The sequence below is a fragment of the Mauremys reevesii genome, linkage group 13 (assembly GCF_016161935.1).
Source record: "Mauremys reevesii isolate NIE-2019 linkage group 13, ASM1616193v1, whole genome shotgun sequence".
Taxonomy (NCBI): domain Eukaryota; kingdom Metazoa; phylum Chordata; order Testudines; family Geoemydidae; genus Mauremys; species Mauremys reevesii.
The window spans coordinates 48,515,343-48,652,398 of NC_052635.1; the positions used below are offsets into that span (position 1 = coordinate 48,515,343).

General features: G+C 58.0%; 7 protein-coding genes and 1 long non-coding RNA gene across 14 annotated transcripts in view; 6 read left to right on the top strand and 2 right to left on the bottom strand.

Moving 5' to 3' along the window:
• The first annotated feature begins 3,336 nt into the window (after positions 1–3,336).
• Positions 3,337–15,349, top strand: LOC120380401 (waprin-Phi1-like). Its single transcript, XM_039498134.1, has 4 exons — positions 3,337–3,557; positions 3,825–3,959; positions 13,075–13,228; positions 15,158–15,349. Exons 1-3 carry the CDS (start codon positions 3,470–3,472, stop codon positions 13,224–13,226), a joined length of 375 nt encoding a protein of 124 aa, XP_039354068.1. The 5' UTR covers positions 3,337–3,469; the 3' UTR covers positions 13,227–13,228; positions 15,158–15,349.
• Positions 15,350–17,714: 2,365 nt separating this feature from the next.
• LOC120380391 (papilin-like) lies at positions 17,715–34,063 on the top strand. Of its 5 annotated transcripts, none has more exons than XM_039498117.1 (16): positions 17,715–18,085; positions 18,627–18,767; positions 19,771–19,911; positions 20,643–20,786; positions 23,651–23,794; positions 24,472–24,612; positions 24,812–24,955; positions 25,671–25,811; positions 26,603–26,770; positions 27,334–27,477; positions 27,773–27,913; positions 30,307–30,348; positions 30,958–31,098; positions 31,837–32,010; positions 32,867–33,316; positions 33,827–34,063. In XM_039498117.1, exons 1-16 carry the CDS (start codon positions 18,001–18,003, stop codon positions 33,835–33,837), a joined length of 2,352 nt encoding a protein of 783 aa, XP_039354051.1. In that variant the 5' UTR covers positions 17,715–18,000; the 3' UTR covers positions 33,838–34,063. The 5 variants fall into 5 exon arrangements, with proteins under 5 accessions (XP_039354051.1, XP_039354054.1, XP_039354053.1 ...); XM_039498120.1 differs by having other exon boundaries at positions 32,867–33,034; XM_039498119.1 differs by having other exon boundaries at positions 33,149–33,316.
• A 1,707-nt stretch (positions 34,064–35,770) lies between these two features.
• On the top strand, positions 35,771–67,133 carry LOC120380390 (papilin-like). 3 transcript variants are annotated; one of them, XM_039498114.1, is made up of 22 exons: positions 35,771–35,859; positions 38,609–38,755; positions 42,994–43,134; positions 44,816–45,046; positions 46,652–46,810; positions 47,981–48,145; positions 49,990–50,157; positions 50,490–50,633; positions 55,890–56,027; positions 56,427–56,570; positions 57,638–57,781; positions 58,433–58,579; positions 59,025–59,156; positions 60,529–60,672; positions 61,741–61,887; positions 62,457–62,606; positions 62,888–63,034; positions 63,124–63,255; positions 64,604–64,732; positions 65,024–65,161; positions 66,415–66,555; positions 66,979–67,133. In XM_039498114.1, the coding sequence occupies exons 1-22, from the start codon at positions 35,784–35,786 to the stop codon at positions 66,987–66,989; spliced, it is 3,075 nt and encodes a 1,024-aa protein (XP_039354048.1). In that variant the 5' UTR covers positions 35,771–35,783; the 3' UTR covers positions 66,990–67,133. The 3 variants fall into 3 exon arrangements, with proteins under 3 accessions (XP_039354048.1, XP_039354049.1, XP_039354050.1); XM_039498115.1 differs by having other exon boundaries at positions 47,981–48,124; XM_039498116.1 differs by lacking the exon at positions 65,024–65,161.
• A 2,808-nt stretch (positions 67,134–69,941) lies between these two features.
• LOC120380399 (eppin-like) lies at positions 69,942–73,639 on the bottom strand. Its single transcript, XM_039498132.1, has 4 exons — positions 73,503–73,639; positions 72,998–73,174; positions 71,258–71,425; positions 69,942–71,087 (listed from the first exon to the last, which is right to left on the bottom strand). Exons 1-4 carry the CDS (start codon positions 73,597–73,599, stop codon positions 71,077–71,079), a joined length of 453 nt encoding a protein of 150 aa, XP_039354066.1. The 5' UTR covers positions 73,600–73,639; the 3' UTR covers positions 69,942–71,076.
• Positions 73,640–97,239: 23,600 nt separating this feature from the next.
• Positions 97,240–99,539, top strand: LOC120380400 (chelonianin). The gene is made up of 4 exons (XM_039498133.1): positions 97,240–97,324; positions 97,642–97,812; positions 98,672–98,809; positions 99,412–99,539. Exons 1-4 carry the CDS (start codon positions 97,240–97,242, stop codon positions 99,420–99,422), a joined length of 405 nt encoding a protein of 134 aa, XP_039354067.1. The 3' UTR covers positions 99,423–99,539.
• Positions 99,540–112,318: 12,779 nt separating this feature from the next.
• LOC120380402 lies at positions 112,319–125,463 on the top strand. The gene is made up of 3 exons (XR_005587755.1): positions 112,319–112,430; positions 123,434–123,563; positions 125,352–125,463. It is a non-coding gene; the product is annotated as an uncharacterized LOC120380402 (long non-coding RNA).
• Positions 125,464–125,570: 107 nt separating this feature from the next.
• On the top strand, positions 125,571–130,241 carry LOC120380183 (kunitz-type serine protease inhibitor bitisilin-2-like). Its single transcript, XM_039497668.1, has 4 exons — positions 125,571–125,643; positions 126,783–126,950; positions 128,115–128,282; positions 130,030–130,241. Exons 1-4 carry the CDS (start codon positions 125,571–125,573, stop codon positions 130,038–130,040), a joined length of 420 nt encoding a protein of 139 aa, XP_039353602.1. The 3' UTR covers positions 130,041–130,241.
• A 4,053-nt stretch (positions 130,242–134,294) lies between these two features.
• Positions 134,295–137,056, bottom strand: part of LOC120380184 (serine-aspartate repeat-containing protein I-like) — a 13,237-nt gene continuing 10,475 nt past the window's right edge. The window contains exon 3 of the mRNA XM_039497669.1: positions 134,295–136,744. Coding sequence (XP_039353603.1) covers positions 134,295–136,556 — 2,262 coding nt within the window. The 5' untranslated portion in view covers positions 136,557–136,744. The remainder of the gene's footprint in view (positions 136,745–137,056) is intronic.

Consider the following 137,056-nt stretch of genomic DNA (forward strand, 5'->3'; position numbering starts at 1 on the left):
GGACGTGGTTTAGCGGGCGCTGGCCAGTAGCTGGAACACTGGCTGCTCCCAACAGCCAAGGGGAAGCAGAGGGGCCGACTCTTTGGAGCTCAGCTACCAGTACGGCTCCAAGTGCTTCTTGAGCCGACAGGTGCGTCCCGCGGGCTGAGCTGGGCAGAGCCAATTGGCTCAGATCCCCTTGGAGACACGTTGAGGTTCTGCTGTTGATCTCCCAGCCCATGGGCCTCACAGGGCCAGCTCTGACTCTCCTGCCAAGGCAGACGGGACAGTGGGTTCTCCTTCGCCGGGGCAGTCTGATTAGGGCTAGGGGTGCAGCCCCCTTGCTCAGCGGGGATCTTTGTGGCAGCCTTCAGCCCTGCCAAAGTCAAGTCCCCCAAGCCCTTCGAACAGGCCTGGGTCCGCCATGGGCAGGGGTTTGCTGCTGGCAACTCATAACCGGTCAGTTCCTGTGTCCCATGTGTGGGGAGCACACAGGGTCCTCGGCAGGCCAAACAATGGACTCTCCCAGGATTTCCTGGCTGCGGTGGAAGAGGAAGCACCATTTAGCATGTTGCCTGGTATTGTCTGATATCTGTATGATCATAGGACCTCGGAGCCCCCATCATGGACCGCAGTCCTGCGGTGCTAGGGGCTGTACAAACAGAACACAAGCTGCTCCCTGCCACGAGAGCTGACAACCTGCCTGCCACTCGTGGGGATTGTCTCAGGTCACCTTAGGCTTCCCCAAATGCCGCAGGGCGACGTCCATGTCCATACACCAGTCCCTCTGGTGGAAACGGACCCTCCCCACCCCCGCCATCCTCTCCAGCATGGGGATGCAGAGAGCCCGCCCGGAGCTGCTGTGGCGCAGTCCAGTTCCATGTGTTGTTGTGACCGGAGGGGACGTGAACGGGCACCTCTTCAGCGAGAGCGCTTGCTTCTGCTTCACCAGTAGAACCAGAGTCTGCTCCAAGCTAAGAAACCGGAGCACCATCAACGCAGCTCTCTAGCAAGGCTATTGAGTGATAACAGCACCAGCCAATGGAAACCAAAGCTAGAAGTTTACATCATCAAAGCCAACTGTCACTGGCTGCTGTGGGGGACGAGGGCTGGACAGTGTTACCGTGATGCAGTTGAAAGGTGCTGAGGCATCAGTCTTCCCCACGGCCCAAGTCCTGGCGTAAGCAGGGCTGGCTCCAGCTTTTTTGCCACCCCAAGCAAAGGGAGGAAAAAAAAGGACCTCCCTGTTGCCTGGTGCTGACACCTGCTCCGGACACCAGACAAAGACATGTAATCTGTGCGCCTCCGCTCTGCACTCAGCTCCCCAGCTGTGCACTCAGGTGACCGCCGGTAGCTGGCTGGGTATGCAGGTCTCCAGCCTGTGCATGACATAGGTGGGACGGTGTGTGTAGATCAGACACTCAGTTGCACACCTGGGTAATCTGGGACCGTGCCTCTGGAATGGGCCCCGCACACGGATCACCACCTGGCTACTGCCCCTCCCCATGGGGCTATGGGGAAGGATTTATGGGGGTCACTCCCTGCTTTAGCCTCCCCTTCCCCCAGCTCTGACGGCACAGGGGCGAGTTATGTGAAAGTGCCCTCTCCTTGCCCTCTCCGGCGGTGTCAGTCCTGGCTTTGTTATTACGCAAACGCTCCCGCACTCCCGGAGCAGTGTGTGCGAGAGCAAACAGCCTGTTGATTTACGGCTGCTCCACACCTTGCCTCATTGTTGACTCTGGACTTTAAATTACTTGACAATGTGCACAGGGACAGAGCTGCCAAACTTGGTGTGACCTCAGAGCCCCAAGAGCTCGCCTGGAGCCCAGGCGTGTGCCCAAAGCCTGTGCCGTGTCCCTGTGACACGGACACGTCTGCCTGCAGCAGATGCTGCTTCCGTGTCCAATGTGGCCTGGAGCAAGTCAGTCTCTGGCTGTGCCTCAGTTTCCCCACCTGAGACGTGGGGATAAGGAGATGTGGACGTTCACCTGCCATGCTCCATAACATGGGGTGACAACACCCTCCCTCTCCGAGAAGCTGAATTCATTAAGGGCTGTGAAAGGACTCTGCTACTGGGTGGCTACAGGGATGGGTGCAGCATCTGCTACGCCCATCCCAGCGCTCCCAGGCTTTTGGTTCAGCCAAACTGCTCCACTTCCCCTGACCTGGGAGAGTGGGAACTGCGCTCAGCCCTTGGCGGGATCACTGTATGCAAGTGAGCCCGTCCCTGCGCTAGCCCAGGGCCTGCGATCATGTTAGCGCCATTGCGCAGTGCCCCATCATGCCTTTCGCTACTGCAGTCTCAGCAGCAGAGCGGATTCCTCCTGTCCCCTCCCAGACATGAGGCGGGAGCATTGCTAGCACAGGGGCAGCTGCTTTCCAGCCCGGAGGCTGCTGCAGTGGAGCTGTGGTTGAGTGATTTCCACAAGCCGTAGGGAGTTAGTGCACCCCGGGCCCAGCCCAAACCAGGGACGCGTCAGTGCAGGGGGGCGTTGCTAAGGGGGTTGCTAAGGGATCAGTTCTAGGCCCCACGCCATTCAGCATTTTCCTCAGTTACCTCCCTCCCAGGTATTGCAGGGCTGGTTAATCTGGTGGGGGGGAGCCAGGGGCTGGAAGTGAGAGGTTCCAATCAGGTGTAAGGCACAAACTGTTAACAGTGCAGGCAGCGAGCAACCACTGGACCAAACTCCCCAGGGAAACGTGGAGTCTCCTTCTCTTGGTGCTTCTCGTGCAGGCTGGAGCCTTTCTGGGAGGTCTTTAGTCAAACACAGGTGATTGGGCTCAGCACTGGGGGGCCGGGAGAAATTCGGTGGCCTCTGAGCTACAGGAGGTCAGACTGGAAGATCTAAGGGTCTCTTTTGGCCTCAAGGTCTATGACTCTATGAAATCACAGTCCTTGGGTTCCTGTGTCCAACCTGCGGCAGTTTGGGGGGACCCAGGCTGCTCCCGCTGCCCCAGTTCTCAGACACTGAGCCGTCCATCCTGATGGGCCACGAGGGGCACGCTCGGCAATGCACGGAGCACATTCAGCCAGCGATTCTCCCGCTCACCAGGACGCAGCAGCCCCTGAGATGTGCCATGCACAGAAACACCCCCGGGGGAGCTGCAAACCCCAGCTCCTCCGAAGAAACCTGCATAAGAAGCAAGATCATGAATCACCCTGGCCCCCACCTGTCTGGGGGCCAGCGGTGGCCATGGCAGGCTGTCCGGGAGCCGCAGCAGCTTGCTGTCAGCCTGCCCACTGTGTGCTACAGAAGATGCTGGGTCCCTTCCGAGCTCTCACTTCCTGGTTCGCAGGCGGGCCAGAGCAGATACCTGATACCCACGGATTGTGCAATGGAATGAAGAGGGAGCGCGAGCGACTCTCCCGTTCTCTATAAATCACCTGGGAACCAGTCCCCTCCCTCCCCAGCTGCAGCCCCACCTGTGGGAAAGCTTAAAGCCCAGCCTGGGTAGGTCCGGACAGTCGGCGCCGGCTCCCCATAGGACCATGGTGAAGTCCAGCAGCATCGTCCTCCTGGTGGGGCTCCTGGCTCTCTGGGCCGAGCTGCCGTCTGCATCTGGCCAGAACATTACCAGTGAGTAGGAACGCCGCGCCCCCGCCCACGTCCCGCCTATGTACGCAGCCCTTCGGCTGGAGGGACCCCCCAGGGGAGGGGGTCTTGTGCAGCGAGAGCCAGGATGGAGCCAGGACCTGGCCCCACATTCGGGTGAGCCAGGGCCTCTCACCATTAACAATGTCCTCGGGGACAGGGGATACATTCGCTGCCCTCCTGGCCCACCGCCTGGCCCTCTCCCTGGGACCAGTGTGACCGTGGCTACACCGTGGGCCTTTCCCGTTTCAGAGAAAGCGGGCGTGTGCCCAGACACAGTGGTGGAGGCGGCTAACTGCACAGAGGAATGCCAGGCCGACAGCGACTGCGAGGAGAACCTCAAGTGCTGCCAGACGGGCTGCGGATGGTCCTGTCAGATCCCCAACGGTAACGCGCCCCCTTAGGGCTCCTGCCTGTCGCCCGGCCCACTGTATCCCCGCCGCTGCCCTGCCCAGGGGCTCCTGGCTGGGAGCACTTTGAACTGGGCTCCATCTTGCATGCCAGGTGTGTGGAGCGGCCAGGACGTGCTGAAGTAGCAGGTGGCGCGGGCGGGGGGTGTGAAGGGAGCAAGTGACGTCTCTTCGACACGCAGGGATTGCCGTCTGCAGGTCAGCTCCACCGCGCTGGGCTTCTGGTCAGAACCGACAATGCACCTGTACGAAGTGGTGGTACCCGCAGGCCCCAGGTGCAGGGAGGGCCCCCACCATGCCAGGCGCTGCACGGTTCCTGAGCTGGGGCCCCGGGTGGGGGCTGCGCCGGGCGCTGCACGGTTCCTGAGCTGGGGCCCCGGGTGGGGGCTGCGCCGGGCGCTGCACGGTTCCTGAGCTGGGGCCCCGGGTGGGGGCTGCGCCGGGCGCTGCACGGTTCCTGAGCTGGGGCCCGAGTGGGGGCTGCGCCGGGCGCTGTACAGTTCCTGAGCTGGGGCCCCGGGTGGGGGCTGCGCCGGGCGCTGCACGGTTCCTGAGCTGGGGCCCCGGGTGGGGGCTGCGCCGGGCGCTGCACGGTTCCTGAGCTGGGGCCCCGGGTGGGAGCTGCTCCAGGTAGCTAATGTAACACCGATTTTTAAAAAAGGCTCCAGAGGTGATCCTAGCAATTACAGGCCAGGGACTCTAACTTCAGTACCGGGCAAATTGGTTGAAACTATAGTAAAGAACAGAATTGTTGGACACATAGATGAACATGATTTAGTGAGGAAGAGTCAACATGGATTTTGTAAGGGGAAATCAGACCTCACCAATCTACTACAATAATTTGAGGGCGTCAAGAAACATGTGGAAACGAGATGATCCAGTGGATATAGTGTGTTTAGATTTTCAGAAAGCTTTTGACAAGGGTCCCTCCCCAAAGGCTCTTAAGCAAAGTAGGCTGTCATGGGATAAGCGGGAAGGTCCTCTCATGGACCAGTAACTGGTTAAAGACAGGAGACAAAGGATGGGAATAAATGGTCAGTTTTCACAGTGGAGAGGTAAATAGTGGGGTCCCCCAGGGCTCTGTACTGGGACCGGTGCTGTTCATCATGTTCATAAATGAATTGGAAAAACAGTAAGGTGGCAAAGTTTGTAGATGATACAAAATTCCTGAAGAGAGTGAAGTCGAAAGCAGACTGCGAAGAGCTACAAAGGGATCTCTCAAAAAGTGGCAGATGAAATTCAGTGTTGATAAATGCAAAGTAATGCATGCACATTGGAAAACATAATCCCAACTATACATAACAATGATGGGGCCTGAATTAGCTGTTACCACTCAATGTGCAGCGGCAGTCAAAAAAGTGAACAATGTTAGGATCCATTCGGAAAGGGATAGATAATAAGACAGTAAATATCATGATGCCACTATATAAATCCCTGGTTCGCCCACATCTTGACTCCTGCGTGCAGTTCTGGTCACCCCCTCTTAAAAAAGAGAGATTAAAACTGGAAAATGTTCAGAAAACGGCAACAAAAATGATTGGGGGGATAGAACAGCTTCAGCGTATGAGAGATTACAAAGCCTGGGACCGTTCAGCTCGGAAAAGAGATGACTAGGGGGGCTATGATAGAGATCTATAAAATCGTTACTGGGGTGGAGAAAGTGAAGTGTTATTTACCTTTTCATATAACACAAGAACCAGGATCATCCAATGAAATGAACAGGCAGCAGGTTTAAAACAAACACAAGGAAGTGTTTCATGGATATGAGTCAGCAGTGTGCCCTTGTTGCCAAGAAGGCCAATGGCATATTGGGCTGCATTAGTAGGAGCATTGCCAGCAGATTGAAGGACGTGATTATTCCCCTCTACTCGGCACTGGTGAGGCCACACCTGGAGTATTGCATCCAGTTTTGATCCCCACACTACAGAAGGGATGTGGACAAATTGGAAAGAGTCCAGTGGAGGGCAACAAAAATGATTAGGGGGCTGGGACACTGACTTATGAGGAGGGGCTGAGGGAACTGGGATTGTTTAGTCTGGAGATGAAAAGAGTGAGGGGGGATTTGATAGCAGCCTTCAACTACCTGAAGGGGGGTTCCAGAGGCTGGAGCTTGGCTGTTCTCAGTGGTGGCAGATGACAGAACAAGGGTCTCAAGTTGCAGTGGGGGAGAGCTAGGTTGGATATTAAGAAACGCTATTTCACTAGGAGGGTGGTGAAGCACTGGAATGGGTTATCTAGGGAGGTGGTGGAATCTCCTTCCTTAGAGGTTTTTAAGGTCAGGCTTGACAAAGCCCTGGCTGGGATGATTTAGTTGGGGATTGGTCCTGCTTTGAGCAGGGGGTTGGACTAGATGATCTCCTGAGGTCCCTTCCAACCCTGATATTCTATGATCCTATGAGAGCAATGCCTGAAGGCGAGGAATTGCCATGAGCCAAGAGGGATCAGGATGGTCCCTTCTGACATTAAAGTCAATGAGTCTGTAAGAAAGGGAACACTCAAGCTACTTGCCATACTAGGGAAAGCGTCTGCCTGGGGATAATCCCCAGAGAGAGGGGAGTCCTGCCTAGGGGCCAGCAGGGACATGGAATGGGCTGTGATGCTTATAAGAAGCACACCGGATCTTTTCCAGGGGAAAAGGCAACACACCATGTTTACTGAGCATGAGTGAGGAGCTGAGCTCTGTCGGTCCGATCGATGCGCTGAGGCTTTGCAGGACTGAACCCAGAGTTCTATGGCAAAACACACCAGCTTTAGACTTGTCAATTCCCACCTTAGTCTATGGATTTTGCAATCCTGGGATCGTTAGTCCTTAAGTGGAGTTCATCTTGGGGTTTTCCGCTGTTATCTCTTATTTGTTGTCTTGCCCTGGGGGTGTTTGCCTCACCTCTGAGGTTGTGGATGCTGCTAACTCGTTTAGCATCAGATACAATGGATGTTTTCTGATTGTTTCCTGCTCTCTCTCCAAGTCTCTCACTTCTTCTTGACCAGCTGGACATTTGGGATGGCTTTCACACTCATCCTGAACCATGCACACATCCTTTACTCACCCCCAAACAATTGCACAGAGAATGTCAGACAGGATTACATTTTAGAAAGGGTTATATGGTTACTAAAGGGATTACACAAGAACCTTACACAACTTCATTTGCAATGCAGATATGAAACAAGACCTTATAGCAAATACTGTAATGAAAACATCCTAAAACAAAAGGTGACCAGAATCAGCCATAAGGACTGTTCTGGTCTGTTCCTGCCTTAACATCAGTTCAGACACGGGCAGCCTGGCTGATGTGTTTCTACCAATGACCCCTTAGGCCATTGCTTTCTACTATTCAAAAAGGGTGGCTGGCAGGATATGGTCAAATCATACAGCACTACATGCTACATTATTATATCCTTCCTTCTAAATTATCCAAAATACAAACATCAAATCCTACTACTGCATATCCCCCTTTTGACCCCTCAAGAACAATTCTTGACTGGGCCATATTTTATACAATTGTTTCCTAGCAATATACTGAGAGACAATTTGAGCTTGTGGTTGTAATTTAACAAACATTCTCTTTGTCCAACAGCACATACAACACATTCCTAGCAAGCAAACACAGGACAATATTAACACAACTAGCAATGGGTGGAACATAACAGACATGCCCTTAAATGTACCAGTGCTAGGCTGTCAGCTCTTTTTCAGACTTAGCAATTTTTAGCATGTCTCTATTTGCATGTAATATTTGAATGACACACTTCCCTGTATCCCTCTGAGTCTGTTGTAAAAACTGAGCCACCTTGTTTCTGACAACAAGTGATCAGTTAGATCATGCCAATCCAGGCCACGGGTAACAGAGAAATTAACCGGGGTAGCTGTTATAAGGCTCTGTGCTTCTTCTCTCTTTGGTACATAATACATACAATTGCTAGTATATAATACACGGGCATCACATCTACATTCACCCACTGGGGGTTGGCTAATACTTGCATCCTCCCAAAATACTGTTTCCCAGGATGTAACACATACACGTTGTCCGATGTACAAAACACGTCACATTTTCTAGTTCATCCCATACACATGTTCCCAATGATGTGTCCTTGCTGCATGGTTCTGTGGTGACAGGTAGGAACAAGCACACCCATTTCTGAGGGCTCCACTCCATACACCCTCGGGTGTCCAATAGTTTCTCCTCTTTCCCAGCCCACTGACCCATAACCCGGGGTAGCCAAAAGGATCCCATGGTCAATTTTGGAAGCTGGCTCACTTTCCATATTTCTGTCTCCACAGACTGTTGGTGAGCAATTTTAACAATAATTTCACCTAATAACAAATCAGGCTTAACCATGCTGGAAACATACCGTAATGCCTCCATTCATATTTGTAGGTGTCAAACAATTGTTTTATAAGATGCGTTAATACCCGAACATTCCCAGATATCACCCAAAACATTTCGAGTGCAAGTGATGCATCTCAGTACATCCTGTGGCCAAGGCAGTTTTATTCCCTAACACTATTTGTTGTTATACAGCAGCCAGGAGGTGGGGTTTTGCCACCGCCACATATTCCATGTTGCTTTTAGGTTTCCCAGACCTATTTGTACCAAGTCCACAGTAGTATCTGCCTGTTTGTGAATGAGACTCTCATGCAGTTGTGACAAGGAACTTAACTTATTCTTAATTACCTCCAGATCCATAGTATTTATAATCCCTGCTCCAAAACCAATCCCTCCTAATATGGTGTTTGCTACCTGAGGATGTTTCCCTGTTAAAGAGACTGGTATGTCTTGACCTCCACCCTTCTGCAACGTTGGCTTCTGTATATACAGTTAAAATGCTTGTTCATCCTTTTCTGCCTAATGCAGTGGGGGGGGGGTTGGGTTTATTTATAGCACAATACACAACAATGCTAGCAACAAAACAAACAACACAAGATAAAACACAAAACACAATTTTTGTCGCGACAGTAGATCCATGGTATTCTGAGTTGCTCTTCAGCTGGTACCAGCTTCTCCTGATTTTATGAAAGACAAAAAGAACATGTTTCTACCCCTTTTGGGGTGGCAGGTTATTGCTTAAAATATCCCTTCCTTCTACAAACAGGCTTGCTGATTGCAGGCAAAACAGAGGAATTACCCCCATACTTTCCTGGGCTTTTGTTCTATAGGCAAGCCAGGTTTCAATGGCTTCTACCTTTTAAGGGTTTAGGGAAAATTATCCCACTGCTCAGTTATTACATTCATGGGGTGATGTACCTCAGTTTCCCTTCTTATACAGCAGACCAAGTTTATAATGTTTTTTCTGCTGTTTATTCACAGGTAATAGCTGAGAAGCATCATTACCATATGACCTTAAAGTTTTTTTGTTTTTTTTTCAAAAATCATACACACTATACATTGTTACAGGGGGGTACTTATTAACATTAAATTTATCCCAGTGTTTAATATTAACAATAATATTAGCATCAAATCTATTAAAGGTATCTTGTTATACCATGAATTATAGCCTTGGGTTTTGGTGAATTAAAAGGTAGGCGTGCCATGTGTATAAGCAGACCCCCTGTTGTACCTGTCTTCAGATTTCAGCACTGCATACTGCATTCTTCTACTTAGGGTTAACCTGTCCCTCTCTTATTCTTAGGTTTGACTCCTTTTTCCGCCTTCCTCTGGAGGGTCAGAATTTGAGCCTTTTGGTTTCAGGTAGTTTGTTTGCAAACCAAGTAATGTCCTTTATCTGCAGCTCCTTTGTGCTGCCATTATGGGCAGTTCTTTCCTTCCTCTAGGTAATTTGCACTAACACAGACGCTTTCTGGTTTGCTTTTGGATCCAAAGGCATCAGCAGAGCTGAGAGACTCTGTCTTAAAGGGACACAATCAACTTCCACCAGAGTTTTGATTTCTTTCCACTTTCAATTCCTGCTTCCAAAACACCCAGTGATCTGAAAAAGAAAACACACCTATGGTGGCTCCCTTTGGGGCCCTAAGAGGATTTTAATTCAGTAGTTTGCATTGCATTTTACCCCTTCTGCAATATACACGACACACGTCCTGGAAAAATGCACATTCCTTCCATAGTTTAATGTCTATAACTTTATATTAGTCATATCCATTTGTACATAAGGCGTAACTGTTTCTTTTGTGTGCCGAGAGTTTTCATGTACCTTTATCAAAGTGACAGTCTGATTACACAGAGCCGCCTTAAAGCTCCGTGTTCCTAACGCTGCGTTGTTGGTTTTGTGCACCTCACCCCTGCGGTTGCTCCAGAGGGGCACTGTCTTTTGTCATTTCTTATTCTTTTACTACAGCTCTTATCTGCTATTTTGTTACCAAACAACAAGTCCAGACTCTCTTCCCATGCTCCTGGGCTTCACTGCCCTGCTGCAGCCACAGCTTTGGTCTTTGAAAAGATATTGAACGTTATAAAGCATTGAGGTACCTTAAGAGTTAAATGCTAAACACCAAAGACAAACACCACCAGTTATCTGCATGTGGCAAAAAGTCGGTCAGTTTTGCTACTTTGAATGAAAGATTCAAATGGATTTTTAGTGGGATTATTTAAAAATAAAACAAACCCTACAAACCAAGAGTTTTACAAGCCAGGGAGTGTTGATGTAGATCCTTAAAACCTCACCTATTTGCACAATAGATTTACACACTCACACAGGTACATACACACTCTTTTCTTAACATCCTCTTCCACTGCTTTCATTTTCACACAGCTGTACACAGACCACAGCTTCGGTTATACACTTAGGGGCAGCTAAGTTCCAATAGAAACTCCTCATGTTCTTTTAGCAAATTTGACTGAATTGTTCATAGTCAAATGATTTAAATCAGATTGTCTCTTTGCCTGGCTTATTTACAGACATTCCTCTGGAAAAGGGCCCATTTCCCCTTCAGAATGGCTGCAAAGAAACCAAGAATTCTCTTTCTCTAACACTTTTCCTTTTTAACACGTTCACAAAGTTTAACTGCTTAATTCCCCCGCAGCCTCTGCAGAGTTAACTTCTCACTCTCTTTCCTTCAATCACTTGCTTATCTCCCAAACGGACACCTCTCTCAGCCCAGATTCCACCATTCCCAGTATTGTCCCAGGGATCTGAATTCCTGCTCCTTCCCTTACTCCTGCCACTCAGGGCTCCCAGCCTGTTTTCAAATCTCTTTATCTGTTGCCTGCCTGCTTGTCTGGGCCTGATCCTGCTTTCCTCCCTGAACCGTCCCTTCCCATGGGCACAGGCTTTGTCCAACTAACCATTTAGCAAGGAGGGGGGCTCCTCAACTAGCCCCCACCCCTCGTGGTCTCTTTCCTTAAATATTTCTCTCGAATCTGTGAAATTACAACAACATCTCACACTCCTATATCCTTCAGCGTGAGGTCTTACAGAAACCTACTCCTTATGTGCCCACACTTGTGCTGGGATGTACACAACACACAAAGTCGACACCCTCTAAAAACTGCCTGACAGAGCAGGAGGAGGAACGCTAAGTCCCCTACTTTGGGGGCTTGATCCTGCTACGACAAGGGTATATTCACCTATGCAATTTTTTCCCTGACAGATGGGTGGGAGTGAGGACTCTAATCCTCCCCCTTATGGCCCAGCACCTCTACGACCGGGGGGCTGTATACCTAGACAGTTTGTATATATCTTATCTGTATCGTTTTCCCCGACAGATGGGTTGGAGCGAGGACTCTAATACTTCCCCTATTGTCCGGCACTTCTGTGACCAGGGGTACACACACCTGACTGATTGATCACTTGACATGGATGGGATACCTTGTAGCAGTAATTTCAACAATCACAGTGCATGTTGTGATGAAGTGGGACTGTTCTTAATGTTTCCTCTGAATACTGTGTGGGTGCCTCAGTTTCCCCTATGCATTTCTTAAGCCTCCACTGTGCATAAATGGACAACACTTTGTATCCTGGCAACAAACGGCCAGGGCCTTCCCCCTTGCAAGGGAATAGCTAAAGGTGAACAAAGAGGTCAGGTGACCTCCTGGTCCAGGAAAGAGACAAAGCCCAGAGGAGGGGGTTTCAGTTTGGAGCTGGCTGGGGACGGGAAGTGAGGGCAGACGCGGGTGTCTGCCTCGCTGGGCCCCAGAATGGACCTGGCTGAGGGGTCCTGTTCTCTGTACCTACAAGCTCTGTTTTAGACCCTGTTCCTGTCATCTAATAAACCTCTGTGTTACTGGCCGGCTGAGAGTCACGTCTGACTGCGAAGTGGGGGTGCAGGACTCTCTGGCTTCCTCAGGACCCCGCCTGGGCGGACTCGCTGGGGGAAGTGCACGGAGGGGCAGAGGATGCTGAATGCTCTAAGGTCAGACCCAGGAGTTGAAGCCGTGGGAGCTTCTTGCCCTGAAGACAGTCTGCTCCAAGGGAGAGGAGGCTTCCCAAAGTCCTGACTGGCTTTGTGGGGAGCAGTTCCAGAGCATCGCCCGGGGACTCTGTGACACGTCTTCCCCCTTTCGCAATTCTCCACCCAAAAAGTTATGCTTATAAGAAGCACACGAGATCTTTTTTGGGGAAAAGACAATACACTGCATTTATTGAAAATACAACAGTTAGCATATGCATTCAGTCACACCACACACACACGTCCTCCAGATGGTCTTATAGCTACCAGCAGCTGGGCTTGCTGCTTATTAGTCCTTAAGTGAAGTTAATCTTGGGGTTTTCCGCTGTTATCTCTGATTTGTTGTCTCGCCTTCAGCCCCGGTGTAAGTTGACAGGCGAGTGCTCCGTCTCCGGGGAACTGGATTCCCTACAGCGACAGGAGCACCCCTGGCGGCCGTGTGGCTGGGCATTGTCACTCAGGCGGCACAGCAGCATCACAGCAGCGTTTTGTGTAGACAGGCCCTGAGCGCTCCAGGCCTGACCCTAAGCACAGGCATGTGCTCCCAGGGCTGGCTCCGTGCACAGGCGCTGGGGCCGCTCACCAGCAAGGCAGGGGCACAGAAGGAGGCCGATTGGACAGAGCCCCTGAGCCAGGTTGTGCCCCTGGGGTGCAGACACTTTCCTTTTAGAGCAGCGAGTCCCACTCCTGATCCTGAGCCCAGGGGCCAGGGACCCTCACGCGAAACTCATACTGTCTCCTGCCCTTCCAGAGAAACCTGGCTCGTGCCCAGTGGTGCAAGGTGGAATCCCCTTACTGGGCCTGTGCAAGAACCAGTGCAAAGTGGACTCGCAATGCCAAGGGACCATGAAGTGCTGCATGAACGGCTGTCGCAAGCTGGCGTGTGTCCGCCCAAATTTTTAAAGGTGAGCGTAGCAGTTCCTGGGGTGCGGGGTGGGTAGCACAGCCCCCGTGTGCGCTCCTGGGGGGCGGGGTGGGTAGCACAGCCCCCGTGTGCGCTCCTCGGGGTGGGGATGGCACAGCCCCGTGCGCTCCTGGGGCGGGGTGGGTGGCACAGCCCCATGTGCGCTCCTGGGGGCGGTGGGTGGCACAGCCCCATGTGCGCTCCTGGGGCGGGGTGGTGGCACAGCCCCGTGCGCTCCTGGGGGCAGGGTGGGTGGCACAGCCCCGTGTGCGCTCCTCGGGGTGGGGTGGCACAGCCCCTGTGCGCTCCTGGGGTGGCACAGCCCTGTGTGCTCCTAGGGGCAGGGTAGATAGCACAGCCCCTGTGTGAGCTCCTGGGGGTGGGGTAGCACAGCCCCGTGCGCTCCTGGCGGGGTGGGGGAGATAGCACAGCCCCCATGTGCGCTCCTGGGGGGCGGGGTGGGTAGCACAGCCCCCGTGTGCGCTCCTCGGGGGGTGGGGGGGTGGCACAGCCCCCGTGCGCTCCGGGGGGGGTGGGGGGATGGCACAGCCCCTGTGCGCTCCGGTGGGGTGGCACAGCCCCTGTGTGCTCCTAGGGGCAGGGTAGATAGCACAGCCCCTGTGTGAGCTCCTGGGGTGGGGTGGGTAGCACAGCCCCGTGCGCTCCTGGGGGTGGGGTAGATAGCACAGCCCCATGTGCGCTCCTGGGGGCAGTGTGGAGTGGGGTGGTTAGTGGTCCTCTAATTTTTCCCACCCACGTGCGGAATGAATTTTGTTATGTGACACGTCCCCCCATCTTGGTGCACAGAACAAAATTCATGTGGCAGAGGTGGGGCCGAGGGGTTCGGAGTGTGGGCGGGGGCTCAGGGCTGGGGCAGAAGGTTGGGGGTACGGGGTGAGGGCTCTGGGGTGGGGCCAGCGGTGAGGGGCTTGGGGTGCGGGAGGGGGCTATGGTGGGGAGAGAGAACTCCCCCCAGCTCCCTCTCCCCACAGCAACACCTGGGCTGTGCGGGGAGAGGTCCCTTTGTCTGCCACGGCAGCTCCAGGGCTGGGGCTGCAGGATAGGCGCCCCTCCCCCAGCAGGGTTTCTGCCAGGGGAGGGGTGCCGTGGCAGGTCCGGACCGGGGCTGGGTTTGGCCTGGTGGAGGGACACCTTAGCCGTGGCTGGGTTTGGGCCTGGCTGGGCCGCCCCGGCTGTGGCTGGGCTTGGCCTGGGGTAGGGGTGCCCGGGCTGGTCTGGGTGCCCCAGCTGTAGCAGAGTGGGGGCCGGGGGAGGGGCGCCCCGGCTGTGGCTGGCTTTGGGCTGGGGTAGGTTGGGGCTGGGGGAGGGGCATCCCTCCCCAGGCCGTGCCAGGTCCTGACCTGCTGCATGGCCACCCGGTGGCAGGGCACCCCACGCCCTATCTCCCGTGCGTAGGTCTCATGGCCAGGCACTGCGGGACCTCCTTTCTCACTGCACAGCTATGCGAGACGCCCAGATGCCATGAGGATGGGCAGACAGCCAGACCTGGAGGGAGATCTGCTCCCTTGTGCCCCCTCAGGTAGTCAGTGGCATTTGCCCCATGGGGCTGGCCTGTCACTGGGGCATTGCAGAGCCAGGACAATAGAGGCTGAGCCGGAGAACAAGGATCTCCCCAGTCCCGACCTAGCGCAGGGCGTCCCTGTGAGCAGGGCTGATCCTGCCAGCCCACCTCGCCCTCATGAGATCGCCACCGGCCCCAGGGCTCAGCGTGGGCCCAGACTTCCAGCAGGGCTCTCCTACGCTGAGTAGGGCACGTCAGCGGCCCCAGGACCCAGCCTGCAGGGCTGGTAGTGCCCAGGAGGCGATTCACTGTCAGCACCATCCTTGCACCCAGCGCTGATGGGGTGGGCAGGGAGTCCTGCTCACAGCCTGCTCCCTGCCGCCTCATTGCATGACTTTCCCTTTGCAGATGCCTCCTAGCTCTGCCCATCACCAGGCAAAGGGGGAGCAGCGCTCGAAAACGCCTGTCGCTCTGCCCACGACTCCCAGTGCCCCAGCGTGGAGCTGTCCTGCTCCCCAGCTCCCTGCCCAGGGCTCTCACGGACCAGCACATCCAGACTCCAGGCTCTCCCCGACCCCAATAAAACAGCCTTGCCCTGCAGCTCTGGTGGTCGTGTCTGTATCTTCTCCAGCTCTTTGGGCCAGGTAGCTGGCCAGCTCTGGTCCCGGTACACCTGCCTCGCCCATAGGGCTAGGCACCCAGCTGGGCTCCAGTCCTGCACCCCTGCCTCACCACAGACATTGCACGTGTCCAAACCTCTGCTCACCAGCTCAGTCTGCACCCTGCAAATGGCTTGCAAGGTGGGTGCACGCCCAGTCCACAGCCACGCTCAGTTGCAGCTGTGTGTGCACAACCCAGGGCTGGGGCTCAGAAAGTGCCCCGTGGTGCCCTCCTGGTCCTGCCAGGCTGGGACAGGGCAGTTGGGCACCTTGCTCTCCCCCACACACCGAGTCTGTCCAGCCCCTTCCTGCGCTGTAACCTCCCTCCGGCCCCTGGGCTCTTCCCGGCTGTAAGACATGGGGCACCGCAGGCTGGGACGGCCTGGGCAGAGGCTCTTTGCACCCCTCATGCAAATGCGTTTCACGGAGTGCAGTGGCCTTGAAGTGACGCAGCAAAGAATCCAGCCTTGCAGCCAGCTCGGCAAGGCCTGGCCCTGGCCCACTGCCCGGCTGGGTGACTCCCCACGGCCAGGGGCTGGGCCAGGCCGACACATCCCTGAACCGCTCTTTGCAAGGCCCCGCTGGGCTGTCTGGGTCTCTGCCTCAGGCCGGGGCAGCTACCCAGGGCACCTCACGCGCCTCATTCCCATCATCCCGGAACTCACCCCCTGCCCCTCCGGGACAGCGGGCGGCTCCGCCTGCACACACTGAACGCGCAGTTCGGCTGCTGGGGCCAGCAAACAGGCAGGGAGCGAGGCGCCCGGGCAGAGGGCCAGGGACGCAGCCAGGCAGGGCGAGTAGCACCTATGCCAAAGGAATGAGGAAACCCGAACCCCTCCCACCATTGCCGGCCCTGCCTCTCGCACTGCCCTGGGGCCCAGCCCTCTCGGCAGCCAGGCCTGGCCCCAGAGGCGGCAGGGCTGGATTCTGGCTCAGCAGGAGCACCCCAGGGATGCTGCCGGAAGCCCAGGTTCCCCCAGGAGCAGGGCTGGTCGTTCCCTCCCCTGCTGGGCTCTGCCCGTGTGATTCCCCGGGGGCTGGCTCTCAGGCCCAGCCATGGTACACGTAGCCAAGCTGGCTTGGTGCCCACATGCCTCCCTGTGCCCAGGAACCGTTTGCAGGGAGAGGTGACACCTGCTGCTCATTCCCTCGTTCTACGGGGACCCGTCCAAGCTGTCCGGACGCCTCTTCCCTGCCGCCAGGACGGGGGTCGCACTGCTTGGGATACAGGGGCCCAGACCACATGGGGAAAGGGCTCCCCAGGCCTCAGAGCACAGGGATGGAGACAACGCTGGCACCAGCAAGGGCCACATCCAGAGGGCTGGGCACTGCCAGGGCCAGGCAGCAGGTCCCCCCTTGCCAGGCTGGCCTCAGTGGGTCTGACTCCCAGCCAAGGGCTGAGCTGTGGGACCCACCTGGCCCTTCTCAGGCACATGCCCAGGTCCTGCCCCCCCCATCCCTGAGCACAGATCCCCCACAGGCCCCGCCGAGGCAGGGGAGTCGTTCCCGTCTCTGCAGGGGACGGGACGCCGTCTCTGAAGCACGTCTGGGGCTCAGTGCTAAGGGGATCTGGTGGCCTGGCTCTGAGCCCGGGGGAGCTCAGTGCCGCTGTTGTGTGGTGGAGGAGCCCAGCACCCTGCCTGACCATGCCCCAGCGGGAGAGTGTCCCAGGTGGGCTGGCAGCGCTGCATGCAGCATTGTTCTCCGGTTAATGTTTGTTGAAACCGAGCCCCAAGCACCAGGAGAGGCCGGGCCTCCTTGCTGAAGCAAACACTGGTCTCCTCTCTCCCTGGGATCAGAAGCCCCAGCCCCTGGGAGCCTGGACCCTGGCACGGCAGGATGCGTGGGCGCTTCCCCCATCCCACTCCACTGGCGTCTCCACCAGGCAGCTCAGCCGGGGTGGGGATTTCGGCTCCCGTGGGAGGCGGGAGAAACAGGCCACTATCACTGCACTTCCCGCCTGGAACATGGCGAATGCTCCCGATCGGCGCCCGTCGCTCTCCATTGGCCTCTCTTCCAATGGCCCACGGCTTGCGGCCCTGGCACTGGCACTGTCTGGCTAGATCCTGGCCAGCGGGTCTCCCAACAGCACGACCCAGGGAACCAGATGCTTGGAATGGACAGTGCAGCCGGCCACAGACAGAGCCGGGACCGGTTCCCCGTGGGGGGATTCGCAACACACACCTGGGACTGGGAGCTGTGCAGGGTGAGCCATGTGGCTTTGTATGCCCTTTACAGCAGGCCGGCCTGGGGCTACCAAACGCTTGCATCAAAGTGCTGGAGGAGGCGCTGCAGCCAGAGGAACCCACTGGTGAGCAGGAGGGAGGCAGACGCCCTGGAGAGCGCTGTGGGCTGCCTGCCCAGCTCTGCTTCAGGAGTCTCCTACGTCCGGATTACTATTGTGCTGAGCACGCCCAGGGCACAGCCCCCCTCCCAGCGCCGGTACTCCAGCCAACGCATTGTGAATCGAATGAGCTGGACTCTGGCAGGTGAGCCAACCCCTCCCCAGCCTGACCCAGCCCCCTCTGGGCCACGGTTTAAATCCTGGCCTGGCTCAGTTCTGGACACTCAGACCCGGCTCCCGGCACCGCCATGGAGTCAGGAGGCATCTTCCTCCCCCTGGGGCTCCTGGCCCTCTGGGCCGCGCTGCCGCCTGCACCAGGGCAGGAGAAAGGAGGTTAGTAACAGGCGCATGCTAGACTCACCGAGCGGGATCTGTGTAGCTTAACAAAGGGGTGAGCTGATCCCCGGCCTCTTGCACACTGGCCTGGGGAACAAACGGTCACCACGGGGCTCTCCAGTCTCGCAGAGGAAAGTCCAGCACCGTCCATGGCTGGAAGTGGAAGCCAGGCAGATTCAGACTGGAAACAGGGCCTGGTCCATTTTTAACAGTGACCACTGGAACATTCCCAGCCTTGGTGGCGGATTCTCCACCACTGACCGGTTTTTCACTCCAGCGGCTGCACTAGGGCTTGTTTGGGAGCAGTTCCCTGGCCTGCGCTCTACTGGAGGTGAGGCTAGGTAGATGATCAGGGGCTCCGTCTGGCTGGAATCTGTGCAGCTGTGCTTATAGAGAGGAGTTGCCTCCCAGCCCCGCAGAGGGCACCTGTCCTCTCAGGTGGAGGCAGGTAGCTGTGGTCTTATTCCTCAAACCATATAGCTGGGTCCACTCAGTGCAGCCACTAGTAGATGGGCTCCAGTCTCCTTTCTCTGTACAGGTAAAGTGGGTGAATGTCCAGCAGGGAGGATTGAGTTTGTGCGTCCCTCCAGGATCTACTGTCTCTCAGAGCAGAGCTGCCCAGGGAACGAGAAGTGCTGCAATATTGGGCACATGAGAACCTGCCTCCTCCCTGAAAAAGGTACGTCCTGCTCTCCCTGATTGCAGGAGGGCCCCTCTGCAGGGACAGTGGGGGAGCTGCCCGGCATGGCAGCAGGGCAAGCAAACGGTGGGAATAGGCAGGGATGGAAAGTAAAACACAGGACCCTGCAGGAGAGCGGTTGGTGCCGTTTGCAGGACCATGGCCCTGTGCCATTGATTTATTCACCAACGATACTGCTGGTACAGCAGGAGTCACTAGATGGTGCCGTTTGCTTAGCCTGATGTTCCTGTTCGTCGTGCGCAAGGTGAGTGTGGTGTTTGCATCACAGGACTAGCAGCACAGCATTTCTTCAGTTTCTGTGGGGTGAGCTGCTGCAAATAGCAGGGGAGTTTGCCTCTGCCGTCTTCTCTCACCGGAGCCACCTCCTGGCCACTGGGTTTGGGCTGAGCGCTCTCAAAGAGGAAGCTGTGTGTGTGCCCTTTGTGACCACCTCTGCTCCAGGACTGCTGTATGTACTATAAATAAACAGGCTCCATCCAGCACCCAAACTCTGCCTCCAGATTTCTCTTCCAATGGGAGACCAGTCTGCAAGGCCCCAAAGTCTGCTACTGCTTGGCAAGGGGGCGACCCGGCAGAGAGTGGCCAGCCCTGAGCAGGGCAGCAGACCCTCCGAGCGCTGGGGGCGCTGACTGAGAGGTGAGACTGTTCAGACAAACTGGAGCGGCTTGGCTGGGATGTCTAAGGTTGCAGAGCATCTAGTGCAAACTCGAGGGAGGGGCTGGAGCCGGCAGCCCAGCAGCCTGTGCTCTGGCACCTGGGCCCATGCCCCCGCCAGCCAGCCAGGAGCTCCCCGCTGGCTTTCCCACCATTGATGCACAGCCAGGGAAGCAGCAGAAGCCCCTGTGTTGTGCTACCCTCATCTTGCATGTGCACAGAGGCTCTGTTCCCAGCACACCCACTGTGGCGGCTGCAAGGGCCCCTTGGAGGGGAAGCCTGCCTGTCCTGGGCACGGCGACTGCACTGTGTGTCTCCTGTTCTGCAGTGAACCCAGGCTACTGCCCGGAGCCCGACACCGGGGTGGCAGAGCCCTGCCTGGTGAGCTGCTGGAATGACTCTGCGTGTGCCGGCGGGGCCAAGTGCTGTGCCGAGGGCTGCCACGTTCACTGCACGAGCGCCCAGCCAGGTAGGCCCCAGGGGAGCGCATGGCATCTCGGCTCTGTGATCCCCACCCCCAGCTGTGCCCAGGGGCAGGCTGGTTGGCTGGCTGATGTATAAGGAGGGCGGCGACGGGGCCACTCTGCTGCTGCCCGGCTGCTGCTGCTGCCTGGGGAAAGGTCCGTCCCTGGGCCAGGCTGGAGGCGCTGCACCCTCCGTGCAGACACAAGACAAGAATTGCCCTGCCCCACCTCTCCGGAGAGACGCTGGCCAGGAGTGTCTGCGCTGCCCTCTGCTTATGGGTCTAGACCCCAATGGGCTTTGGCACCAGCTGTGGGAGCCGCTGAGCAGCAGCCTGGGCCTGGCCCCAGTGGGGGCCCTGACGGTCCAGCCCACGGCCTGCAGCTCCAGACCTGTCCCTCCCTGGGGACCCAGGGGGAGGGAATCGCCCGGGACAGCAGCGCTGCCCATGGGCAGAGCTGAGCGTGGCATGTTCTCTGCCCCTCTCGAGCTGCACGGCGTAACGACTGCCCTATAGCAAGGGGGAGAAGGGTCAGAAAGCGAGGACAGAGACCCTGGCACCACCAAAAAGCCTGGGCAGGGGGCAGGCCCTGGGGTAGGGGGCACTGCCCTCCCTCCTGGCTGCCTGTGGCCCGGAGAGCTCTCCAGGCAGGCCTGGGGGCGGACAGCTGGCGGGGCTGGGGGTCGGGTGCTTATGTCTTTGCTGAGCTTCACCCTGAGCTGCCGTCTCACTTCCAGCCAAGCCTGGCGTCTGCCCAAAGAGACGAGTGTCGCAGGATTTCATTCCTTGCACAAACCAGTGCCACGACGACAGGCACTGCCCCGAGAGCCAGAAATGCTGCTTTGCCGGCTGCGGCCTGGCCTGCATGAGCCCCTACACAGGTACCAGCGCGAGTCTGACCCCCGCACTGCTGCTGCCCCCCTGGATCCCACCCTTGGGGCACCAGGGCTCAGCCCCCCGCACTCCCCCCTGCAGCACCAGGGCTCAGCCTCCCTCCTCCGCCCGCACTCCCCCATGGGGCACCAGGGCTCAGCCTCCCTCCTCCGCCCGCACTCCCCCATGGGGCACCAGGGCTCAGCCCCCCGCACTCCCCCCTGCAGCACCAGGGCTCAGCCTCCCTCCTCCGCCCGCACTCCCCCATGGGGCCCCAGGGCTCAGCCCCCCACACTCCCCCCTGCAGCACCAGGGCTCAGCCTCCTCCTCCGCCCGCACTCCCCCATGGGGGACCAGGGATCAGCCCCCCACACTCCCCCCTGCGGCTCAAGGGCTCAGCCTGCCTCTTCCGCCCGAACTCCCCCATGGGGCACCAGGGCTCAGCCCCCCGCACTCCCCCCTGCTGCACCAGGGCTCAGCCTCCCTCCTCCGCCCGCACTCCCCCATGGGGTACCAGGGCTCAGCCCCCCACACTCCCCCCTGCAGCACCAGGGCTCAGCCTCCCTCCTCCGCCCGCACTCCCCCCTGCAGCACCAGGGCTCAGCCCCCCACTCCCCCCTGCAGCACCAGGGCTCAGCCTCCCTCCTCCGCCCGCACTCCCCCATGGGGCACCAGGGCTCAGCCCCCCGCACTCCCCCCTGCAGCACCAGGGCTCAGCCTCCCTCTTCCGCCCGCACTCCCCCATGGGGCACCAGGGCTCAGCCCCCCGCACTCCCCCCTGCAGCACCAGGGCTCAGCCTCCCTCCTCCGCCCGCACTCCCCCCTGCGGCACCAGGGCTCAGCCCCCCGCACTCCCCCCGGCCGCACCAGGGCTCAGCCTCCCTCCTCCGCCCGCACTCCCCCATGGGGTACCAGGGCTCAGCCCCCCGCACTCCCCCCTGCGGCACCAGGGCTCAGCCTCCCTCTTCCACCCGCACTCCCCCATGGGGTACCAGGGCTCAGCCCCCCACACTCCCCCCTGCGGCACCAGGGCTCAGCCTCCCTCTTCCGCCCGCACTCCCCCATGGGGTACCAGGGCTCAGCCCCCCGCACTCCCCCCTGCTGCACCAGGGCTCAGCCTCCCTCCTCCGCCCGCACTCCCCCATGGGGCACCAGGGCTCAGCCCCCCGCCCGCCCCCCGGCCGCACCCGGGCGCAGCCGCCCGCCGCCGCCCGCACTCCCCCATGGGGCACCAGGGCTCAGCCCCCCGCACTCCCCCCTGCAGCACCAGGGCTCAGCCTCCCTCCTCCGCCCGCACTCCCCCATGGGGCACCAGGGCTCAGCCCCCCGCACTCCCCCCTGCAGCACCAGGGCTCAGCCTCCCTCCTCCGCCCGCACTCCCCCTGCGGCACCAGGGCTCAGCCCCGCACTCCCCTGCGGCACCAGGGCTCAGCCTCCCTCCTCTGCCCGCACTCCCCCCTGCAGCACCAGGGCTCAGCCTCCCTCCTCCGCCCGCACTCCCCCCTGGGGCACCAGGGCTCAGCCCCCCGCACTCCCCCCTGCGGCACCAGGGCTCAGCCTCCCTCCGCCGCACTCCCCCATGGGGCACCAGGGCTCAGCCCCCGCACTCCCTGCAGCACCAGGGCTCAGCCTCCTCCTCCGCCCGCACTCCCCTGCGGCACCAGGGCTCAGCCCCGCACTCCCCTGCAGCACCAGGGCTCAGCCTCCTCCTCCGCCCGCACTCCCCCTGCGGCACCAGGGCTCAGCCTCCCTCCTCTGCCCGCACTCCCCTGCAGCACCAGGGCTCAGCCGCCCTCCTCCGCCCGCACTCCCCCCTGCTGCACCAGGGCTCAGCCTCCCTCCTCTGCCCGCACTCCCCCATGGGGCACCAGGGCTCAGCCCCCCACACTCCCTGCAGCACCAGGCCTCAGCCTCCTCCTCCGCCCCGCACTCCCCATGGGGCACCAGGCTCAGCCCCCGCACTCCCCCCTGCGGCACCAGGGCTCAGCCTCCCTCCTCCGCCCGCACTCCCCCATGGGGCACCAGGGCTCAGCCCCCCGCACTCCCCCCTGCGGCACCAGGGCTCAGCCTCCCTCCGCCCCGCACTCCCCATGGGGCACCAGGGCTCAGCCCCGCACTCCCCTGCAGCACCAGGGCTCAGCCTCCTCCTCCGCCCGCACTCCCCGCGGCACCAGGGCTCAGCCCCCGCACTCCCTGCAGCACCAGGGCTCAGCCTCCTCCTCAGCCCGCACTCCCCCATGGGGCACCAGGGCTCAGCCCCCCGCACTCCCCCCTGCGGCACCCGGGCTCAGCCTCCCTCCTCCCCGCACTCTCCCCATGGGGCACCAGGGCTCAGCCCCGCACTCCCCTGCAGCACCAGGGCTCAGCCTCCCTCCTCCGCCCGCACTCCCCTATGGGGCACCAGGGCTCAGCCCCCCGCACTCCCCCCTGCAGCACCAGGGCTCAGCCTCCCTCCTCCGCCCCCACTCCCCCATGGGGCACCAGGGCTCAGCCCCCCGCACTCCCCCCTGCGGCACCAGGGCTCAGCCTCCCTCCTCCGCCCGCACTCCCCCATGGGGCACCAGGGCTCAGCCCCCCGCACTCACCCCTGCCGCTGGCTCCATGCACACTGGTCCCTCTGGAGACCCCAGGAGCGGCCCCGCTCCTATTCAGTGCAGAGTCCCCCATGCTCGGGCTGCACGTGCTGGGGGCTTAAACTCTCCATCCCATGAGCCCAAACACAGCTCCCAAGCACCTACCCGCACGCGTGTGCACACCCAGACACGCATCACGTGGCACTGGCTGCCATGGCTCTGCTCACCCAGTCCCAAGGGAAAGCCGCCCCCCCCGCGCCGCCCCCGGCAGGCTGTGCTCATGGCTCCTCTTTCCCCAGAGAAGGCGGGCGTGTGCCCTGCTGTGCAGCTGGAGCAGCCCGAGGGGCTGTGCCTGGACGCGTGCGTGGACGACGCTGACTGCGCGGGGGACGAGAAGTGCTGTGCCACAGGCTGTGGCTATAAATGCCGAGTGCCCCTTCCAGGTACCACGTGCCGAGAGTGCCCAGCCACGCAGGGCCTTCCAGCCACCCCGCACCACCGGGTGAGGTGGGAATCCCACGCTAGGATCCCCCCGAGCAGCCTTCGCAATGGGGCCTGGGCCAGGCGGGGGCATGGGGCAGTGACTCGGACACGCTTCTGGGCCTCTTAATAAAGAACCAGGGGAAACCCAGCCACCTTGTCAGTAAATCTACTCAGCAGAACAGGGACAGACCCACCCCCAGCCTAGGGTGACCAGATGTCCCGATTGTATAGGGACAGTCCTGATATTTGGGGTTTTGTCTTATCTAGGGGCCGATTACCCCCCACCTCCTGTCCCGATTTTTCACACCGCTCTCTGGTCACCGTACCCCAGCCTGAGCCAGCCCTGAACGGACAGGGTTAGGGCCAGCCCAGGCCAGGCTAGTCCAGCCCTGTCCTCTACGAGGCAGCTGCACCGTTCTCTGGCAGGTGGCTGGGGCCAGGTGGGACGCTGAGCCAGTCTGGCACCCCCAGGCAGCGTGGGCAGCAGGCTGGGAAATAGCCAGCCGGGCAGGAGCGGACTGTGGGCTCTGCGGGCAGGGAGCCCAGGGAGCAGGCTGCCGGCCGGAGTCTCAGTGGGACCCGGGGACAGGTGGGCTGTCTCTGGGCGCCAGGCTGGGGACCCTGCTCTGTGTTCCAGTGCGGCCCGGCGAGTGCCCAGCCGTAGCCCAGAGGTTTCTCGTCTCGTGCCGGCGGACGTGTTGGAGCGACAGCGACTGCCCCGCCACGAGGAAGTGCTGCAGCAATGGCTGTGGGTGGCTCTGCATGGCGCCCGTGCTCGGTAAGGTCCTGGCCTCCCCCTGCATCCATTGCTGACCCCGCACTCGCCCCAGCCCTGTTCATGCCACCCCCGGGCTGGCCGGAGCAGCCACTCAGCAGGCGGCGATGCTCAGGGAGGGAGCTTGGCTGGCGGCTGGCCTGGGGCCTAGTTTTGCCGTCCCTTGGCTCCACGCTCTGCCATGTCTTTCCCTGCACTGCAGTGAAGCCCGGCCTGTGCCCAGCCCGAGCCCCCGAGGGCGGCGAGGATCCATGCTTTTTTCGATGCCTGAAGGACGGTGACTGTCCAGGGAACGGGAAGTGCTGCTTGATCAGCTGTGGCCGCGCCTGCCTCTCCCCGACGCAGGGTAAGCGCTCTCGGGACGTCCCGGGGATGATGGCCTCAGATCTGAGCAGGTGGAAGGAGCAGGTGCCGATCGCTGGTCAGTGAGGGGCCAGGGCCCCACCCCCAGACCTGCCCTGCAGGATCCCAGCCCCCCCAGGGGCTCAGAGTCTGGGACACTGTCGGCCAGGCGCTCGCAGCACCTGCACGGAAAGGTTGTGGCCACGGAGCGGGCGAATGCTGAGGACAGCAGCTGAGAGCGGAAAAGGGCTGCGTCTCTGGGCACAGGGAGCCAGAGAGGGGTCCATGGGGAAGGCGGGACACAAGCAGGGAGCTCTGGAGAGGACACCACAGGGCACAGCAGTAGAGACCGGGGTCTCCCTGGCCCTCCAGCCTGGTGCTCTGTGCATCTCCTCAGCCCTCGGAGAGGTGGTGGGGCTCTGGCAGGTGGAGGTAGGGGGGCCTCTTGCGGGCAGAGGTGGGAGGAGTGCCAGCGGATGGGGGGGCACCAGCAGGCCGAGTTGGGGGGGGCCTCTGGTGGGGGGCTCCAGCGGACGGGGTGTGGGCTCTGGTGGGCAGGAGACAGTAGGTGAAGGTGGGGGTGGGAGGGGCTCCAGCGGGGCGGGCAGCGGGCGGGCAGTGGGTGCGGGCGGTGGGCAGGGGTTCCAGTGGGTAAAGGTGGGGGCTCCAGCGGGGGCTCCAGCGGGCAGGGTCCGACGCTGTGGCTCCTTGCATTGCAGTGAAGCCTGGCGCATGCCCAGCAGTGCTCAGAGGCTCCCTGGGGCCCTGCGTGGAGGGATGTGGCAGCGACAGCGACTGCAGCAAAGCAGAGAAGTGCTGCAGCACCGGCTGCGGCCATGTCTGCAAACCACCCAGCGAGGGTGAGGGGGCCGGAGAGTCCCATGTCCACCGAAGGGCGGCCAACTTTCCCCGCCCCCGCTCACGCCATCCCCCGCCCCCATCACTTGCTCTCCCTCCCTCCCTCACTCCTTTTTACCGGGGCTGGGGCTGGGGCAGGGGTTGGGGTGCAGGAGGGGTTGAGGGCTCCGGCTGGAGGTGCGGGCGCTGGGGTGGGGGCCAGAAATTAGGGATTATGGGCTGTGGCAGGGGCTTGGGGTACAGGAGGGAGTATGGCTCCGGAAGCAGCTCCTAGGCATGGGGCGGACAGGTGTCTCTGCGCGGTGTATGCTGCCTCCGTGCACAGATGCCGGCCCTGCAGCTTCCATTGGCCGCAGTTCCTGGCCAATGGCAGCTGCGGAGCCGTTGCTCAGGGCAGGGTCGGGGCAGTGAGCAGAGCCCCCCGGCTATCCCTCTGCCTAGGAGTCGAGGGGACATGTTGCCGCTTCCGGGAGCTGCGTGGAGCCAGGTAGGGAGCCTGCCAACCCCACCAACTGGACTTTTAACAGCCCAGTCAGCTGCATTGCCTGGAGCCACCAGGGTCACTTTTTGATCAGGCGTTCCAGTCGCAAACCAGATACCTGGAAACCTCACTCCTCCCCAGGGTCCCCTCAAGGCCGAGGCTGCACCCCTCCATCCGCTGGCCTCTGAACTCCTGCTGCAGCGCCCCTCCTCCGCACTGCCACACGCAGCCCCGGCGGGACCCTGCCCCTGGCCCCCTGGGGAGCAGCGAGACCCCTCTCCGGAACTCCCCTCTCTCTGCCTGGGCACCCAGATATCTGCCAGCTCCCTGCCGAGATGGGCATCTGTGACGCCGACCTCCCTCGCTTCTTCTACAACACCAGTTCCGGGGCGTGTGACAGATTCATCTACGGGGGCTGCCGGGGGAACCCCAACAACTTTGAGGGGGAAGCGGAGTGTCTCCAGGCCTGCGGGGGCCCCGGTAAGGGACACCGGGCGCCATACAGCCAGCCTGGGCGGGGCTGGTGGGCCACCAGGGCTGAGCCCCAGGAGCTGGGGGGAAGGTACAGGCCCTGGCCTGCCAGCCTCCCTGGTCCTGGTTCCTCTAGCCCAGCCACCAGGAGTGGGCCTCAGCCCCCTGGGCGACGTCACAGAGGAGGGCAGGGAAGCCAGGATCTGCGGGGTCCTGGGGGAGCCACTCCCATTGGGCAGAGGGGCTCGCACTGCTCCACCTGGGAAAGAGACGCAGGAAGGGCGACAGGACAGAGGGCTGCTGGGCAGAGGTGATGGCTCATCCCGTCTTCCCTGTGTCCAGTGATGCAACCAGAGGGACGGGAACTAATGGGGATCAGGGGGCTGGGGTTTCACCCCTCCCCTGGAAGCCTCTGACGCTGGCTGCTGTCCCTGAGGGGCCCAGATGTTCCCGTGTGGGGCCCGAAGCTGCCCTGGGCTGGGTGGGTCTGAGGGGGCCCCGAGGAGGGCAGGGCCCACTGGGGTGCTCCCTGCCCCAGCCAGCCCTTGCACTGTCTCTCTGTGTCTGCCCAGTGAGGCCTGGGGTCTGCCCAGCCCGGGCCGGATTGGGCCAGGCTGATGAGTGCGTCTCGCCATGCTCCAAGGACAGCGACTGCTCCGCCAGCGAGAAGTGCTGCTTGCTGAGCTGTGGCCGGGCCTGTGCCCCACCCGTGCAGGGTAAGGTGCCGCCAGCACCGGGCGACACTGCCAAGGCCCCTGGGCACTAGGGTGGGCCCCGCTCCAGCCCACCCACGAGACGGGAGGGGGCATCTGTGTCTGTGCAGGGAGGAGGAATCCGAGCTGGGACCCCAGCCCCATTGACTGCCCCGAGTGACCCCAGCTCTGCCCAGGGCGCCGTGGGAGCCAGAAGTGGGCATCGCTGTCCCAGGCAGGGCTCTCTGTGCCTGGCTGCGCTGCCATGGGGCACAGGGGCTCGGCACGGGCTCTTCTACCCCTGTTCTCACTGTTGCAGTGAAGCCGGGCCGGTGCCGCAGGGCACTGTTCGTGTGCATGGGGGTCATCACCGCCGAATGCGACACCGACGCCGAGTGCCCCGGCACACACAAGTGCTGCCCAGTCGGCTGTGCCAGGAAGTGCGCCCCTGCTGAGACAGGTACAGGGTCCCTCTCCCCCGCCCCCTCGCCCAGCGCATTCGGTCTCAGTTCCTGCTGTCCAGGCCTCTGATGGTTTGGGCTCTGTGCCTCTGAGCCCCCCTCGGATCTGGCTGCACACGGGCTGGGCACTGACCCGGCCCCCACTGCTCCCTGGCACTTCTGCCATTGCCTTGCAAGGGGCGGTCCCAGCGGCCTGCAGGGCAGCAGTGCACAGCGAGTCAGGAGTCATTGAAAGGAAGGCTGGTGCCGACGTCCTAGGGCCTCGGCCCGGGCTGGCATAGCCAGGAGCTCTACGTTCAGAGCGGGCTAGCAATGAGCTGGGATTCCTGGAGGGTGGAGAATGGGCAGCTGGGCCAGGCTTTCCTCACTCCTAGCCCTGCCCCCCGTCTCCTGCCTGGGCCGTGTGCCTGCTGTGTGCTCCAGGGGAGCCTGGGGTTTGCCTCTGGGAAGCTTCAGCTCCAGCTTCTTTCGATGTGTCTAAGCCATGTCAGCTGTGGCGCTGCCTGCCCGGCTCCTGCACAGGGCGAGCTGGGCACAGCCTCCCTAGCACTCTCGGTCTCAGCCTCGAGTAGGTCTCCTGCGCCCTGGCCCTACAAGCGTCCGTTGCCCCCATAGCAATCTCAGTCGCATCCCAGCCGGGGCAGCGCATGGGCATCAGGGGCAAATACCAGCCTGCTCACTGGGCGCGCAGCAGGGTGACGTGGGGCAATAGATGCACATAATGGAGTGGGCAGGAGCCCTGGCCAGGTGCCGTGGGCAGGAGTAGGCAGTGGTGTGGGGGAGCCCAGCCCCAGGGGGGAGGCTTGATGGGGTGGGAAGGGCCCAGCCCCGGGGGGGGGTGGTCGGAGGAATCCCTTGGCTCTGTGCCCCAGGCGGGCTCGTGTCCCTGGCAGCAGAAGGATTCCCAGTAGGGGATTCCCTGCAAAGTTGGGTCTTGCAGGGAGCTTCCCAAGGCTGGGAGCATGGCTCTGCGCTCCTGCAGGGACTGCTCCCTCTCCCGGAGAGCTGGCATCACAGCTGCCTTCCCTCCAGCTGAGCCCACCCGTCCTGCTGTGGAGCCCCCGAGGAGCTCCCCATGCCAGAAGCATGCCACTTCCCCTTGGCTAGGACCTGCCCCCAATTCCGCATGCTGCTCCCCTGTGCCAGCAGGACGCGGCCTGCCCCAGCAACAGGCAGTGCTGCTTTCACGCCTGTATGTTCCGCTGGGCAGACCGAGACGGCGAGTGACCCCAGCCAGGTTCTCAGTGTGGGGATCTCCCGCTCCGGCACAGCCGGGGCCTGCCGGGAAGGGCTGCACCAAGATCACTGTGCTGCCCAGCGCTGGCGCCAGCGGTCGCTGGGGGATCCGATACTGAGGAATGACGGGCACAGAGGGCCCATCGACTGCGTCTAATCCCCATGTCCCATAACCCAAAACAAGGGAGTAAAATAAACCTGGGGGCAAGACGAGCCAGCCACTGATCGAGGGGCGGGGCCGCTAGGGGCTTCTTGCCCTGCCTTGGCTGGCTGGGCCCTGGCAAACACACTGAGAAGGGAAGGAAGGTATCTCCGGAGATGACCTGGGCTGGTGAGTAAAGTGAGAAGAGACAAATAAACCAAACGTGGCATCACTCAGCCTGCAGCAGCTCACAGCTGTGGGAGGCCCCCCACCCTCCCCAGGGGCATTGGCCCCTCCTCCTCCATGGGAGTCACGGAGCAGCCCCACCCCTCTCCCCCACCGGCCACTGCTCACTGTCACATTTCCCAGGATAGCTGCACCTCTGACCCCCAAGTGGCCTTAGGGCTCAGGCCTCCAACCATCACCTTTCCGGGGGCAGGATCCTGTCATCCTCTCCCCAAACAGGGCCTGAGGCTGCAGATGCCAGCGATTCGCTGCATGCTCTGCAGTTCAGGCCCTGCGGCCCTGCTGCCTTGGGAGCTGTGACAGGGTCCCCCAGCGACCTTCCAGCTCTCCGCCAGCACAGCACTCGTTATTCAGCACAAACGCACTTCAGAGAAAACCGGCCTTAGAGCAGTATGCAGCAGGGGCGCCCCTCTGCCCTGCGGGGACCCGGGCAGGTCTGACAGGCCATCAGGTGCTCCTGTCTCTGGTCACCCACTGCGGTCAGTTCCCGCCTGGGGCTGATGAGCCCCGCTCTGCTTAGCGCTGATGTTCAGTGTCTCCTGAGCCCCCAGGCCAAACCGGGGCTGCTGTTTCCTGGCGGGGAGACTTACCCGGGGGCGGGGAGTCAGTTACCCCCACTCACTTTAGGCCTGCAGGGAACCTCCTTTATCCGGCCACGGAGCCAGCCCAGACACACCCGCAGAACGTGGCACCTGCACACAGCAGGCTTCGCCAATGGCAGTGTCCCTCACGCCTGTCCCAACTACAGCTCCCTCTTTCTGTTCCCAGCACCCAGAGGCAGCGACAGCCTCCTCCCTGCCCATGACCAGGGTAAGTGACACTGCCAAGGGGGGGGGGGGGCTAACGGGCAGGCAGTGTGTCCCAGAGTGTCTGTGGCTCCACTGGGATGAGAGGGGGGTGGGGGAGAATCTTCTACCTGAACTCTCCTCTGCAGGCTGTGGCATCCCCAGGGTCTCCGCCAGCTCTCGCTCCCGGTTCCACCATCAAACCCCTCCCTCCATGTGAGCACGCCGGCACGGCTCTGTGCAGGGCATCCTGCTCAGCCGTGACACCAGGCACTTTCTCCTCCCCTTGAGGGGGGCATGCTGCCTCTGTAACTCTCCTGCCCCTGCCATCCAGCTCCCACCCCTGCCAGCCCGGGCAGCCAGCTCCCACCCCTGCCAGCCCGGGCAGCCAGCTCCCACCCCTGCCAGCCCGGGCAGCCAGCTCCCACCCCAGCCAGCCCGGGCAGCCAGCTCCCACCCCAGCCAGCCGGACAGCCAGCTCCCACCCCAGCCAGCCCGGGCAGCCAGCTCCCACCCCTGCCAGCCCGGGCAGCCAGCTCCCACCCCAGCCAGCCCGGGCAGCTGACGGGGAACAGCAATCCGCTAACCCCCCACACCCAGGGACTGTATACACCATGGCCCCTCTCTGTTGCAGTGAGGCCTGGGACCTGTCCCCCCGATCCAGTCCGATGTGCCCACTCAGCACCGGCCCACTGCTCCAGTGACCCCGAGTGCCCGGGAGAGCAGAAGTGCTGCTATATCGCATGCAGATTCCGATGCGTTGACCCAGCAGAAGGTACCAGAGACGGCGAGTGACTGTGCATCTCAGTGCAGTGAGAGTGTCCTGCGCCGGCTGAGCCGAGGGTCCCCTCGGGAGGGGTGCGCCAGCCCCTGGCTGCAGAAGGATCACTGCACTGCACCAGCCACGGCTCACCGGGGGGACCCAGGTACCTGGGATCTTCCCAGCTCCCCCGCGCCCATGACAATGGGGACAGGCTGGGGCTGAGCCTGACACTCCCCCATCACAAATCCCTCCTCAGACAGGCTGCACCGTCTGCGACCCTGAGCCCTGCAGGAGCCCCCAGCATCTCCCAACTGCCCTGCTGCAGCCTGTCGGGGGCTGCCCAGGGAGCTGTGTCTGTGCAGCCCTGAGCCCATGGGCCCTGCTCTGTAAAGAGTGACCCCGCTGAGCGATAATGGGGGGCTCCAGACTGACTGGATAACGGGGGGGCGCGCTCCAGACTGACTGGATAACGGGGTGGGGGGTGGGGCTCCAGACTGCCTGGCTAACAGGGTGGGGGGGGCTCCAGACTGACTAGATAACGAGGTGGGGGGAGCTCCAGACTGCCTGGCTAACAGGGGGAGATGGGGAAGCACCAGGCTGAGAGGGATTCTGGGGCCGGGGGTCTGGGGGAATTTCTTCTGGGGGTCTGGGGCCCGTAGCTGCATCCAGCCAGTGCTGTGAGGGATGGAACTGAGGCTTCCCAATGCTCCGCTCAGTCCCCCACACTCTGAGCATGTCCCTGGCTTGCAGAGAAGGCCGGCTATTGCCCGGTCCTCGTGCCCGCAGGCCTGAACCTCAGTCAGAGCTGCCGCCCCTGCCTGGCGAACAGATCCTGCTCCACCTGCTTTCGGGACGCAGATTGCCCGGGCCTGGAGAAGTGCTGCCCAGGCCGGTGTGGAACCCGCTGCTGGGAGCCCGTCTCTGGTAAGAGAACATAGGACCGGCCATACAGGGTCAGCCCACTGATCCCGCTAGCCCCATACCCTGTCCTGACAGAGGCCAGGCCCAGCTTCTGGCAGTCAGGGGTTTAGGGACACCCGAGCATGGAGTCACCTCCCTGACCATCTTGGCTAATGGCCATTGCTGGACCTATCCTCCAGGAACGTATGTAATTCTTTGTTGAACCCAGTTATACTTTTGGCTTTCACAGAATCCCCTGGCAGTGAGTTCCACAGGTTGTTTGTGTGCTGGGTGAAGAAATACTTCCTTCTGTTTGTTTTTAACCTGCTGCCTAGTAATTTCATGGGGTGAGCCCTGGTTCTTGTGTTATGCGAAGGGATAAATAACACTTCCCTAGTCACTTTCTCTGCTCCATTCATGAGTTTGTAAACCTCTCTCCTATGCCCCTCAGTCATCTCTTTTCCAAGCTGAACAGTTCCAGTAGGCACCAATCTGGCCCCAGCAGAGGACACCTGCAGCAGGGTGTGCACCCCTCCTCCCTGCTGCTCCCCCATCTGTGAGCAGCAAGACTCAGAAACCGGGGGCCAGGGGGAAGGGCCAGAGCCTAGCGCCCTGCCTGGCAGGCAGAGGCAGTGCTGGGAGCCTGCCTAGCATTGAGCTCAGCACTCTGGGGGCCGCAGGGATGCTGTCGCTGGCCCTGGGCTCCCTCTTGGGTTTGATACTGCATGGCCCTTCCCACAGGCCGAGCCTTGTGGGCAGCTCTGCCGCATTCAGATGGGCCCTGCCATGCCCGCGGGGCATGGAGCCGTGTCGGGGACAGAGAGCTGTGCCGCATGGAGTCACGTCCCCACACCCCCTCCACTCTGCTCTGCACCTCCAGATTTCTGCCAGCTCAGCCCCGACACTGGGCCTTGCAAAGCCTGGGTCCCGCGGCTCTTCTACAACTCCAGCTCCCAGCACTGCGAGCTGTTTATCTACGGCGGCTGCCAGGGGAACCCGAACAACTTTGCTGAGGAAGAGGCGTGTCTGCAGGCCTGCGGGCCCCCTGGTGAGAGCAGGGCCTGGGGAGGGGGGCTGACTCGCTCCGTAGAGCCATCCGCCCTCCCCCCGCCTGCTCCCGCCAGTCCGCACAGTGCTGGGCACCCTCTGTTCTCTGTACTAGACATTTGCAAACTCTCCCCTGAAGTGGGCCCCTGCGACGCCGCGTTGCCCCGGTTTTTCTACAACGCTGAGGCCGGGCAGTGTGACGGCTTCACGTACGGCGGCTGCCAGGGCAACAGGAACAACTTTGAGACGGAGGCCGCGTGTCTCCAGGCCTGCGCAGGCCACGGTGAGGTGTCAGCTCAGTCGCTGGGGCCCCGAGCCCTCCCCTCGCACCACCGGCTTGGCCAAGCTGCGGGTTTGGTCAGTGGCTCAGCCACATCCCTTGGAAAGTCCCTCCAGAACTTGGGGTTCTCTTCTGAGCCTGGGGACCCCCCAGCACCTGCCTTCTGGACACGTCAGCCTCGGAGCCTCCCCGCCGGGGCGAGGGCCGTCTCGGAGCCCGGCTGCATGTCGTTCGCTGGCCTGGCTGCCGTGTCGGGCCCCTCCTCCCTTGCTCCCTGGAGACTCACTGAACCACCGACTGGCACAGGCTTCCTGCTGCTGACGCACTCGGGCCCCTCCGGCTGTTTGCTCTGTAGGGTTCCCCTTAGCCCCCCTAATCACCCGCACCCATTCTAGCTGCCTGCCAGCCCCGGGTGGGCCCAGAGGGGCTGGGGAGCAGGAGTCCTGTGCCCGGGATCTGGCCTGTCAGCCTTGGAGCAGGCCCTGCCTCAACCACTTTCTCCTTTTCTTTCAGGTGCGGCCTAGCCCTGGCCAGAATGGGGCTCCAGGGGGAAGCTGCAGTCCCAGGGGCTGGTCCCATTCACCCAGCACGACCGTTTGATGCAAGGCTCTTCTGCCGTCAAGGCCCTGTCCTGTGTGGAAATGGACGTGCCTCTCACAAACTCATTACCGTGTCCCTGACCGTGTAATGGGGTCTCACCGGAGGCGCTTGCATTGTTACAGATAAAGGGATGTGGCTGCTTCAAACCTGTTCCCCCTCTAGTCTGGCTCATTAGCCGGTGCCTGAAATGCAGAACATTTCCACACTGTGCCCGCAAACAGCCTGCCCCGGCACTCCTCACCTCCACCCACTCCATCGAGCACCGATCGGCACGCTGAGGAAGCGTGTCGGTGTGTGCAAAGCAGGGTTTGCTCCTGTGCACTGGAATCTCAGTGTGGCCCAGTCAGACTCAGGCAGTGCTTGTGGAGATGTGACCAGCCCGGGGGAGAGAGTTAGCTGCTTGGAGCTGGGCCTGTGTCTTCCCCTGGCCCCACTCAGAGCGGGGCGCCGAGGATTGCACAAAGCACAATCGAGGTGTGCTGCCCTTTGCTCTTCAGGATTATTTTCTCTCCCATTTTCTCAGATTTTTACAGATTCTTTTGTAGACTGTGGGTGCATTTGCAACACAATTTGCATGCACAACTCCTGCAGTTACATGCACATGTATGGGAAATGCAGCTAGATGCCCCGCCAGCTATTTGCCTGGGCACATATCACCACTGAACGTGCATCCTAACACCTGGGCCCAGTTGCACCCCCTCTTATTCTTCATCTGTGGGCAAGGAGAGGCCGGGGAAGGGTGTCTGTGTTCCCCACAGTTGGCTGGATTGTCTCGACCTCTCAGCCCCTGGGCAGTAGCAATCCGATGGCTGAGGTGCTCCCTCGGGATGGGGTCTCTGCTGCGGGGCGTCAGTCTGAGATCACACAGACAGTGGGGCCATGACCATAGCATTCAGGTTCCCTGCACACGGGAAAGTCTTCGTTTGCACCGTACAGGATTGAAACAGGATCCGGATGCAGATCTGCTGGTGTCTCATGCGCTGCCCATTTGGGGTGACTCCCAGGGTGGGCAGGCCTCACCCCCCCATACCAGAGTCTGACCTGTGTGGGCCAAGCTCAGACCATCCATAGACCCAAAGCTTTGGCACATGCTTTGCCAGACTGAGGCCAAACAGTTTCCAAGAGACCAAGGAAACCGTTTTTGCTCCCATGATATCTCTGTTCTGTGACACCATTTCGTGTCTCCTCCAAGGCCCTTCAGGCCTGGCCACTAACATTACGCTTCTCAGCTGTCACGTTAAAGGGCCCCACATCTCTTAGGTCTTTGTTTCAATTCTGTTTATTGAGGATTTTCCATATTCACCGAATGCCCAGCGATCAGAGAGACAATATAATACAGCAGTGCAGGGAGCCCACCAGCTTGGACTCCTCGTAGACAAGCATATGGCATGTCAGAGTATAACCCAAATCCTTATCGTTCCTGAGCCCCCCAAGGGAGAGCAATGGGGCTGGAGCAGAAGTGGGGTAGAGAGGCGTTCGGCACGAGAGCGGAGGGGGATTCATGCAACGAAGGGCTGCCTGAGACGTGCCCAGGGCCTGCACTGCTGCAGTGGGGCTCTGCCCTGAGCCCACCACCCGGAGCAGCAGGATTTGAGGGGCAGGCCCAGGCTGCAGATGGACACGCTGACATGCACCCCGCGGCTGGCCGGCTGATAAACCTGTTGACGCAACCGGGATTCTGCGAACTCCCCCTGCTGTGTTTGTGCTTCTCTCAGGCTTGGCACCGGCTGGGAGCTGGCCTCTGGCAGGATGCCACAGGTCACCCCGTGGAATCCAGCCCTTCCCCCTGCTGGCCCCACCCCACCCATGCAGGGTTTAAATCCCCACCTAGCTCAGGCCTGGGTGCTCAGAGATAGCCCCTGACAGCACCATGAAGTCAGGTACCATCTTCCTCCTCCTGGGGCTCCTCGCCCTGGGGAGCGGCGCATGGAAGAAGGAGAAACGCGGTGAGTAGTTTGCCTTGTTCCTCTGGCCCAGGGCAGCCGGGGTGGCTGTGGGGGGAAGAGCAGTGTGCAGCCATGGCGCTGGGGTCTCTAGAGCCCAGCAGCGGCTCGGCCTTCGATGGCTGGTTAATGAGGAGCGGCATAGTCCTAGCCCTGCGTGGCGCTGACATGGGCTCAGAGGAGGAGCAGCACACGCTGCCCATGGAAATCCACCCTGCTTACAGGGCTGCCTTTCCGACTGGGCCGGGCCACGCATGCGGTAAGATCTGCCCGGAGCACACTCCGCACGTGCAGTACGGAGCCCCGGTGCACGGCCATTGGGCTAGGCAAGTGCACACAGGTATGTACATCTGTAAGGTGCAGGTGGAAGAGCGAGGCCAGGGTTTGAACACCTCAGAGTCAGCCCCGAGCCTCCCACCCCCCAGGACTGGCCATGCTGACAGCTGCGCTCAGGTCTGGGTAGCACTGCACCAGCTCAACCTGGTAAGGCTGGTTTTTAAGAGTCTCAGACATTTTTGCCACCTGGCTTCACCCCCTGCTCAGAGCAGGGACCAGCACAATGCTGTAAACACGGGAGCTCTGTCCACGCTCTAGCCGCCAGCCGAGCTGCACCAGGGAACAGGCTCTTCTGGGTTTCAGAGGGAAAGAATTGACTAGACAGCAGTGGATTCAGCAGTGGAGAATAGCGAAGATAAGGGGATCCTGGCACATACAGCCCCTTTAGCCTGACCTCTGTAGAACACAGGGGTTTAGAACAAATCGTGAAGGAAGAATAAAGACATGGAGGTAAATGGCAAATGGGATAAAATGCACCACGGGTTTACCAACGGCAGATTGTGCCTGACTGACCTGGTGTCTGATTCTCTGGACCAGGGAAATGTGGAAGATCTAATCTAGCTGGACTTCAGTAAAGCACCTGACCCGATGCACCTAGTGACACTGGAGAAGACGGGATTAGCACAAGAGCTGTGGTGTGGGCGAGGAGCTGACGAAAGGGGAGATGACCATGGGTTGTGCTGGAAGGGGGAGGGCTGGGCTGGAGGGAGGTTCCTCAAGATTGGTCCCAAGACTGATCCTAATTTGATATGTTGATTGGTGACGTCGGCACAGAAAGTAGGAGTGAGCTAATGAAATGTGCTGAGGACACAAAGTTGAGACGTTATGTTTCAAATGTAGCTACATTGAACAAAAATAAAGGTAAAAACCAGCTGGAAACTGAAGGTTTTGCGCCCCCTGAAATGACAGTGTGTGTGTGCGTGTCTTGGCCACTGAGCCGAAAGCTCCACCGTTCGCCCAGCACTAGCCCGAAGGTAGCACAGCGCCAGAGTCAGAGTCAGCGCAATGGCTGAGGGGCCGGGTCCTGCTGCCACTGATGTCGGGGGAGCAGGACCAGGCCCTTCCATCTCCCGCACGTGTCAGACCTCAGCCAGGCAGCAGGTTCTTCCCTGGCAAAACCCCAGGGGGACCCACAGGGAACTAGGGTGAACTCTGAACATTTCCGCTCGACCCTCCTGCGGCCTGGGAGAGGCAACGCTGGCCTTTCACTGCAGGCTGTTTGCCTTCGACGGGCCAGGGGCAACTGACGCACGGCAGCCCAGTCACACAACTGCAACAGAACCGCGTTCTGCTCCGCTGCGGATCCCCGCGGCGCAGGCCCGGGACAGGGTGGGTTAATGGGCTGAGGGCATGGACATGACGAGGGGAGAATAGTTAATAAATATTTACCTGCCTAAACCTTACAGCAACTCCCTGCAGCTTCCTGCCGTGCCTCCCTTCTCCTGGGGTAATGACAGTCCTCGAGCAAGAGCCCCCAGCTTCAGGCACTTGGCCTCAAGGATCTGGCCAGGACCCTGCATTCCCGGGGCTGGGTGGGGAGAGTGCAGCAAGGCTAGCTGCTCCCCTCCCAGCAGAGCATTCCCTGCCGTTGGACAAGGTTCAACAAGGACAAGTGCAGAGTCCTGCACTTAGGAAGGAAGAATCCCATGCACTGCTACAGGCTAGGGACTGACTGGCTAAGCAGCAGTTCTGCAGAGAAGGACCTAGGGGTTACAGTGGTCGAGAAGCTGGATATGAGTCAGCAGTGTGCCCTGGTTGCCAAGAAGGCTAACAGCATTTTGGGCTGTATAAGTAGGGGCATTGCCAGCAGATTGAGGGATGTGATCATTCCCCTCTATTCGACATTGGTGAGGCCTCATCTGGAGTCCTGGGTCCAGTTTTGGGCCCCACACTACAAGAACGATGTGGAAAAATTGGAAAGAATCCAGCGGAGGGCAACAAAAATGATTAGGGGGCTGGAGCACATAACTTATGAGGAGAGGCTCAGGGAACTGGGATCATTTAGTCTGCAGAAGAGAAGAGTGAGGGGGGATTTGATATCAGCCTTCAACTACCTGAAGGGGGGTTCCAAAGAGGATGGATCTAGACTGTTCTCAGTGGTACCAGATGACAGAACAAGGAGCAATGGTCTCAGGTTGAGTGGGGGAGGTTTAGGTTGGATATTAGGAAAAACTTTTTCACTAGGAGGGTGGTGAAGCACTGGAATGGGTTACCTAGGGAGGTGGTGGAATCTCCTTCCTTAGAGGTTTTTAAGGTCAGGTTTGACAAAGCCCTGGCTGGGATGATTTAGTTGGGGTTGGTCCTGCTTTGAGCAGGGGGTTGGACTAGATACCTCCTGAGGTCCCTCCCAACCCTGAGATTCTATGATTCTATGACTGTCTCCTCCAAGTGACATGGGCTCTTGTCTCCTGCACAGCCACAGCTAAGGACGGTGAGTGTCCGGCCGAAATGAAGGGGCCCGCACGCCCCCCTCAGACCTACTGTCTCTCGGACGAGTCCTGCCCAGGGAATGAGAAGTGCTGCAGCCAAGGCGACAGGAGAGTCTGCATCCTCCCAGATTCAGGTACTGGCCGATCCCCCTACGGGCGGGCAGGGGAGTCTCTTCAACCCTGCCCCAGAATAAAGCACAGGTGGGGGTGGGGCTGACGAGACAAAAGGCAGCTCTAGCACCATCACAAGGGGGTCTCTGCACAGAGACGTAGCAGCTGGTGGAATTCTCTGCTGGGATGGCGCTACCACCTGTCAAGATTAGGGTGATCAGCTCTCAGGCTTCAGGGCATACGCTGACTGTTAGAAGGGTCAGGAAGGGATTGCTCATCCCCCACGTACTGCCCTGCTCAGCTGGCCAGATACATTGTGGGTTGTTTGCCTTTCTCTGGAGCGTCAGACGCTGGGGAGTGCCAGAGGCAGTGTCGGAGCAGGGGCTGGGGAGACTCGTCTTTGGTTAGTTAGGAATCAGCAAAAAGAAAAGCAGCTCTGGAGGTTGGAAATCTGCAGCTGTTCTCCCGGCTCACCAGTCTCCGGCCCCGTCACCGTGCGGCGATGTGCCAGGCCCAGAAACGGCTCTGAAGAACTCGCTTTGCCAAGCTGAGAGCTTTTCTCCCCTGCCATTAGCTGGGCTGGTACCCGCATCCTGACGGGTCGCGGGGAGCTCTGGGTCCCACAGCCATTTCAAAGGACATGTTCCCTGCAGGGTCCAGCTCAGGCACTGCTGAGCTGCACTAAAGGGTACTCCACGGGGAGGGTGGGGAGTGAGGCCGTGAGCTTTGCACCAGGGCGCTGGGAACAGAGATCCTCAGGGCTCTCGGAGAAACAGCTGCCCACAATCAGCCAGAGCCAGGCCCACCCTGCGATGCCCCCAGACTACAGCAGTTCCAGGCGGCGTGGGGGGAGCCTGACATTGTGTCCTGCCAGCTGAAAAGGGCCGTGTTTTGGCTCTGGCCCTTTGGTCACAATAACCCGCTACCTATGATGCAATGTCGTCATTGCCTCAGCTCCTGGCTCACAGATCCCAGCTCCCTCCCCAGCCTCTGCAGGGGAGGCCAAGGGAGACGTGTCCAAGCTTCACTAGCCAAGGGGCAGACTTCTGCTTCTGCACAATCGGTGTCAGCAGACCCAGTCCCTGCAGAAAGGAGAGTGGGGGAACCTGCCCCGTCTGGAAACGGCATCGCTTCTGCTACAGGCCACAGCTTCCCTGCACTTCAGGCTCTCTCCTTCCTGCCCTTGGGAGCTGCTGTGCTCTGCTGCCTGTGTTCACGCCATCACCATGCCCGTTAGAACAGCTGTGGGTACTGTGACGCAGCAGGGAGCGGGGTGGACTGACCTGGCAATGTCGTTTAGTTTTACTGGGGCTGTCTGCATGGGGGAGGGGAGAGCAGGGGGTGACTTTAGGTGAGGGACGGTACCTGAGCCTGTAACCTGAGCCAGGAGGGGGTGGGGGGAGTGGACAAAGGGGGAGGGGGAGAGCAGGAGGGGGAGAGCCGGCTGGAGGGGGGGTTGGTTTCAGTTTGGGGCTGGCTGGGAAGAGGCAGGAACCCCAAGTCTGGGGTCTAAGCTCCTTGCCCCCCAGAGGGACCTGGCTGAGGGACAGGGCCAGTGCAACCACTAGGCGAGCTAGGCAGTGGCCTAGGGCAGCAAGGGGTTGGGGGGGCCCAGGGCGGTCCTCAGGCACAGGCAGCTGCATAGGGCACCTGAAAATTTGGGGCACCACTGGGTCTTAGTGTCCACCCCACTGGCCCTTCCTGCAGGCTCCTGGGAAGGGGATCTAGTAGTTAAAGGAGAAAAAGTCTCCAGCCTGCCAGAGCTGTTAACACAACACTGAGAGCGTTTAACAGGCATTTGCCAACCCCCAGGGATCTACTGTCAGTTTCTGAAGGTCCCTCGCTGTAATGTTTACTCAGAACATGTCAGTCTGCAGGACCTTCCTTTAAAATTTGTTTTAAAAATATTTCATTAGCGAGTTGGTGACGATTATAAAATCACATCTCTAAAAAATCCTTGCCTAGATGTTTAGATGCACAATCATCTTCAGCCTTAAATGCTGGGATCTTCAGACATACAGTTTTTTAAATTCTTCAGAAGACCCCCCTTATCTAAAATACACATTTTAATTACTAGAGTCAAAAAACTTACTTCCAAAGTCTTCCTGTCCTTTCTGTCCATCCATTTCTCCCTTCACCCCCTCCCCCCTCGCTGAAGGAAGGAACAGCCCTTTGCTTCCAGATAGCTGGACAAAGAGTTTCCCTTTCTTTACTTCTGACTATCTGAGGAACTAGTTTTAAGCAAAATCCGCACCTTAGTAAGCTATAAAATCCTTTGTGATGCCTAAAATCTTTGGAAACATATTTTTTAAAGTTGGTGAAATCTCATAAACGTGTGTGTTGTTATGGAGCTCGCACACAGTAAATTAGTGTCCCTTTTTTTAAAGCAATGAACATTGTTCTGAACACACTAAACCTCTGTGACTGATTCATTTAAAATAATGTCTGTTTCAGTGAGTTACATATGTAGTAATCTGGAATGAGAACATTTAAATGTACATTTAAAATATAAAATCAGCTTAGAAATACTGATTAAGAAAATGTAAACCAGAGAAGAGCTGCATCATGTATTCCAGAATAGTTCATGCTGTGTGCAGCAGGACAGCCGACTCACCCTTGCTACAAAGTTTTTGCAAATAAATGTCTGACAAACTTCAGGGCGTATCAAAAAACCTGTAGTTGACATTTTTTATTCCCAAGTTTAGTGCTTTTAATTAGGAACCTTCTGCGTGTCCATTCTGCGGGAGGGAGAGGGTACAGGGGTCTCTGCGGGGAACTGTGACTCTCTGCCACCGTGAGGCGGGCCGGGCGTCTTGTTATTCTTTCTGCCTTGTCCCTCCACCCCGCCCCGCCGGGCTGCAAGCTCAGGCTGCCGTGGGGCATAGGGGCACCAGTTTAATAATACTGCACAGGGCCCCATCAATCCTAAGGACGGCCCTGGGGACGCCAGAAAGCGGTGCCCTGGCTTGGCAGGGAGGAGCCGCCTTCCAGAGGCACCGGAGAGCCAGAGCGTCGGCTTGCGGGGGTGGTGAGCCCCAGCCGTGGAGGAGCCAGCGCGGCGCAGGGGGGCAGGAGCCCTGCAAAGGCGGCAGCGCCGGTAGCAGGAAGCAGCCGCGCCCCCCGCCCCTCCTGCTCAGGCTGCGGCCTGGCGCCTCCCCCAGGGGGCTCCTGCAGGCTGCAGCAGATGCATGCGGGCAGAGGCCCCCGTGTGCCCCCCAGCTCCCCCCTCGCTAGGGTGACCAGATGTCCCGATTTTATAGGGACAGTCCCCATCCCCATCCTGATTTTTCACACTTGCTCTCTGGTCGCACCACCCCTTGCCGTGCTCGGGCTCTGTGGCTCCCTGGCGTGTGAGCTGACTCAGGGGAGCGGTGCCCTGAGCCTGCTCCAGGAGGGGCAGTTGCAGCGGTGGTAGTTCACACTCCCGGGAGCTGCAGAGCCCGAGCACGGCGAGGGGGGCGCTGGGGAGGCGCACGGGGGCCTCTGCCCACATGCATCTGCTGCAGGAGCCCCCAAACGGCGGCTCCTGCCTGCCAAAGCGGCCCAAGCCCGGCAAAGCCAGTGAGTGGACTCGGGGCGGGGGCCGCCGGGGTGGGGTGGGGAGGGATCACGGGGGGGCGGTGCACCCTCCAGGGGAGTTCAGGGGGTGGGGAGGGGGAACCTGGTCTGGGGAGCAGCCCCTGGGCACGGCTGGCCCCTGGGATCTATAAAGGCTCGTTGGGATTTGCCCCTCAATGAACCGATGTTACGGGGGGGGGAGGGGGAGGGAGGAGCAAGGTGGAAGTTTCGCCTAGGGCGCAAAATATCCTTGCACCGGCCCTGCCGGGGGGTCCTGATTGTACCTACAAGCCCTGCTTGGGACTGTGTCCTGTCGTCTAATAAACCTGCTGTGTTCCTGGCTGGCTGAGAGTGGCAGTGAATCGGTGCGGGGGTGGGTGCAGGGCCTTGACTCCCCCACACTCCGTGACAGTTACTCACACAGGTGTGCTACTTTTTCACGCTGCACCTGGTGCTCATTCTGTAGCCGCTCTGGCTGCTCCAGTGAATATATCACACACACCAGGAACTCTTCCTTAGCAGCAAAGTGACAGGAGCGCTAGGGAGATCTGCAGTTCCACAGCTGATAGCCACACGGAAGGGCATTGCATTGACATATACCTGCCAGGCCTTCACCTATTTGACCGAGCGACCCACACCCCAGAACTGGGCTGTAAGTACACATGGCTTGACAAATTCCCTGTGCTTTTTCCTTCTTTCCCAGTGCACCCTGGGTATTGCCCCAAGCCAGACCCAGGCCTGGTCACCATCTGTCTTGTGAGCTGCTCCGACGACGCGCAGTGCTCCATGGACGAGAAGTGCTGCGTTATCGGCTGCCACAGAAAATGCACCAAAGCTGAGCCAGGTAAAATGCTGTGAAGTAACTCAGGGGGCTAGCGGCAGGCACCACGGCCCTTTTCTCTGGGCCTAGCATGGTCCCTGCATCAGCCTGGTGCAGCAGGCTGGATTTCCAAACCAGTGAGGCCATGATAACATGGACATTTCGCACTTACAGTTGTGTGCTGCGTTCGTGCAGTCAGTCACGGCAGCTGGCCGCTCATGTGGCAAATCATGCACGTTTGCCAACCCCTGGACCCAGTTTGCATGTGCAAACATGGTCACTGTGACATGACCTGGCCTTGCAGCTGTGTACCTGAACCCTCTGGAAATCGCTCCCCCCTCCTCATCCCACAGCAATCCTGGGCTGACAGGCTGCACCCGCTAGCCCAGGCCCGGCTCTAGCAAGTGCGGGGCCCGATTTGAACAGTTTCGACAGGACCCCAGCAGGGATGACTAAAAAAAAAAAAACACGTAAAAAAACACGTGGGGCTTGTACTCACCGGGCGGCGCTCCTAGTCTTCGGCGGTGGGTCCTTCACTCACTCCAGGCCTTCAGCGGCACTGAAGGACCTGCTGCCGAAGTGCCGCCGAAGACCCAGAGTGAGTGAAGGACCCGCAGCCGAAGTGCCGCCGAAGACCCGGAGCGCCACCGGGTGAGTAAAAGTTTAAAAGGAGCCTCTAGCCAGGGAAGGGATTCTCGGCCACTTCCCCCCCACCCCCGGCGTCCCTGCCACTGGGCACAGGGCCCGATTCAGGGGAATTGGTGGAATTGGCCTAAAGCCAGACCTGCGCTAGCCTCCCCCAGGGCTGCACTGCAGGGAGGAGTGAGAAAAGCCTTTTTGCAGAACAGCGCATGGCACAAGTGAGCGGCTTCGTCCTTCAAAGGCTGCTGCTTGCAGGCGGAGGCAATGCAATCCAGACTCTCCGTGCATTCGAGGCCTCTCTTCTCCTTGGCCAGGGCTCTCCAGTGAGCACAGATGGAAATGCGGGGGGAGGGGGATCACTGCAGCAGCCCTGTGGGGCAGAGAAGTCCCCCCTCCCCCCGCTGCAGAAGTAGCTCTGGGTAGATAAATGCCACTGCACGCTGGCAAGGCCTCCACAGCCGCTGGGACCCAGCCAGGCAGGCACCCTCCCCCCGTGCAGGCAGAGAGCCCAGCGGGTGTGACCAGAACCCCCAGCCCAGCCAGCTGCTTTCGCACAGGCAGGACTTCAGTCCCGAGCAGCCCCGTTGCCTTCAGTGCAGCTACCGGGTGCTTGAAGTGAAGCAGGTGCCAGGTGCTCTGCTGGCCCCGGGCCTTGGGCAGCAGAACCCAAGGAGCTGCCTAGCCAGGCAAAATGCCCAGGGGGAGGACCTTGGGCTGGGCTGATAGTGACTAACGGAGGCTTTTGCAACCCGCTGAGCGCTGCCATGCAGGAGAGATGGGTCAGTATGACCCCAGTCCTTATCTGGGTCCAGAATCCTGCAGCTCCCCAGCCAGGGCGGTTTGATTAGAACCAACAAGGAAAAAGCCTCCGCACCAGCAGCTTCTAGGAGCCAAGCATCTCCCACACGGTCACGCCATTCTGCACCTGAGCCGGCCTGGCCGGGGCTTCCCCCCCTGGGAGCCGACAACCCCTAGCACTGGCCCTAGGCGCTTCTCAGGCCAGGGTGGGGAAGGCCCTGCCCGTTCACTGACTCGGCCACACTGGACTCCGACTCTTTTCCAGCCTCCCCTGGCGTTTGTCCCAAGAGGAAAGTGCTGCAACCATTTGCTCCTTGCAACAACAAGTGTGATAACGACAGGAGCTGCCCTGGGGAACAGAAATGCTGCTTCACCGGCTGTGGCCTTGACTGTGTCCCCCCGCAAGCAGGTGCCCTCAGCACCGCCCTGCCGCCTGCCCAGTCCGGAGAGGGCTGGGACTGGACCAAACAGACTCCAGAGGGAGGCAGTGTTGCAGGTGAAGAGGGGCCAGGACTCTGAGTGCACCGGGGGGGATGGTTGGTCCTAGGCTGGCCCATTTCTCACCAGATCCCCCCTGTGGCGAAGTGGGACTGGTCTTAATGTTTCCCCTAATACTGTGTGGGTGCCTCAGTTTCCCCTATGCATTTCTTAAGTCTCTAAGTGGTGGGATAACGGCCAGTGTGCATAGATCACCGACACTCTGTCTCCTGGCAACAAATGGCCGGGGCCCTTCCCCCCTGCAAGGAAATAGCTAGAGGTGAACCAAAAGATCAGGTGACCTCCCTGCCTGGGAAAGAGACAAAGCCAGAGGAGGAGGGGCTGGAGAGTTGTTGGGGTTTTTTTGCAGTTTGGGAGCTGGCTGGGGACGGGAAGTGAGGGCAGACGTGGGGGTCAGAATGGACCCGGCTGAGGGGTCCCGTTCTCTGTACCTACAAGCTCTGTTTTAGATTGTTCCTGTCATCTAATAAACCTCTGTGTTACTGGCTGGCTGAGAGTCACGTCTGACTGCAAAGTGGGGGGGCAGGGACCTCTGGCTGCCCCAGGACCCCACCTGGGTGGACTCACTGTGGGAAGCGCATGGAGAGGCATATGCTGAATGCTCAAAGGTCAGACCCAGGAGGTGAAGCCGTGGGAGCTTCTTGCCCTGCAGACAGTCTGCTCCGAGGGAGAGGAGGCTCCCCAGAGTCCTGACTGGCTTGGTGGGGAGCAGTTCCAGAGCATCGCCCGGGGACTCCGTGACACCCCCACCCCCTAGAGAGTCCCTGCCCTTCTGCAGTGAAGCTGGGCCCTTCCATCCCTGGGAGGGACGATGCTGCAGTGACTGGGACAGCTCAGGAGCAGCACAGGCCTGCAGCCAGTGCTGAGTGCAGCCATGACCTGTCGGTCAGTAACAGATCAGGTTGCCAACTCTCCAGAATTGTCCAGGAGTCTCCAGGAATTATGTCCTGTGATGAAACCTCCAACCAAATTGGCAACGGGCGGAGGGAAACCTGTGTTTTACAGGCTGTTTTTAACAGCGCCTCTGCACTGCAGCTTTGTTAGCCCAGCAGGCACCTGCACTAGCTGGAGGGGTGTTCTGAACTCGCTGGCACTTCCTGTGTGCTGGGAACAAGGGCCCAGGGTTATTTATTAAGCCTGGACCTGAAAGCTCCCTCCTGCTGTGCGAGGTGTCACTGTAACTAGGCCGTAATTAGCCAAGGCAACCGTCATGCGCTGGGGAGAGCGGGGGCTGCATTAGGAGCCCGGCATTCACTACCAGGCTCGTTTAGACCATCCCCTCGGGCTGTGCATTTGCAGGAGCTGGTGTGTGCAGAGATGGATGCACACCAGCCTGCCTGCTTGGTGCCCGCCAGTGCCAGGATTGCATGCCGCAGTGGCGGGTGCAGATCCTCGGTGATGCAGGTAGCTGGTCATTTGCATGCGCCTCTTTCAGAAGGAAAGTGCCTCAGTGTCTCCACCAGAGAAACGAGTGATGGTGCCTGGGGCTAGCTGAGTACCACGTACTACCATGGTGTTATTGCCACTAGTGAAGGAAACTCAGCGGGGGGGGCGGTTCTGTCACCCCCTGGCAGTTGTTCCCAGGGCCCCATTTCTGTTGCAGGGAAGCCTGGGACGCCAAGGAAGCGTGGCACCTGCCCACCCAACCTCATGAAGTGTCTCTACACGGAGCCCCCTCTGTGCCTCAACGACACCAACTGCCCGGGGCGGCAGAAGTGCTGCTACAATATGTGTCGGTTCCGCTGCATGGACCCGGAGGAAGGTACCCGAGACGGTGGGCGGCACCACTCGTGCTGTCAGCGCGAGAGCTAGGCACAGTTACCGGGGCAACCCCCCGGTTCACTGGGTGAGGGCAAATGGTGGCACCCTCAGCTGCACCCAGCCCCAAACAAATCCCCACAAATCACTGCTCTCCCCATCCAGCACTGGGCTCATCCCACTCCGCAGCACAGGGACCCGCGTCCTGCCCCCCAAGGCCCCGGCCTACGGAGAGCAGCTTTTATACCCCCCAAGGCACCCCTAAGACCTGGGGAAGAGCCTGCGATTAACGCCCTGCCCTGGCTGCAATCCCTGGTGGGCAAAGGGCACTGGCCTGCCTTGCCCACTGGCACCGCCTCAGCCATTGGCAGCAAATTGGTTGAGGGTGGCACAAAGTGGGCATGGATTAGGGTAGAGGGAAGGCAGGGAGAATGAGTGCTGGGCCACAATTGGGGAGAGAGGAGCTTGGGCAGCAGGGTTAAGGCAGGGGACTGAGAGCACCAAGGGCACGGGGGGGGTGAAGGCAGGGGGCAGCCAGGGCAGGGGGGTGAAGGCAGGGGGCCAAGGGCAGTGGGGTGAAGGCAGGGAGCAGCCAGGGCAGTGGGGTGAAGGCAGGGGGTGAAGGCAGGAGGCAGCCAGGGTAGGGGGTGAAGGCAGGGGGCAGCCAGGGCAGGGGGGTGAAGGCAGGAGGCCAGGGGTAGGGGGTGAAGGCAGGAGGCCAAGGGTAGGGGGTGAAGGCAGGGGGCAGCCAGGGCAGGGGGGTGAAGGCAGGAGGCCAAGGGTAGGGGGTGAAGGCAGGGAGCAGCCAGGGCAGGGGGGGGAAGGCAGGGGGGGAAGGCCGGAGGCAGCCGGGGGAGGGGGGTGAAGGCAGGGGCAGCCAGGGCAGGGGGGTGAAGGCAGGAGGCCAAGGGTAGGGGTGAAGGCAGGGGCAGCCAGGGCAGGGGTGAAGGCAGGAGGCCAAGGGTAGGGGTGAAGGCAGGGGGCAGCCAGGGCAGGGGGGTGAAGGCAGGAGGCCAAGGGTAGGGGGTGAAGGCAGGGGGCAGCCAGGGCAGGGGGTGAAGGCAGGGGTCCAAGGACAGGGGGTGAGGGCATGTAGTTCTCTTTCCTCCCATGGGGATGTCATCTGCCCAGCCCCGCATCTCACATCTCTGCCCTGTGACCCCTTGTGTTTCAGAGAAACCCGGCATCTGCCCAGCTGAGGCCCCAGAGGGCGGCTTTGATCCCTGCTTTTTCCGCTGCTCCGAGGACAGGGACTGCCTGGGAAGCGAGAAATGCTGCCTCCTGAGCTGTGGTGCTGGCTGCCTGGAGCCAGTGCAGGGTAAAGTGTCCTGGCAGCCAGGTACAGAGCCCTGCGCTCGCAGCCAGGGCCCCCGGCCACCCTTAGCTGAGCCAGCAGGAGGAATCAGTGAAGGGTCAGGACCCCACCCCCAGACCTGCCCTGGGGATCCTGACTTCCCCAGGCCCCAGTGGCTCAGTCTCAGCAGAGGCTGGGCTAGGAGTCGCTGTGCTGGGTGGGACGCTCTGTCCACCAGGTGCTCTCAGCCGGGGCCAAGAGGTGGCAGGTGCTAAGGACAATGGCTGAGAGCGGAGGGGGCAGTGTCTGTGGGTGCAGGCAGGGCTGGCAAGGGAGGAGACAGGAGGAGTCCGTGGGGAAGACGGGCTGAGCAGAGAGGGGCAGGAAGCAGGACCCCAGGACGACACCAAGCTGCAGAGCCCCCGTGCTGCCCCGCCCCAGGCTGCAGCAGGAGGCGACCCAGCGGCCCCGGCCAGGAGATCGCCCCTTTGGGGCGGGACTTAGGAGAACACCTGGGAAAGGAGCGAGGCCACTGGACAGCGGCTCGGCGGGTTTGGGGTCTGAGGAAGGATGGCAGATGCTAGGCCCAGCAGCGTCGAACCCCAACCTCCCTCCCAGCCCTGACCCTCTGGGGCAGGCTGGAGATGCTTAGCCCCCAAGGCAGGCAGCCCGGCTCCGACGTTCCCCGGTGCCAGGCTCATGTTTAACATCTTGCTTCTGCCGCACAGACGGGGCAGCCTGGGCAGGGGGCCGAGGGCTGGGGGGCACGTCCAAGGAGGCACTGGCCTCAAGGCTCTTAGAGCTCTGGGCTCGGGCCCCCCCTTAGCGTCTCTCACGCCCGCTGCTAGGCATGAAGGAAAGGCCCCGCAGTGGGTCCGTGAGGAGAAGCTGCAGGGGATCCCAGCCCCAGGGGTCCCACCCAGAGAGGAGAGGCGAGGGGGAGTGAGAGCTTTGGCAGTTCGCCCCGTCTGGGAAGCCGCCCAGAAATGACAGCCCGGGGGGCCCTTTGCCGGCATTGTGCGCCCTGCCAGCATCTGGTGGCAGCCCTGGAGCAGGAACACTCTCCCCCAGGCACCGTTAAACCCTACTGAGGCATTCAAGGTGCCTGTAGAAAGGCTCTCGTTCTCGGTCTGTGGAATGCTCCGAATTCCTGTAGTGGAGGGTTGCCTGGTCAGCACTGGGCCTTTAACAGTCCGGTCGGCGGTGCAGCAGGGCTAAGGCAGGCTCCCTGCCTGCCATGGCTCCAGGCAGCTCCCGGAAGCAGCGGCATGTCCCCCCCTCCAGCTCCTATGCTTAGGGGCAGTCAGGGGGCTCCGTGCACTGCCCCTGCCCCAAACGCCAGCTCCACTGCTCCCATTGGCTGGGAACTGCAGCCAATGGGCGCTGCGGGGGCAGTGCCTGCGGATGGGACAGTGCGCAGAGCTGCCTGGCCATGCCTCTGCATAGGAGCCAGAGCGGGGACATGCTGCTGCTTCCAGGAGCTGCTTGAGGGTGTGGGCTCTCCCGGAGCCTGCACCCCGCCCATCTCATGCCCCAACCCCCTGTCCCATCACAGAGCCCCCTCCCACACCCTGAACTCCTCATTTCTGGCCCTGCCCCAGAGCCCACACCCCAGCCTCCTGAGTCAGCCTGGTGAAAATGAGCAAGTGAGTGAGGCTGGGGAGAGCAAGCAATGGGGGGGTGGGAAGGTGGAGTGAGTGGGGGCATGGCTTCGGGTAAGGGGTGGGATGGGGTGGGGTCTTGGAGGCGGGGCATGGGCAGGGGGCAGGGCAAGGGTGTTCGGTTTTGTGGGAGTAGAAAGTTGGCAGCCCCCCTGTCGCGCCCTAGAGGCTCCTGCCCTGCGGACGTCTCTCGGGCTTTCCCACAAAGGGTCTGTTCTGTGCCCTCAGATATTTGCCAGCTGCCAGCCCAAGCAGGTCTCTGTGACGTCTACTCCTTCCGGTACTTCTACAACGCCACCGCCCAGAGGTGCGAGCAGTTCTTGTACCGCGGCTGCAGGGGCAACGCCAACAACTTTAAGACAAAAGCCGAGTGTCTCCAGGCCTGCGCACGCCACGGTAAGGGAGAACATTTCCACGCAGCTGGCTCTGCCTGGGGGGCCCTGCACCCCTGCCCCAGGATACCAGGGACACCCCCGGCAGGGCCCTGCTCATTGGAATCCGTGAGTCCTGAGGGGCGAGAGGGGCTCAGGCCCCGGGAGTCTGGGCTGGAGTTGGAAGCGGAGGTGAGGCCAAGAGCTGGAGCAGGGCCCGGGGCAGGGGGATGAAGAGGAGAGAGAGGGCCGATGTGGGGGGGAGATGGGGCCATGGCTCACGCTCCCATGGAGCTGGGAGGCTTTGCCTGCGTGTGGGCGTCTCAGCGCCGCCCGTGTGACTGTTCTGTGCCCCAGAGAAGCCTGGCGAGTGCCCAGCCGTAGCACAGGGACAGGCTGGTGCCTGTGACGAGAAATGCCACCACGACGACGACTGCCCGGGTTCCCAAAAGTGCTGTGGGAACGGCTGCGGCTCCGAGTGCACCTCCGTGACCCCAGAAGGTGAGAGCCGCTTGCTGCCGAGGGGAGGGCAGGGCTCACAGGGGTTCCCCTCAACGCATGCACACGCACCCCCGAGCGCCCCCGGCTCCCAGGGAGGGCAGGCTGGACTCTCGCTGAGCACTCTCCTGGGGTGGCCAGCTGGGTGGTGAGGGCCACACGGTTCTCTCCGGCCCCTGGGGGAGTCAGCACCCCGGATATGGAGCAAGGGCAGCGGGACTGTGCTCAGTGCAAGGGAATGGGGAGGGGGCAGGGCAGGTTGCTGGATTTATTTCGGTTAGGACTCTCCTTCCCCAGGTGCTCCCTGTCCCAGGAGGCAGGTGGACATGCGAGAGGCCAAGACCAAGCAGGGGCAGGGGTTGGGCTAGGCCCAGACAGAAGGCCAGGGCCAGGTCGGCCCATTTCCTGCAGGGACGCCCTTATCCCCACCCGGGGCTGCAGGCCAGGGTCTGATGCCCCGTGACCGTGTATCGCAGGGAGGCCCGGAGTCTGCCTGGCATTGAGTTTTTTATTTTAATAGCCTGTCTAATCTCCCTGAGCATTTCACGGTCACTATCACCATCCTGGTCAGGTGGTCGGTAATAGATCCCTACTGCTATATTCTTATTATTCGAGCATGGGATTACTATCCATAGCGATTCTGTGGTACAGTTTGATTCATTTAAGATTTTTACTTCATTTGATTCTACGCTTTCTTTCACATACAGTGCCACTCCCCCACCAACACGACTTGTTCTGTCCTTCTGATATATTTTGTACCCTGGTGTTACTGTGTCCCATTGATTATCCTCATTCCACCAAGTTTCCATGATACCTATTATATCAATATCCTTATTTAATATGTGGCGCTCCAGTTCACCCATCTTAGTATTTAGACTTCTAGATCCTATCACTCACCCCCATCGGTTTGGTACTAATGCCGCCCGCAGCCCCAGCCTTCTGCCAGTCGCCTTCTGGGGGGCAGAGCTGGACTCTGGGGAACGGCAGCTCCCTCCTGGTTGGTGAAGAGGGTCGCTCCAGGGAGCTGCAGGGTGTCTCAGTGTAGTCATAAGTGACCTGGAAAAAGGGATAAACAATGAGGTGGCAGAATTTACAGACAATACAAAATTACTCAAGATTGTTAAGCCCAAAGCTGACTGTGAAGAGCTATAAAGGGACCTCACAAAATTGGGTGACTGGGCAAGAAAGTGGCAGGTGAAATTCATGTTGATAAATGCAAAGTAATGCACATTGGAAAATGTAATCCCACCTGTACATACAAAAAAAAATCATGGAGTCTAAAACAGCTGTTAACACCAAGAAAGAGCTCTTGGAGTCACCATGGAGAGTTCTCTGAAAACTAGGGCTGTCAAGCGATCATAAAAATTAATTGCAATTAAAAATATTTATTGCGATTAATCCTGCTATTTAATAATAATAGAATACCGTTTATTTAAATATTTGTGGCTGTTTTCTACATTTTCAAATATATTGATTTCAGTTACAGCACAGAATACAAAGGGTACAGTGCTCACTTTATTTTTAATACAAATATTTGCAATGTAAAAAACAAAAGAAATTGTATTTTTCAGTTCACCTAATACAAGTACTATAGAGCAATCTCTTTATCATGGAAGTTGAACTTACAAATGTAGAATTATTACCAAAAAATCTGCATTCAAGAATAAAACAATGTAAAACTTTAGAGCCTACAACTCCACTCAGTCCTACTAGTCCTACTGTTCAGCCAATCGCTCAGACAAACAAGCGTGTTTATATTTGCAGGAGATAATGCTGCCTGCTTCTTGTTTACAATGTCACCTGAAAGTGAGAACAAGCGTTTGCATGGCACTGTTGTAGCTGATGTCACAAGATATTTACGTGCCAGATGCACTAAAGATTCATATATCCCTTGATGCTTCAACCACCATTCCAGAAGACATGCATCCATGCTGATGACGGGTTCTGCTTAATAACAATCCAAAGCAGTGCAGACCGATGCATGGTCATTTTCATCATCTGAGTCAGGTGCCACCAGCAGAAGGTTGATTTTCTTTTTTGGTGGTTTGGGTTCTGTAGTTTCCACATCAGAATGTTGCTCTTTTAAGACTTCTGAAAGCATGCCCCACACATTAACCTTCTCAGATTTTTGAAGGCACTTCTGATTCTTAAATCTTGGGTGGAGAGCTGTAGCTATCTTTGGAAATTTCACACTGATACCTTCTTTGCATTTTGTCAAATTTGCAGTGACAGTGTTCTTAAAACGAACAATATGTGCTGGGTCATCATCTGAGACTGCTATAACATAACAAATATATGGCAGAATGTGGGTAAAACAGAACAAGAGACCTACAATTCTCCCTCAAGGAGTTCAGTCACAAATTTAATTAATGCGTTATTTTTTTAATGAGCGTCATCAGCATGGAAGCATGTCCTCTGGAACAATGGTTGAAGCATGAAGGGACATATGAATCTTTAGTTCATCTGGCACGTGAATATCTTGCAACATCAGCTACAAAAGTGCCATGCAAACGCCTGTTCTCACTTTCAGGTGACATTGTAATTCAGAAGCTGGCAGCATTATCTCCCATAAGTGTAAACAAACTTGTTTCTCTTAGCGATCGGCTGAACGAGAAGTAGGACTGAGTGGACTTGCAGTCTCTAAAGTTTACATTGTTTTGTTTTTGAGTGCAGTTATGTAACAAAAAAAATCTACATTTGTAAGTTGCACTTTCATGATAAAACCTTGTATGACATATTGAAAAATACTGTTTCTTTTGTTTATCATATTTACAGTGCAAATATTTGTAATAAAAAATAATATAAAGTGAGCACTGTACACTTTATATTCTGTGTTGTAGTTGAAATTGATATATTTGAAAATGTAGAAAATCATCCACAAATATTTAATACATTTCAATTGCTGTTCTATTGTTTAACAGTGATTAATCGCGATTACAGTAACTCCTCACTTAACATTGTAGTTCTGTTCCTGAAAAATGTGACTTTAAGCGAAACGATATTAAGCGAATCCAATTTCCCCATAAGAATTAATGTAAATGAGGGGGTTATGTTCCAGGGAAATTTTTTTCACTGGAGAAAAGACTATATATATATATATACATATATATACACACACACACACACACACACACACACAGAGTATAAGTTTTAAACAAACAATTTAATACTGGTACACAGTGATGATAATTGTGAAGCTTGGTTGAGGTGGAGGAGTCAGAGGGTGGGATATTTCCCTTACTGCTAAATGATGAACTAGCAATTGGCTGAGCCCTCAAGGGTTAACTCTCTCTCTATACAAGGCAGCAGGAATGGAGGGAGATATGTGCATTTCTCTTAAGTACACTGCCTTGTTAATTAGATCAGCTCGCTGAAATGCAGCTGCTGCAAGCTCCCTCGTCCTGAGTCCTGGTCTGTCCCCCCTGCTCTATGGAAGATGGGGTGCAGGAGCCCCCCTATTAGGTCCCTCTTCCTTCCCTCTCCCCCCCCCCCTCCGCTGCACAGCAAGCAGGAGTCTCGGAGAGCGGCTCCAAGGCAGAGGGCAGGAGCAGCACATGGCAATGGGGGGAGGGACACAGCTGAACTGCAGGCAGCTGCTGCACAGGGAACTTAGGGGAACGGGGAGCTGATAGGGGGGGCTGCCAGTCCACCCTGGTTCCAAGCCCCCACCAGCTAGCTGCAATGGGCTGCTCTTCCTGCAAGCAGTGGACAAAGCAGGCGGCTGCCAAACGCGTTAGAGGGGAGCATTGCACAACTTAAACCAGCATGTTCCCTAACTGATCAGCAAGGTAACAACGAAACAACGTTAACCGGGATGACTTTAAATGAAGAGTTACTGTAATTTTTTTTAATCACGATTAATTTTTTTGAGTTAATCACATGAGTTAACTGTGATTAATCGACAGCCCTACTGAAAACATCCACTCAATGTGCAGCGGCAGTCAAAAACACTAACAGAATGTTGGGAATCATTAGGAAAGGGATAGACAAGATGACAGAAAATATCATAACGCCACTATGTAAACCCATGGTACGCCCACACCTTGAATACTGCGGGCAGAGGTGGTCACCTCATGTCCAAAAAGAAAGATTAGAATTTATAAGGTACAGAGAAGGGCACCAAAATGATGAAAAGGAATGGAACAGCTTCTACATGGGGAGAGCTGAAAAGGCCTGGCTTGGAAAAGAGATGACTAAGGGGGTATGACAGAGCTCTGTAGAATCATGACTGGTGTGGAGAAAAAGTGTTATTTAGCCTTTTGCATCTCACGAGAACCAGTGTCACCCAATGACATTAATAGGCAGCAGGTTTAAGAAACACACAAGGAAGCATTTCTTCACACAACGCACAGTCACCCTGTGGAACTAGTTTCCAGGAGACATTGTGGAGGCCAAAAGTAGAACGGGTTAAAAAAAGAACTAGGTAAGTTCCTGGAGGATAGGTCCATTAATGGCTATTAACGAAGATGGTCGGGGGTGGAGCCCCACGCTCCAGGTGTCCCTAGCCTCTGACCACCAGATGCTGGGCCTGGAGCACAGGGGATGGATCACTGAGTTCATTGCCTCTGGGGCATCTGGCACTGGCCATTGTCAGCAGACAGGATACTGGGCTAGATGGGCCTTTGGTCTGACCCCGTCTGGCCGTTATGTTTTGTCCCACTCAGGGAGAATGGGGCAGCACGATCCAGGCTTTGCCCATTGTTACCTGGCATTACAGGGCAGCTGAGGTCCTTCTTCGGTCCTGCTCTGTCCCCATCCCTCAAGACACCCCCTCTTCCCCATGTGGAGTTATCAGCTGTTGGCTGGTGTGGCTCTGACAGCAGCACCCTGAGCATCTACGCCACCCCCAGGGACAGAGCAGAGCCCCCTGGAGCACCCCTGGGTGTTTGAAACCTACAGGGAATCCAGCTGTGCACTTCTGACCCCTGCTTCACCTCTTGCCCTGAATCCCTCGCTCCTCCCTGGGTCTCTGCAATCCCCTGCCGCCCCGTGGCGAGGTCCCTGCAAAGCCCCATTCACGTCTCTAGAGCCCTGTCGGCTTCCTCTCTGTTCCACCCTGCACTGTGGCCTACATGTTTGCCAGCTCCCTGCTGAGACGACCCTGGGGAGGCCTTCGCTTCTGCCACTTGGACCCCTCCAGCTCGGGGAAATGGGTCGTTTGTTTATGGCAGTTGTGGGGGGAACTTGACCAACTTGGAGACGAAAGCAGCTCGCTGACTGGGCAGGGCCTCTCTGCCGCACACCCATTCTGTGTTCCAGAGAGACCCGGCATCTGCCCGACGCTGCAGAGACCTGGCCTCTGTGTGGAGAAGTGCAGCAGGGATGCGCAGTGCCCCAGGGGGCAGAAATGCTGCGGCACCGGGTGCGGTCGCGTCTGCATGGGAGTCATCGCTGAAGGTATGTTCAGACCTTTCACGTCAGCATCTCTGCTCAGCCCTGCTGCGTGCGCAGATCCCGGGATGAGCCGAGTACAGAGCTCCCCAGGGGCTGACAGCCACCTGCCTGAGCAGGGGCCGGGGCCGGGCCGGGGCTGGGGCCCGCTCAGGCAGCAGCCAGAAGCCCAGTCCCATAAACCTGCCCTGAATGATGCCGACTCCCGGCTGGCCTCAGAGACTCTGGGACTGGCAGATCCTTAACATGGACACGGGGCCTTCTCTCCACAAAGAGCGCTGGGGCAGAGGCTAAGGGCGCAAGGGGACAGCGGCTGTGGGGTCTAGCTTTCTTCCTCCCCCACTCCCACTGCTGCACTTCAGTGAGCAGGCCGGTCTCACTCCGTGTGGCTGTTGGGTGTTGCAGTGAGGCCTGGAGTCTGCCCGGCGTTACCAGCAGGAGCCGTCGGTGCCTGTGATGAGAGATGCCGTTCCGACAGCGACTGCCCGGGCGCCCAGAAATGCTGCAGCAATGGCTGTGGCCTGGCCTGCATGGCGGTGAACCTTGTTGGTGAGAGGCAGCGGATCCTCGTGCAGGGCCCGTCATGGATCAGTCCTTAGAAAGGCACATTCGGATCCACAGGTGGATTTTGAACCCTGTGTGTCCAGGGGCATTCAGCTGGCCCCGCTGTGCCCCAGACTCATAGGGACCCATCTGCCCTCCTGCATAGCACAGCCAGAGACCCCCTCCCGGGGAGTCCTGCACCCAGCCCAGAGCTCCTGGTGGAGCTAGAGCAGATGTTCAGACCTGAGCTAACGCCCTGGTGACAGAACCTACCACTCCTCTAGGGGAGCAGTTCCCTCCCTGCTCCTTGCTTCTAGCCTGAACAAGTGGGGGCCCCAGCTCCCAGCCACTGCTCTCAGATCCCTCTCCATGCAGACAGCTGCACGAGTCACCTCAACCTTCTGGAGAAACTAAACAGAGGGAGCGTCTGCAGTTGCTCCCTGCAGGGCGGCCTCCAGCCGCAGACTCCCGGCTCACCTCTGCCCCTTCCCAGTGTGTTTGCCTGTCCGCAGTGAGCCGGTGCATCCCTAGCCATAGACTGAGACCACTGGGCACTCAGGGACTCGCTTCCTGCTGGGGCTTGGGTTGCGAGTTACCCGGTGCACACAGCGGTGGCATGGCCCAGGGAAGCCTCCTTTTAACATCTTGGCAACATGTTCCCCATCCCCAGCAAGCCTCCCCTAGGGCGACCAGATGTCCCCATGTTATAGGAACAGTCCCAATATTCGGGCCTTTTTCTTACATAGGCGCCTATTACCCCCCCACCCCCCCACCCCCGTCCCGAACTTTCGCGCTATGTCACCCTAGCCTCCCCCCTCTGGGATGCCCGGCCGGGGGTGCTGGCGGGAGCTGATCCGCATGTGTGCAGCCATCTGCAGACGCTCCACCCCAGCGGTTTGCTCCTGAACTGCCCTGACTGGTGACCCTGCTGTCCTGGGCAGCCCTGCTCCCAGCGGAGGGACGGGCCATGGCACAGGGCGCAGGAGGTGGGCTCTGAGGGAGGTGGGCTCTGATTTCTCCAGCCCCTCCCTTCCCACCGCACTGTCTCTCACCCTTTGGCTGCTCTGTCTCAGTGAAACCTGGCGTGTGCCCAGCCAGAGCCCCGGGGGCCAGCGAGGGGCCCTGTCTATCCCCCTGCGCCCAGGACAGCGATTGCAGAGGAGACGCCAAGTGCTGCCCCCTCAGCTGTGGCCGCACCTGCCTCGCCCCTCAGAAAGGTGAGTCTGCTGCTCTCTCCGACCGCGCTGAGCCGGCCCCACCCAGGCAAGGCTCCCTAGGCTCACTGCTGAGCAGGTGAGAGGCATCCGGGACATGCAGGGAAGGGCCAGGACCCACCGCAGAAACGCGCCCTGAATGATCCCCACTCCCCAGCCAGCGGCTCAGACTCGGGCCATCGTTCCCACAGGGAGCTCAGCCCCAGGGGCCGGGGATGGGGCCGTGGGGCACAGAGCACTGGGGGTGAGGGGGCAGAGGACGTGGGACCGGGGGCCAAGATGGAGCAAAGAGTGAGGACAGACAGGGCGGGAGCACTGGCTGCACGGAGGGCACGTGAGCTGAGGCAGAGAGGGGACTGGCCACTGAGGGCAGGGCCTGGGGCAGCGAGGGGCCGGGGGGAGAGGACTGGATGTGCCAGGGCCCAAGCCAGGCGTGGGTCAAAGGACAGAGAGGGGGCGACCTCTGAGAGTGCGAAGGGCAAGGAGAGGCCAGGGAAGGTGCCACGGCAGCGGGCCAGGGGACTGGTTCTGGGCCACCCTTCAGGCCTGGCCTGGCCCATTTCCCAAAGGATTCCCCGCCTGCCGCCCCATTCCCACATGGAGTCGCTGGGACTGGGCTGGGCCTCACCGCCATGCACCCGGCCTGTGTTTCAGAGAAACCGGGGCTTTGCCCAGCATTTAAAATCAGAGAGGAGGGGCCGCCCCTGACGCTGTGCCAGCAGGACAGCGACTGCCACAAGAGAGACAAGTGCTGCAGGATGGGCTCCAGCTACGTCTGTGCACCGCCCTCCCCCACGGCAGGTGAGACGGCACGTGCCCGTGTGGGCTGCTCCAGGGGCACCTGCTGCCCACCCCGTCACTCCCTCCCAGGGGCTGATGGCTCGAGGGCCGGTTTCCCGGTGCAGGGGCTGGGATTCTCTGGAGCCCGGGACCTTTATGTGTGGGGTACCCAGAGTTACGGGCTAGGCCAGGGCACCAGGAGGCGGAGCAGTGAGGGACTAGGGGGACAGGCAGAGAGCAGAGACCTCTGACGGCATATGGGGAGGGTGGGGTGCCTATGACAGGGGCTGAGGACAGAGGCAACCGGGCCTTTTCCTCCTAAGATACCGTCCTGGGAACGAAAAGGTCTCAGTGCTAGATGGAGGAGAGAGCAGGGTCTTTTGTCAGCCCCATTCCCCTCGTCCCCTGGAGTGTTAGGGTTTGTCGGGATACGGCATCACTGCCCTGTGACCGCTCTGTGTTGCAGAGGAACCCGGCACTGGCCCAGCCGCCCCCGAGGGGCACAGTGGGCAGAGATGCCGCAGTGACCGGGACTGCCCGGGAGCAGAGATGTGCTGCAGACATCAGTGCCATGCAGAGTGCCCCGCGCAGGACGAAGGTAAATCCCATGCTGTGCCATTGGCAGCAGGAATCCGAGCTGTGCCCATCCCTCACCCCCATCGGTTTGGTACTAATGCCGCCCGCAGCCCCAGCCTTCAGCCAGTTGCCTTCTGGGGGGCAGAGCTGGAGTCCGGGGAACGGCAGCTCCCTCCTGGTTGGTGAACAGGGTTACTCCAGGGAGCTGCAGGGGTTTTAGAATGGGGCAGCACCCGGGGGCAGGGAGATCCCAGCTTTGCCCATTGTTACCTGGCATTACTGGGCGCGGAGCTGAGGGAAGGGAAAGGATAACAAGGGGGCTAAGTATGATGAATGGCGCATGGAGCTAGCAGGACGGGACAGGCACCGGGGTCCTTCTTCAGTCCTGGTCTGGCCCGGGTCCCTCGGGACACCCCCTTCCCCGAGGAGCTGTGAGCCGACAGCTGGTGTGGCTCTGTGCCCAGCCAGGGTCTCACTGCCAAGGGGCCGTTCTATGTAACAGGGACCCCCACACCTAGCCCAGCTGCCCCCGAGGGGCACGGTGGGCAGAGATGCTACAGTGACCAGGACTGCCCGGGAGCAGAGAGGTGCTGCAGCCATGGGTGCCGCCAGGCATGCCCAGCACAGGGCAGCGGTGAATTTCTGTGCCCGTGCTGGGGGAATGGCAGCGACTGGCTCGCGCTGGGAACACACTGACAGGACCACGCAGGGGGTGGACAGGAACAGGGGCTAGAGGCTGGGCCTGCCTGTCCCAGCGGGTCCGTTTCCCTGAGGTCTCCTCTCCCTCCCCACATGGAGGCAGTAAGGACTGCCCAGTGCTCCAGCCGGCAGCCTGCCCGGCCACGGAACAAGGAGCTGTGGGGGTGGTAGGGAGCCAGAAATGCTGCAGGAGTGGCTGTGGCCACACCTGCTCCGCCCTCGCCCGGGGAGGGACAGTCCCATGCACCACGTTTGGGGCCACGGCAGGCAGCGGCAGCGTGCGCAGACTCAGGCGCACCCCAGGGCCGTCTCCAGGCCCTGCCCAGCAGCCTTGTGCCTTTGTCCGGGGACCCACCCACCTGGGCTCTCTGCCTCTGAGGCGACACGCCAGCCCCACCAGGCCCAGGGAATCCCCCTCCCCACAGGCATCTGGCTGCCTGGTGCAATGAGACTGCACACGGGGTCCCAGTGACCCCCTGGCACTGCCAGTGTGCCAGCGTCCCACACTCCCCACGTCGGCAGCACCTGGCTCCTAGCCCCCAGCCCCTCCACCCGACCACAGGCAGCTTGGGCCAGGGACGCTCCCTTCTCCTTCAGCCCTTCCCCGGTGGGCTCAGACCCCTCCCTCATCTCCTGGCCTTGCCTTGGCCTCCCTCTTGCCAGCTCCATGACTGCCCCGGCCTCTGTCTGCCCAGGGAAGCCTGGATTCTGCCCCGTGCGCAACGGGCTCTACTTCAGCTATGACTGCGAAGCCAGATGCCGAGGGGATGGCGAGTGCCCCAGGGACCAGAAGTGCTGCCTGCGCGGCTGCGACCACGAGTGCTTGGCCCCTTCTGAAGGTAGGAGGCATGGTTCAGATTGCCCTGCAGGCAGCCCCTCACCTGGGCAAGGCTGGGGGGCGTGTGCAGCCTCCCAGCAGGGCAGTGAGACGCTGATCCTGGAAGAAGCCCCCAGCTACTGCTACAGGGGAGAGACAGAGCAGAGCCAGTCCCTGCAGGTTTGTTGGGGTGGCTGGGATATGCCAGCCTGGCATGTGCCCAAGGCTCTCAGACAAGGTCTGAGGCATAGGGCCCCGGAGCCACCATGTCTGTGCAGAGAGACAGGGCCCAGGGATCCCAGGGCTCAGCCTGCAAAAATAAGTAACCCCGTGACTGTGACATCACGACAGAACGACCAGTGACGAGTCAGAGGGGAGCGTGACATCACAACAGAACAACCAGTGACAAGTCAGTCAGGAACGTGACATCCTGACAGAACGTCCAGTGACGAGTCAGTCGGGAACGTGACATCACAACAGAACAACCAGTGACAAGTCAGTCAGGAACGTGACATCCTGACAGAACGTCCAGTGACGAGTCAGTCGGGAACGTGACATCACGACAGAACGACCAGTGACGAGTCAGAGGGGAGCGTGACATCGCGACAGAACGACCAGTGACGAGTCAGTCGGGAGCGTGACATCATGACAGAACAACCAGTGACGAGTCAGTCGGGAGCGTGACATCGCGACAGAACAACCAGTGACGAGTCAGAGGGGAGCGTGACATCGCGACAGAACAACCAGTGACGAATCATTGGGGAGCGTGACATCATGACAGAACAACCAGTGACGAGTCAGTCGGGAGCGTGACATCATGACAGAACAACCAGTGACGAGTCAGTCGGGAGCGTGACATCATGACAGAACAACCAGTGACGAGTCAGTCGGGAGCGTGACATCGCGACAGAACGACCAGTGACGAGTCAGATGAGAGTGGCCGTCTCAGCGGTGGGGCTCAGTGAGCTGGCTCGCTCTAGGCACAGATCAGCAGCATGCCAGGAGAGCCAGTGGATCTGGTAGGGAGGGTGCTCGTCCCGCTACACAGACCCCAGTGAGCCCCCTCACTCCTCTGCCTTCTGCTTTCCAGAGAAGCCCGGCATCTGCCCCCTGACAGACGGGATAACGTCCAGTTCCCCCTGGTGCAAGTCCTCGTGTGCAGAGGACAAGGAGTGTGCGGGGGACCAGAAGTGCTGTGACAGTGGGTGTGGCCGGACATGCCAGGCCCCAGAGAGAGGTAACTAGAGCAGCAGGGGCTGGGGCATGGGGCTGTCATCCCCGTTAGCATCCACTGGAGCTCCCTTGCCCCGCCGGTGCATCCCCAGCAGGAAAGGGTTAACGCAAAGGCCAGCGGCCATGTGCGAGGACCTCCCCACCCCTACGCCAGGTGCTGCCTGTGCTCCAGTGTGAGCAGAGAGCACAGGGGTTGCAGCGCGCCGATGGGCCAGGAGCCCCCGCTCCAGCACGGGGGTGCCCGGCGCAAGGTGTGGAGACGTCTGCTAAGCAGCTGTTCCCCAGCTTTGTGCACCCCTGGGTCCGGATGTGCAGCTGCTGAGCGCGGCTGGGTGGTGGGGAGGGGAGCTGCAGCCCGGTGCATCAGACATCTGGACTCCAGGGCGAGGCGGGAGAGCCAGGTGCCGGCAGAGGCAGCGCTAAGAATCCCCCAGTGCAGCTCCGAGAGGCTGGTGGGTGCAGCAGGATGGCCTGGCTGGCTGTGCAATCGCCCTAGGGAGGTGTGGTGGGTACCCACGGTGACACCCTCTATCCAGCAGCCTCCAAACCTACCCTTCCCCCCTCTCTCGTCAGAGAAACCCGGCACATGCCCAAAGCAGAAGCCCTGGCAAACACTGGTGCCGTGCAACGAGCAGGACGCCTGCGCTCATGACCGGGATTGCCCCAGGCAGGAGAAGTGCTGCTTCGCCGGCTGCGCCATGCGCTGCAGCCCCCACTACAAAGGTAACCAGCTAGGCTGCAGAGACCCCCCTCCCCCCCCAGAGGGACCAGCCCCATTTGTCCAGGGGCAGACTGGCAGTCCAGAGAGAGAAAGGACCCTGTGCCAGGGCAGTGCAGCAGAGACAGGGTGGATGGGGGTGCAGGAGCCTGGAGTGAGCTTGGGCTGGAGGGGGCTGAGAGTCTGGCTGGGACCCTCCCCGTGGACAGTCCTCAATACAGGCTGATGTGGAGGGTCCCCCGCCTGCCACGGTTCATTGTCCCTCTCATCCCCTCCCACTCCACAGAGCATCCCGGTGCCTGTCCCAGGGCAAAGGCCTGCAGCGACCCGGGGCAGCGCCGTTCAAACCAGTGCCTAGACGACCACGTGTGCGAGAGACACGAGAAGTGCTGCGACACAGGGTGCCGCCGGGAGTGCGTGGCAGTGCGCACAGGTACGGGCACGCTCCCTGCCCCGGCCCTGGGGTTCCCTGGACTCCGCGCACCCCTGTGATGGGTGTCCGGGCCCCCTGCTGTCTTACAGAGAGCGAGGACAAGTCTGGGGATGGCCCCACGGGCGCCTGCGTGGACGAGTGCAGGGCTGACGAGGAGTGTCCCGGAGGACAAAGATGCAGAAGCAATGGCTGTGGCCGTGTCTGCCAGGAAGTCTCCCGAGGTGAGGCTAGACCTAGAGCCTGGGGTGCAGCTTGGAGTTTGGGCCTGCACAGGCCACGGACCAGCATGCAAAGGGGCACCGCTCGGGCGGGGCCCCATGCCAGGGAAAGGAGCCTTGGTATCGCTGTGCATGGGCAAGGGAGGCTTCCCTGTGCAGTCACTGCTCACAGGCCATGCAGGGCTGATGTGACGGTCTAGGCCTCAGCGTCAGGCCCTCTCCAGGGAGCCCTGCCCTGCCCGTCAGCGCTGACCGATCCCGCCTCTCCCAGGTCCCAGAGGTCAGCGTCTCTGCCGAAGCTGGGCTGGCAGGGGTGTTTCTCTCCTGTCCTGGACCCTCGTTCCTGCTCGGGTCGAGCTCAGTCCCAGCCAGGTTCTGTCCTTCCCTCGTGTGACGGAGGGTGTGATGGAGGGGGGGCAGATTGACCTGGGAATGTTGCCTGGGAGTTTTACTGAGACTGTCTGCACTGGTGATGGGATACCAGGGCTACGATACCTGAGCCTGTAACCTGAGCCAGGAGGGCGGTTGGGGCCTGGTGACACCTTTTGCCCCGGGGAAACTGGATAGAGGCTGGAGGAGCAGCAGGGGGCGGTGGCTGGAGGAGACGGCTGGAGGGGTTTTAGTTTTAGAGCTGGCTGGGGAAGCGGAGGGAACCCCAAAGCTGAGGGATGAGCTTCCTACCCTCTGGGGACCTGGCTGGGGGTCTTGGTTGTACCTACAAGCCCTGCTTGGGACTGTGTTCCTCTTGTCTAATAACCCTTCTGTGTTCCTGGCTGGCTGAGAGTCCTGGTGAATCGCAGGAATTGGGGGTGCAGGGCCCTGACTCCCTCACACTCTGGAGTGTGGGAAGCGACGTGCCTGACATCTGTCCTGTGGCTGGATCGCTCCCCGGGCAGGGGACGGTCTGTGCTGGCTGTGGTGTTGTTGCTTATTTATTCTGGCCGTTTAGGGCTGTGTATGCTGGAGAGGCTGGTCGGAGCAGCGCCCCAGGCACGGAGGAGATTTGGGTGGCCCCTCGCTCCTGCGGGAGCTTGTTCCAGTCTGGAGCCAGCCCCAAGGCAGCTCTGTCTCCTGCCCAGACGAGCTTTACCCTCCTGGGGTGGCTCCATCCCAGCGCTCTAGGCTTGGTTGGACGTGCAGGCCCCAGGCCCTGAGCACTTTGAAGATAAGGCCTGGGGCTTTGAAGTGGAAGGGCCCCTTCAAGGGTCTCCCGGGCACCCAGAGGGCAGCGCTCTGGGGCCTTCCGTCACCCTGGCTGGGCCAATTCCCTCAGGTCCCTTGTTCCCACATGGAGTCGCTAGGCTCCAGCGGGCCAGGTGTCTCATGGGCACGTGGCCGCTCTGTGTTGCAGGTGTCTGCCCGAGTCCCCTGGGCTTTGGGCCGTGCGTGGATTTGTGCTTTGCTGATGTGGAGTGTCCCAGAGGACAGAAGTGCTGCAGCAATGGGTGTGGCCACGTCTGCATGCGGGCAATCACCGGAGGTAAGCTCAGGCCGGGTCAGCCCTGCCCCAGATGCGGGCACTCCCGTCCATGCAGGGCCCGGGGATGTGCCCCTAGCCGAGCAGGGGTCGGGGTCACTCAGGGAAGGGGCAGGACTCCAGCCCCAGTAACCAGCCCTGGATGATCCCGCTGCCCCCCAGGCCCAGGGGCTCAGAGTCTCTGCTCAAACTGCTTCTCTCTTTCCTGGGCCCTCTTCCCATGGGGAGGCTCCCAGCTCAAGATGCTGCGGGCCGGAGCCTGAGCCCATGTCATGGGGCTGTTCTGTGTTCCAGGGAGACCCGGCCTTTGTCCAGAGCCCCAAGGGAAAGGCATTTGTGTGGAGCGATGCAGGGAGGATGAGGAGTGTCCCAGGGGGCAGAAGTGCTGCGGTAATGGGTGTGGTCACGTCTGCACGTCCCCGATCTCTGCAGGTAAATTTAGTCCCTCAGTGTTAGCGTCTCCAGAGCTGAGCCCTGCCCCACACGCCGACTCTGAGCTCTCGGGTCAGGGCCCGTGTGTGCCCAGAGCCACAGGGCCCTGGCCTCTCGGCACCACCACCAGACATTGTGAAATTATTCCTCCTGCCCTGCCCTGCCGTATGCGCCGAGAGCTTTTCTGTGAGGAGAACAAGGGCTGGGAAGGTGGGTGAGACTGGCCCTGCCCAGCACCCACAGCTGGGCCCGCTGGCATCTCACCTCTTTGCCACGGCGTTTGTTGGACTGCCGTGCCACCAGCAGGGAGGCGTGGATCCTCCCAGCGTCACGGGCAGGGTCTGGGCGGATCCTTCAGAGATCGGCAGTGGGAAGTCAGCAGGATCTGGGGGAGCCGTGGGGGCCTGTCAGAAGTTTTATGGACACAGACACCGTGCAGCTTGGAGGGGGAGCTCCAGCCATGAGGGTGAGCCAGCTCGCCCCGTCTGGAGGAGTCCAGGCGCCACGCAGACGGGTGGGTTCTCCAGCAGCAGCAGAGGGCCCTTTGAGGGTGCATCTCCTATGTGTCATCTTAACCCCCATCAGGAGCCTGAGGGAGCCCAGCGGCGAGCCACCCCGGGTGCACCCATGCACACCCCCATTCATCCTGCAGCTCAGGCCATGACACGGGTCACCAATGGCCTTCCCCAACCTGGCAGAGTTCTCACAGCTTAACCCCCTCCCGCTTTGGGTGAAAGTCTCCTGCCAGCTGGGACCTTCTCCCGCCCAGCCCCCATTCTGCATCAGCCTGTGGCTAATCAACCCTTTCCCCTTCTCCTGCGTCCTTTGCGGCTGGAGTTACTGTGCCCTAGAGAGTAGCTGGAGGGACCTGATCTGCTGCTGGGGGGGCGCTTGGCACTTGGGGGCAGGAGGAGCAGTTTGCAATGGTCACTGGACTCCCTCCTCCAGCTGCTTCTCCCCATCCCAGCCCTGCCCCTTGCTCCCCGTTGCCTCCTCTACCACAATGCACCCAGGATGCTGAGGGCCCGTCCTGGCTCCGCTGGGAGCTGGCACCGGGGCGTGACGTCCTCAGCAAGGCCCAGCCACCCAATCAGAACAAGGCTCTGGGCAGTCAGGGTCCCCGCCAGATCCTAACCAACCCCTGGGTGCTGGGATCTGTGGGTGCTACCACGCGACTGGGCCCACTCGCACCCGGGGCCACCAGCTCCCTAACACACCCCCGTACAAGGCCGTCTGGTCTCCTCCTGCTGCAGAGAAGCCTGGGACCTGCCCACCAGACCCAGCAAAGTGTCTACACACAGCCCCCCCGGAGTGTGATGGTGACCATGCGTGCCCTGGGAGGAAGAAGTGCTGCTTCAGGACATGTGCCATGCGCTGCACAGACCCAGAGGAAGGTACCAGTCATGCAGCCAATCACCGGGCACTGGGGGTGTAGGGCCGAGCCAGCGCTCCCAGCTCGGGCTGCACCGGGCCGTTTGGAGGGGTGTGCCACCCCCGGCTGCTGGCACAGATCGCTGCACCGGCCTCACTCCTATCCAGGGGCACCAGGCCCTGCTTCACCAGGGAAGGACCCAGCTCTCCTATGGGACAGGGAAACTGGGCATAGGCTGGTGCAGAGCCTGACGCTCCCCCAACCCGTGGGTTCCCCCCCCCCCGAGCTGGAATGGGGCTGGGACAGGGTCCCCAGGAGCTCTGGGGGAAATGGGGTGTTCAGCAGAATGTGGGGCAGGGAACGGGGTAAGTCTGTGCCCAAAGCTTGGAGAAATGTGCCCTGGAGCCGGCCTGTGCTGTGAGCACTCAGCTTGTTTGTGTTTCAGATGCTGTATAACGAGCTGAAAGGAAGCCGCACCTTTATCACGGGACAGCCCATCGTTAGAACCCCTTCACTGGCCCTGCCCTCCTGCCTGCTGTGCCAATGTAACCTCCAGACCACTACAGACTCCCCAGCAATAAACTCAAGTGCCAGCGCCAGGCCCGAGTCTTGTGTTCCCTGCTGAGCTGGGCTTTCTAGCCACGAGCCCGCCCATCGGTTCCCTTTGGGGGCACAGCGGAGAAGGTGCCAGATTTCCTCAAATCTGCAGGCGCGACGCCAGCCCCTGGGGCAGAGACGCAGCCTCATGCCTGCTGCCACCTCAGCAGAGCTCCTGCCACCCAGTGTCTCTGCTGAGCACAGGGGTGTGGGCACGGGAGGAGTCCTGCCCTGGGAGCCGTTATTCAGACTGAACTCAAGCTCCCAAGTGCCTCCTGTCCTGCCCCCATAGCCAGGTGGGAGCAGAGCGCTCTCCCCCCAGAACCCAGGCACACACTGTAGCTCTGCTCCAGCTCAGCTTCCCGCTCCTGGTCCTCGTCCCCTCGGCTCCCCAGCTTGGGTGCCAGGCAGTGTCAGAGCTGAGCCACCACGGTTATAAAACCGACTGAGCCCAAGTAAACAAACGAGGACAACGGGCCTGTGCTGGGGGCTGCCCACGGGGGCCCCCGAGTCCTGAGCTCCCCAGGAAGCGTCAGGCCAAGCAGCAGCACTCCGCTGCCCTAAAACAACCCAGCAGCAGTCGAAGGACAAAGGGGGTGTCCTCCAGGGACATGAGTTGCTATGGGCAAGGGGGGCAGTTGTCCCCTCCAGACTTAACTAGGGCTGTAGGCTCCATTATCTCTTCGCTCCCCCACCCGACTAGGGAGACAATCATTAGGAAAGCAATAATTGCCTCGTTCTTCTCATGCTGCTCTGTGGGGCAGGCAATGCTCTCCATGTCCCCCCACCAGAAATCTTCTGAAAAGCTGCCCCTATTCTCCCCCTATCACTGCCCCTGCTGGGGGTCTGCACTCCCACCACGCCCCCCAGCCCATTGCCTGCCCATCTCCCCAGTTCTCTAGGCTGTGAGTAGTTGCCCTCAGGTGCTTTAGGAGGCTGTTGTGGTTTCACTTGCCATTGGGATAGGATCCCAGCTCGCAGCTGTGAAACCCCAACCCCTGCAGCATCACAAAACCTAACCCCTGCAGCATGCCCCTGGCCTGGCAGGGCTGAGCTAAGCTCCAGCCTCGGAGCAAGCCCTGAAAGGGGCACAGGTAGGGAGATCACCAAAGGGACAGAGCTGGGGACATGTTTCAGGCCAGGCACAGAATGGCACAGCTGACATGGCTGCCCTGTGCAGAACCCAAACTCCAGGCGTGAGCGGTTTCCATGTGTTCCCAAGCCCCTTCTAAAGCTCCCAGCAGAGACCTCTCTTTGGCCCATATGTTTGAACCACCCAGTTCTACTGAGCCCTGGGCTCAGGCCTCACTCACTACAAGCAAATCCCCCAGAACTGCTGCTAGACCCTGTCCTGGGAGCCCCAGCCACATCCTAGCATCAAGTCAAGAGAGCCAGGCCTGGAAAACAGCTCCTCCCACACCACCACAAGCCCCAGCAATAGCAGGAAGAGGAACCCACCTTTATTTATAGGGTTTGTTTCTCCAGCCTCACCAATCACAGGTCAGAAGAGTCCATTTGGGTCCAGAAGGGGAGCTCTGGCTTTGTGTGCATGGCTGTCTGCCCTGCTAATGAGAGGCCAGGCCCAGAATGGGCTGGATTCTTTGTGAGTTGAAGCAGAACAGACATGCCACCTCGGGGGGACGGGGCGGGGGTTGATTTGGTTTCCCCATTTCCATTGCCTGGCAAGCTGGTTCCACCAACCGTCTGAGTGGACTCTCCCAGGGGAGGGGTGGAGCCAGAGCCTTTAAATTCATCTCCTGAGGCTGTGCTCAGGTTCCTGGGGCTGGGGCAGGCTTAGGCTTGGGGTGGGGCAGGCAGGCAGGCAGGCTTGGGGTCCGTGTCAGTGTTGCATCCTGAACTGTGAATTTGGCAGCATCTCTTTTTGCTGCTATAAGACTCCTCTGTGGGTGATACCCCGATTGAGAACACATCAACTCTTCTACTGGGGTGGGGTCTCCTGGCTGCTCCCTGGCCAGCTCTGGCAATGTACTTGCAGTAACCCTTTTCAAGGAGAGTTTTTCCGCTGGAGCTGAGTGTTCTGGGGTGATAATGCCCTTGCACCTCTAGAAATACTTGCTAGTGCTAGTTCAGTGATGAGGCACCAGACCCCGCCCAGGGGGACGGGGGGATGACCGTTTATTTTTATTATAGTGGAAGGCAAAAGCTCCCCCTGGGATCAGGCCCCTTGTGCCAAATGCTGTGCAAATACATGAGAGACAGCCCCTGACCCAGGGAGCTCACACTCCGCCCACCCAGGCAAGACAAGGGTGGCAGGGAAATAGAAGCACAGAGACCTGTTGTCACGGAGTCCCTGGGCGATGCTACCTGCTCCCCACCAAGCCAGGCAGGACTTTGGGGAGCCTCCTCTCCCTCAGAGCAGACTGTCTGCAGGGCAAGAAGCTCCCACGGCTTCACCTCCTGGGTCTCTCCTTGGAGCATTCAGCATATGCCCCTCCGTGCGCTTCCCACGGCGAGTCCACCCAGGCGGGGTCCTGGGGGGGGGGCACAGGGTCTTGCACCCCCACTTCACAGTCAGATGTGACTCTCAGTCAGCCAGTAAGACAGAGGTTTATTTAGATGACAGGAACACAGTCCAAAACAGGTCTTGCCAATACAGACAACAAGACCCCCCTTAGTGAGATCCATCTGGGGCCCCCAGGGAGGCCACTGCCCTGCTGGGAGGCCCGAGCCCCCTCGGGGCTCCCCTCCATTTCCCAGCCAGCTTCCAAAACTACCAACCCCTCCAGCCCCTCCTCTCTGGGCTGTCTCTCTTTCCCGGGCCAGGAGGTCACCTGAGCTCTCTGTCTCCAACACCTTCAGCATCCCCTTGCACGGGGGAAGGGCCTGGCCATTAGTTGCCAGGCGACAGAGGGTCGGCCAGGAACTGAGGCCCCCCCACAGTATTCAGGGGAGACATTAAAACCAGTCCCACTGCCTCACACCTGCCCAGAGTCCCAGGGCAGAGATTAGAACCCAAGTCTTCTGGCTGCCAGCCCAGTGCCTTAGCTTAACCACGTTGCCTCTTCCTGTAGCTGGCTGGGTGGGTGAACAGGGCAGGCCCAGCAGATAAAAATGGGTGCTTCTGACACGAAGGATGAGACCGGAGTGGCAGGGTTGCCAGCCAAAAGAACTGGAAACTCGTGAGACTCCAGAGTAGTAAGCGCTGAGCCTTGTTCTTTGCTGGCTGGGGCTGTTCTTCATGCGCCGGCTACGACTTCAGGCTTTTCTGCACAGCCATTGTTTTAAATGAAGCTGAGATTCTGGTGCTCCCCTGACTCCAGGAGCTGGTACTTCAAGGAAAGCACATGCTGGCACAAGAGTCACTGTAGTGAAGGGTGCAGAGCAGCAGGCAGGGAGGAAGAGGATCATGGTGGGGCCTTCGCGGGGGCCCTGCTGCCCATACACTCCCTAGAGCTCCGCACTCCCACCACCCGATGTGCTCTGGAGTCCCAAATGCCCCCCCATCCCCCTCCAGTACGGAAGCGGTGGCAGAGTCTGCACTCCAGCCAGCGGTGCATGCACAGCTCCCTCCCCTCCCACGGGCGGGAGTGACACGACCTACTTCTGTTTGAAAAGATTCAGTCCTTGTATGTAACCCCGCAGACCCCCTGCGAGGTCCCAGGAAAAGGGGCGTTTGTGCAGGGCAGCGTGGTGGGTGCTATCAGCCCCTGCCTCCTGCCTGGCTCTGTGACAGCACGCACGTCCCTGGCTGCAGAACGGTAACGGGGCTGGGGCCAGCTTGGGGGCCGCAGGAGCTGGCTCTGCACCTGGGAGGCTATGCAACCGCCTCCAGCCAAACCCTGCTGCACTGTGCGGGGGAGAAAGGTCTGGCCTTTCCAGGCAGGAAGAGTCGTTTCCCGCAGAAAGGGACAGAAATTGTGCCCAGGAAGTCGGTCACCAGGCAGGAACAGCAGCTTCCTCTTCGGCGCCCCCATGCCGGCCAGGGCTAGGCAGTGCCTGCAACAGAAAGGCAATGGGGTCAGGCCCAGGGCATGCCCACGGCACCCCCTCCCTCCCAGACTTGGGGGCCTGCTGGCATCCTGGGCACTGAGTCCTGCCCTGAGAGGCCCAGGTCCCAAGCCAGCCCTGGGCCCCGCCCCTGGCGCTGGGCTGCACGCTCCATTTACCAGGCGTCCTGCAGGCCTGCAGACATTCCTCCTTCGTCTCAAAGTTGTTCTTGTTGCCACCGCAGCCGCCATACACAAACTCCTCACAGGCCTGGCTGGACCAGTTGTAGAAGAACCGCAGGAACCTGGCCTTGCAATAGCCGCACACAGACGGCAGGTGGCAGAGATCTGCAGAGCAAAGGGGGGGCTGTGAGAGGGAGAGGGGGACGGTCCAACTGCCTCTGCCATCCAAGGCCCCGGGCACCGGGGCGCTGCGCTCAGAGGGGCCTGCGAAGTGGGGTGGGGGTGGAGGGCAGCAGAGCAGTTCTGTTGCACACACCCCTCGTCCAGTCACCTGGCACCATGCCTATGGGCACGATCATACCTGGCATCAGACCCCTCTTTCCCCCAGTGCCCAGCTTGGCTACCCCAGGCCTCCTGCCAAGGGTGAGAGCCGGCCCCACAGGCACGGGCTGGCTGCAGTGGCATGTCTGCCCATTAGCGCAAAGGGGTGATGTGCTGGGAAGCCGGGGCTGTGCCCACTGCTGAGGTGAGCGTTACACCCAGCATGGCAGTGGGCGCATTGCTAATGCCCGGCCCGTTCGCCAGGGACCCCATGCAGAGGGCAGCATCTGCCCAGCCAAGAGCTGGAGCGAGTTAATGAGTAGGTAGCTGGACCCGTCAGACGGGCTCGTCCCAGCCGGGGAGGGACCATGGCTCCTCAGAGGAGAAGTTGCTTCCTGGGCATAAGCCTCACCCCACAGGCCACTCCCCGATGAATGAGTGTCTGCGAACCACTGGACTTCCCACCCCTGGGAGCAAGGGGGGGATCAGACACAGCCTTGGCTATGGGGAGGCAGCATGAGGCCCCTGCACCCAGAGAGCGTTTCGCCTCAGAACGGCCCAGTGGCCACAGACCTAGAGCTGCAGAGAAACATCTGAGATTTACCCCCCCAAAGCACTCAAGCTTGGGTTGCTCCCCAGCTCCGAATCATGGGGCAAGGCCAGCTCCAGTCTCCCTCTGCACAGCAAGCGGCCAGTGCCTCCAGCACGTCTACACAGGGGACCCACTGTGGGGAGCAATGCTGGAGACGGGTGCAGCAGGGCTCGGGTACATAAGAACGGCCGGACTGGGTCAGCCCAAAGGTCCATCCAGCCCAGTATCCTGTCTACCAACAGTGGCCAATGCCAGGTGCCCCAGAGGGAGTGAACAGAACAGGGAATCAATCACCAAGTGACCCATCCCCTGTCGCCCCTTCCCAGCTTCTGGCAAACAGAGGCTAGGGGCACCATCCCTGGTCCGTACATTAGCTGCGCTGCCATCCGGCCGTGCTCTGAGCCACTCCAACGGACTGGGGGGGGGAGGAATCCTCCAGCTGAGCCCCGCCTGCTCAAGGCCTGGCACCACGGCTGCCACCACCATCCCCCTTCCCCCCACCCCGCGCTGCGCTCTGCCTGCACCAGTGCGCCTGTGAGGGTGTTCCCTGCAGGCTCTGCCATGGGACCGGGTCCTGAGGCAGGGCGTGGGGATGGTGGACTCAGGGCTCCCCTAGGTGGGGGTGGGGAGGTCACACAGTCTCAGCCCGGCTCCCTGTGCTTGGAGGAGGAGGAGGCCGCTGCACCCCGCCCTGCAGCAGCCTCCCTGCGGAAGCTGAGCACCCAGTGCCGTCCCTGCCGTCGGGCCGGGCACTCTGCTCTGGGGGACCTGAGAGGACAGGCTCATTCCCAGCTAGGGGGTGCAGGGGCCAGGACCCCCCGTACCTGTCACTGGCATCTGGCAGGTGTAGCCACACTCGTCCGGGCAGCACTTCTCACCGCCGGGGCAGTCGGTGTCGGTGTAGCAGGTGGAGCAGGAGTTGTTCCCCAGGCAGGCAGCACAGTTCTCCCCATCAAACACACCGCCCACCGGGGCCACCTTGCAGCAGAAACCATCCTTAGCTGCAAAGACAGACGGGTCAGCATGTGCTGACCAGGGGGCTGCAGAGATCCACAACTCCACCCTGCCCGGGGGCGGTGGGCTGAGCACAGGGGGGGATCCCCAGATGGGTCTCAGGGCTGGTTTGGCTAGGCACTGCCCCCCCCACCCCTGTGGCACATCCACCATCTGCCCCACGTCCTGCACAGCCCATGGGCGGGCAGCTCCCACAACAATCCAGCCCCCATCGCCACTCCCATCCTCCACAGAAGGGAGTTCGTCCCAGGGCTGAACACCCCAAGGTGCCGCCACCTGAGCGCTGGCCTGGCAGGGCCTGTTCTCAGCACTCACCAGGCGCCGCGGTCGACGTGTCTCCTCCAGACGCAGCAGGCAGCTCGGCCCACAGCGAGAGCAGGGCCACAAGGAGCACGATGCCAGCTGACTTCATGGTGCTGCGATGCCGGGTCTCGATCCTCCGGGCCGAGGCAGGGCAGATTTAAGCTGTTAGGCAAGCGGGGCTGGCGCAGCACAGGGAGGGGCCGGCTCCCAGGTGGCCTGTCCGGACTTGCCGGAGTCTGACTCCCAGCTAATTCCATTCCACTGTAAGTGGCCCCAGGGATCCGCCCTGCCCAGCGAAGCCTTGCGCGGTCACCTGGGGAGAGCAGGCAACGGGGAGGAGCCGGCCAGTGGCACAGGGAAGCCAAGGCTCTTCCTGCCAACTGGATCTTCACTGCGCTGAGCCTCATGTCCCCAGGGCTGCTGGGGGGGAAGGAACATGCCCCCCAGCGGCAGAGCACCCTGGTTATCTCCTGAGACCCTGTGCACCGGGCCCCAGAGGATGGGCCCAGCAGAGCGCTCCAGCCCCAGGTCAGGGGGCCAGCAGCCAAACAGGCACCCGGCAGCAGTGGTTTGGGCCCAAGGCTTTGCTCCTGCCCGCCGAGCTGGGCAGAGAGGAGCACAAGCTGCGGGGCAGGAGGGGACGGGGCTCCCCAGAACCCCTCCCTGAAAGGTGCAGGGGTGGATATTGGCCAAGCCCTGACAGCTGGGTGCCTCTAGCGCAGGGGTGGCCAACCCGGGGCGCCGGAGCCGCATGCGGCTCTTCAGAGGTTAATACGCGGCTCCTTGCACAGGCACCGACTCTGGGGCTGGAGCTACAGGTGCGAACTTTCCAATGTGCCAGGAGGTGCTCACTGCTCAACCCCTGGCCCCAGCCCCACTCCACCCCGTCCCCCAAGGCCCCTGCCCCTTCCCCTGAGCCTGACGAGCCCTCACTCCGCCTCCTCCCCCCTGAGCCTCCTGCACACCACAAAACAGCTGATAGTGGCGCGGGGGAGCTGACGGGGGGCTGCTGACGTGTTACTGTGACACTGGTAAATTCTGGCTCCTTCTCAGGCTCAGGTTGGCCACCCCTGGCCTAGCTCCTTACCCTGGGCTTGCCGCAGCGTGAGCAGCAACAGGACACGCTGGGAGACCGCAGGAGGCTGGAGCCTGGGATTCTACTTCAGCTCCAAGAAAATCCATGTAGCACAGCTGATGTGGCGCAGGGCTGATCTTTAGGCGTTCGGACCCCTGGGGATGGAGGGCTGGGGGCAGGCGGTCCAACACTTTACTAGCAGAGCTCGATGGAAAGGGAACGACACTCCACGGGTTTAGTCTACAGCACTCAGTCGGGGAAGAGTCCCGGACCAGCTCCATCAACATCCGAAACCACAACCCGGCTCCCCCAGCAGTATCCCAGCCCCGTTTACAGAGCCCGGCCCCAGGCACAGCAGCTCAGCAGGGCTCCTGGGATCTCCCATGTACAAGAAGCAGGCCTGGCACCACCCTTCATTCCCACCCACAAGCTCACATGCCTGCGTGGGAGGCTTTAATGTGCTTTGTGCCTTTCAGCTTCCCGGCTGCAGAAAGAGAGCAAAGGGGGTGAAGGACACGATCCAGGCCAGCAGCCTCCTCCCCTCTGGAGCCTGGGACTCAAATCAGTCCCATGCTCACACCCCGTATTTTCTTTTCACCTGAGCCCAGATAGGCCTGTGCTTCAGGGAGGTGGCATGGCCACCAGCCTCTCCCTGGACTCCAGTCCCTCTGGATCTGGAGCAAGCACAGGTCCCCTGTGTCCATCTCCTTCCCCCACTCCCCCCGGGCGTGCCCAGTTGTGCATGGTTCCTCCCAGAGAGCAGCTGTGTCCCTGACACCGTGGGGAGGGGTCCCACACACCCCCAGCAATAAATAGCTCACAACTAACATGGGTGGGGCAGAACCTGGCACTGACTGAGGATAGTTTTAACTAGGTTTGTTCAAAGGTGCGGGCCCTGAGAATTGCAGCTCAACCAGCTGCACAGGTTGATGCATGAACAAAGCATTCAAACATTTCCCTGGACAGTCCCCGGGAGAGAGAGAGAGAGAGTGTGTGTGTACATGCCGCAGGTGTCTGTGTCCATAGGCTGCCAGGTGAAATCTTCCTATATGCACTCACAACTGTGGTGACTGTGTGTGCTGAGTAGGTGGGCAATTGCACACCCAAACTGATCACAAACACAGGCTCCAAGAGTCACCCACGCCCAGCTCCTGTGGGAGCCACTGAGTCAGGTGCAGACGGGCCTGTGGACACCACACATGGGTGCAATAAGAATAATTACAACCGACACCAGGAAATGTTTAGTTGCACTCCACATAGCTAACCTGTGGAACTCACTGTCACAAGATAGCACTGAAACCAAGACCTTTGTAGGATTCAAAGAAGGGCTGAAGTATTTCTGTGGTTAATGAAAATATCCAGGGTTACATTCAGTAGGGTCAGGTACAAACCCTCATTTCAGGCCCTAAGCCAGCCACTGGCTGCCAGGGGTTCGAAAGAACATTGCCTGGCTTGTTGCTCCATAACAGCCCACCACCTTCCTCTGACCAGCAGGGCCCAGCCACTCTGACACACGGGGCTAGCGGGTGGAGTAGAAAGAGAGCCTGAGACATAAGCCCTGGTAGCAGAGGCCGCTGTGAGGGCTGAGGCCTGGGCTAAAGTACATGAATAAGAGGCAGACCCTGCTCACAGAATCTGGCAAGAACAGGGCTGATACTGCAGAAACACACGTTCCTAAGAAGTGCTGGGCGCAAACACATTCCAGAAGGGTGGTACCAGAACACCCCGATACCAAGTATGGTACAAACACACTCCTGAAAGTAGCGAGAATGCACGGACCCCTCCTAAAGAGAAGGTCAGGATGACAGTATAATGGATAGAGATGTTTTGATCGAACCAACATGTACAAGGTAATAGGTGGTAACAACCCACGTCAGGGGAGAGTAACTAACCCCGTCAGAGGGGCACCACGTAACTTGTACTGGTGTATTAAATGGAGTCTCAAAAGGAGTGTCTCTGTCCGGCCTAGGCGGGAATGGAAAGCCCCCCCATTCATGAGCTGCATCCATTGTCACGGGCATACATGTGCTAGTGTAACTAGATATTGATCTGGGGTGCTAGAACTGTGCTCCGTCAACAATAAACCTGGCCGGGTGCCTTCGTACCTTAACCGATCTTGTGGTCGTTGGGCGGTTAAATCGAGGTCTGCTGTGCCAGATACCTGCACAGAGCTGGGACAGCACACAGAGAGCACACGCACACACAGCCGAACATCTAACTACAGCGGGATCTGGTTCATCTGGCAGTTCCTGTATTCCTAATTCCCCTATAAACTACTGTGAGGAAGCGCTCAGACGCGGCACTGAGGGGGTGTGGTGTAAATACCTAGCGAGGGAGAGAAATAGACCTGCTGTGTCACTAAGCTAGGCCCATCTCAGTGGGACTCTTGTCTCTGGAATTACTACATTTCAAAGGAGGGAATGGAGGGGAGGAAAGTTCTGCTGGCTGCATGCTGGTGGGGAGCAGAAGATTCGATCTGGACTGGGTTGGACAAGTGCCACCTGTTGGAAAGATCTGCAGAGCTCACTTGTGGTCAGCAGCCTTTTAAGTCATGCATCATCCCAGACCTATGGCAAAGCCTCCATGGCCTCTCCCATGTTCCAAGCCACAGGCATTCTAGGTTCCAGGCCACAGGGCTGGGGTCCTGGGGAAGCCACCGTCCCTAGCTGATGCTGTTCAGTTTATTGTGTCGTTGTGATGCAGCAGGGAGCGGGGTGGACTGACCTGGGAATGTCGATTAGTTTTACTGGGGCTGTCTGCAGAAACTGGACAAAGGGGGAGGGGGAGAAGGAGGGGGGGAGCCTGCTGGAGGGGTTTTGGTTTCAGTTTGGGGCTGGCTGGGAAGAGGCAGGAACCCCAAGTCTGGGGTCTAAGCTCCTTGCCCCAGAGGGACCTGGCTGGGGGTCCTGGTTGTACCTACAAGCTCTGCTTGGGACTGTGCTCCTGTCGGCTAATAAACCTTCTGTGTTCCTGGCTGGCTGAGAGTCCCGGTGAATCGCAGGAAGTGGGGGTGCAGGGCCCTGACTCCCCCACACTCCGTGACAGGCAGACCCAGTAGTGACATGGGATGGGGGAGAAGGGGCTGCAGCACCAGCAGGAAGGCAGGACCCTTCCCTGGAGCAGCCCGAGCTGGGGAACCAGGAGAACTCAACCAGCCCGAGCCCTCGGCTGAACTCTCCCCACCCGTCCCGGGCAGGGCCGGCTCCCGGCACCAGCAAAAGAAGCAGGTGCTTGGGGCGGCACATTGCTGGGGGGGCATTCTGGTGCCGGCCATCATAGGTGCCAACTCCGGGGCATGGGGGAAAAGTGCCCCCGCCGCCCCAACGCGCCGCCCCAGCTCGCCTCCGCTCCTCTTCTCCCCCCTCCCTCCCAGGCTTGCCGCAGGGGAAACAGCTGTTTTGCCAGCAAGTCTGGGAGGGAGGAGAAGCCGACCCCGGGCACTCGGGGGAGGCAGCGGTGGTGGAGCGGAGGTGAGCTGGAGCCGGGAGCGGTTCCTCCGCCCCTGTTACTTCCTGCGCCCCCCCACCCCAGCTCACCTCCACCCCCTGTTACTTCCTGCGCCCCCCCGCCCTAGCTCACCTCCACCCCCGTTACTTCCTGCGCCCCCCCAGCTCACCTCCACCCCCCGTTACTTCCTGCGCCCCCCCCGCCCTAGCTCACCTCCGCCCCTGTTACTTCCTGTGCCCCCGCCCTAGCTCACCTCTGCCCCCGTTACTTCCTGCGCCCGCCCTAGCTCACCTCCGCCCCATTACTTCCTGCGCCCCGCCCTAGCTCACCTCCGCCCCATTACTTCCTGCGCCCACCCTAGCTCACCTCCGCCCCGTACTTCCTGCGCCCCAGCTCACCTCCGCCTCACATTTCCTGCGCCCCGCCCCAGCTCACCTCCGCCCCATTACTCCTGCGCCCCGCCCTAGCTCACCTCCACCCCCGTTACTTCCTGCGCCCCCCCAGCTCACCTCCACCCCCGTTACTGCCTGCGCGCCCCCGCCCGAGCTCACCGCCACCCCCGGTACTGCCACCGCCCCCCCCGCTCACCGCCACCCCGTTACTTCCTGCGCCCCGCCTAGCTCACCTCCACCCCGTTACTTCCTGCGCCTCAGCTCACCTCCACCCCCCGTTACTTCCTGCGCCCCCCCCGCCCTAGCTCACCTCCGCTCCGCCTGCTCCCCTGGACGCGCCGCCATGCCGCCCTCCCTCGCCTGGGAGGGAGGGGGGAGACGCGGAGTGGCGGCGCACTCGGGGGAGCAGGCGGAGCGGAGCTGAGCGAGGGCAGGAGGTCGCGGGGGGCCCCAGGAAACAATGGGGGGGGAATGCGGCACACCCAGGGGACGAGGCGGGGCTGGGGATTTGGGGAAGGGATTTGGAAGGGGTGGAGTTGGGGCGGGGCCGGGGGCAGGACAGCATGAAAAAAAAGGGGGGGGCGGCCAAAAATTTTTTTGCTTGGGGCGGCAAAAATCCTAGAGCCGCCCTTGGCCCCGGGAGAGGCTGTTTGTCTCTCCAGAGCCCCAGAGAGCCTGGGCATCGCGCCCCAGAGCACAGGCCCAAACCCCAGCAGGGGAGTGGAAAGCAGACACGACGTGGGCCCCTCCAGTGAGGGCTCGGGGCTGTGTCTCTGCCTCCCTGATAGCTGGAGATGCCCTTCCCCGGATGGGGGGACAGGCTGGCTTTGTGACCCACTGATGTGACAGGAGCGGACGGGTCTCCCCTCCCTAGGGACTCAGCTGCAGCATCCCTGCTCCCGGGTGGCTGAGCGGGCCTGTCACAGGAGAACTCCTGACCTCAACCGGCTGCCTCCAGCAGCTCTGGGGAGTTGGCAAATCACAGCTTCCCCTGCAAACTCGCCAAGGGAATCTGGCTCCTCAGCCGAAGCTGAGCTCAGTGTCCCCAGCAGGGGTCCGAGGCCTGGCACTGTACCTCCCAGAGCTCTTCCCTGGGCCTGCCAGTGCCAGGCAGATCGGGGTCTGTTTGGATCTGCGTGGCGTTGGCACGCTCAGGCATTGGGCAGGGAGCAATTCTCCATCAGCCCCTCACTCCTGCAGCCTGTGGGCAGGCTGAGCACGGAGCCCCCGTGCCATTCTCCAGCACCAGGGGGAAGGAATGGACCTTCTTGCTGGGCACTGCAGCGCGGTTCTCCTGGAGCCCAGAGCCCTCGCCACAGGCGCTTTTCCTGCGCCGGCTCTGCACAGTCAGTGGCTGGGCTGCCTCTTGCTCTGTGTACAGCACCCATATGTTTCTAAGCACCCGCCTGGCGGCCATTTTGTTCCAGAGCCCCGTGCAGATGCACACACACTTTGCGCTCGTGTAACCCGTGCCTGCTGGAGGTGGTGCACTGTCCCCCTCTCATGTACCTAGCGATTGATGAGTCTGCTACAGCCTTGGCTAAGACCCATGTGGTTTTGAGGTCGCAGGTTCAAGGCTTGGGGTTACACTTGCTCCCAGCCCATATCCCTTTCCCCTTCCCTGTCTTCTTGTTCTCAGCATCTTGCCTGAAAGAGCCCGTTTGTTCCCCGTGTCTGGAGACACCCAACGATCTGCACCCCAGGAGCTTCCAGCTCGCTCCCCAGTAAGGGCGTCTGGTGGATGAGAGCGGCTGGGAATGGCACTGCTATCCACACCCAGTGCAAAGGACATGCCACACAGCTGCTGGCCAGGGCAGGCGAGGGAAGGGGCGTGCGGCCTCAGCAGGTTTGTGAATCTCTGCCCTGTGTTGCCTTCAGATCACGCAGCACAGCGTTCAGCTAACAGCCCTAATGCCACCTGTGAGCCTGACACGAGAGCCACCTCCGCTCCCGGCCGGCTGCACAGCCGGGCTGCACGTTGTGAACATGCCAGGCGGGCTCAGCTACTGCCCCAATGGACCAGCCAGGACTATGGAGAACAGATCTGCTTTGAATGATTAACGACTGATTTCTATGGCCCTGAGAGACTTTGAAAAGCTTCCGCCTCTGCTTGCCCCAAAAGAGGATCCCTCTAGGAAGTAAAGACAATAAGAAAATAGTTCGTATTGTGTGAGACACAGTCTAAGGACCCACAGATCAGCCCAGGTCAGGAGTTCTGCTCCTCAAGAATAGAAACTAAAGTGGCTAAAAGAGACCTGTTCATCGCCTAGGCATGAATCTCCCAAAATGTTCATATGGATAAAACCTCTTTCTTCTCCCAAACTAGCTGAAAAGAATCCCAGGTTGCCAAGCACAGGTGACACTCAGCTTTCTTATGCAAGTTACCCATTGCACATTGTGCATGGAGCAAGAAATGGGTGCGGAAGCTGCAAGTTAAGCAAACTAGAAATGTGGCTTGAAGGTCAAATTGGGCAAACTGCTGGTTACCCCAAGAAATTCACCTCAAATTATAAACTCTGCATTGTTTCCCTTGTAAATGGGGGCAGCCCATCTTTCATCCCAAATTAGAAGCTGCCCACTTGTTTGCCTTGTGAGTCAGATCTACATCCTTCTACACGTGGATTGTGTCTCTTGTTCTAACTACGGTGAAATGCTGACGTACAGTCAATGAATGGATGGCGTCTGGCCTCCAGATTTAGAAGATGAGGAGGGATTTTGCTGGTTTTCATTGTAAATAGTTGTTGTGCTCTACCAGTGAGAGGAAGTGTCTGGCACAAGGAAGAAAAGAGGTTGAAAGGTATAAACCAGGGTGTGACTTTGCAATATTAAGAGAAATGACTTAAGGGCTAATAATGAACTACAGACCTTGAAAGGAATCAACATAAAAATCCTCCTATAAGAAAAAGACTGAAGACATTTGTTATACACCATCACCATCTGCTGGGTACCAATGGAAGCAGCAGAGGATCAGAGCTGAAATCTGAGTCCTCACTTGGCATGTGACCAATAGAAATCAGAGGGTGGGGCCCTCCAAGGAGCCCTGAAACTGGAGCAGAACCCTAAGTGTGGCCAAGGCCTGGACCAGCCGTGTGGAAAGGCTCTCCCCCATCCCAGGGTTCTGAGGAGAAGAAGTGATCAATTGTATTTCCGCTTCTATGGGTAAGGTCGGTACCTGTCGGTTACCTTGCTGAGTCTACACTCACTAGTGAGACCCCAAGTAACCAGAGTTTCCACTTTAACTCCTTTATACATCCAAACAAATCAGCCTAAGAGTATGTCTAGACTACAAAATTAGATCAATTTTATAGAAATCGATTTTTTAGAAATCGATTTGATACAGTCGATTGTGTGTGTCCCCACTAAGCACATTAAGTTGGCGGAGTGCGTCCACAGTACCGAGGCTAGCGTCGACTTCCGGAGCGTTGCATTGTGGGGAGCTATCCCACAGTTCCCGCAGTCTCTGCCGCCCATTGGAATTCTGGGTTGAGCTCCCAATGCCTGATGGGGCAAAAACATTGTCACGGGTGGTTCTGGGTACATGTCGTCAGGCCCCACTCCCTCCCTCTGTGAAAGCAACAGCAAACAATCATTTCTCACCTTTTTTCCTGGGTTACCCGTGCAGACACCATACCACGGCAAGCATGGAGCCCACTCAGCTCACCGTCACCTGTGACAATGCGGTCCTGGCGGGACCCAACTGAGAGTGCCAATTCAGGCCCAATTGCTCAAACAGGGCAGTTACAGCCCTAGGCGGGGGTTTTTCCACCTCTAAGGCAAACCAAACCAGCCACACAAAGAGGACTTCGGTCTCACCCCACTGGCTAACCACAAGTCACACAAGCAATTTCCTTAGACACTCCAGTACAGAAATCGATTTTAAGAGCCTTTAAGTCATCAAAAATGACTTCGTCGTGTGGACGGGTGCAGGGTTAAATTGATTTAACACTGCTAAATTCAACCTAAACTCATAGTGTAGACCAGGGCTAAGAGAAATTGAAACCAATAACTTGAAGCAATTGCTTTTGCTAGTCTAAACTTGTCCATTCAAACTGCAGGGACCACGTTTGTCAAAGTGCCTTAAAGACAAGGGCATCCTTGGAGGTGTGAGGAACCTGCTCGGCACTGAAGAACGGAGAGTTGATCATAAGTCAGTGTAATAAGAAATCTTGGTAATTACATTGGTCCTTGGTGTAACTTTTGAGCCTCAGCCCTAGTCTGTGATGATTGCTGGCCAGACTGTATTGTGTGTCGTACACACCTATACCAGTGGTTGTGTCTACCCTTGCGTGGTGAACGATCTGTCGACTGCACTGATGTGGTTCTGGGTGAATTAACTGTAGGTTGGTTAAGAATAACCCAGTGTCCTGGTTTCAGAAATCCTGTTCAAGTTAAACACCGCCCTGAAAATTAGCTAGCGTTCAGTCCATGAGCTAACGCTGCCCAGACTCCGTCAAAGGGGTATTGCCTTTCACATTTCCCCTGCCAGCATGCCTCAGCTTTAAAATCTAACTGGCTCCTCAGCAAAGACAGAAAATTGACACCCTTTCTCGCTTACCCTGCCCCACCCCACAGGGACTCAGGCACCCGGCCGCGCTGTGGGCAGGCACAGGGATCCCCCAGTTTGCCAGGACTCTCTGAATCCTCTCCCCCTGCTCACCCTATGGGAGCCCTGGCAAAGAGGAAGGGCCAGGGGCAGAATAAGGGGGGCCACCCCAGGCCTCCTGCCCCACTGCAACCTCCACCCCTGCCTCTCTCTCAGTGCCCCAGAGCATGAGCTCTTGTCTCCTCCCCTCTGCCTGGGGGCCGACAAGGGGATTCAGCCAGTGCTCTCCCTGCAGGGGGCACCTCTTGTGAGGCCAGACAGACTCATTACAGCTAACACACTGGTGTCATGATCTGTAGCTAAAAGGTGGCATGTGAGACATCACTGGAAAACTAATACCTCACACTTGTTAACACACTTGTGTGCGGGGTGCACGGGCTGTGTTCAATGAGTTGTGGATATGTGATCGAATGATGGTCTAATGGTTTTGGCAAGCAGTGCACAAGGCCAGTCTACCTAGACCAGGGGTTCTCAACCTATTTACCTTTGTGGGTCACAGGTTGAGAACCACCGTGCTCCCCCAAACCTCCCACAGTCCCCTCTGCTCGGAGACTCCTCCACAGAGCAGGGCCTAAAACCTGGGAGTGCTGCGGCACCCCCACAAACCCCTAGTTCCCAGCGCTCCTAGCCCCTCACTGCCTAGAGAATCCCCTTCCCCACAAATCTGCCCAGAGACCCCCTCTCCTTCACCACCACAGCCCCCCACTCGGCTGGCAGAAGCGCTCCAGCAGGCTGCCAGACGCTGTCTCCCCCTCAGCCAGCCCCACCCCCTTTCAGATCAGAGGGGCAAATTTTGAATTGTTTTTAGCATACAGTTGGGCCGCAGGCAGGCATGGACAATGAAGGGCTATTTCATTAGAAAGTAAGCAATGCTAGCAAGCAGGGTAGAGGACAGTGTAGCATCTACACACCAGCAGGAGAGAGAAACTTTGCCTGGGCTACAAAGACAGGGTTTCTGAACCTGACATGATAAGCAATCGAATCAACTGATTGTACCCAACGTTACTGTGGTAGAAAAGTGTATCAAGGAAGGACATTTATGAAAGCTAATGACAGGCTGGTAATTAAAATCATTGTGAAATGTCTGTATTAGCACCATGTGAGGAATCATGGATACTCACTGTCATGATGCTTTACAGTCTGTGATTAGAAATTGTTTAAACCAGGCAAGTCAGGAGAGTTGATAAACAGGTTCTCTCCCAGCCAGGAGGGAAGACAGTCTGTCTGCAATGAAACTAAGCCAGGTGTCAGCAAAATAGGAGCCAATTTACATACAAAGCAGCAGGGTCCTTCAGCCAAGGAGGTTGAAGTCTCTGGGAACTGATAATATAGGTGAGAAACCTGCTTAGGCAAAGCTCTTTCACCTAGAAAGACAAGAGAAGCCAGCCCCTTGCACTGCAGTGGAAGGTCCTGATGGAGAGTCAGCCATGCCTGGAAAGAAAACGTTGGTAAGAAATGTACCTTGAACCAAGGCTGATGCTTGTTGAGTTAAGGCTTATCCACTAGACAGCGTATTCTTACTGTCTGTCTGCTGATGACCCTTTGTAACTTTATTCCTTCTCCTGTGTCCTTCTGTTAATACATTTGTTTTAGTTTTACAGGAAACCAGCTCAGTGCTGTGCTTGAAGGGAAGGGCGTAGCCGTAAAGTGACTAAGCTGTAATGTGCTTTTGTCTCTGTAAAGGAGCAAACAAATGGGATTGTTTCTCTGCGTGCTCCAGGGGGGCTGGACACCTCAGAGCAGGCGGCTTTGGGGAAATGCTGGGCCTGGAAGTGTGCTGGGGTCACCTCTGCAAGGTAACCCAGGCTGGTGCAGACCACTGTAGGCAGAGTGCTGCCCCAGGGCTTCACGGCACACAGGGACCTGCATGCATGTCAGCTGGCTGTTGGTGTCTGGGCTGTGAACCGCAGCAGCAGAGCATTTCAGGTCCAGAACTAGAGGGCAGGCAGTGACATAACCCTCCACTGCGCTGGGTTGCACCCAAAACATGATAGCCTTTGTAACCATCCCAGGCAGGCTCCTGAGGGCAGTAGGGAGGCTGCTGAGTGAGGTGCGACTGAGCCCTGGCCCACTCCAGGGTTAGATGCTGTAAGATGTGAGAACTCCCACCGCCACCTCCTCTGAGCACGTGGAGCCGGGGCTGAGACTGTCCTCTCCAGTGGAGTCCTGATTCCACCATCCCCACTCCTTGCTGGAGGAATCCATCCCATGGCAGAGCCTGCAGAGCTGCTCTCTCGCTGGGCTCCCAGGGGCATTAAACCTGCAGTCACAAGTCAGTACAAAAACTCAATTGCATCCAGGAACAAAACATCAACAAGCTGGGATCTGGGGGCAGCTGCTGGAGATTGGTACCTGCAGCTTGGGGAATTTTAGATTAATTCTCTTAGTTCTCCAGGCCTCCCTGCTTCTTTCAACAAGCATCCCCTCCTGCAAGTGTCTTCACGGGGAAGGGCTCCCAGCAACCTTCGACTCTCCCTCTGGCCTCGTCACGGGGTGCTGCAGGGCCCGTTCTTCCCCTGGCATCTCCCCCACTCTATCTGTTTGGGCCTTGAGGAGCTGAGCCAGGATGAAGCCAACAGAATTTGTTTTAAAACAATCTATAGAATGGAGCAGTGATTATGTGACCCTTCTGCCAGGTGGAGCCAGCAGCAACCAGAGCTGGGTTCAATATCTGGGGTGTCCTTTCCATCGCTACAACACAGAACCAGCTCGAGCCCCCACCCAGCGACCTGGGACAATTACACATCACCCCGGGTGCCTCTGCGAGGCCATACTTCCCCACTCGCACGCACAGAGTCTGAGTGTAGAAAAGAAACTTTTACTAAAAGGAGGGAAGTAACTCGGCATGAATTTGGGGAAACACCACAAACAGGGCTCATACACGTAAACCATGAGCAAAAGACCCACCCCCAAGCAGGGTGGGCAGTGTCCTTTTCCCCTCAGGTTCTTAAATCCAGAAACCCAACAGTCCCTTTCTCGTGCCCGTCCCTTCTCTGCACCCCACTCACAGTTGCTGTCTTTGGCCAGTGCAGCCCCAGAGTTCAGAGGTTCATCTGCAGAGTTCACCTCCCACCCTGGGTGGAGGGGGGTAAAAAGGCACCTTACACGCTCCACTGCTTGGGCACTTGTTCACCGCACCTCTCTGCCAGCCGCCCTGCTGGCTGCTCATTCGCCAGCTGCCTGCCAGTCACCTGCCTTTCGGTTGTGACCTCTGCACATCAGTTTCTTCATAATTTTCAGCTCTTTTCAGGCTGAGCAGAAACACGGTCCTACCACAGCTGATTTCAGCTCTGATTGAGCATTTAAAATAAAAGAGGCTCCTAGTGGAGCCTATTTATCTCTTTCTTTGAACAGTGCGGGGAACAGGTTAAACCAGTCAAGGGAGAACACTTGGGGAAGGATCCACACTCTCTGGCTAGGACACTTGTCCTCTCCCCTCTTAATTTCACAGGGCTCTGGCATTCGAGCCCCTGGCTTAACAAGGCCCTTTCAGCTGAGGTGACCCCCCTTGTTTGGAACAGGTTAAGCCCAGTTCTGCTTCCCTCTATTCATACAATAATGCCAACAACATTGGTAACAGCATTTCACTACCTACCCCTGCATTCAGTACTAAAGTGATTTGTAACCCAGCACCAGCCAAAGTGGAAACCTGTGAGCAAGACGCGCTAGCTGCTGGATATCATGGCAGAGTAGGTGTGTTCATGTAAATACAGTTTGCTCCGGAAGTCTCTCCTCCCCCCCCCCCCCCAGCTAGCTGTCAGGGGAGAATTCATTCAGTTCATTTAGACCCTTACAATTGTGATGATTTTTATATGCTTCTGAACCATCCTGCAGGCTCCTACCACAGGAGTAAAATTCTGTCGGAAACTCAGCTGAGTGGGGAAAGCCTGACACTGTTTTTGTAGCATTCCCCCCGGGAGACAGGTCTTCCTGTCTGCTCCTTTCTTTGGATTCGGGGAAGTTCAGCATTTCCCATGTTCCCTGGACTGTGAACCACTCATGAACCTCTGTGTCACAGAGAGTCCTGTGGCACCTTATAGACTAACAGACGTATTGGAGCATGAGCTCTTGTGGGTGAATCCCCACTTCGTCAGACACAGGTCTGTATTCACCCACAAAAGCTCATGCTCCAATACGTCTGTTAGTCTATAAGGTGCCACAGGACTCTTTGTCACTTTTTACAGATCCAGACTAACACGGCTCCCCTCTGATATCTGTGTCACAGGCTCCCGTGTGCTGCCTCGGCCCATCAGACCCCGTGTGCTCTTCTCTGGGGGCCCTGGCTGGCCCCCTGGGGCCTAGAATCAGAGACTTTCTCCAGTGGCTCAGCCCTAGTGCTCATGTGTGGGGGAGGATCCACAAACTGTCCTGGAATGGGGCAGCTTCATTTATTTAGGGACAGGTGCTGCTTCCCTCCAGTCTCCTCAGCGTCACAGGATTGGGCCCATCTACTGCAGACTTGGGTCTGCCAGCATCACAGTGACGACTGGCTCGCCTGAGGAGGGACAGTAGATGAAGCCGATGGAACCGAGTTTAAACATCTCATTGACTGGCCGCCTCTTCTCACAGCTTCCTTGTGTTCATGGCCGTGCTCCCCGCCCACCAGCAGAAGGGTGAGTGAGGAATGAGGCTCCCACCCTACGCCAACCTGTTCCCAGCATATGGCAGCATTATTCCACCCACTCCACCATTTCAAACTGAAACCACACCCAGGCTGGCAGGATTTGTGTACATTGCACACTCGTCCTCCGGGCCAGCCAGCCAGGCCAGTAACTAGGGCACCGAGTTTCATCTGGCAGGATTTCAGCCTGGCCACCGGCTCTGTGCTCAGCCCAGGCCCATCACGAGTGACGTGCAACAGCTGCTGGGCTTTGGGGAGCTCGAGCTGCTCCCCAGCCCACGGCTGACACGTGAGTGCAGCACGCGCTTGCCCTGAGCAGATCCATGCCTGGCTGCTCCCAGGAGACCCTCTAGCAGGAAGTGAAGAGAGAGAGAAACCTCGGCAGCCTTGCCCTGTGGCTGCGGCAGTGTCCAGTGAGCGGCGCCATCGCAGGGGAGACGGGTCTAGGAGCCTGGCACTGAGGCGGCACTTCCCAATTTCCAGCTTCTCAGGCACTTAGAATTGTTGGGGAAAATCCCCGTCTGGCTTGAAATGTCTCCTGCCTGTTCCCAGCTTAGTGAGGAACTTGGGGTAAAATCCCACTGGGCTGGTTTCACTGGTCTCTCTCCTGCTGCGTCTAAGCTACGCCTCTGGGCAGTGCAGGGCTTTAGTTCAGCTTGCAACTTTGCTCAGATTTTTCCTGCACTGGTGATTTCAGCCTCCTCACCAGACGAAAACCACCCGCGGGCAGCGTTCAGGTTGAGAGCAGGGGGCAGGCTCCTCAGGGCAAGACCCACACTCGGATGCAGTTTTCCCCAACCCCACCGTTAGAACCAGGACCGGGGCAATGGACTAGGGAACCCAGGGCGTGGCAGGACATTCAGAGTCCAGGCTACATGTGACTAATCCAGCCCCACTGAAGGAAGAGAGGCCCAGGAAAGGCCCCAGGTTTCTGTGGGACTCTTGCCAAGTCCCTGATTTTCGATGATGGGGGAAGGGAGATCACCTGCCTCGGGGTTCCTCAGGTGCAAAGGAGACGTGTCACAGGGCGTGGATGGAAGCTCAGGGAGGCCAATGCCGCCTCCCCACCCAGTTCCGTCCATGAGAACGAGGGGCCAAGAGATCCCGGGAAGGGGCAGGGCATTCCCAGAAAGAGCAGGGATTGGCCCTTCGCCCAGCGGGGGCAGCCTGGGGGTTCCCGGCCGTGGCTGAGCCCGGGGGCATGGACTGAAGTGGGCGGTGAAGGAGGCAGCGTGGGTGGCTCCAGTCTGTGAGCTCAGAGCGAATGCAACCCCAGGCTGCGGGCGAGAGGGGGCCTCCACACCCAGGGCAGAGTTTGAAGCCTGGCTTGGCTCAGTTCCGGGCACTCAGACCCAGCTCCTGGCTGCACCAGGGAGTCAGGGGCATCTTCCCCCCCCCCTGGGGCGAGCTGCTGCCTGTGTCTGGTGAGGGGGAGGAAGGCGGGTACAGAGCGGAGCCGCCCTCCCCACCCGTCAGACCATTCCCATCTGCCCACACAGGGTGAGGCTCTCTCCACAAACTGCCTCGGCTCCCTGCATGGCCGGTTTTCTCCCTGCCACGCCCTGGGTTCCCTATTCCATTGCCACGGTCCAAGAAGACCAGGCCCCGGTGCGGCTGTCCTGCCGTGGAGGGACGACTTGGGGTTCACGCCCTTTGGACAGCCTGGCTATGCCCTGCCATGGCCACTGGGCTCTGGATAAGCTCACCTCGTGGAGTCACAGGGGAAGGCAGGCGGTAGAGATAACCGTCCCCCTCTGCTGCCAGTGCCCTCAGGTTTCATCCCCTCCCTCCGGACCATGGCAGAGAAGCAATGGCTCTACACCGAGGCCTGAAGCACGGCCTCAGTCGCACTGCCCTTGGCCTCGGGTAGGGTGACCAGACAGCAAGAGTGAAAAATCGGGACGGGTGGGGGGGGTAACAGGAGCCTATATAAGAAAAAGCCCCAAAATTGGGACTGTCCCAATAAAATCGGGTTATCTGGTCACCCTACCCTTGGGCCACGGTGTGGTGCTGTGCAGCCATGGATCTCCCTCCGCAAGGCACCGCGCTGGGCTGGCCTGGGCTGGCAGTGCAGAGAGACTGAGGTTAGCGATGCTGAGAGCAGGGCAGAGGGGCACCCCTGACAGCAGCACAGCTCGCGAGGAGACCCGGCGGGGCTGATCCTCATCCATCAGCATGGCTGAAAGGAAGGTTTTGCCTGTGTGACGTTATTGACATAATCTGGGACCATATAGAACATGGTTTGCAACCAAGGTCCTGTAGTGGCACCAAATCTTATGTAAAGGGGGTCATATAAGGTGTCTAAGACCAGGTTATGGGTTGCTGGTTATGGTTATGCTGTCTGTGTGTCTGTATCATTTTGTAGTTGAAGTTATGGATATTGGCTCTATAGTGTCTGTATTTTAAATTTGTGCTGTGCTTCTGGGTGACACCCCAGACAAGTTGGTGTTAGCTCTGCCTAGCCTGCTTGATGGCCCATTAAGGACCATCAGCTACACAATTGACCCATGGAGAGGAGGCAGATACGCCTTGTAACTCAGCAGGGTGTGCAGGGACTTGCCCATGTGACTCCAGACTCCATTTTGCTGTAAAGCCTATAAAAGGCTAATGCCTCATCTCCATCTTGTCTTCAATCCTGCTTCCTACCTCTGGAGGGACTTTGCTACAAGCTGAAGCTCTATACAAGGGACTGACTGACCCATCCCAGCGGGGGATGTTCCAGAGACTTGATTTGAACCTGCAGTTTATTCCATCACTGCTACAAGCCTGAACTAAGAACTTTGACATCACTGTATGTAATTGATGGGAGCTGTAGGCTCCTGCTTAGCAGATCCACCACATGCCTCCGGTTAGCCCCTTCTGCCCCCCCCAGCATGTAAATCTCAGCCAGGCTTGACCTGGGCACGCAGATGAGCTCCCCGTAGCAGCATGAAGCCAGGAGCCACGGGCTAAGCTGAGTCTGTCAGGCTGGACAGGCGATACCATACTCCAGGGGAGTGGGGCCAGCCACCCCCACACCCATCCCAGAGCCCAGCACGGCGGTGGCAGGGTTTGCTCCCAGCTCACTGTGATTTAAGCTCTCTTTGTCCCTGCTGCACCTGGCGTTTGTCACCAACACAATGACCATCTAGGACACGAAGCCTCGTGTCCAGCAGGTGGGAGGATCTGAGCAATGTATGGGATGTACGGGGGGTCTGGCCCCTCTCCTTCTCCCCTGTCCTGCTGGAGGTGGTCAGGGTCTCCTTTGGGATCCTCCCCAGGGTGGAAGCCAGGCGAGGACAAGTGCCCTGAGCAGCCTGCAGAGTCGGCAGAGGGGTAAGGATCAGGCCATGATGACCTGGCACGTTTTGTCCCCTAGAACAATAGTGCATTGGTAACAGGATATCCCTCAAAAAACCCACTGGAGCAGCTCACAGCTGCTTGCAGTCTCAGCCCCACATGGCTGCCGGGGGGCGGCCGGGCTGAGGCCCCCTCCTGCTTGGAGGGCTCGTGACTAAGGGGGATCAGGGATGAATGCCAAGCAACCCCAGTGCAGCCTGCCCCCGCTCAACCTCCCGCCCCAGCAGGGCAGGGGCAGCACCGCGGACCAAGCCCGACGTGTGTTGTGAGGAAGGCTGGGGAGCAGGTGAGGCGTGTGCTGAGTCAGTCCCAAGGGGGAAAGGGGCCCCCCTCTCGCCCGCAGCCTGGGGTTGCATTCGCTCTGAGCTCACAGACTGGAGCCACCCACGCTGCCTCCTTCACCGCCCACTTCAGTCCATGCCCCCGGGCTCAGCCACGGCCGGGAACCACCAGGCTGCCCCCGCTGGGCGAAGGGCCAATCCCTGCTCTTTCTGGGAATGCCCTGCCCCTTCCCGGGATCTCTTGGCCCCTCGTTCTCATGGGTGGGACTGGGTGGGGGGGCGGCACTGCCCCCTGTACCTTGGGGTCGGGGATTGCCACTAGGCAGGTGAAGGGAGGTCACCCGTCCTGGGCTACTGAGGTGGAAAAAGCCTGGCCAGAAACAGGGTGCTGGAGCCAAGGACCCCATCTTGGGGCAGCACCCAGCGGAGCCCTGGGGACAAGTGAAGGCCCAGGGCCTCGCACGAAAGGGACAGCGTGACGCTCCGAGGCAAAGTGGGGCTGTGACCCCCAGGATCTGCTGGCCCCCTGGGAGTCACATGACCACCCTGACGGGCACCAGCAGGGCAGCCCAGCCAGAGCCCTGTGGCCCTGCCCAAGGCAGGGTGCGGCCTGGGGGAATCCGAACAGCTCCCCCAGCTTGGGAGAGGGCGGGCGGGCAGCACAAGCTGCATCTCTAGCAGCCACCCGCCCCACAGCTGCCATCCAGGCCGGTCCGTGTGCACGGAGGGCTCGCTGCTCCAACTCAGGCTTCCCTGCCACAGGCAAAGGTGGGGTGAGGTCAGAACTGACGAGAGAGACCAGTTCAGTCTGTGCCCTGCACCCCAAACAAGAGCCTGCTCTGGCTGTGGTGACCGGGGATGCTGAATGCATGGGGGACAGGCTGCTTGTTTAAACAGATCCCAGCTCCCGGTGACCCATCACCCCTCTAGTGCATGGTACCCACCTGGCCCCTCCAGCCTGGCCTTGCACTGGGGCGTGTTTGGGGTGTGTGCAGGTTTCCAGGCTGTGCAAGCAGACGGGGAACTGGCTGGAGCAGCCCATCAGCACACAGTGCTACAGTCAGTGCACGGTAGCACAACATCGCACCCACATTTGGGCCCTCTCAGCTGTCTGGGAAAGGTCTGGCTCTGGCTCTGGCTCTGAGCTCCGACAGCAGCATGGACTGGGCTGACGCACCGTGCTGTCAGCTACCCCCGAATCATTCCTGAGTCGTCAGCAGCACCCACCAGAGAGGGCAAGTGGCTCACCCGCCCTGCGCAATCACCATCCTCCCCAGAAAGGCACTCGCCACCAAGGATTCAACCCAGACCCAGACACATGGAGCAAGTGCCTGTCCCCAAAGGCCTGATCCCTGGGCCCCACTTGGGAGGAGAGAGCCCCCAGCTCACAGCCTGTCAGACACTGTCTCACAGCAGAGTGACTGGGGAGGGGCAGGCTGGGAAAATCCCCCTGGCTCACCCCAAACCTTTGCCTGTTCCCCAGCCGGACCCAGCGCCAGGCTCTGCACAGTGTGTGTGTGTGGCGGGGGGGTCAGGCTGCTCTGCCCTGCCCTGCTGCTGCCGTGGACGTGGTGTCTGCTGCTGCCCCTGCCCCCCCGCTTTGGGGCCACGCGGCCAATCAGCCAGAGGCAGAGCAGCAGGGCAGAGAAGGGGAGACATAAGGTGAGCAGAGGGCTGCTGGGAGTCAGCAGCGCAGCAGCAGCAGCAGGGGGGCAGATCCCCCCTGCTCCCTGGAGAGCCCTCTCGCCCCCCCCCCAGCCCATGGGTGGGGGCCTGGGGGGGGGGGGGGGGGGCCTGCAGGGAGAGCTTGGCAGCTGGATGCAGCAGGGGGCTGGGCTGGGCAGCTGTAGTGTCCTGGCAGCCACACGGTCGAAGCACTCGCACACACAGTTTGTTACACAGGGACAGGCTTTACTAAGCCCTTCACGGGGTGCTGCTGGACAGCGGGTGCTCACTCCCTCACACACCACCCCACCCAGCCTCTGCACACCAGGCACCCGTGACGAGGCACAGGCAGCTGGAGCAGCCAGGGGGGCAGGGCAGGAGGGGGGCCTGGAGGCTGAGCAGGCTGAGGCGTTCTAGGCAAGGCGGCTGTCATCTTGTGTAGGTCACGGGGACGGAGGCAGCATGTCCCCTCTGGCGCCTGGGTTCAGGCCTGGGGGTGTCCTGGGAGACCCATGGGAGTAACATGGGCCTGCTCCCAGGCCCTGCTCATCACTGCTCCAGCACGCCCAGGCCATGACTGGGGTACATGTCAAGAGGGTGGACTGGTGTGCATAGGGGTGTGTGGAGGAAGCCAGAGCCAGGGGTAGGGGCTGGCTAATGGGGCTGGGGGGGGGGGGCTGTGGCGGCCTGGTCCCTCTCCCTGCATTCCTCAGATATGGGGGCATCCCCACACCCCCCCCCCAGCCCCAGCCCCCTAGCCCACAGCCACCTCGCAGCACCACTCACACAACTCACCAACCACCTTGGCACTGCCACTCTCCCACCAGAGCATTGCCCGCTTCAGGACAGAAGCGCTCTTTCAATGCCGCCGCACGGAGTCCAGGCCCGAGCGCACCCCCGCCAGCAGCAGGGACCACGCTCCGCTGGGGACAGCTGACCCCTGGGGGCCCCTGGACCCCCATGGGCCCTGGGGGCTGCTGCCTGGGCCAGAGCAGCCCTGCCAGCTGGAGCAGGCTGGGGAGCCAAGGGGGAGCTGAGGAGAGAGACCTGAAGAGAGACCCCCTCAAGGGGGCCCCCAGGGCTCCCCTCAGAGCCGCTGGGAGAGCTTGGGGACCCCAGAGGGGGAGGGGGGAGGGGCCCGCCAGGTGAGGGAGGGCAGCACCCCAGCGGCTGCTTGTCAGCACCAGTGGCCTCAGCCACTCGCGCTTGAGCATCAGCAAGCTCACTGCCTCTCCTCATGGCCAGGCATGGGACCAAAAACTTTGTGCAAACTGACCTTAAACTCACTGCTGCTGGCCAGGGCCAGAATGGGCCCTGCCAATGGCCCCCCCTGCTGGCCCTGGCTGGAAACTGACGCCAGGGCCCGGCCCTGGCAGAGCGAGAGAGGCCTGCCTGTGGAGACTCAGACCCATCTCAGCCAGCGGGATCTCCCACAGCCACCAGGAGCCAGCGGCCAGAGGCTGACAGCACCAGAGCCAGGGGGAGGCAGCAGCCACAGGCAGAGCAGAGAGGTCAAGCCACAGCAGCCACTGCAGACGCTAGGCCCAGGCAGAGACCTGGCACCAGACTCCATCTCCCCTCCACCAGTGCAGTCCAGAGAACAGCAGGCCTCCCAGCCAGGGCCAGGGCCATTGGCAGTCCACCAGTGCAGAACCACACCAGTATCTGCCAGAAATGGCCCCCCAGTAGGGCCAGGGTTGGCTCCAGAGGGCAGAGTCCCCCAGTAGCTGAGCCATGCACATGCACTTCCCAGAAGGGGAGCCAGGGCCTGGGAGAGGCCAGGGAGACCAGGGAGGTCAGAGTCTCGTGGTCCTCTGTCTTGGATGGTCATCCACCCACCCCAGGCGGTGACCACTTACCCAACACCCCAGCCCCCAGCCCTGGTGTTTGTCCACCACAATCTAAACCTGCGTTTCACAATCCCACAACTGGTACCTTTTCCAGCTTAACTAGCCTGAGCTGGCTCCCTGGGGCTCTTTTTAGCTAAATCTTGTCCTAATTCCTTCTTTCTCCTACCCTCGTCTCTTCTTGACAGCCCAGATCTTTCTTTTCTCCTACACTCTTGCTTACAGATCTGATCTTATCTGGTCTATGTCTAGATGAAAGATGCCCAGTTCTTTGAGACCTTTCCTTGGGGACTGTGGCCCTGGGGACCTCTAACTCTGGCTGGGACCTGTGCGCCTGTTAATACAACCCAGAATAACTTGTACCATTTTTTCAGTGGTATCACCTTGTTGACGCATATTCAATTTGTGATTGACTGTGGCCCCCGATCCCTTTCTGCATACTGTTGCCTAGCCAGTTATTCCCCCCATGGTATGTGTGTGTTTCCCCAGTGCAGAACTTTGCACCTTCCTTTACTGAATTTCATAAATTCTCTCCAATTTATCAAGAGCGCTCATCATGGGAGTCTTCTAATCTAACATCTGTGTCACCAGCTCTCTCTGTAGCTGTTTTCTCTGTGCTCATCCCTGCAGCAGCTGAGCCCTCTACACTGAGCTGAGAGCTAGGACCACTCTGACCCCCTGGCCTGAGTCTGGGACACCCGCCCCCACTCAGTGCCTGTCACTCAGCATCTCGGGAACTCGCAGTGTGCGGCCAGTCCAGCTGGTCTGTAATCCTGTCTGCTGCTCCGAGGGAATCTCATCCCCTCACCCTGTCTTTGCTGTGGTCAGTCCCATCCCTGTGCCAGTGGCTCTGACAACGGAGATGTTTCTATTGGTCCCTGCATCAGGCCACTGATGAGACAAACCAACTAAGGTGTCAGGTATTTCCAAGCACCCACTGCCCCTGCCCCTCCATGCTCTGCTCCCTTCTCTGCCTACTGCCCACACTCACCTCCAGCCGCAGGCGGCAGCTCAGCCCAGAGGGCCAGGAGCCCCAGGAGGAGGAAGGTGGCCCCTGACTTCATGGTGCTGCCGGGAGCCGGGTCTGAGTGCCCAGCGCTGAGCCGGGCTGGGATTTAAACCCTGTCCCTGCTGCGGAGAGAGGGGAGGTGGTTCATGGTGACCTTTTGGCTCCTTCTCTGGCCCAGCACCCAACTCACTGCATTTCACAATAAACCAGTCCCGCCTGTAAGTCCCCCTGCCTGGAACGAGGAAACAACCCAGATCTTGTGGTCTGAGAAACGCCCCCAAAGGAACCTGGAGAAATGGGGACGCCCAGGCTCCAAGATCCCGTCAGATCCAGGGACTGATAGGAGAACGTGCCCACCCCATCCCAGGGGACAGTCTCTGCTCAGTGCCCAAGACAAGGAGAAACTCTGGCGCACGCGTGTGTGTGTCTGTGTGCACATTGGTGGGGGGGGGTGTCTATGTGTACGCACTGGCATGTGTGTGTGTGTGTACTCGTAATTCCTTTCTGATCCTAGATCTGGAGACAACCCGGCCCATGGAGGAGTGTGAGTCACACTTTACTCCAGACTCGGGGTGGGAGCCAGGTCACAGCCCGTTCCCCGCTGATTCCCCAGACGGGATTGGCTCTAGGCAAAGGCCCGAGGTGGATTCCATTCCCAGCAGTGCCCATGTGACCCCTGGCTACTGCTTCAGCCTGACAGATCCTCATCTAGGCCATCACCTCTCCCTAGCTGCTGGTCCCCACACTGCCCAGGGTTCAGATCTGTAACTGAGACCCTCGGCAGCTGCTTTTCGCTGCACCTTCTCCAGAATTTGCGCTTCCCTAGGGAGCTGACAAGCCTGGAGTTGCATGCAGGCATCCCGGAGGAGCCTGTCCCTGGCCTTGGGCAGGGTTTCAGTACCATGCCTGGTGTGACGTACAACATGCCAGGTGTGGAGGATGTTTGCATTGGCACAGGCTGTGGCAGTGCAGTGAGGAGACTCCAGCATGGCTGAGCAGCGCAGGGCGTGTGACGCCCTGGTACCAGCAGGGCAGACAGCCTGTTCCATGTCACCACGCCTTCGTTACACCGTGTCGCCTGCTACCCAGAATCCTCTTGGCCTTCTCAGCCCCACTGCACAACGTGCCCCGTCTCCATGCCCTGTTCACGTGAACGCTGGGCTCCCCAGCTCACCTCCCCATCAGCCTCACTTTGCACCAGGCAGTCTCCCCACAGGGTGCTCTGGACCTCCCTGTTTCTCCAGGTTCCTTCGAGGGGGTTTCCCAAACCCCGGGATCCGGGTTGTTTCCTCGTTCCATCCGGGGGGACTGATTTATTGTCAGACAGTGCGTGCTGGGAGCTGGAGCGTGGCAGGAGCCGATAGGTCACTGCGGCCTCCTCCCACTCTTCTGACCCAGCCCCACCGGGTTTAAATCCCAGCCCGGCTCAGGGATAGGAGCTGGGCACTGGACCCGGCTCCCATCAGAACCATGGAGTCTGGCAGCATCTTCCTGCTCCTGGGGCTCCTCAGCGTCTGGGCCGAGCTGCAGGCTGTAGCTGGCCAGGGAGATAAACGTGAGTAAGGGAAGTTGCCCATAGCTCAGATGAGGGTCACAGGAGCCCTCTCTTTTGTAAAGGAAACCACAACTTGCAGTGCAAGAATTTCCCTTAACTGAGCTTTCCCTGGGGCCATGGCTCCCAGGCCCTAGGGCTCGGAGTCTTTGTTGGAGGTAGAAGTGGATGTTTCTCTCCTGTGGCAGCCACTTTCCTCAGCTCAGGAGTGAACGGCCACACTGTGCAGCCCATCGCCACGTCCCAGAGAGCACGGGCATGTGTTCAGGGCCATCCAGTGCAGATCTCTGCTCTCATCACAACCCATCCCCTCTCCCCAGGTGACATTTGCCGACTCCCGCCTGAGACGGGCCCTTGCAAGATATACATCCCTCGCTTCTTCTACAACCCGGCCTCCAGGACGTGTGAAAGCTTCATCTACGGGGGCTGCAAGGGCAACGGGAACAACTTTAAGACGAAGGCAGAGTGTGTGCGTGCCTGCAGGCCTCCTGGTGCGTGGGACAGAGCCCGGCTCCTCCCTCGGCGGGGGGGGACAGGGGGTGCTGCCCAGCTCCACACCATAAATTGGGGCGGGGGGATTACACTGGGGCTGGTCTCCAGCATTCAAGGAGCCCTGGTATCTCTCCTGGTGCGAGGTCTGGTCAGATAAAAGGACCCCTGAGTTCCAGCCCTGCTGTGGCTTGGGAGGGACCTGGAGGTTCCAAATCACAGGGCTCTGAGCCATGGCATGTTAGCCAGGAAGTCCTGAGTTCCAGTCCTGGCCCTGGGCAGTCACTGCCAGCCTGTACCGTGGCTTTGCCTGGCTCCCGAAGGAGCTAGTGCACACATGGGGCAGCCAGGGACCCAGTTCCCCAGCCACGAGCCTGACTCCAGATCTGGCCCAAGCAGATTGTTCTACTGGGTTTGTGCTGGAGGCTTCACTTCCACCCGGAAATGCTGACAGCAGAGACTAAACACCCAGCCCCTCGGACCCAGCCTCCCACTCTGTCCGTTGTGCAGGGTGGTCTGGCTGAGCTCCGAGCGAGAGCTGGCTGTGCCGTGCCATGGGCTGAGGCTGTCTTCACACACCTGCATGCAGCGCTAGCACTGGGGAACAGGCCAAAGCAGCTCTGCGGGGGCACGAGAACAAAGCCCAGGGCAATGAAGGGCCAGGACCCAGCCCATGAGCCTGCCATACCTGATCCCGGCTCCCAGGCCCCAGAGCTGGCTCGGGAAGCTGGAAGTGTCTGGTGTCCTGGACCTCTGCCCAAGGAGCTGCCAGTTCAAGGTCCTATGGCTGGGATTCCCTTTGGCTGGTGCAGCTAAGTTACAAGGTTGGTGTCTCCCCACTGTGCCCATTCTGCATTGCAGAGAGACCCGGGGTTTGCCCCAAGACCACAGGCCCTGGCATTTGCCTGCATGGCTGCAACAGCGACTCTGACTGTAAAGAAGGACAGAAGTGCTGCTTTAATGGCTGTGGCTACATCTGCATGGCGGTGGCTCCATCAGGTGAGTCCCCTCTTCAGGGGCGGCTCTAGAGCCCAGCGGGGCAAGCACCCGCCTGGGGCGGCCCTTTCCCAGGGGGGCGGCAGGCTGGGCCGGTGGACCTGCCGCAGTCATGCCTGCGGGAGGTCCACCGGAGTCCCGGGACGACCGGACCTGCCGCAGGCATGACTGCGGACGGTTCGCTGGTCCCGCGGCTCGGCTGGACCTCCCGCAGGCATGACTGCGGCAGCTCAACCGGAGCCGCCGGACCAGCGAACCGTCCGCAGCTGCGGGAGGTCCAGCTGAGCTGCGCGACCAGCGGACCCTCCGCAGTCATGCCCGCGGCAGGTCCGCTGCTCCCGCGGCTCGGGGGCGCCTCCCGGGCATGATTGCTTGGGGCGGCCAAATTTGTAGAGCCGCCCCTGCCCCTCTTCCAGCCACAGTGACACCCTGAGGCTCAGCAGCTGCCATGAGATGTTCTGCTGCCCTGTCCCTCCTGGCACGTGCACCTGTCTGCCTGTGACAGGGTCAGTCTCACAAGCTGCCCTGCTGTCACACCGAGCACACGATGTTCGGGGAGCAGCGATACGGAACCAGGGCTCTGACGGCTTCGTCCTATTTCCCAGGGTCTCCCTAACGCCCATCTGCCAGGACCCTGGACTCCAGAGGGAACGAGCTGCCTCAGCCGCACTGACCAATTGCCAAGATCAGATCAGCCAGAAGACAAAGTCCCGACCCCCAGGGACTCTCCCCATCCCCAGTGCTTTTGCCAGGGGAACCAGTCGTGGTTTCCTGGGATTCCTTCTCTTCCTCAATAAACATTTCCTGACATCCCTGCACCTCAGCATCTGCTTCATCATTCTCCAGGTCAGGCCTCTCCCAGCCTGTGCAGCCCCTGCCTCTCCCCTCCCCTCCAGGACCCAGCAGGCCAGAGCCAAGCCAGATGCTTCATTTCAGGGCTGCAATCCAGAGACAGAGATGCTGACTGCCTATGGGGTGCTCCCGGGGGGTGTTGTGTTTAAGCCCCCAGAGGCTGGGCTCACCCTCTGTCCTGGAGGGAGAGGGGTTAAGCACCACCAGCCTGGGGTGGGGGGGGGGGGGACAGGGCCTAGAGGGGAGGGCACCTCACACATCCAGACACATTACTGGGGTGGGGACGCACAGCCCCTCATCACCTCGGGGGCAGCAGGGCCCCCAGACAGCACCTCTGGGAGAGGTTCAGGGGACACCATCCAGAGTGACTGGGGAACAGGCATTTGGGGTGAAAGGGTCGGGGGAGGATTTCCCCAGTAGCTCTGGGGGGAGTGGCTTGGGGGAGGCAGACCCAGTTCAGAGCCTGTCAGCCCACTCTCCGCAACGGGGTCGGTCCCCCTCCCCAGCAAGACCCAGTCCTGGGGATCCAGCCCTATCAGATGAGGGGCCAGCTAGGCTCCTCCCTGTGCTCTGCATCGCCACAGCCAGGGTGGGCAGGTCGGGCCGGTCCCCACAGGTGACCAGGCCTCCGGCCCTGCAGGGCTGCTCTGGACCCGCCTGGCTGGTTTCTCAGGGAGGACGGCTCTGGGGGCTCTGGGCCCATGTCAGGCTCTGGCAGTTCACAAGGGCAGCAACACAAGCCCAGCGTGTCCATAGCTGATTCCCGCCTTGCTCTGGGCCACGGCCATTTCCTCGTTCCCCTGGGCAGGTCCCCCGCGTTGGGAAATGGAGGGGCTGGGGGCTGGGCCATGGCCCCACGGTCCCTCTGGCCGGACAGATGCAGCCAGGCTGCAGGGCAGGGGCAGCTGAGCAGTAGCCAGGGTCCAATGGGCACTGCTGGGAATCGAATCCCCCGCGGGGACTTTTTCCAGGGCCGGTCCCGTCCCCTGGGCCCCACGGGGGCTGGCGGAACCAGCTACTGGGGACTCAGCGGGGAACAGGCCACGACCTGGCTCCCAGCCCATGTCCGGGTTAAAGGGTGACGCGCAGGCCCCCTGCGGGCCAAGCTGTGTGGACTCCTGGGGCCAGGAAGGAATTACACATGTGCACCCGCAGAGCCACTGGCAGGGGCCAGGGATTTCCCTTCCCTTGGGGCACTGAGCAGGGTCTGTCCCCTAGGACGGGGGGCATGTGCCCTCATCAGTCGCTGAGACTGCAGCCAACGGGACTTTTGGGCCTGGACCTCCCTGTTTCTCCAGGTTCCTTCGAGGGGGTTTCCCAGACCCCGGGATCCGGGTTGTTTCCTCGTTCCATCCGGGAGGACTGATTTATTGTCAGACAGTGCGTGCTGGGAGCTGGAGCGTGGCAGGAGCCGATAGGTCACTGCGGCCTCCTCCCACCCTTCCGACCCGGCCCCACCGGGTTTAAATCCCAGCCCGGCTCAGCGCTGGGCACTGGACCCGGCTCTCGGCAGCACCGTGAAGTCAGGGGCCACCTTCCTCCTTTTGGATTGTGGGACTTTTGGGACTGTGGGTGATTTGGGGTTGCTGGACTCAAGGGTCCCGAGAGAAGGACATGGCCCAATTTGCTGGGATGGGTCTTTGCTCACGGTTTGACCTATGAACTCTAGCTGAGGTATTTTCCCAATTTAATGCTTGTTGTTTATCATGTATTAAACCTTTTCTGCTACACCAAGACTCTGTGCTTGCGAGAGGGGAAGTATTGCCTCCTCGAGGCGCCCAGGGGTATGTGTGAGATTTTCCCAGGTCACTGGGTGGGGGCTCGAGCTGGTTTTGCATTACATTGTGGGGAAGGGACCCCTATGTATTGAACCCGGCCCTTGCTGCTATCGTTTTGGCCCGTCAGAAGGGTTACAGTAACAAGTCCAGCCAGACCAGCATACAAAAATCTCTGGAGCTGAGCCTGGCCTTGTAGTGCCCCACGCCGCAGTGGGACCTTCGCCCCCACAGCCTGAGAGGAGAGAAACTGGGGGAGGGGCAGTATGTGCCGATAGCTGAGCAGCAGAAGAAATTGGGGTCACAGCAAAGAGCCCGGACCCAGGCCCATAAATCCATCCTGGATGATTCGACTCCCAGGGGCTGAGGGTCCTGGCTGTAGCAACCCAGAGACTGAGAGACGCTGAGTTGCCTGGTGGGAAACTTTCCCAGTAATCACAGACAAGCTCTGGGATGTGCATGGGGAGCTCTGGGAGCAGCGAAATGGAGCAGACCAATCTTTACACTAGTGCCCATGTTTTCACAATTACACAGGTTTTGTGCCTAATTTGGCCTGTGCAGCTACACACCTGGCTGTCTAGTGCAAGTCACACATTTGCACATACAGTCACGTGAACTGGGCTCCCAAGTGCACTTCCATATTTGTGTACAAGCAGCTTTGGGAATGTGTCCCACTGCCTGCTCTGTCTGAGGCTCTTTGTGAAGCGGCTGCTTCTGGGGGAGATCTGGATCTCCCAACATTCCCGTCTTTATTTTGGCCCGTGACTAGTCTCATTGATGTTAAGCAGCTGAGCATGTGCAGAATCGGCACCCTCTGTGTTCCTGGCCACTAACTGAGGGACTAGCGGAAAGGGCATCTCATGGTACCCTGAAATTAGGCCCAACAGAGAAGAGAAGCTCCTGTCCTGTTTGGCAGGGGAAGGGGAGAGCACAGGCCAGGGACACAGAGACTTATGAAACCACAGACAGAAGTTCACAGCGACATCTCGGCAGGGGTTATTTTTAATATCCACATTTATTGAAGAGAGGCTTTCATTTCTAAAAGAACGAGACCAAGCCAACGCCCAGTGCACGTCACGTGGCAGGGAACACGCTGCGTCAACCAGACAGGAAGGTGGCTCGGGAGCAAAGCAGCAGAGAGAAACACACAGCTCCGTTAACAACAGTGTTACGGGGAGGGGACTTTTTACTCCAAGGAAGAGAACTGTGAAAACAAGAAGGGTTTTTACAAAGCATAATTGTGTCTCTAATCTGCAGGCACCATTACGATGCTTGTCCATGCAACATGCGGATCAGCCTGCATGGGTGGCCGTTTGAACACCCAGTAGGCCAAATACACAGCTTGAAGGTGTGTCCTCAACACTGGTTCATGGAAATCAGGCAGCCTACGACTGCGCCCAGCACTGGGCTGGTGACATGGAGAATCAGCCCCTACAGCCCTACACACAATTTCTTCCCCTACATTCTAATAGTTACAGTTACACATTTACTAAGTGCTGTACCGGCCTGACCTGGTGAGTCCTCACAGTCCCCATGAGGTAGGTCCCCCCATTCCATTCCACACCTGGGGAAAGCGACACACCGATATACAATGTCTTCCCCAAGCCAAACAGTTACACATGGCAGAGCTGAGGTTCCAAACATGGCAGAGCACAGAGGGAATAGACCCAGACCCAATCCTGGGTTTCATCCACGAGGCCATCCTGGCTCTCTTTCTGCATGTTTAGTAAAGACCTGACTTATTCACACACTGTTAAGCCTGGATTCAGGTGCCAGGTGTGAACTCCACAGTCCTTTCTCAGGAGCCTTCCAGGAATGGGGAGCTCAGTTTTGATGTGCACAGCTGAGTCATACGTATGGTTTCCACCACGTTACCTCAAGTCGACACTGTCCCCAGGAGAATGGAGCGGCACAGGCCTGTCCAAGCTGCCCAAATGGATTTAAAACCCAACTTCCAAAGCTCATAAGCTCCAGAGCAACACCTGCTGCCACACTGAGGGGCAGCACAGGAGGGAACTTCCCAGAAACCTCCGGCAGTTACATACTCAGAGCTGTGCAGGGGTGAGAGAAGATGCTTTATGGCAACAGACCATCTCCTGGGCCTACATCCTGGAGAGCAGCTTAGAACGGAAATGAGTGTTCAGAGCTAGTGGAGTGAGCTGGCAGCAGCAGGCCAATGCTCAGTGGAATTCCCTAGATCTTCCAGACTTATCAAGGCATTTCAGGGGGACTCTGTGGCACCTGGTGCTGGTTCCAACCTCTGCAGATGGTGCTGAGGCTTGTTAGTATAGATTAGACTAGCAGAATTTGTCCAATGCAGAACCCAGCAATTTGTCCAGAAAATCTTCTGACTGCTGCTGCTCCATAAATTCTGACTTGTTCAGGCTGCATTGGTTATAAACCAGTTCACTAGACAATGTGAGAAACCATGTTAAAACATAGCTCTACACATCTGGGCTTCTACGTGATAGCTTCCATTGACGAGGATACTGCAGCGTTAGAGTGGCCTGCTACACTGCTATCTAATGGCGATGTACGACATAGCCAGTGTCGGGTGACTATTGAAGATCCTTTGGCAGGAGTGCGAATAAAGTGATGCCTTTACTGAGAACATAGAGAGTCACAGCAGTTAGAGATGGACAACGCCCGTTAGCTCATTCAGCCCATTCACTCCATGGGGCACCAGCCCAGCAGAGGATGTATCAGATTTTAAAATGTTTATTAACGCTAATGTTAAAATTCTCTAATACACAGGTTAAGGAAAGAGTGTCTGTACATCTGGGTATAAGGCTTAAATTATGCAAAAGTACGAAGTTTGGTTTAAAAGCCATAAAATACATATAGTACATAATCTGCAATATCCCAAATTAGGGTTAATAAATTTAACAGTACAGTTTAGATATTAGCAGCCAAATATTCAGGTACATCCCTCATAAAAGGTTATACTAAAAGTAGTCTGTGGAAAGCAAATATAGAGTGTGTACGGTCCCTCGGTAACTGAGAATGTAGGGTATGTTGTCCCTCAGTAACTACACTCCATTAGAGAAGAGACTCACAGCAGTTTGAGATCGAAAATGCCAGTTAGTTCATTCAGCCCATTCACTCCATGGGGCCCAGCAGAGGATGTATAAGATACCAAACCACGGCTATGATTACTTTTAGCCAGAAGGTCTGGCTGACCTCGGGGCAGGGGGAGCCACATCAGAAGGAGAATTTGTGAGTAAATGAGTTTTCCTTCAGCTCCGAATTCCAGCTCCCAGATGAAGATACTGGCCCCAGGCCCAGCCTGAAGGAGTCCAGAGGGAATGGCTCTGGGTGCACCATGCGATGGGACAGATACCCGAGAAGAACTGGCCTGAACCTGGACATGGCTAGGAGTGGAGAACATCAATGCTAGGGGCTGTCTAACCCATCAGGAAAGATTTAATAAGAAAATATATCTCAAGAAAAAATGACCTGAAAGCTGAATCAAAGTGCTCAGACACTAGGGTAATGAGCTTAGAGTAAGAGCCTAGAGAGAGAACCCCAAGATCCCCTTGCACCATACTCAGGCCAGGCAGCAAAGATCCCTGAATGCTGATTTCCTTCACCCAGAGAGAGTGATCCCTTAGCAGTAACCTTGTCATTCAATGAGGCAGCATGTTCCCAGGCAATCACTAGTAAAAGAGAAGGGAGAGCTGGAAAAAGTCAGACAGAAAAGAGAGGCTCTGGTTGCCAGGAATGTATTTGCCGGCTGATCTGATATCAGAAGGTTTCCATGTCCAGGTCAATAAAGTCTGAGGAAACGCCCCTCAATACTCTGCACCCTCAGACCCATCATCAGCTTCACCAAAGTCATCAGCCCCATCAGCGCCACCATCCTGCAGGTCAGAATCGACATCTCCCTCGTCAAAGTCACCAGCCCCATCAGATCCACCATCCCGCAGGTAAGAATCTACATCTCCCTCGTCAAAGTCACCAGCCCCATCAGATCCACCATCCCGCAGGTAAGAATCTACATCTCCCTCGTCAAAGTCACCAGCCCCATCAGATCCACCATCCAGCAGGTAAGAATCTACATCTCCCTCGTCAAAGTCACCAGCCCCATCAGATCCACCATCCCGCAGGTAAGAATCGACATCTCCCTCGTCAAAGTCACCAGCCCCATCAGCGCCACCATCCTGCAGGTAAGAATCGACATCTCCCTCATCAAAGTCACCAGCCCCATCAGATCCACCATCCCGCAGGTAAGAATCTACATCTCCCTCGTCAAAGTCACCAGCCCCATCAGATCCACCATCCTGCAGGTAAGAATCTACATCTCCCTCGTCAAAGTCACCAGCCCCATCAGATCCACCATCCCGCAGGTAAGAATCTACATCTCCCTCGTCAAAGTCACCAGCCCCATCAGCACCACCATCCTGCAGGTAAGAATCGACATCTCCCCCGTCAAAGTCATCATCCACATAAGAGCGAGTATCCCTCACATTAGAATCATCATCTCCCCCATCAAAGTCATCAGCCCCGGCAAAGTCACCATCCTGCAGGTCAGAATCATCATCATCATCTCTCCCACCATACACAAGTCTTTCATCAGATTCAAGTTCTTCACTGGATCTAGGTTTTACAACAGACACAGGGTTTTCACTGGATACAGGTTCTGCACCAGACACAGGTTTTCCATTAGACTCAGGTTCTGCTCCAGACACCGGTTTTGTTATCCCCAACACAAGTTTTTCCTTCAGCTCATCTTCCTCTGATATGTGTTTCGCTGGGTCATCACCAGGGAGAGGAGAAGCTGTGCCAGGGATCCCTGAAAATCAGAGAGAAAACAGGAGAGTCAGAGACCCAAATATGCTTCAGTCACATATGACTGCTCCCAATCTGCCCTTTGCACTTTCTTCACACTGCAGCAACCTGTCTATAGGTTATGGGCAGTGCAGTGCCCCTTACCTTGGATAGTCTGTAGGTATCTGTACATATGGTATCTCATTCTATTCTGTTCCACTCTATTTCGGTTCTTATACTGCACCCATTCCTGTGGTATCTGAGCACCTTCCAGAGGTGCAGTAAGTAACACGACTAGTGTCTCACAGTATGGTCCTTGCTCTGTTTCACCTTTCCTCTCCCACGAGGACATTGTGTATGGAGGAGGGTTATTTTAATTTTTTGTTATTATCTATTTTCTATCTGCTGTGCTCTGTGTTTTTATTACTGAAGGCAGATCAAATAGGCAAGCTTTGTAGTTGAAATAGAAAATGGTGAGCTTCAAGGTGGTTCTTAAATCCTGCAGGTGTTCATTCCAGTCATGGACTGGCCCCTGAGAAAAGCTCTGTCTCCTGTACACATCAGCTTTACCCTTGTAGTGGGCAGCTCCATTGTACCTGAGGAGCAGAGGTGTCAACCCCAGGCCTCATCCCAGCGCTTTTGGCATTTGTTTAGGTGTCTTAGGCTCACACTATTTTGTACCGTAAAAACCCAAGACCTTGGATTTCACTTGGTAGCCTATGGAAAGCTAGTGTAATGAGTAGAGAACGTTTGACGTGCTTGGGAAACCCTGTGATGCTAAGCACACTGTGACTCAAGAACCTCTCAATGCCAAGTGGCCAAAGGATGTGGGGAGGGAAGGGTGGCAGAAATCTTCTGATTCTGGTAGGTACATTTTGTTTTCACCAAAGAATGCCATGTGAGGACTCAAATGAAAGCCAGTGTCATGTTAGTCATCAATATCATTGTGAAATGTATGTACAGATACGAGGGAGTTACGAATCTACAGTACACTGAAGCCTGTGTATGATGGTTGCCCACCAGCAGAGGTGAAAAACAGGTTTTCTGTCAGACAAGGCATATTTATTCATCTCTCTGTTCACATTAAGGAGTACTATCTCATTCACAATGAACCTCCCACCACCAGTCTGTACTGAATGTAAATGAAGGGATTGTAAGCTAGAACTATTAGGAAGAGAAACACAATGGGCAAGAGACCTTTATCTTGGGGTGCACTTTGAAGGTTTGCTCAACTTTTAGGGGGCAGAGAAAATACCCAGGCACACTTCCCTGAGGAAGAAAAGGACAGCACTTTTGCTTCACGAAAAAGGGCTCTCAGCCAGGCTTGGCTGAAAATGCTGAAGAGAACTTTGGGTGTGATAAACTCCTTGAGATGGGTCCTGAGTTGACTCATAGACTCAGACTCAGACTCAGACTTTAAGGTCAGAAGGGACCACTATGATTATCTAGTCTGACCTCCTGCACAATGCAGGCCACAGAATCTCACCTGCCCACTCCTGTAACAAACCCCTAACCTATGTCTGAGTTATTGAACTCCTCAAATTGTGGTTTGAAGACCTCAAGCTGCAGAGAATCCTCCAGCAAGTGACCCGTGCCCCATGCTACAGAGGAAGGCAAAAAACCTCCAGGGCCTCTGCCAATCTGCCCCAGAGGAAAATTCCTTCCCGACCCCAAATATGGCGATCAGCTAAACCCTGAGCATGTGGGCAAGACTCACCAGCCAGCACCCAGGAAAGAATTCTCTGTAGTAACTCAGATCATACGGAAGCTGTTCCATACTGAATCTAACCATAGAATCTTACAAGCTGGGCTGGGCTGGTCCTCTGGAAATAGCAGACCTGGTAATTGTGTGACTGGCCAGTGGAACCGTCCGTGAACTCAGGGGTTGTTGTGTGCCTATCGCTGCCTGTGCAGAGAGAGCGAGACCTGTTGGGGCCTGGAAGGCAGGACTTGTGCTGCCGGAGGCTGGGAGACTCAGGGAGCTGATCCACAGCAGGCAGAGACAAGACTGTTTCTCACTCAGGGCAGGGAATGGTGAGGTGTCTCCCAATCCTGGGGACCCCTGGGGAGCAGCACAAAGATCCTCTCATGCTATGCATACAAAACGGGGGGGGGTCTGAATTAGCTGTTACTTCTCAAGAAAGAGATTGTGGCATCATCGTGGCTAGTTCTCAGAAAACATCTGCTCCGCGTGAAGCAGCAGTCAAAAAAGTGAACAGAATCCTAGAACCATGAGGAAAGGGACAGATAATGTGACAGATCCAGACCAGTGGGGTGCAGGAGTCTGGTCGAAGGCAAATACACTGGCCACTGGATGAACCGTTTTCTGTTCCCTGAGTGAGCAGAGCAGGGGCTGCCCTAGCGCAATCAGGAACCTGCTAGAACCAGTTAAGACAGGCAAGCTAATCAAGACACCTGGAGCCAATTAAGAACTTTCTAGAATCAATTATGGCAGGCAGGCTAATCGGGACACCTGGTTTAAAAAGGACCTCCCAGCAGTGAGTAGGGGGGTGTGCAAGGAGCAGGGAGTGAGAAGGTGCTGCTGGAGGAGTGAAGAGGTCAAGCGTGATCAGGCTTCAGGAGGAAGATCCTGCACTGAGGATAAAGAAGGTGCTGGGGGGAGGCCGTGGGGAAGTAGCCCAGGGAGCTGTAGCTGTCACGCAGCTGATACAGGGAACATTGTAGACAGCTGCTATCCACAGGGCCCTGGGCTGGAACCTGATGTAGAGGGTGGGCCCGGGTTCCCCCCATCCCCCCAACTCCTGATTGGACACAGGAGGAGTTGACCTGGTCTGTGAGAAACATCAGAAGGGAAGGTCTAAATTGGAAAGGGATCTGGCCTGTTCCCAACCCACTAGGTGGGACACAGAGACTGCAGGGATTGTACTCAGTTTCCCCCAGGCTGGCCAGGGATGAGGTTAGCTGAGTGGATGGCAGGTTTGAGCCACTAGCAAAAGTGGCCAAACTGAGGGCTGACATGAATCTCTGAGGCAAGCAAATCCGCCAATAAGCGCAGGACCCACCAAGGCAAAGGAGGAACTTTGTCACAATAATAAGACAGAAAATATCATATTGCCTCTATATAAAGTCATGGTCGGCCCGCACCTAAAATGCTGCATGCAGCTCTGGTTGCCCCATCTCCCGAAAGATATATGAGAACTGGGAAAAGTCCAGAGAAACTACAAAAATGGTTAGATTCAGTATGGAACATCTTCCGTATGAGGACACAGTAAAAAGACTAGGTCTGTTCAGCTTGGAGAAGAGACGACTCAGGGGGGCTGTGATAGAGATCTATAAAATCATGACTGAGGTGGAGAAAGTGGAGTGTTCTTTACTCTTTTACAGAACATACAAACCAGGGGTCACCCCGGGAGGTGGATTTCTTCATTGTTGGCTGGACTCTTGGGAGTTTGAAGGAGGGAGGGAAGATTTCTTCACTAAAGCTGTTTCAGTCAGGAGAGGCACCAGTTACTTGTGGCCCCTTTTTATTAGCCAGGAAGAACAAGCATCAAACTCCCAGGTCTTTGCTTGAGTCTCCTTCAGGATGTCCAGTGCTCGTGGCATCAATGAGCTGAGCTCATGGAGGCAGGTTGTTTCTTGGCTGGCACAAGGGGATCAGATCCTTGCAGCCCAACAAGACTTCCTGGATGTCGGGGATCTTTTCTCCTCCTGCCTTCTGTGCGAGGTAGGAAGACCTTTCCTAGCAGGTGGCTGAACTGCTTCAAAGGAAACTAAAAGAGGCCCAAGCATCTGATCCGTTTGTAGTTCACCTACCCCCATTCCCAACTGGCACCAAAGCCCGTTCCACTACCACCATCCCACTCCTCCTATAGGCACAGAGAAAAATGTCAAAAGCTTCAGTCTCACTGGAACTCAGGATCCCTTGGTCTGTCTCTAGACCCATATCCTGCCTCCATCAGTGGCCAATATCTGACGCAGCTGAGAAAGGGAGAACCCCTCCTGCAGAGTTCTCCTGACGAATTGCTCATTGTTGTTTCTTGGAGTAAAATCCCCTCCTGACAGCACAGTGACGAGCTCCTATCTTCAAGCAGGAGATTTGATTTCCTGATCTCAGCAGGTATAACGACAAATGCTGTAACAGTTACAAAACTCTCCAAACTCTCCAGGAATAAGCAGCAAAAGGCTCATTCTTTAAAACGTCCACTGGCCCGGGGTGGCGAGTTAAACGGGGCCTGTGGTGCCCATGCTCCAGGAATATTCAAGGCCCAGGCAGGGCCAATGAGGGGGGGGAAGCCGGTACAAATTACCGGGGCCCGGCAGTCCGGAAGGGGGCCCGGGGCCCGGCTTCCCCGGCTTCGTCAGCCCGGTCCGCCCTTGCTGGGGGGCCTGAAAAAACGTTTTCACCGGGGCCCAAACCCGCTCTCAGCGGCCCTGGGCCCGAGGGCCTGGCTCCTCCAATGTTCAGGGCCAGGTCTCTCCCCCAGCCCCGCCTGCTGCTCCCACACACCTCCTGGCCCCACCTGCCACCCCCAGGTGATTTAAAAGGGTCCAGGGGGCCCCGACTACTGCCACCACCACTGGCAGGGCAGAGGGGCTAAGGCGGCTTCCTGCCCACCCTCACTCCGCCCCACTCCCAGAAGCAGCCCACACATCCCTGTGGCGGCGGGGGGTCTCCGTGTGCTGCCCTCGCCCCCAGCACCAATTCCACAGCTTCCATTGGCCAGGAACTGTGGCCAATGAAAGCTGTAGGGGCAGTGCCTGTGAGTAGGGGTCCCCCCGCCTAGGAGCCGCTGCCAGAGGGGTGTGCGTGTCGCTTTTGGGAGCCACCCAATGTAAGCGCCGTACCCCTCACCTTCTCCTGCATCTCTGCCCCAGCCCAGAGCCCTCATCCAAGCTCCCTCTCAGAGCCCACACCCCTCCCGCACCCAAATTCCCTCCCAGAGCCTTAAGCAGCTGTGGGGGGGATGAGACCGGGACCATTCTGGGCACCACCAAAACTTATACAAACCTGCTGCCCCTGCTCTGGCCTGTAGTGACCCTTACAGAGAAGCTTTGAATTCAGCCCGGAGTCCTCTTTCGCACCTACCCCTCCTCTCACTTCTCATTCTCTGCTCCAAGTCCCCCCACTGCTCAGAAAGGGGGCCACGCAGGGCATCATGAAATCCCAGCATTCCTGGCCTCCGACGGTAGGGTAGGGCAGACTAGAGATTCTGACACAGAACGTAGTGTCTCCCCTTCTGCAAGATTCAAATATGCCTGACCAAGATCTGCTGTGCTGCTGGCAAGGGGAGATGCATGCTGCAGCTGGGAGAGTGGGTTGAGACTCATCTGGAAGACAGTGACAATCAGTGGCGATGGGATTCCATGTCTCCCATGCATAGTACTCATATCATCCTGCACGTCACTAAGAAGTCTCAGAGGTGGTGGCTCTCGTAGATCCAGCCAGTCTCCCATGTTCGTGTCTGCATGAGGTTTCTTGTCCAGATCATTTCTCAACACAGAGTAGATTCTCATGAAGGCACTGACGCTAGGCAGCTATGTAACAGGTACTTCTTGTCCCCTGAACACTGCCTAGGCGTAACTGCCATGTATTCATGACCACACCCCTGTTACTGCTGCGCTGGCATCCTGAGGGACATTCCTGTCGCTGATTCATCCCCACGAAGGAGCCGTGCAATCGTGAGTCTCACAGGTGTCACATGGCAGCCAAATAACTCCATGGGGAATGAGAGAGGATCCTGAAGAAATGGGCCAAAGGATCACTGATGATAGACCTCTGCCTCCCTATTCTCAGCCCCGAGGCCCTGCTCCAGGCCAGGACGTTTCCTTCACTAGTCAGCTCTGCTCCAAGCCAGCCATTGCCCCACACAGGCCAACTGGGGTATCGTGTACTCAGCCCATAGGAAACCTCATGTTCCCAGACCTGAGACACAAAGCAGGATAATGCTGGGTCAGGGGCTGCTGGCCCCTCCCTGACACTAGGGGGGGTTGTTCGGTGGCCCTCTGCCAGGGCCAAAGGAAAGGGGATGGGCCAATGAGAAATCAGGACCCTGAGACTGACAGTCCCCAGGGCCAATTGGAAGAGACCAACGCTCCAGGTCAGGCTGATTGACAGGGCAGGCAGGCCAATGAGGGAGTCAGGAGGCCAGAGTCCCGTGTGAGGTGGAGCTGCCGGGCCGGAGGGGCAGAGCTAAGGGGAGAGCAGGAGCCTGGCTGGGCTGGGAGCGGGGCCAGAGGAGCAGCCCTGGGAGCTGAGATGGAGGCAGGGTGTGAGTGGGGCTGGGGCTTTGTGGAGCCGGACGCGTGAGCGGCTGGGGAGTCCAGGGGCCCCAGACCCAGCGCAGGGAGGCCCCAGGGACGAGACCTTGCAGGCCGGGCTGGGAGGGGCTGATGACCCCGATGGGAGCGACGCTGGGGGGATGGGCCCTGCCCCCTAGCGCCTGCAGGTGTGTGGGCACCGCCAGAGCAGGGTGCGAGCCCCGATGTCATGGCGGCGCAGCCAGGGCCTGGGCAGGGGTGTGGGCCCTGCGAGGAGCAGGCTGGGAAGGTCCCTGCGCCCCCGAGACGGCCGGGTGTGGTGCCCCAGGCCCACGGACTGGGGTGACATGTTTCCCTCTCACCTTCCCCTTTCCCGTAGTCTCATTAGTTGCAGGTTAACAAATTGTATTTGCTCTGAACTCTGCGGTGAGCAGTGGGGCAGGGAAGTGTCTGGTGCAGAGACAGCTCCCCGGAGTGGGGACATCCTAACCCATGTCCTATGTGACCACGACAAGGTTGGGGGTCGAGCCCCTCAGGAATCCTGGGCCCAGCCGTGTCAGGGTTACGAGGAGGGAGGAAGGGGAGTCCTCGAGGGCAGGCCGGCCTGCGGGCGAAGGGAGTGGGTGCGAGGACTCAGATCCGTTCGCTAGCCCATTTCACCGGGGTAGTGCATATGCCAGGAAAGTTCCCCACAATAGCGGGACCATTCCCCTGCTTACACCTCGCTCTCCAGTGAGAATCCATTGCCATAGTGGGACGTGGACAGAAGTCTCAGTGGTCAGTGGGCCATGGAGTTTATTTGCTCTTGTCCTGAAAGGACTTTAAAAGCTAGAATTCAGTGAGTCAGGAACTGGACAGCCCAGATGAAGGTGCTCAGGGAAGGGGCTGTGGGGAAGGCGGGTTATGGGCTTTTGGAAGGGATGGATTCCAAAGGGCACTGCCACCAGAGCGTCTCTCTCGGATGGGAATTTCTACATCCCTTCATGTCGGGGGCTCCAGCTGGCCCGCTGCCCATACAGCCCCAGCTGCACTGCTATGTCCAGCACCCGAGCTCAGTCAGAGCTAGCGCGGGTACATCCACCCGAGATGGAAATTACCCCTCCAGCCTACAAACACAACAACCCCCACTCAATAACCCGAGGCAGGTCAGCCTTCCTGAAAAACCAGCTAGTCCCTCAGGCAGCCAGTATATCAGCCTGGCAGCCGGCCTCAGTGACTCCTCTGAGTTCTGAGCAGCCTGGGAAGACATTGTTGGGAAAGGTTATTCAGAGAAGCAGAGGGTGGCACTATGGATCCATCATTACAAGGCAACATATTAAGGGTCAGCAAAACCTGGTGGGGTGGAGAGATTACGTGATGGACTTCCACCTGGCCTAACAAACAAAATGGGCTTGGAGCCATGCTCTGTGTTAACAAACCCCACCAAGAAGAGAGCACGTTGAAAGCAGGTCTGTGTGTCCTGAGCAATCAGGAGCACCCAGCAGCCCATAAAAGGCTGTTCCTGATGGGCTTCCCTGACGAGTTTCACGTTTGAGATGAGAAACAGAGTTCAGAGCAGAAACAGCCTTGGGGACCCACGTGAAGTACCAGGGGTAGAGCCTCCCCTCTTCTCTCCCCATCTGTACCTGGGTTCCTCAACCTCAGACAACCCTGTTCCCCCTCGCTGATGCTGTAGTGCAGAGTTTGGGCGCCTGCATATTCTTATATTGATAATAAAAGCCTCCAGCTCAAACAGTCCAGAGCCCGCCAGCCTGAGCCCTCGGATGCCTGGCCCTCAGTGCCTGTCACTCAGCATCTCGGGAACTCGCAGTGTGCGGCCAGTCCAGCTGGTCTGTAATCCTGTCTGCTGCTCCGAGGGAATCTCATCCCCTCACCCTGTCTTTGCTGTGGTCAGTCCCATCCCTGTGCCAGTGGCTCTGACAACAGAGATGTTTCTATTGGTCCCTGCGTCAGGCCACTGATGAGACAAACCAACTAAGGTGTCAGGTATTTCCAAGCACCCACTGCCCCTGCCCCTCCATGCCAGGTCTCCCCTCCATGCCCTCATCCCTTCTCTGCCTGTACTCACTTTCTGTTGGAGCACCCTGTAGTGCTGTCCAGAAGGTAAAGAGCCCCAGGAGAAGAAAGAGGCCCCCTGACTTCATGGTGCTGCCAAGAGCTGGGTCTGAGTGCCCAGAGCTGAGCCAGCTGCAATTTAAAGTCACACCCAAGTGGAGCTGGTTCAAGTGTGGGAGGAAGCAGCTATAAGGACCTCCCATATTTTAGCCTAATTCCATGTTCTAAGGAGCCAGCTCCAGGTATCTGTCCCTGCCCACACAGAATAAGGATCTGAACAGGACCTTGTCATGTTTAGAAATTGCCTTGGAAGACAAAGCAAAGAAACGTAAGGAGGAAAGCGGAGGGACTGAGATCCACCAATGCCCAGGGACATCGGCAACTGCAGAAAACTGGTGATGTCAGATATACCCAGGGCAGAATGAGAAAACCTCCCCACTCAATTAACTGGCCAACAGGAGGGTGGGTGAGAGAATGGGGGGTGAAGTATGTCAGGAGGTCCTCACCATCAGCCTGCACAGGACACAAATGCACCAGGCACGAGCAGGAGATGAGATTCCAGGCCCAGAAATGGCTGAAGTATGAAAGCTGCAGCTTTTTGGCCGGGCAATAGTTCTTATTCCCCTGAGCCCCGAGGAGCAAGGTATGCAGGGGGAATTGGTTGGAACTGGACATTATTTCTATACCTCTGAACCAGTATGTGGCTCTTCACATGAAACCTAGAAAGACAAGATCCCTTCCTCAGAGTGCTTCCAGTCAGGCTCAGGGAGAGAGGCAGCTATTCGGGGTGGGAGGCTGCTGAGGAAATCTGTGTGGGAAGGCTCCTTGCAAGAAGCAGGTTTTAAGTACAGGTTTGCTCCACTCTTCCCGGCTGTGGCTCAATTCTGATGCCAGCACTGAGTGATCCACCTTCTTCTATTGCATTTCCAGTATTCCACACCTTGCAGCTTCATGGCTTTCATCCCAAACAGTCTTATCCTGCATTGTTGTTATTAATCGTTGTTAGACTGAAAACACCACTGAGTTAATTGCTCCATCTAGCTGGCTGGTGCCCTGGGAGGTGAGAACTGCAGCAAATAACAACTCACTCTGGATACACCCAGCTATTGATGTGAAATATCAAACTACCCCAGCAATAGCACACAGTGATCAGGTTTCAATGTACTGAGACTTCACAGCCCGAAGCCACACTACTGAGGCATGGTGTTAGCTCTCAGAGCTAAGCATGACCAGGCCAGGTCAACGCTTAGATGGGAGACCTCCAAAGAGAAACCAGGTGCTGCAGGCAATGGGACTGGCGATGCTCTAGCTTCTGAGGCAGTTCAGAACCCATGCTCCATCCCTAGAGGTCCCTGGACCCTTTTCTCAAGAGCGGGAGTGTTTGCCTTGGTTTCTTGGCCAGATTCCAATGCAGGAAATCACAGTCTGTCTCCCTAAATCCCTGCCTGGATTTTCAGATGAATCAAATATCTGTTGTGCAGTGCCACTGGTGACTAGACAGTTGTACAGATTTCTAACCCAGACATGGCTGCATATAGCTCCTGGGGGAAGTGACATCTGTCTAAGTTCCTATACAGGCCTAAACTGTCGGTCAGGTACGTTGTATGACAAACGGTAGAGGAATTCAGGGACTGATGGTAATAATTAGGCAATCATTTCCATAACCTGGAACCCAAATCCAATTTCTCTTCCCTGTCCCAGGGCACTTTCACAAGTTAGCAATGCAGCAAACAAAGACACTGGGCCAAATTCAGCCCTGAGCAGATGTGACTCACTGATTTCAATGACGTGGCACACACTTACACCAGGCAGGGCTGCGTTTGGCCGCTTGGTGGACAGTCCCACATGCACCCACGAAAGCTCATGCTCCAATACGTCTGTTAGTCTATAAGGTGCCACAGGATTCTTTGCTGCTTTTACAGTCCCCCAAAGGCCCTTCTCTGGGAGGGCACAGTCCTGCAGCACTAGGAGCCAGTCACAGGCTTCTTGTGTTTGGCAACAACTCACTATCTGTGTTGTTTTAAGGGTTGAGAGCCATTGGGATATTTGGGTGACAGGTAGATAACGTGCTTTCTGCCTCTTTGGGATGTAAGTCAGAACCACATAGTTGCCCAGTGTGCAAGGCACCGGCCCCGTGACACTGTAACACACAATTTGCACCCTGGCTGCTAGCATTTCTAGTCTCTGAGATGCCCCATAATAACACCATATCTAATGGGACTCACTGAGCTGCAGGTGGATGCAATACCCTGTGTTTTCCCAGCAATGCACCGTCTCCGCAATTACCTAAAGGGAGCTGGTGTGGTGCTGTGCAGCTGCCGAGGTGCATTTCACCTTTATGTGGAACATCAGATGCTGGCAACTGCAGCAGGCAGGACAGCCTGGCAGAGCAACAGTCCAATGGGACATGACCGTGCCTGTGCCATGCCGGCAGAGTGTGGAACTGGAGTCAGAGGGCCCATGTTCCCCAGAGGGTCTGTGATGGCAGGACACCAGTGGAATGGGGGAGTTGGGCTGGAAGCGGCTCGCCCACGCGGGCAGAGCAGTGTGCGGGGTTTACTGAAGCTCCACCTGGCCACCTCGACCTGCGCTCAGCCTCACGCTTTGCTAGGGAACCGCGGTGGCAGGGCTGAGCTGTGAGTTCTGTGCAGGGCAGCGGCTGGAGGTGTGATCCAGGGAACTCCGACTACGCCCCCGAAGCCCTGGCCTTTGCAGGCACCGCACTGAGAGACATTGATATGACCCTTCTCTCATGAGACAACATGCTGGCAGCTTGCCCCCTTGGTGAAGGATCCTGTTTGTTTCTTTCCATCCCAGACGAAGCCTTTGATCTCAGTCACAAGCAGGACACCCCACCCCCTCCTGGTTCCTGTCGATTTTCTCTCTTGTAGATATCACCGGTATCTGTCTCAGTGAGCAAACAGGCGTCCCTTGGCAGACACACAATACACAGAAGACTCGTGGCCAGACTGAGAGGTAAGCGTCTGTTACCCGCTGCCTGCAAGGAACATGGCCAAGGCTGTCACCTCCTGGCGACTTCCCTCCCGGCACCTTGAGAATATGATTTGCAGTGCAGAGCTTTGTGCAATGATTCTGATGAGCAGTGAGCTACTGGCTGGTGGTGGAGACCTCCCATTCCTCTCTTTGGTGACCTGCATCTGACCGAGGGGATCCCTGTCAAACCCTCTGCACTCCCTGTGCTCGCTGCCAGGTGGCTCCAAGAGGTTTCTGGGTCACAGATGGCAAGCGCCACAGACCCTCGTGGGGAATCCAGCCACACGAGCGGTGGCTCTGTTCAGGATGCGCTGTCAGAATTGTATAGCTGCAGTGCAAGAGGCAAAAGGAGGCGTCTCCTGAACAATGGAGACAATTGTAAAAGCATATGGGGAGGTTTTCAAAGGCGACAGGTGCCTTGAAGGAAAGCTGCAAATGGAAATAGACCCGACTGGGGAACCTGTGTGCTTACCACGAGGGAAACGTCCCTGGCCCTACGTTATCCAGTGCAAGGAGCTTGAACGGCTGCAGAGCAGAGGTGTCCTAGCACCACTGCAGCCTGGGTAAGCAACATGGTGGAGGTAAAGACGCCATCAGGGAAATTATGTATCTGCATACACCCAAGCCACTGAACCAGGCATTGACTAGATGCCACTATCCACTACCCACAACTGACCTCATGCCAGAACTCGCCAAAGCCAGAATCGTTCCGGTCTGTGCTGTGAGGCCTGGCGGGGTTGGCACATAAGCCTGGTAAAGAGGCCAGCATGCTGACAAGCTTTACAACACCACTTGGTCACTACCAATAGCTGCCCATGCAGGTGGCATAAGCCCGGCACCAGAGCTGGTCCAGAGAAGACTCACCCAGGTGCCGACAGGGCTGCCTGGGGTGAAAATAATTGCAGACAACATCCTCACTGTAGGTGAAGGGAGCAAGGACCCACGAGCTCAATGAGACCATGGCAGAAAACTACAAGCTTCCTACAGCCAAGCAGGGACAAGAACCTAAAACTCAACCCAGAAAACCTGGACACAGGGCTGTTGTCCCTGCCTCAGCACGTAGGGCTGCCATGCAAACAGCACAGGCCTCACGCCTGGGCATTGACAGCTGGCTGGGATGGGCTTGAGGGTGTGTTTTCTGGCCAGGAATGAGTACACAGCACTGGTCCTCCATCGAAGGGTGTGACATGGCTGGTCAGGTGAGACCCACCAGCGGACAGGAATAGTGGTTTGCTGGACTCGGAGGCAGGTGACAGGGAGACAGAGACAGGTCACTCCCATGCGAGCTCAGACTGTGTAACCAGCTGAGTGTGTGGTAAGGCAGCTCTGTGCTAGCAGCCTCTGGCCGAAGGGACAAGGGGTCGGGGCTGGGCACCAGGGCTTTGTTTGTAATGGGTATCTTTGTAAAGGAGGGAAGCAGCATCATAGACTTTAAGGTCAGAAGGGACCATTATGATCATCTAGTCTGACCTCCTGCACAATGCAGGCCACAGATCTCACCCACCCACTCCTGTATCAAACCTGTGTCTCAGCCGTTGAAGTCCTCAAATCATGGTTTAAAGACTTCAAGATGCAGAGAATCTTCCAACAAATGACCCGTGCCCCACACTGCAGAGGAAGGTGAAAAAAACCCAGGGCCTCTGCCAATCTTCCCCGGAGGAAAATTCCTTCCCGACCCCAAATATGGCGATCAGCTAAACCCTCCATAATGCCAATTATAATAAACTTCAGAGCTAAGGGTGAACCATTCAAGAAATATATGTTTGCTGATGATGTTTTAAAGAAAGTCACACGATTGGACTGATCATGATCAGTGAAACTGGAGTCAGAGGGCCTATGTCCCCTGGAGGGGCTGCTGTTGATGGTATCTCATGAGCCCCTGGAACACCGGCAGTCAGGCTGGAAGCTGCTGAGCTGCATGGACAGGGCCGTGCACGGGACTTTCTTAAAGTTCCACTTGTTGGTTTTACCCTGCACTCAGCTTCACTCTTTGTTAAAGAACATAGCACCCTTCAGCCATGCTGATGGATGAGGATCAGCCCCGCCAGGTCTCCTCGCGAGCTGTGCTGCTGTCGGGGGTGCCCCTCTGCCCTGCTCTGAGCATCGCTAACCTCAGTCTCTCTGCACTGCCAGCCCAGGCCAGCCCAGCGCGGTGCCTTGCGGAGGGAGATCCATGGCTGCACAGCACCACACCACACCGTGGCCCATGGCTAGGGTGACCAGATAACCTGATTTTATTGGGACAGTCCCAATTTTGGGGCTTTTTCTTATATAGGCTCCTGTTACCCCCCCACCACCCATCGTGATTTTTCACTCTTGCTGTCTGGTCACCCTACCCGAGGCCAAGGGCAGTGCGACTGAGGCCGTGCTTCAGGCCTCGGTGTAGAGCCATTGCTTCTCTGCCATGGTCCGGAGGGAGGGGATGAAACCTGAGGGCACTGGCAGCAGAGGGGGACGGTTATCTCTACCGCCTGCCTTCCCCTGTGACTCCACGAGGTGAGCTTATCCAGAGCCCAGTGGCCATGGCAGGGCATAGCCAGGCTGTCCAAAGGGCGTGAACCCCAAGTCGTCCCTCCACGGCAGGACAGCCGCACCGGGGCCTGGTCTTCTTGGACCGTGGCAATGGAATAGGGAACCCAGGGCGTGGCAGGGAGAAAACCGGCCATGCAGGGAGCCGAGGCAGTTTGTGGAGAGAGCCTCACCCTGTGTGGGCAGATGGGAATGGTCTGACGGGTGGGGAGGGCGGCTCCGCTCTGTACCCGCCTTCCTCCCCCTCACCAGACACAGGCAGCAGCTCGCCCCAGGGGGAGGAAGATGCCCCTGACTCCCTGGTGCAGCCAGGAGCTGGGTCTGAGTGCCCGGAACTGAGCCAAGCCAGGCTTCAAACTCTGCCCTGGGTGTGGCTGGGACCGCAGAGGGAGGCCCCCTCTCGCCCGCAGCCTGGGGTTGCATTCGCTCTGAGCTCACAGACTGGAGCCACCCACGCTGCCTCCTTCACCGCCCACTTCAGTCCATGCCCCCGGGCTCAGCCACGGCCGGGAACCCCCAGGCTGCCCCCGCTGGGCGAAGGGCCAATCCCTGCTCTTTCTGGGAATGCCCTGCCCCTTCCCGGGATCTCTTGGCCCCTCGTTCTCATGGACGGAACTGGGTGGGGAGGCGGCATTGGCCTCCCTGAGCTTCCATCCACGCCCTGTGACACGTCTCCTTTGCACCTGAGGAACCCCGAGGCAGGTGATCTCCCTTCCCCCATCATCGAAAATCAGGGACTTGGCAAGTGTCCCACAGAAACCTGGGGCCTTTCCTGGGCCTCTCTTTCTTCAGTGGGGCTGGATTAGTCACATGTAGCCTGGACTCTGAATGTCCTGCCACGCCCTGGGTTCCCTAGTCCATTGCCCCGGTCCTGGTTCTAATGGTGGGGTTGGGGAAAACTGCATCCGAGTGTGGTTCTTGCCCTGAGGAGCCTGCCCCCTGCTCTCAACCTGACTCCGCCCACGGGTGGTTTTCGTCTGGTGAGGAGGCTGAAATCAGCAGTGTAGGAAAAATCTGAGCAAAGTTGCAAGCTGAACTAAAGCCTTGTACTGCCAGAGGCATAGCTTAGATGCAGCAGGAGAGAGACCAGTGAAACCAGCCCAGTGGGATTTTACCCCAAGTTCCTCACTAAGCTGGGAACAGGCAGGAGACATTTCAAGCCAGACGGGGATTTTCCCCAACAATTCTAAGTGCCTGAGAAGCTGGAAATTGGGAAGTGCCGCCTCAGTGCCAGGCTCCTAGACCCGTCTCCCCTGCGATGGCGCCGCTCACCGGACACTGCCGCAGCCACAGGGCGAGGCTGCCGAGGTTTCTCTCTCTCTTCACTTCCTGCTAGAGGGTCTCATGGGAGCAGCCAGGCATGGATCTGCTCAGGGCACTCACGTGTCAGCCATGGGCTGGGGAGCAGCTCGAGCTCCCCAAAGCCCAGCAGCTGTTGCACATCACTCATGATGGGCCTGGGCTGAGCACAGAGCCGGTGTCCATGCTGAAATCCTGCCAGATGAAACTCGGTGCCCTAGTTACTGGCCTGGCTGGCTGGCCCGGAGGACGAGTGTGCAATGTACACAAATCCTGCCAGCCTGGGTGTGGTTTCAGTTTGAAACGGTGGAGTGGGTGGAATAATGCTGCCATATGCTGGGAACAGGTTGGCGTAGGGTGGGAGCCTCATTCCTCACTCACCCTTCTGCTGGTGGGCGGGGAGCACGGCCATGAACACAAGGAAGCTGTGAGAAGAGGCGGCCAGTCAATGAGATGTTTAAACTCGGTTCCATCGGCTTCATCTACTGTCCCTCCTCAGGCGAGCCAGTCGTCCCCGGCGAGGAGGAATGGCCGCTCGGGAGGTGACGAGAACACCAACCTCCCATGATTTCACAAAGGACGAGACCCCTGGATTGGCTCAATGAAAGCCAAGTGATGCTGGAGGTGTTCAGTGCCCCTTGTCCCAAAACCTGTGCTTTGGACCCATGTCCTTCTTGGCTGGGTCCTTACCGGTGGAAGTGGCAGTGCTGCTCATTGAAAAGGTTTTTAAGAAAGCATCAGTGCAGCCTCTGCCCAGGAAGTCGTTGCTTGACTGACAGTTTGGCCAGTTCTTGCCCAGGGTCACATCTTCCGTTTCAGACCCAGATTGCAGTGAGAAAACTCTCACTGGCATCTCCATGCTGCTGAGGTCAAGCATAGAGCTGGCTCCAGCACAGCGCCCACACTGGCCATGGATCAGCTCCTGCCAAGAAGTGGAGCTCAGGAGTCTGTGCTGGCATGATGAGACTGCGGGCTGTCTCGTGTCTTGTTGGACACTGGGTGCTGCTGACTCACCTGTGGAGTCTGGTGGGGCGAATGGGACGGCTCGCGTCGGGCTTTGCTCTTGACTCTCTGATCTCAGTGGTTAGTCATGGGTGATCGGTCCTCTTCCAGTGTGGGGTGCTGCCGGAGAGCCGTCCGTAGCCCCCGGCCAGCCGGTGTCAGGCCAGCAGGAGGCCTGGGGCGCAGTGTTTTCAGGGGCCTGACAGCGCCCAATTGAAGGTCTCCATTTTGCCCACCATGGACAGTGCAGTTCAGTCCCACTGAGCTTGGGGCCCGATGAGAGGAGCTGGCTGAGGCCCAGCCCAGACAGGACTGGAGCGGGGGAGCTGGCAGCGGCGATGTCAGGCCCTTTGATTGAGGGGTGCATCTGCCATTACTTCCCAGGGGGTGAGTCTAGGCCCCCAGCAGCGCCGGGATGATCCCATCACCGCTGTAACCCAGTCAGCCTTACAGCAGCCGTGCCTGGCCAGGGGGTTGGGACCTTCCCTGTCACGTCCCAACCGTGACACTGTTCTCCAGGCCTGGGGCACCTGAAGGTCAGACTATTGCCGGGTGCTCTGCATGGGGCTGCCCCTTACAGCCAGCCAGAGTCTGGCGCTGGTGCAGAACGTGGCACTCGCGTCCTGAGCAGGGCACTTCTCTGGGAGCACATGGCCCCATGCGCCGGGATCGGCACTGGCTACCCAGTGGTCTCTGCAGCCCTAAATCGCCTGGGACTGGCCTTACTCAGGGATCAACACCTCTGTCCACAGCTGCTGTCGGGGGAAGGGTGCTGATCCCCATGTTATAGGACAGAGGGAGGGGCTGGCAAGCTATTCTCGGTGAGGGCTCGAGGGTTCTGGAGCCTGCTCCTCCCTGATCCAAAATAGGTCGAATTCGATGACCTTCCAGGCATGCTGCAAAACCCATTGCTTTGCCAGGGAAGGGAGCGGGCAGGGTCTGTGCGTTTGTCACCACAGGGTTCTCTCTTGGCTGCTGAGTGAATGTTTTACTTAGATCCGTATGTGCTGCCGCCAGGAGCTGATCCTTTGTTACTGGCAGTTTCAATAAGTGTTTGGGAACCCCGAGATTTTGCCAGGGCATTTTTTATTATTGTTTAAATTTACATCAATAAAGACACCACTTATCATTTCAGAGTCTCACCTGGGTGGAGACAGATACCAGGAACTGGCTTCCCACACAAGGAAATAAACTGGGACTGGACTGTGCCAAGCCCATATAGGTCACTGAGCCACCGCCCCTCCTCGTGACCCAGCCCCCGCCAGGTTAGTGTTTGAATCATAGAATCACAGACTATCAGGGTTGGAAGGGGCCTCATCTAGTCCCACCCCCTGCTCAAAGCAGGACCAACCCCAACTAAATCATCCCAGCCAGGGCTTTGTCAAGCCGGGCCTTGAAAACCTCTAAGGAAGGAGATTCCACCACCTCCCTAGGTGAATATGGGCACAGCTCAGTGCTGGGCATTCAGACCTGGCTCCTGGCAGCACCATGAGGGCAGGGGGCATCTTCCTTCTCCTGGGGCTTCTGGCCCTCTGGGCTGAGCCACCACCTGCACCTGCAAGTTTCCAGGTGCAGTCACTGCTCACAGGCCATGCAGGGCTGATGTGAAGGTCTAGCCCTCAGCGTCAGACCCCCTCCAGGGAGCCCTGCCCTGCCCGGCGTGTCTGAGAGAGCCTCACCCAGGCCATTGCCTTCCCACAGCTGTTGTTCCCCACACTGCGCATGTAACCCACACACCGCCTGGGGGTGGGGTTCTGTCCCATCTAGTGGCACCAAGACCACTTAGACAGAGAAAACAATTAATGAGTCTGTTCTACAGCCCTAGCTAAGGGCCAGGTGGCTTTTAGCCCATGCGATAGAGGCTCATGCACTAAGCTCCAGAGGCCCCAGGTGCGATCCCGGCCGCCGACGACTGGAGTCTGTCAGTGTTACACATCAGACTAATATCTCCAGCCTGGACTCAGAGCTAATCCCCTCCATAGGTGCACTCAGCTTAACAGCTCTTCTCTGCACCATCTCCTGCCTTGGGCAGGGTTTCAGTACCATGCCTGGTGTGACGTACAACATGCCAGGTGTGGAGGATGTTTGCATTGGCACAGGCTGTGGCAGTGCACTGAGGAGACTCCAGCATGGCTGAGCAGCGCAGGGCGTGTGACGCCCTGGTACCAGCAGGGCAGACAGCCTGTTCCATGTCACCACGCCTTCGTTACACCGTGTCACCTGCTACCCAGAATCCTCTTGGCCTTCTCAGCCCCACTGCACAATGTGCCCCGTCTCCATGCCCTGTTCACGTGACCGCTGGGCTCCCCAGCTCACCTCCCCATCAGCCTCACTTTGCACCAGGCTGTCTCCCCACAGGGCGCTCTGGATCTCCCTGTTTCTCCAGGTTCCTTAGAGGGGGTTTTCCAAACCAGGCTCCTCCCTGTGCTCTGCATCGCCACGGCCAGGGTGGGCAGGTCAGGCCGGTCCCCACAGGTGACCAGGCCTCCGGCCCTGCAGGGCTGCTCTGGACCCGCCTGGCTGGTTTCTCAGGGAGGACGGCTCTGGGGGCTCTGGGCCCATGTCAGGCTCTGGCAGTTCACAAGGGCAGCAACACAAGCCCAGTGTGTCCATAGCTGATTCCCCCCTTGCTCTGGGCCACGGCCATTTCCTCGTTCCCCTGGGCAGGTCCCCCCCATTGGGAAATGGAGGGGCTGGGGGCTGGGCCATGGCCCCACGGTCCCTCTGGCCGGACAGATCTCCTGGGCCCCACGGGGGCTGGCGGAACCAGCTACTGGGGACTCAGCGGGGAACAGGCCACGACCTGGCTCCCAGCCCATGTCCGGGTTAAAGGGTGACGCGCAGGCCCCCGCGGGCCAAGCTGTCTGGACTCCTGGGGCCGGGAAGGAATTACACATGTGCACCCGCAGAGCCACTGGCAGGGGCCAGGGATTTCCCTTCCCTTGGGGCACTGAGCAGGGTCTGTCCCCTGGGACGGGGGGGCATGTGCCCTCATCAGTCGCTGAGACTGCAGCCAACGGGACTTTTGGGCCTGGACCTCCCTGTTTCTCCAGGTTCCTTCGAGGGGGTTTCCCAGACCCCGGGATCCGGGTTGTTTCCTCGTTCCATCCGGGAGGACTGATTTATTGTCAGACAGTGTGTGCTGGGAGCTGGAGCGTGGCAGGAGCCGATAGGTCACTGCGGCCTCCTCCCACCCTTCCGACCCGGCCCCACCGGGTTTAAATCCCAGCCCGGCTCAGCGCTGGGCACTGGACCCAGCTCTCGGCAGCACCATGAAGTCAGGGGCCACCTTCCTCCTCCTGGGGATCCTGGCCCTCTGGGCCCAGCTGCCGCCTGCGGCTGGGGGTAAGTGCGGGCAGCAAGCAGTGGAGGGGGAAGGGACCGGGGGACGTGTTGTACAGACAAAACTACACAGGATCTTTTCAGGGGGCAAGACACAGATGCCACATTTATTATGATGATAATCTGATTTATGACCAATAACTAATATCTTAATCCTTATACACACACATTATACCCAATACCTATACACACACACACACACACATTCACACACACACACATCCATCAGATGTTCTGCAGCTGCTGCACAGTTACCAGTCCTGGACACAGCTTGGATTCATGGCTTCATTCTGCAGCTTGGGTTCGTGGCTTGATTTTCCAGCGTGGGTTCGTAGCTTGTGGCAGCTAACTGGCCAGGAAAGCTGGGCACAAGGACAGTCTGGCTCTCTGTTGGGCCTGCACCGATGCCCTTCCATGTTGGCAGCAGAATATTACCCCCCAAAGTCTCCCATCCCACCCATCCTTTTTGTAGGCTTGAGTTTGAATCCAGTCTATAGGTCTTGCTGTGTCACGCTGCCTCCGGGTTTGGTGATTGATCACCCGTCAATTGCAGGCGTGACTTTCAGCCTCGGACCTGGCTTTGATCTTTCTTCTATTGCACCTTTTCTGTTTAGGAAAAAAAACAGGAGTACTTGTGGCACCTTAAAGACTAACAAATTTATTTAAGCATGAGCTTTCGTGAGCTACAGCTCACTTCTTCGGATGCATAGAATGGAACTCTTCTCACTTTGTTCGGGCTCTTGTCTGCATCTTCAGCCAGTGGGGTTTGAACTTTATTTTATCAGGACAGGCTGGGTCTGGAGGTTGATTTCATTATCCATACATGCCTCATTCACACATCTAAACTAAACTAATAAGATTACAGCAGGGTTTGCAAAAATGAAGGTTGGAGGAAGCTTTTACAAAATGGAGTGAGCATTTTAAAATGGGGTTTGAATTCCAATATGGCAAACAGTGAACAGAAGTTACAATGTAGGCAAGTGTAGTGGATGGTGACCAGAAGTTACATTAATAAAGTGAACAATTAAAAACAATTTCATTTATCAGTTCTACAGACGGAGGAGAAACCCTCGTTTTCTGCTTCCTGGCTCCGAGTGGCTTTGCTCTGCCTTTCAGACTCCTCTCTCTGCTCTGTCCCTCAGACCTTTGTAGACTCCCTGCTGACCCCGGGTCCTGTTATGCCATGATCCCTCGCTGGTTCCATGACTGGCAGGCCAAGAAGTGTGAGAAATTCACCTATGGAGGTTGTGATGGGAACAAGAACAACTTTGAGACTCAAACAGAATGTCTCAGGAAGTGCGGCGGGCACGGTGAGGCTCAGGGCTGGGTCCTGCACGACACTTTGGGAAGATGGCCAGGCCACTGGGGCTGATCTCCACTCCCTGACCGGAGGGCCCTGAGCTCTCTCGTGCTGTGAGGGCCCCTAGACCTGCTAACTCGGTTCCAGCCCTGCTTTGGCCAGGCCGCAGATGGGAAGAGCCCTGCTGGGCTTGGGTGTCTGAACACGAGTGCTCGGCACAAACCTGTGCAGGGTAAGATCACGTTGTTTATAACTAAACCTACCCCGAGCCCTGTTCCAGCCTGTGACACAGGGCTGCCTGTAGGCCAGGGCACCCCGCTCCCTCACTGGGAGATGGGAGGAGAAATCAGTCACTGACTGACCATGGCCTGAATGATCCAATGCCCTCAGGGACTTGGGGTCTTTGCTGAAGCAGGAAGCGGGTGTTGGTCATTTCTGTGCTGCAATGTTTCCACAACGAAGGGGTGAGTCTCTTCTGGGCCAATCCTGATCTCTCTTGGGTTTCACACTCACATCCCTAGGGACTGCAGTGGAGTCACCCCGTTTACACCAAACTCTGCAGTCACAGAGCTGCTGAGTGCAGGGAGGTTCTCAGACCCCAGGATCTGGGTTGTTTCCTTGTTCCTTCCAGGGGACTGATTTATTGTCAGACAGCGTGTGCTGGGCACTGGTGCATGGCAGAGCCAAGAGGTCACATGAGCCACCTCTCCCCATGCCTGACCTGGCCCCACCTGGGTTTTTGTTTAAATCCCAGCCTGGCTCAGTGCTGGGCACTCAGACCTGGCTCCCAGCAGCACCATGAAGTCAGGGGCCACCTTCCTTCCCAGGGACTCCAGACGTCCATTTCTGTGTCCACGTGCAATCCTTTGTGCCATTCCTCTAGCGCTCGGAGGGGCACTGCCAGCTCTGCGGGGGAAGGAGGGAATCTTCCATCCTCTGGAACGCCCTTGCCCCAGGGTGCTAAGTCTCTGCTGAAGCTGGACACGGATATTTTTCCCTGATGATTTCTCACTTTGGGTGGTAAAGGCTACATCACATCACACAGAGATGCCCATAGGACAAGCCTCTGCTCCTGTGCCCTCATGCCCACCCACTTCATCTGGGTGTGGGGAGACAGATCCTTGGCAGAAGTCTCTGTTTCTGAGTCCCTTGTCTCTCTGTCCTGTGCCCGCAGATATCTGCAGCCTCCCCAGTGAAGTGGGCCCCTGTACTGCTGCCATTCCTCGATGGTTCTACAACTGGCACTCTAAGAAGTGTGAAGAATTCTCTTACGGTGGCTGCAATGGGAACAAGAACAACTTTGAGACTAAAGTCGATTGTCTCCAGGCCTGTGCAGGCCAGGGTAAGACCTATGCCAACCTGGGCAGGTGCTGCTACTTATACAGGGAAATGCTGGGAACACACCAGGGCCCCAGGCTGCCCTCCAGTAAATGGTGCCCTCATGTATGTCCCCTACCGATTCCTACGGTGCCTGGGTGTGTTTCAGGGCTGCTGCAGTTGGTATGGAGCATAGAATCCTAGGACTGGAAGGGACTTTGAGGGGTCGTCTAGTCCAGTCCCCTGCACTCATGGCAGGACTAAGTATTATCTAGACATGGCTATCTAGACGTGGAGCATGCAGGGTACACGGACAGCGCGGAGACGATGAATGTGTGTGGAAAGGGCAGCCCTCACTGAAAATGCCAAGGTCAGGACAGGCTGAAAAAAGGAGACAGATCCTCCCAAAGCTGGAGGTTAACACTGAAGTCAGATTCACCAACCAGTCACAAACTGTGCTCCTGCTCCCCCACACTGGTTATCAAGAAGCTAAAACAGAAAGAAATCACCCAGCCCCCTTTACTGCATTCCGGTTCTCTGGCTCCCAGTCAGCACCTAGGTGCAGTAAGGTGAGCAGTTATTTCAAAACTCTGCTCACTTGGCAAAATGTTCTTCTGAACCCCAAAGGGCCAGTCACATTGCCAGGTCAGTATTAGGTTGGATCTTACCCAGAATAACACACTGCCAGCCAGTCCTTTAGTGTCTAAAACTAAAGGTTTATTAGAAAAGAAAAGAACAAGAGAGCTATTAAATGGTCAAAGCCATCAGATCCATACTTATAATTTCAGAGTCCATATATCAAGTTCTTAGCAGCATTGGTGAGTTTGCTGACTTGTAGAGTCCCCACAGCCTAGATGGGTTAGTCAGTCCTTTCTCAGAGCTTCAGTGTGTAGAGAAGTTACTCCAGAGGTGAGAAGCAGGATTGAAGACAAAAATGGAGAAGATGCAGCTGCCATTTTATATTCTTTGTCATGTGGCTTGTACATCCTGTGTCCCAAACACAAACCTACAAACACATGGGCCTGGAAAAGCAATTGCAGACCCCTGTCCACAGACATGTGCCTACATGTGCTGCTGACTCATAGGTGTAACCGCTGCTTTCTCTCCATGGGTTCATTGTATAGCTGGTTGGATAGTGCTGATGCCAATCTGTCTGGGGGGTGTCACCCAGAAACACAGCACAAGTTTGAAATACAAATATACCACACATATTTATAACTCACAGTACAAATATGATACATACGTATAAACATGATTATCATATTTAGCCAATCATAACTTTTCCACGGATACCTTACATGGCATATCTTGTAAGATTTATTGTAATTTTGTAATATGGGTCTCAATAACATTATAAATGGCCACCCCTGTTCCATACAGCATCACACACTGCGTACGGGGCCCATCTCTCACAGTCACATAGCTGCAGACTGAAGGGAGCTCATCCCACTCCTGCAGCACTGGCTGTCCTCCCCGCTCCGCCCACCCTCCCGAGCTGGAAGAGTCTCAGTTCCTCTCTCCCTGCAGCTTTAGCAGTGAAAGTGACTAGCCAAGGAACTGGAAGTATACCCGCTGGGTGTGTAAGGTGCCCCCGGCAGTGGGGGGTCAATGCACCCTGATGCCATGGTGCTGCTGAGGGTCAGCTCTGAGTCTCCAGCACTGAGCCAGGCTGGAATTTAAACCATCTTCAAGGCAGGACTGGTTAAGGAGTGGGGGAGGTGCCTCACGGTGCCATGGTACAAGGGCTCTGATGGCTTTGTCCTATTTCCCAGGGTCTCCCTAACTCCTGTCTGCCCGAACCCAGACTCCAGAGGGGATGAGCTGCCTCAGCCACACTGACCAATTGCCAGGATCGGATTAGCCGGAAGACAAAGACCTGACCCCCAGGGACTCTCCCCATCCCCAGTGCTGTTGCTAGGAGAACAGGTCGTGCTTTCCTGGGATTCCTTCTCTTCCTCAATAAATGTTTCCTGACACCCCTGCATCTCGACATCTGCTTCCATTCTCCAGGTCAGGCCTCTCCCAACCTGTGTAGCTCCCACCACCCACCCCACCCCTCCTGGGCCTGTCAGGCTGGATCTGAAGCAGATGCTTCGGTTCAGGGCTGCAATCCAGAGACTGAGAGACTCTGAGTTGCCTGGTGGGAAACTTTCCCAGTAATCACAGACAAGCTCTGGGATGTGCATGGGGAGCTCTGGGAGCAGCAACATGGAGCAGAGCAATCTTTACACTAGTGCCCATGTTTTCACAATTACACATGGAAGCAGAGTCAGGATGAGCTCTACCCTGACATCTGGTGGTGAGTTGTGGGAAAGAACTTCAGGGGCTGATCTTGTTTGCATAGGCACACCCACCCCGCCTCGCATGAGCCCACAGCAGCTCAAATGGTCACTTTGGTTGCTGTGGGATCCCCAGCTTCTCTGTTATTGAGGCAGGAAGAATAAAGTGTTGTTACCCTGATTATGTGAATCAAGGACAGTGGAACTGTTTTATGACAGAGGGACTCACCATAAACTAAGGAGCACTCGCTAGACAAGGGACATGGATTCCAAAACCCAGTGAATTAAAACAGGCTGGGGACAGGTATTTGTGTTTGATGGTTTGGGTTCCTTTTAAGGGCCTAAGACACCAAGTGCACCTTTTTCTCTTTCTATTGTAGACTATCAGAGCTATTTTTAATTCTATTAGGAGTCTAATTACAGGCTGCTAAGCTGAATTCACTTTGGGCCAATGGTGCACTAGCACTGAGTCTTCCCTACTACAAGCTGAAATCACTAAAGAGCTAAAATTATTAAGAGCTGAAATCACTGAGTGCTGGGGGAGGGGGCCTGAAGATATGTTGCTGAGCGGCTGGTGGAGCGGAGCTGTTCACAGGATGGCTGGAGCGGAGCAGCTAGCAGAGTGGAGCAATTTGTAGGATGGCTAGAGCGACTCATGGGACGGCTGGTGGAGCGGAGCGGCTGGCAGAGTGGCTTGCGGTGAAGGCTGCAGCAGAACCCCACGGAGAGGTAGGGCAGTCAGTCTCAGACCAGGTAAGGTGCCCCTTAACACCCCCCCCCCCCCAAGGCTGGGAGGTAAAACTCTGCAGATAAACTTTTGAACTCTGGGGCTGCACTGACCAGGGACAGAGATTTTTGGGTTGTTGGACTTTTGGGTGATTTTTGGGTTGCTGGACTGGAGACTTTTGGGGTGTTGGACTTTTCGGACTTTGGGTGATTTTTTGGGGTTGCTGGACTGAAGACCCTGAGGGGAAACCAAACTTATTTGGGGGTGGGTCTTTTGCTCATGGTTTGTGTTATGAATCCTGTTTGTGGTGTTTCCCCAACATAATGCCACATTCTTTCCCTCCCTTATTAAAAGGATTTTGCTACACACAGACTCCGTGCTTGCGAGAGGGAAAGTATTGCCTCTTAGAGGCGCCCGGGGGGTGGTATGTAATTGTCCCAGGTCACTGGGTGGGGGCTCTAGCCGGTTTTGTATTTTGTTATTGAAACGGAACCCCTGGATACTGAACCCGGCCCTTGTTGCTGCCAACTCAGACAGGTTACACACAGTTTTTGTGCCTAATTTGGCCTGTGCAGCTGCACACCTAGCTGTCTAGTGCAAGTCACACATTTGCACATACAGTCACGTGAACTGGGCTCCCAAGAGTATTTGCATATTTGTGTACAAGCAGCTTTGGGAATGTGTCCCACTGCCTGCTCTGTCTGAGGCTCTTTGTGAAGCAGCAGCGTCTGGGGCAGCCCTGGATCTCCCAACATTCCCGTCTTTATTTGGCTGCCTTTGTGTGCCTGTTTTAATGAAACCCTTGCAGGAAGGCTGCGTCCTGCAGGCAGGCTCCCCGGGGTATCGGAGACCCACAATGGCTTCTGGTCTCAGAACACTCAGCATGTTTTGGGCACTTAAACCACTAAAGAACAATTGGAATTCCTGACAGATGCGACAGGCCCCACTAAACCAGTGGCAGAGAGAGAAGGTTCTGTGGCTCCCAGCTACACTCACACCCTGACACCACCATCTTCCCATCCTCCTCTGGCATTTTGCTCTGGCCTTTGGGCTTTTGTGCGTCAGGGGGGTGCCCTGACTGGGCTCTGGGGATAGAACGTACTGTGCACGGGAAGGAGTGAGGGGTCATATGACTGCAGATCAAATTTGCCACTAGAAATTGTACTGCAGGGACTAATTTTGGGCGCACTCCTGCAAATACCTCTGTGCTTGGCTTTTGGCCCGTGACTAGTCCCATTGATGTTAAGCAGCTGAGCGTGTGCAGAATCGGCACCGTCTGTGTTCCTGGCCACTAACTGAGGGACTAGCGGAAAGGGCATCTCATGGTACCCTGAAATTAGGCCCAACAGAGAAGAGAAGCTCCTGTCCTGTTTGGCAGGGGAAGGGGAGAGCACAGGCCAGGGACACAGAGACTTATGAAACCACAGACAGAAGTTCACAGCGACATCTCGGCAGGGGTTATTTTTAATATCCACATTTATTGAAGAGAGGCTTTCATTTCTAAAAGAACGAGACCAAGCCAACGCCCAGTGCACGTCACGTGGCAGGGAACAAGCTGCGTCAACCAGACAGGAAGGTGGCTCGGGAGCAAAGCAGCAGAGAGAAACACACAGCTCCGTTAACAACAGTGTTACGGGGAGGGGACTTTTTACTCCAAGGAAGAGAACAGTGAAAACAAGAAGGGTTTTTACAAAGCATAATTGTGTCTCTAATCTGCAGGCACCATTACGATGCTTGTCCATGCAACATGCGGATCAGCCTGCATGGGTGGCCGTTTGAACACCCAGTAGGCCAAATACACAGCTTGAAGGTGTGTCCTCAACACTTGTTCATGGAAATCAGGCAGCCTACGACTGCGCCCAGCACTGGGCTGGTGACATGGAGAATCAGCCCCTACAGCTCTACACACAATTTCTTCCCCTACATTCTAATAGTTACAGTTACACATTTACTAAGTGCTGTACCGGCCTGACCTGGTGAGTCCTCACAGTCCCCATGAGGTAGGTCCCCCCATTCCATTCCACACCTGGGGAAAGCGACACACCGATATACAATGTCTTCCCCAAGCCAAACAGTTACACATGGCAGAGCACAGAGGGAATAGACCCAGACCCAATCCTGGGTTTCATCCACGAGGCCATCCTGGCTCTCTTTCTGCATGTTTAGTAAAGACCTGACTTATTCACACACTGTTAAGCCTGGATTCAGGTGCCAGGTGTGAACTCCACAGTCCTTTCTCAGGAGCCTTCCAGGAATGGGGAGCTCAGTTTTGATGTGCACAGCTGAGTCATACGTATGGTTTCCACCACGTTACCTCAAGTCGACACTGTCCCCAGGAGAACGGAGCGGCAGAGGCCCGTCCAAACCACGGCTATGATTACTTTTAGCCAGAAGGTCTGGCTGACCTCGGGGCAGGGGGAGCCACATCAGAAGGAGAATTTGTGAGTAAAAGAGTTTTCCTTCAGCTCGGAATTCCAGCTCCCAGATGAAGATACTGGCCCCAGGCCCAGCCTGAAGGTGTCCAGAGGGAATGGCTCTGGGTGCACCATGCGATGGGACGGGTACCCGAGAAGAACTGGCCTGAACCTGGACACGGCTAGGAGTGGAGAACCAATGCCAGGGGCTGTCTAACCCATCAGGAAATATTTAAAAAGAAAGAAAATATATCTCAAGAAAAAATGACCTGAAAGCTGAATCAAAGTGCTCAGACACTAGGGTGATGAGCCTAGAGTAAGAGCCTAGAGAGAGAACCCCAACATCCCCTTGCACCATACTCAGGCCAGGGAGCAAAGATCCCTGAATGCTGATTTCCTTCACCCAGAGAGAGTGATCCCTTAGCAGTAACCTTGTCATTCAATGAGGCAGCATGTTCCCAGGCAATCACTAGTAAAAGAGAAGGCAGCTGGAAAAAGTCAGACAGAAAAGAGATGCTCTGGTTGCCAGGAATGTATTTGGAGGCTGGTCTGATTTCAAAAGGTTTCCAAACCATCAGCTGTTTAGAGCCACCATGCCAGAGGTCAGAACTATCACCTCACTTATCACAGTCTTCAGCCCCTTCAGAGCCTCCATCCCGCAGGGAAGAATCATCATCTCCCCCGGTAAAGTCACCGTCCTTCAGGTCAGCGTTGTCATCTCCAGCCCTGGCAAAGTCATCCTCGCTCAGGTCAGCGTCCTCGTCTCCTCCGGCAAAGTCATCCTCACTCAGGTCAGCGTCGTCATCTCCAGCCCCGGCAAAGTCATCCTCGCTCAGGTCAGCGTCCTCGTCTCCTCCGGCAAAGTCATCCTCACTCAGGTCAGCGTCATCGTCTGCTCCAGCAAAGTCATCCTCGCTCAGGTCAGCGTCCTCGTCTCCTCCGGCAAAGTCATCCTCGCTCAGGTCAGCGTCGTCATCTCCAGCCCCGGCAAAGTCATCCTCGCTCAGGTCAGCGTCGTCATCTCCAGCCCCGGCAAAGTCATCCTCGCTCAGGTCAGCATCATCGTCTCCTCCGGCAAAGTCATCCTCGCTCAGGTCAGCGTCATCATCTCCAGCGCCGGCAAAGTCATCCTCGCTCAGGTCAGCGTCCTCGTCTCCTCCGGCAAAGTCATCCTCGCTCAGGTCAGCGTCCTCGTCTCCTCCGGCAAAATCATCCTCGCTCAGGTCAGCGTCCTCGTCTCCTCCGGCAAAGTCATCCTCGCTCAGGTCAGCGTCCTCGTCTCCTCCGGCAAAGTCATCCTCGCTCAGGTCAGCGTCGTCGTCTCCAGCCCCGGCAAAGTCATCCTCGCTCAGGTCAGCGTCGTCATCTCCAGCCCCGGCAAAGTCATCCTCGCTCAGGTCAGCGTCGTCATCTCCAGCCCCGGCAAAGTCATCCTCGCTCAGGTCAGCGTCCTCGTCTCCTCCGGCAAAGTCATCCTCACTCAGGTCAGCGTCATCATCTCCAGCCCCGGCAAAGTCATCCTCGCTCAGGTCAGCGTCGTCATCTCCAGCGCCGGCAAAGTCATCCTCGCTCAGGTCAGCGTCGTCATCTCCAGCCCCGGCAAAGTCATCCTCGCTCAGGTCAGCGTCGTCTTCTCCGGCAAAGTCATCCTCGCTCAGGTCAGCGTCCTCATCTCCTCCGGCAAAGTCATCCTCGCTCAGGTCAGCGTCGTCATCTCCAGCCCCGGCAAAGTCATCCTCGCTCAGGTCAGCGTCGTCATCTCCAGCCCCGGCAAAGTCATCCTCGCTCAGGTCAGCGTCATCGTCTCCTCCGGCAAAGTCATCCTCGCTCAGGTCAGCGTCATCATCTCCAGCCCCGGCAAAGTCATCCTCGCTCAGGTCAGCGTCGTCATCTCCAGCCCCGGCAAAGTCATCCTCGCTCAGGTCAGCGTCCTCATCTCCTCCGGCAAAGTCATCCTCGCTCAGGTCAGCATCATCGTCTCCTCCGGCAAAGTCATCCTCACTCAGGTCAGCGTCATCATCTCCAGCCCCGGCAAAGTCATCCTCGCTCAGGTCAGCGTCCTCATCTCCTCCGGCAAAGTCATCCTCGCTCAGGTCAGCGTTGTCATCTCCAGCCCCGGCAAAGTCATCCTCGCTCAGGTCAGCGTCCTCGTCTCCTCCGGCAAAGTCATCCTCGCTCAGGTCAGCGTCGTCATCTCCAGCCCCGGCAAAGTCATCCTCGCTCAGGTCAGCGTCGTCATCTCCAGCCCCGGCAAAGTCATCCTCGCTCAGGTCAGCGTCGTCATCTCCAGCCCCGGCAAAGTCATCCTCGCTCAGGTCAGTGTCGTCTTCTCCGGCAAAGTCATCCTCGCTCAGGTCAGTGTCGTCATCTCCAGCCCCGGCAAAGTCATCCTCGCTCAGGTCAGCGTCGTCTTCTCCGGCAAAATCATCCTCGCTCAGGTCAGCATCATCGTCTCCTCCGGCAAAGTCATCCTCGCTCAGGTCAGTGTCGTCTTCTCCGGCAAAATCATCCTCGCTCAGGTCAGCATCATCATCTCCTCCGGCAAAGTCATCCTCGCTCAGGTCAGCGTCATCATCTCCAGCCCCGGCAAAGTCATCCTCGCTCAGGTCAGCGTCGTCATCTCCCCCGGCAAAGTCATCCTCGCTCAGGTCAGCGTCGTCATCTCCCCCGGCAAAGTCATCAGCCCTGGCAAAGTCACTATTGCTCACGTCAGACTCATCTTGGCTGGAAATGTCATTAGCCCCAGCCAACTCAGCATTCCTTACATCAGACCCATCTCCCCCAGCAAAGTCATCAGCACTAGGAAAGTCAGCATTCCTCACATCAGACCAATCTCCCCCATTAAAGTTATCAGCCCCGTTCGATCTGTAAGCCCTCATGTTGGAGTCTTCAGCCCTCCCATCATCATCATCTTCTCCGCCAGACACAGGTATTTCATCAAATCCAGGTTCTGCTCCAGACACCGGTTGTGTTACCCGCAACAGAAGTTTTTCCTTTGGCTCATCTTCTTCTGATATGTGCTTCCCTGGTTCATTACCAGAGAGAGGAGAAGCTGTGCCATGGATCCCTGAAAATGGGAGAGAAAACAGGAGAGTCAGAGACCCAAATATGCCTCAGTCACATATGGCTGCTCCCAATCCACCCTTCGCACTTTCTTCACACTGCAGCAACCTGTCTATAGGTTATGGGCAGTGCAGTGCCCCTTACCTATGTAGCTGTACATCTGGTACCTGATTCTATTCTATGCAGGTTCTTATACTGCACCCATCCCTGTGGTATCTGAGCACCTTCCAGAAGTGCAGTCAGTGATGCGACTGAGCCCATTGCTCAAGCTCTGTCTGTCTCTCAGTCTGACCTGATGGATTTCTTCATTGTTGGC

Coding starts and splice junctions, on each gene's coding strand:
- LOC120380401 (XM_039498134.1), top strand. CDS start 3,470: ATGGTGAAGTCCAGCAGCATCGTCCTCCTGGTGGGGCTCCTGGCTCTC. Junction 3,558..3,824: donor ATCTGGCCAGAACATTACCA/GTGAGTAGGAAC, acceptor TTCCCGTTTCAG/AGAAAGCGGGCGTGTGCCCA. Junction 3,960..13,074: donor GTCCTGTCAGATCCCCAACG/GTAACGCGCCCC, acceptor CTGCCCTTCCAG/AGAAACCTGGCTCGTGCCCA.
- LOC120380391 (XM_039498117.1), top strand. CDS start 18,001: ATGGAGTCAGGAGGCATCTTCCTCCCCCTGGGGCTCCTGGCCCTCTGG. Junction 24,613..24,811: donor CTGCATGGCGCCCGTGCTCG/GTAAGGTCCTGG, acceptor CCTGCACTGCAG/TGAAGCCCGGCCTGTGCCCA. Junction 31,099..31,836: donor ATGCGTTGACCCAGCAGAAG/GTACCAGAGACG, acceptor CCTGGCTTGCAG/AGAAGGCCGGCTATTGCCCG.
- LOC120380390 (XM_039498114.1), top strand. CDS start 35,784: ATGAAGTCAGGTACCATCTTCCTCCTCCTGGGGCTCCTCGCCCTGGGG. Junction 50,158..50,489: donor CCAGGCCTGCGCACGCCACG/GTAAGGGAGAAC, acceptor TCTGTGCCCCAG/AGAAGCCTGGCGAGTGCCCA. Junction 63,256..64,603: donor CTGCCAGGAAGTCTCCCGAG/GTGAGGCTAGAC, acceptor TCTGTGTTGCAG/GTGTCTGCCCGAGTCCCCTG.
- LOC120380399 (XM_039498132.1), bottom strand. CDS start 73,599: ATGAAGTCAGCTGGCATCGTGCTCCTTGTGGCCCTGCTCTCGCTGTGG. Junction 73,175..73,502: donor CACGTCGACCGCGGCGCCTG/GTGAGTGCTGAG, acceptor CTGTCTTTGCAG/CTAAGGATGGTTTCTGCTGC. Junction 71,426..72,997: donor CTGCCAGATGCCAGTGACAG/GTACGGGGGGTC, acceptor TTTGCTCTGCAG/ATCTCTGCCACCTGCCGTCT.
- LOC120380400 (XM_039498133.1), top strand. CDS start 97,240: ATGGAGTCTGGCAGCATCTTCCTGCTCCTGGGGCTCCTCAGCGTCTGG. Junction 97,325..97,641: donor AGCTGGCCAGGGAGATAAAC/GTGAGTAAGGGA, acceptor CCCTCTCCCCAG/GTGACATTTGCCGACTCCCG. Junction 97,813..98,671: donor GCGTGCCTGCAGGCCTCCTG/GTGCGTGGGACA, acceptor TCTGCATTGCAG/AGAGACCCGGGGTTTGCCCC.
- LOC120380183 (XM_039497668.1), top strand. CDS start 125,571: ATGAAGTCAGGGGCCACCTTCCTCCTCCTGGGGATCCTGGCCCTCTGG. Junction 125,644..126,782: donor GCTGCCGCCTGCGGCTGGGG/GTAAGTGCGGGC, acceptor TCTGTCCCTCAG/ACCTTTGTAGACTCCCTGCT. Junction 126,951..128,114: donor CAGGAAGTGCGGCGGGCACG/GTGAGGCTCAGG, acceptor CTGTGCCCGCAG/ATATCTGCAGCCTCCCCAGT.